The 122,969-nt window shown below is 34.1% G+C and overlaps 2 protein-coding genes and 2 long non-coding RNA genes across 10 annotated transcripts; 3 read left to right on the top strand and 1 right to left on the bottom strand.

Moving 5' to 3' along the window:
• Nucleotides 1-11,401: 11,401 nt before the first annotated feature.
• LOC141397148 (uncharacterized) lies at nucleotides 11,402-91,395 on the bottom strand. 7 transcript variants are annotated; one of them, XM_073973090.1, is made up of 8 exons: nucleotides 91,330-91,395; nucleotides 91,053-91,189; nucleotides 84,529-84,664; nucleotides 84,096-84,451; nucleotides 71,535-71,670; nucleotides 70,319-71,457; nucleotides 30,241-30,382; nucleotides 11,402-13,287 (listed from the first exon to the last, which is right to left on the bottom strand). In XM_073973090.1, exons 7-8 carry the CDS (start codon nucleotides 30,361-30,363, stop codon nucleotides 11,422-11,424), a joined length of 1,989 nt encoding a protein of 662 aa, XP_073829191.1. In that variant the 5' UTR covers nucleotides 30,364-30,382; nucleotides 70,319-71,457; nucleotides 71,535-71,670; nucleotides 84,096-84,451; nucleotides 84,529-84,664; nucleotides 91,053-91,189; nucleotides 91,330-91,395; the 3' UTR covers nucleotides 11,402-11,421. The 7 variants fall into 7 exon arrangements, with proteins under 7 accessions (XP_073829191.1, XP_073829194.1, XP_073829196.1 ...); XM_073973093.1 differs by lacking the exons at nucleotides 70,319-71,457; nucleotides 71,535-71,670; nucleotides 84,096-84,451; nucleotides 84,529-84,664; XM_073973095.1 differs by lacking the exons at nucleotides 70,319-71,457; nucleotides 71,535-71,670; nucleotides 84,096-84,451; ... (1 more) ...; nucleotides 91,053-91,189; nucleotides 91,330-91,395 and adding an exon at nucleotides 72,329-72,349.
• On the top strand, nucleotides 24,683-26,898 carry LOC141396713 (uncharacterized). Its single transcript, XM_073972351.1, has 3 exons — nucleotides 24,683-24,758; nucleotides 24,860-24,994; nucleotides 26,479-26,898. The coding sequence occupies exons 1-3, from the start codon at nucleotides 24,693-24,695 to the stop codon at nucleotides 26,896-26,898; spliced, it is 621 nt and encodes a 206-aa protein (XP_073828452.1). The 5' UTR covers nucleotides 24,683-24,692.
• LOC141397150 (uncharacterized) lies at nucleotides 81,872-82,563 on the top strand. The gene is made up of 3 exons (XR_012411317.1): nucleotides 81,872-81,965; nucleotides 82,135-82,361; nucleotides 82,429-82,563. It is a non-coding gene; the product is annotated as an uncharacterized lncRNA (long non-coding RNA).
• On the top strand, nucleotides 91,082-91,733 carry LOC141397151 (uncharacterized). Its single transcript, XR_012411318.1, has 3 exons — nucleotides 91,082-91,234; nucleotides 91,405-91,627; nucleotides 91,695-91,733. It is a non-coding gene; the product is annotated as an uncharacterized lncRNA (long non-coding RNA).
• The last annotated feature ends 31,236 nt before the right edge of the window (nucleotides 91,734-122,969 follow it).

Raw genomic sequence — 122,969 nt, 5'->3', positions numbered from 1 at the left:
CTTGTTGTATTTATGTCTTTGTTACAAATTATCGAGTACGCAGACAGGCATATTATTTTCTATTTTTTCGAATCAACCCCTCATACCAATTGCGGATATTATTCGAATGTTCGACACAACTTTCGAAAACGATATCACATTCGAAGAATTGGCAATTGTTTTTCGGGTGTACACAAGCACGTTGTTCTTTTGTTCGTCAAAAGTTTAAAAACGATATCGTTTTCGAACATTTGGCGAATGTTTTTTCTTCACAAGAAAATTTGTTTCGAGAAACATTTTTTACTTTGAAAATTTTTTTGTTTCAAAAAAAATTTACGTTGTTTGTAAAAAATTCCCATTTGCTTTTTTCAAATAATTTCGATATAAATGCTACGTATAATATAGACAATAAGTGTTGATAAAGACAACATATGGGTAGGTTGCCAAACACAAGACAACAATGTTTATCAACAGTTAAATATCGCGTCGCAAACATAAAGAAATAAAAACGGAAAAGGTACATAACAGAAACATCAAGAAACTCCACAAAAAATGTTTTTCGCCACTATCGTAAAACTATCGTCAATCATTCGCTAATAATATTATTAACGATATTCGAAATCGAAGGATTTCCTGCCACAAACTGAGCGACGAGTGAATCGTTTTTAATTCATTCTCGTGTGTCGTTCTCGAACAAAATATCCGCAAAACTCTCGAGAAACATTCGAAAACGATATCGTTTTCGATAGCAATGGTATGGGGGGTTGGTTTCCCCCCAAAAACGATATCGTTTTCGAATGTTTCTCGAGAGTTTTGCGGATATTTTGTTCGAGAACGACTTTATATGATTCTAACATTTTTGATTAAATTTTTATCGCATATTTAAATTTTTCATCAAAAGTCGAAAATTAAAAAAAAGTCGATTTTTTTTGAATAGCTTGGGTTTTTGGCCTGTTGCGTGGAAATGCGTAGGTCAAATGAAGCGTTATCAGCGTGAACTTACAGATAACAGACAATACTATAACAAACTGTAAAAAACCCACAAAAATATTCGAAAAAACCAGAGTTTTACGTCAATTTTTGCAACCATTTTTTGTGGCGTTTAAACGACCAGTGGCTTTATCTGGGATAAGGAGGCGATACAGTCAGTGCATTGTCTCAATTTGAACTTCTATGTATATCTCAAAAACGACAAAAACTACGAAAATAGCAGAATGATGGAGAATTTTCACAGCTACAACACTTTTTTAGTCCCATTTACATAGGACTCGCAATTTCCAAGCAAAATCGTGAAAACCTAAAGAACCTCTAAAAATGTGAACTTAAATCGCGATTTATTTGAAAATCCCTCCGGAGATTTTTTTTGTTTCTTGATATTTCTCATCTATGAGCATTGTATTTTCAGAATCTGCAAAAACTTCTTAGGTGTAAACACCTTCCATTTAAATTTGGTTAAGGCACACCGTGACAAATAAGCAAAAATATATATTGTTTAATCAAATCTAGTTATAAAAAAATATAATTTAAAATTTTCTTTTGAAATGCTGAATTTTATATGCTTTTTATATTTCGTTTGGTAATTCAAGTTTGCGGAATTAATAAAACAAAAAGCCTGTGTTAATGGACTATGATTAGCGTAATTAACCCATTGTAGACAAACGTTGAACACATCGGTGTACCTCATTTGCCTAGGTGGTACATAAAGCGCTATACGCGATAGTAAATCTGATGAATCGATTGAATAATTAATCAAATCGAAAACAAAAATAGCAGCATGAATTTTTCTTCGAAACTCAGGAGTTTGCAATCCGAATAACAAACACTTAGAAATGTATGTAGTATGTAGTACAAATAGAGGGAAACGGCTTTACCGCATGTTTGGCAAAAACTCGTTGAATCCTTTCTACGCGAGAAGTATGGGTTATACCACGTGGATCCCCAATAATTAAAGCATATTCAACTCTAGATCTCACAAAAGCTGTGTAAATGACTTTAAGAGTATAAGGATCTGAGAAGTCCTCACAATTTCCCTTAATATATGCTAAAATTTTATATGCTTTGGAAGCATATAATCAATATGAGGCAAAAATGACAACACTGAATCAAAAACAACCCCAAAAGAACGAATGGTTGCAACTGTTGTCAATTTATTGTCACCATGTTTAAAGTAACATGAAATGGGATGACGCAATTTATGATATGACATGTGGACATTTTTAGAAATATTTAAAGGTATTATATTTAAAAGACACCATTTATGTAGGTTTTCAAGATCAGCCTGCAGATAAACTGCATCTAATAATGAATCGACTTTAGAAAAAATCTTCAGATCGTCCGCATAAAGTAGGAATTGTGATCTGACGAAACAAGAAGAAATATTATTAATGAAAAAAAAACTAAAGACCTAAGGGACCTAATACACTCCCCTGTGGAACACCAGTTGTTTGAATATATGGAGAAGAAAATCGCCAATTATAACACTACAAATTTTGTTTGATAAGTAGGAATCAATCCACTGTAAAAACGATGAGTGAAACCCTAAACATTCTAATTTATAAATTAACTAGCAGACCCCGGTCCGCGTTGCTGGCCCGTCGTAATAAGTTTTAATGACAACTTTTTATCGACTTTATGCTTGACAATTCAAAAATAGGTATCTCCTACCACACTTCTTCGCTCCATTGTCAAACCGAGAAGGATTTTTTGTCAGTAGCCTTTCTTTTCTCTTACGGACTTTGTCGGATTTTTCTCCAATTTATGCTTTTTATGATTTATTATCGTCCTTGTCCCTGTCTTTATCCTAAAGCGATCTAATTATAAAAGTTAAAAAAATTGTTAAATCGAATTCTCCCGCTTATTGAGACTTATATGTTTTAGCTTTACATGGCTGATGGACCGTTCAAGTAAATTTGTAAATATATAGTTTTTCTTGATCGGGGGCGCAACCACCGTTATCAGGAAAACTAATTTGCAACCCGATGAACTCATAAGTTTAGCAAATATAGCGATTATAAAATAATAGGCCCCGAAATTCGTCTACAAATATATAGCATTTTGGACCACGGGACATTCCTGAACATTTTCAGTAGTTTTGGAAAAATTATGTTTTGAAAAGAGTGGGCGTGATCATCAGTTTTCAAGATATAACATATTAAAAAAAAGTAGCCCTGGTCCGGTATTTTGGCTCCAAATATGTACCTAGGGTGCACACAACTTCATTGCCTACCAAAATGTATGCTGAAACCGATATAATCATACGATTGGCTTATATGTATAGCGTTTAACAGAAAGGCATGGGGAAGGTACCCCACCTCTTCCGTAATTCATAAAATATACATAACAACGGCAAACATTGAGCTTTTGACGCAAATTTTGTGAAAATTCCTTCAGTTATGACATATTAAAAAAACAGGCGTGGTCGGGCCTATAGGCCCTAAAGAAGTACCTAGATTGTAGATTAATCCGTAAATGTTTAATCCGATACATGCATAATTTTTGCAAATATAACGTTTTTTAAAAATATCGCATAGGGGAGGTACCCCGCTCCCTCTGGAATTCAATAAAATATGTAACCTGTTTTCGGTAGGCGTGGTAAACTTTTCTTTCCAAAAAACCAAAGTTGGGTTATGACTGCATTTGATTTTTATTCATAAAGGTAAGGCATTTTTTAAATATGCCCCCTTCAAAAATTCAAGAAAATATACCCGTACATTCCCTGACATTTTCAGGAAAATCGGTTCAGTAGTTTTGTAGATGTAACATATTTAAAACAGTGGTCGTTGTCCAGTCTTAATGTTCCAAATAAGCACGTAAGGTCGGAGACACAATCGCCATTGACTCGGAAATTGATTTTCAAAGCGATACATTTGTAATTGTTGCAAATATTGCATTTTTACATAAATAGGGCATAGGGGACGTACCCCGCCCGATCCGAAATTCAACCAAATATGTATGGTCAAGTCATTAGATTCTAAAAAAGTGGGTAAGGTCTTCCGATTAGATACATTCGTAATTATTGTAAATATAACATTTTTAGAAAAATAGGGTATAGGGGAAGTACCCCGCCCCTTCCAAATTCAACTAAATTTGTAGCCTATTTTAAGCGGGGGCCATCCTTGTACATTTCCTGGCAATTTCAGGAAAATCGGTTCAGTAGTTCTTGTAGAATGATAAAAATTTAAAATTGAAAAAAATGGTCGTAAATTTTCTTTGCATAAAAACCCAAATCAGGTTATGGCGCACATTTTACAGAAAAAAATCATAGAAATCGGTCCAGCCGTTCTCAACTGATGCCATGACCAACGAACGACATTTGATTTTTATTTTTAAAGATTTAAAAGTTTAGACAAATCGCGATTTCCTTGAAAATCCCTACAGTAGTTTTGTAGATATAACCTAATTAGAAAGTGAGCGTGGTCTGATCTTAAGTCCCAAACCAAGTACGTAAGGTTGGAGACACAATCGCCATTGGCTCGCAAATAAATTCAGAAACCGATACATTCGTATTTGTTGCAAATATTGCATTTTTACAAAAATAGGGCATAGGGAAGGTACCCGCCCGATCCGAAAGTCCAAAAATGTGTAGCCTATTTTTATCGGGGAAAATCGATTCAGTAGTTTCGTAGATATAACATATTTAAAAAAGTGGTCGTTGTCCAGTCTTAATGTCCCAAATAAGCACGTAAGGTCGGAGACACAATCGCCATTGACTCGGAAATTGATTTTCAAAGCGATACATTTGTAATTGTTGCAAATATTGCATTTTTACATAAATGGGGCATAGGGGACGTACCCCGCCCGATCCGAAATTCAACCAAATATGTAGCCTATTTCAACCGGGAGCCATCACTCTACGTTCCCTGAAAATCTCAGGAAAATCTGTTGAGTAGTTTCGTAGATATAACATATTTATAAAAGTGGGCGTGGCCAATTTTAATAGTTTCTTCTTCTATTCACAGGCTTTGCTGTTGGAATACCCCTACCAGAAACCGATATGTTCACAAAGAATAAAACTTTGAATTTGCCTCCACATGAGTTTTTCCCCTTCCGACCCCTAAATATTATCCGACTATCACCACAATCAATAGGTTTCTTCCTCTGTGGGGCCCGCATCCACCCCCCAAAAATCTCGTGACTATCCGATCAAAATTCCAACTGGTAGCGTGATTAAAAGATGAAAAAATGGATATATTACTGATTTTTGCGATATCTCGGTTGTTTGCTCACTTACGCCAACATAATTTACATCAATATAAAGGATATCATTTCTTCTTCCTTTTGCAATACTCCTACCAGAAGCGGAGATATTCGCATAAGAAAATGCGTTGACTTTTCTCCACATAAGCTTTTTGCTTATTGCGACTTCTGAATATTATCCGACCATCACCAAACTTGATAGGCTTCTTCCTCTGTGGGACTCGCATCGACACCCAAAAAATTCGTGACCATCCGATCAAAATTGCGACCTGTAGCGTGATTACAAAAATATCGGAAAATGGGATGCATTACCGACTATTGCGATATCTCTGTTGTTTGAGCACCTACGACAGCCTACTGTACACCGTTGTAAAGGTGATATTTTCTACTTTCCTTGCCAGGTTTTGCTTTTGATATACCTCTTAAAGAAATAGAGCTATTGGCTTTGAAATAAAACGTTGACCTTTTCTCCAAATACGTTTTTGCCCATTTCGATCCCTGAATATTATCCGACCATCATCAAAATCAATAGGCTTCTTCCTCAGTGGGACCCCCATTAACTCCCAAAATTTCGTGACGATCCGATCGAAATTGCGACCTGTAGCGCGATTATGAAAAAAATTGAAAAATGGGATGTATTACCGACTATTGGTATATCTCCATTATTTGGCCACCTACGCCAACCCGCTTTGAATCATTGTAAAGGTGGGATATTCTTCTTTCATAGTCAGGCTTTGCTTTTGGAAGATCCCCAACCAAAGCTGTGATATTCGTCATTATAACTCAAATCGCAAAAATAAAAAGATGGGTTGTATTAGTGACTATTGCGATTTCTTCTTTGTTTGCCCACCTACGACAATCTACTATACATCGTTGTAAAGGTAATATTTTCTACTTTCATTTTGCTTTTGATATACCCATTATAGATGCGGAGATATTTGCTTTGAAATAAAACGTTGACTTTTTCCCTAAATAAGTTTTTTGCCCATTCCGACCATCACCAAAATCAATAGGCTTCTTCCCCTCCGGGACCCTAATCAACACCCAAAATTTGGTGACGATCCGATCAAAATTGCGACCTATAGCGTGATTACAAGATTTAGATGGACAGACGGACGGACTGACGGACGGAGCCAGATCGACTCAGTTCGTCGAGACATTCATTTTGGTATATATAAGTATGGGTCTACGACCATTATTTCGATGCGTTACAAACTTTTTGGCCAAAACCAACTTATAATACCCTCCCCACATAGTGGTGTAGGGTATAACTATTGTTGCATTTCTTAAGGAGGAAATAACAAAGACCATCGGAGTCAATTTTAGTGTCATTTTTTGATTCATTTATTGCTTCATAAACCTCATCTTTTAAAATAAACATAGATCCGGCATTTAAACTGGTTTGTGATAATCGAAAATAACCATTAAAAGATATGGGAGATTCAAAATTAGATTTGAAATATCCTGCAAAAAAAATCAGCAGTTTCATTGCCTGAATTAGAAGTCCTACCATTCAGAGAAACTGTGGTAGGAACATTAGAATGTTTCTTTTTAGAATTTATAAATGACTAAAACGCTTTGAATAAATTTTTCCCTACCATTAGGGGATTTTGATTTTATGGATCTTCTTTGAAATTTATTACGAAAATTTTTAATTTTCTTCAAATATTTGTACAAAGGCAGTTTATAGGATTTGTTTTTTCAAAATAGTCTATTTTATTAGTGGAAAAGATTTGGCATTGTTCGCCATACGAGTTGTTAATACGAGGAACATGTTCACTTAAAATATTTGATATCTCATGAATAAATAATGGGCCGATTCCGTACAGCGAGGCGAGTCGTGTCGCGTTGCCAGTTGCAATTTTTCCATTACGTATGGCAAAAGTCGCACGACGACGTCAAATTTTGTCGCCGTAATGTTCATTTTCCGGCGACAACAAATTAGCTGTCGCCGTTCATTTTTACTAACGAATAAAAATAAAATAAAAAAAAAATAAAAATAACTTGTTATCGACGATTATTTTCCATCGCTGTACGTAGTGCATTTTTTAAATTTTGTCACAGAGACGATAGACGACGCGACATGACTCGCCTCGCTGTACGGAATCGGCCCATAAGGCATAGCATTGCTGTGTTGAACGTTCTGCAAACAATGCTACTCAATTAACAGAAACCAATATGGAATTCAGCAAATCAAAATTACAAATATTAAAATTAATATTAATCAATGTGCAATTTTTTTTGTCATTTGCATTCTTTCTCGATTACAAAGGTTATACATTCCCCATTTTCCCACTGGGTTATTTCAAAGTTATAACTAAATCTTCTCTTTGGAACAATCTTCGTTTCTCCACCATAAGTTATAATTTCAGTACCATTAGTATCATTTTAAATGATTCAATAGAAAATATGCTTCTTTTTTGTATATTATTGATATTTAATGAGGAAGTACCTATTTACCATACATACGGTTTCAGAGTCACTTTGCGTATGCGACCATGTCGGGTAGCTTTGCACATTTTAGAGGCAGCCTAAATACGACCGTATTCTAAATACGACCGACCGTGGTAAAAATGTTGATCACAATTCTTATGAATACTACCGAAAAATGTAACTACTTTTAACAGTTTTTTGTATGTTGGCAAACCGAATATTTGAATTTATTTTGGTCGGATAATGACGGCAAGACGGCAACTCTAATCAACTTCACTTAAAAAATTCTGAAATATACAACTATTGTGTGTTTCTGTTTCTCTTAAGTTATTTTTCTTTTAATATTATCAGGACATTATTGTATAATATACATTTAAAATATATGTTATATGTTTGAAAAACATTACAAATATAATGAAAAAAATGTTAAACTGTATTTTTTAGTCTATTGCTGCTCACGCCTTTACGCTACCGTAAATGGAAGATTCTCATAAGTGTCGTTAGTCCAACAATACATAGAAGATTTTGTAATATTTGAATTTATTCATCATAATTTTCTTTTTTTTAGAATTACAACTTTGTTTCAAAGATGTAAAATTTCTAATTAAAACTCACGAAAAACGAAAATATAGACTTCTCTTAAATACAATTGTGAGCAGCCCTGTTTTAGTCCATTTAAGAGAAAATTTACTTCTCTAATATACAATGTGTTTCGTTTTCTATTTTGCCGGTTCTTGCAATTCGCTCTCTTAAAAACCAGTTCACCACACAAAAATTACAATCATATTTTGTATACTCTCTTTCTCTGCAAGTAGGCATAAACTAAACTACATACCTACAAACATACTTACTTATGTATTTAGCCGATACGTGTTATATATCAGATACACAAACAACAACTAAGAAAGAGCAAAATACAAAAAAACGGGTATGTCGTACACACAACAAAAATAAATGTTTGTGTTCGCCGACATAAAAACGAATCGTACACACACGGGTACTTATATAGGAGTTAATGAAAAATTAGTCAACGTTCCGTATCTTTCACACACAAAAAAACGACAAGTAGACACGCTCACTGCTGTTTGAAAACTGAAATTTGAGAATAGCTAACACGAAATAATTGTTTGCACGAGAAACAAAAACTCTTTGTGTGACTTGAATTGTGTTTTGTTGTACATCGTACACTATGTATACATACCTGCCCAGCAAACCAAATAAATAGCCAAATAATTTATGGAAAAACAAGTGATACAAAATTAAATTAAGCGTTCTTAAATCGAATTCCCCACTACAGTAACTTTATGATTTTACTCTACTATGGTTTCTGAGATACAACCCCTATTTGCGTTCAAAAGTCGATATTTTAACACGTTTAGATGGGGTCATAAAATCCGAACCCGATCTAAGAATACAAAAACAAAATATGGTTTTTGCCTATTGGTTTTTCAGAAAATTCTCGACAAAAGTTGTTTGCGCGTGATTACTCTCTTCTCGCCTGCGCCATCCATGTGGCGGATATCTGCATATTTCTCGCGTGGGAAAATGTGGTAAGATCAGTCAAATAGTAGTTTAGCCTTTCACAAATATCATCAGGGAAGGTACCCGACGCCAGCATCGTACATTCATTCGCACACGTTATGATCTCGATGACGTCTGGAGGCTGTGGAATACAGGAGAGAAAGTTCCGGAGATATCACCCCACCTTGGAAGATTCCTTCACTCTACGGAGCTTGGACTGCTTGTTCCTGAATTCCACGTGTGACCGGCGTCCACACATATAATTGATAATCCAACGTCTGAAACTTGGCCGAAGGGCAGTCTCTTCGATGTCCTCAAACAGCGTAGAGTCCTTGACAGTATCAAAGGCTTTTGATAAGGCAAGCGGATAGCTTTTTCTGACACTGGGGAGGACTAACCCTCCCCTCCTGCCCATTTTGCAGACTTCGGGAACAATGAGGGTGGCTAGCGACAGGTTGAGAACTTTACTGATATACCCCACTCCCGGCTCATCCAGCTGTTTTAGCATTAACATGGATATTTCATCAGGGCCCAACGCTTTGGATGACTTAGCGTTCCAAATGACATTCGCAACATCATCCATTGTAAATTGTGATGGTTCATCCTTGGCAGGAAGAGATCTAATGTGACATAATACTCTTCTGTTCACCCTGTCACTCCATAGGTACACGACAAACTGTCGATTGAAATAACTTGGGCACCACTTCGGGACAGTCAACGTGATGTCGCCAAACGTGACTTAGGTCCAATTTTCCTTCGTTCCAGGGTTCGAGAGTATCTTAACCGTTGTTCACAATTCACTTATACCGGCTCCAATGTTGAAACTTTTCCGATGATTTAACCACATGTTCCGTTTGTGCTCGTCGACCAACCTGTTAACTTTCAATGTCAATTCCCTGACTCTGGGGTCACTGGTATGCTTTGTGTCGCTTGGATGTTTGACCTCCTGGCTGCTTTTCTTGGCATGTTCCTGCTTACCTATACGTGTCCTTTCAATTTTGAAGTCCGAGATTAAGCAAGCCACGCCCTTTGTCTTTGAAAGACTGCCCAGTGAGAGATTGTCAAGTCCCACCACAAGGGGAGTGCCGTCATCTTTCTCTTCACTACCAAAGTCTCATTTTGCATGCAAAAGACCTCGAGCATGCGTTCTGTCTCGAGTTTGCAGCAGACGTATTCCACCGCTTTAATCAGGTGAGGGATCTCATCCTTTCCCACCAGCTTTAATTTACCACCTTCCCAAGGAGTTTCTATTCTGCTGACTACTTCCCTGAGAGCTGCAGAGTTTGCGTATGGGGCAAAGTGGTACATAAGCTTAATGCTGATGTGATCCAACAGCTTTTGACTAACTTTGAGTCCCCGGTCATTCCAGAAGATTCATGTCCGAGCTCAACTTGTCGACCTATGTCAAAGAATACTTTGGTGATAAACTCTTTTTTCATCTTACACGGTTTAGGCGTATTCATACACAGAAAAAAACAATTACTGCATTTCATGAATAGTGTTCATAAAGTCTTGCCAGGTTCAAATTTCTGCATATCATGAACGCTTTCATAATGCAAAATGCGATGGTGGGGGTTGTGTTGTGGTTTGTTAATAGATTGTCAATACGATGGTGAGACGACGAGACCATTCAAAAGAAAACGAGAACAAAGTTGAGAGATTTTCCAAACAAGAGAGGAAATATGAGAGCAAATAGTGGAATATAGGGAAAAATGGGAAAGTGATTTTGCATCTCATGAAAACCTTACATATTAAAAAAAATAGTGGCTTTCGGATGGACATAAGAAACTGCACATGTACCTTATGTGAAAAAACTACATCACGAACGAAAATATGTGAAAATTCTTGAAATATTTTTTCTGTGTATTCCTCAGGAAATCTTATCCTCTTCGACGCTTCAGAGAAAGGGGGGCAGTATTATTGATCCCCGCTAATTAGGAATTCAGTCTCGCCTGGTTCTTCTAAACTTCCGTAGTTGAACCCCTGACCACTTTTGTAAGTTTTTCTGATACTTAAGCTTACTTCTTGTAGATATCATCAGAGTCTCTATCTCTTTCTCTCTGTCTTTTATGTTTGCGTCAAGTTAAATCTCTCTTAAGCTTCCCTGGTAGGAAGGTGTTTACTTTTATACACAGTGTCGAGTTTTAGGTAAAGAAAAGATATTTGCTGAAAGAAAACAAATAACTATAATCTTGTTATTTTACTTACATTGTTCTTTCCTTATCCACAATATTATGTATGGATTTTATTACGGTGAACAGATTAAAACAACTTTTCACATAGTTCATATTTTTATTCAGATTTACAGATATTCACTTCATTACTTTCATTCAAAGTTTCAATTTTGACCTTTATTTCATCTCCTTCTACATCTTCTTCCTTGCGATGCATAACTTTTAAATGGCGCAGCATACGAGAACGATGTATGAATACCTTCGAACAGATTTTGCATGTTCGGTCTGCTTTTTTACCTTTCCTTTTTCTTCCACCACCACTCCGAGCATGACACATAAAATTAGTGGTTATGTGTCGTACTAAACTAGAACGATATGCGAATACTTTTTTGCAATACCGACAAATGTGTTCCTTTTCGGCACGATGTTTAGAGACATGTTCTTCGTATTTTGGCCTATCGTGAAATATACGATGACATATACGACATTCTAATTTCAATGGTCGTTTTTGTGTTTCAACCTTTTTAGGTCTACTACTACCACTACATCCAGCACCACCACAATCGACATAATATTTGTGATTTTTGAGAGAAGTTTTTCTGGTAAATGTTTTGTGACAGGTGTCACATTCATACTGGGGACGTTGGGGATTTTGATGCATTTGACAATGATCAACCAATTGGCTACGATATCGAAACCTACGCCCACAACATTTCACAAACATTTTCTCGAGAGGATGACTTGTGTCGAAGTGTTCAGCCAAAATGGAAAATGTGGTACACTCTATGTTACATAAAATGCAATTCAGTGTTGGTTTGAATTGACGTATAATCTCATCAAGTTCGCTAGAGGTCCTGTGTTTCTTTAGTTTCATATAAATATCCTCTATTAAAGATGGCGTGAAATCTGTCTCAGCAGAGATGGCATTTGATTCTGAAAAATCGGGAATTTGGGTGGCAAATGAAGGTTTTTCATCGAATAACTGAGGCTTTTTATCTTCATCTTCATTGTGGTTATCTTCCGATGTGTTTACTACTGACGCTACCACACTGGGACTAACATAGCAAATTGTATTAGCACCGTCGTTATCACCATCATTTGGGCCAACTATGTTTGGACTTAAGGATTTTGTAAAGATATCACTGCTTACATCGTCAACGGATGTTTCATTTAATTCCATTGTATTGGTTTCATTTGCAGTTCCCTTACCACATTCGGAATAAGTTATGTGATTTTGCCATCTAGATTTCAAGGCAAAACATTGTTTGCACCGCGGGCAATGAAATAGATCGCGGTTGAGGTGGGCATGGACATGTGAAGCTAGTCGACAACGAAATTCAAATTTACGTCCGCAACATTTGACATACAATTTTTTATCAGCATGGTTTACGGCAAAGTGTTCACTTAAATCGGAAAATGATGTAAAAGTTATTCTACATAAATAGCAATCCAGTGTGGGTATCCATTGTTGTATCAGGACATCCATTTCTCTAGCTGTCCTTTTCCTTTTCCCAAAATCATTTAATGAACTTAGTTCTGTCGTTGTTGGTAGGTTTTCCGCTTGTGGATCATTTGAAATTTGTGTCTTTTCTATGAAATGGTATGGTATCGAACTTTGAATCTCATATTTTGATTCTTCAATGATGTCGTCTTCCATTTCTTCGTCAGAAGTGTCTTTTAAAGTGCCCGCAATCGAAATTGTATCGGAATTTGCATACACACTTGGTGTGGGGTTAACATTGATAATATCCCATGACTTGTAGTCCAGATGGGAAGAATCAGCTGGTTTAACTGCCGTATCTATGTTTGGATCTGGTGGCAGCTTATTATGGCTTATAGTATGTTCCAGTTCAAGATTTTTCAGATACTTTTCTTTTGATAGTATAACATTTGTTTGAAAATCATTAAATGTGAAAATGTGATGCCAGCATTCTTCGCACAGGACAGCAAAAGGATCCGGTTCGCCATTTTCAATTTCTAGAAACTGTGTGGAAGAAAAATGGATATACGGAAAAAAGATATATTTCATATGGGTTCAGAGATGTAATAGAATGGTACGATTTCAATCGTTCGGTACATTTTACATGTCGAATTAATATTTGTAGCGAATAACTTATTAAAATAAAGTAAATAATGTGACATGATTAATAAAGTATTCGATTTTAGCAAAATTTTCTATTGACCAATTATTAAATGAAACTACTGACTGTTTTAAATCATTTAAAAATAAGTATAATTACATATTATAAAGTGGTAAGTGGATTTCAAATAGCAATTGTAAATGAGCTCTTAGGGTTAAAAGCAGATTTTTTAATTCAAAAGAAATAATCAAAGATGCAACACTCTCCTCTCGAAATACACTATTTGTTACAGTGTATGCAGTAATTATTTTGTTCTTCTGTAACTGTCGATAAGTAGTAGTACCTTTGCAAAAATTTCAAACTTGAAAGTATCAAAAGAAAAAATATTATAATAATTTATTAATAATATGCAGTACTCTTACAGATCACACCTAAGTGAAGTCGAGCTTCGTCCAAGCAAAAAAGATACTTGGTTGAATTCACGACCAACGATATGGAATTGGCAAGCGGCAAATTAACGAAACTGCATGGAAGGTACGAAAGCAAGAAGAAATAGGATGAGTTGTCTATTACACTTAACAGCCTTGGAGGGGCGTACACATCACCTGACTAATGGCACATAGCAAGTATATTACATATACATATATGTATATATGTTTGCAACATTTTAATCTGTATTTATTGGATGGATGTACATAAAATGTCGGACTAGCAGCAAATGCCGAGAAAGAAAGCGCCAACAGGCGCTTACCGGGAATAGGGAAATATGTACATGAGGAACCGATGACAGACGTAGATACGAGGGTTGTCGAAATAATAGGCAATGCTTATATGGAATGAGATGAGTCTGTGAAGGAAAATGTGCCGTTGGAAGAGGTAACAGCGTTATCATCTGTAAATAAGTCGCATACACTTTGAATATTGTATTTTTTACAAATAGCAACTACAAATTCTTCTTGAAAGCGGAGAAGATATAGTTAACGATGCCTCTCAGAAGCTGTCCAGTACTTTAAATGAGTTGGTTCAGTCATCAAAAAAGAAAGACCGCAGATTGAAAAGAATACACAAGGAAAATGATAAAGTCCAATCAATGTTTTTGGATATTGCCAATAAACATGCTAAATCGCTAAGAGTAAGCTATTGAAGCAATAATTTTCACTTATTTAAATTACTCTCCTCATAAAGGGTGTCCCAACTAGAGCGCAATTTTTAAATTTGGCGCCATTCGAAGTGGCATTGTTTGACATTGGAACAGTTGTTATTGTTTGCTAGTAGAATGTACGAGGTTAGTAAAAATGGAACGCTACACGCAAGTAATGTTTTTGATGGTTCAATCCAATACTAAAAATTCTTTTGCTGTTCGTTTTTTAATATTTTATTGGAATTGAATATTTGTTTTGAAATTCAAATTATAATTCTTTTATTGAGCAACTTATTTATTCAAAGGCAAATTCAATAGTGACAAAATAGAAAATATGTTCGAACAGGATATGAAAATTATGAATAACAGTAAATTCAAATATGTCGATGAAGGAAATTATGCAGAGTATTAATTAATATTATAATAATGAGAATAACAAAATCTGTAAATTGATCAATTATAGATATAAGTGGAAATAAATATGAAAAATGGCGAATGAAATAAAATTCATTATTTACATAACTAAAGAGTGGAGAGAAGGAATGATCTTGATTTATTATAATCAATTGTGATAATTTTAGGATTATGATAATTAGGACTTTGGTAATAATAAGACAATCATGACTTCTCCCCCATTAAACGATAGTATAGTATGTTACAATTATTTTGGATAAAATTGGGTTTTTACAAAAAATGTATATATTTGTATGTATGTATATATACAATATAAATATAGATTTTATGTAACATAATTTAAACATTGTTTATTGAAGTGTGTTAAATAAATTTGGCTTCACGTTTTATATTATTGTAATGTATATCGTAATATATGTACATCGTAAAGCACTAAACCTAAATTTAGGTTCTTTTTATGTCGAACAGACTTATAATTTTTTATGAATCTAATTTCTGGGGTTATGTTATAAATTTGCCTGTTTATTTTTTTTTCTTATAGTTCAGAATATTGTTATAGATTTCTTTTTTACTAGAATGCCTAAATTCAATTACAAAATTATAACATTCGATTGCCGTACTCATTTTGTCTTTTATGCTTATATGTTTAAACTTATTACCTGTTGTTATTTCTGTCATATTAGCTTCTTTTCGGTTTGCTTCGCATCCTTTCCCCTCATACCAATTGCGGATATTATTCGAATGTTCGACACAACTTTCGAAAACGATATCACATTCGAAGAATTGGCAATTGTTTTTCGGGTGTACACAAGCACGTTGTTCTTTTGTTCGTCAAAAGTTTAAAAACGATATCGTTTTCGAACATTTGGCGAATGTTTTTTCTTCACAAGAAAAATTGTTTCGAGAAACATTTTTTACTTTGAAAATTTTTTTGTTTCAAAAAAAAAATTTACGTTGTTTGTAAAAAATTCCCATTTGCTTTTTTCAAATAATTTCGATATAAATGCTACGTATAATATAGACAATAAGTGTTGATAAAGACAACATATGGGTAGGTTGCCAAACACAAGACAACAATGTTTATCAACAGTTAAATATCGCGTCGCAAACATAAAGAAATAAAAACGGAAAAGGTACATAACAGAAACATCAAGAAACTCCACAAAAAATGTTTTTCGCCACTATCGTAAAACTATCGTCAATCATTCGCTAATAATATTATTAACGATATTCGAAATCGAAGGATTTCCTGCCACAAACTGAGCGACGAGTGAATCGTTTTTAATTCATTCTCGTGTGTCGTTCTCGAACAAAATATCCGCAAAACTCTCGAGAAACATTCGAAAACGATATCGTTTTCGATAGCAATGGTATGGGGGGTTACTTCTTTAGTATCTTGGCAAGTAATCGATTTTATATCTAGATATTTAACAATGTCTACAACTTGTTTTTCAGCTGTGCAGTTTTCTACAATATTTCATTTGTTTTTATCGGTTTCTTTATATATTAAAACATTTTTCTTAATAATGTTTTCTATATAGGTGTCTTCGCTTTCTGGGAATTTAGAAATCTCGTCAAATGTTTCACTCCAGTTGCCTTCTCGGGAAGAAAGTTCAGTTTCTTCATCTTCAGATGGAGACATATCGTCCGTAAGTGCAGATCCTTTGTCGTCCTTCTCGGACGCAGAGAAGCAGTTTCAAGAAGTTTTGCTGCTTTATTTTCAGAAAAAGCAACATTGTCAAAAACATCGGTTTCTTTATCTTCAGATGTAGAAATACTGTTAGTAAATTCTGTTATTTGGCCAAGACTTTCTACGGGATATTTTCAGGCTCTGAACTTTGGGTGGCTCTTAATTTTCTCCTGTGGGTAATATATGCATCATATAATTTACCTCTTGCACCACGACCTTTACAAGCACGTCTTTAATACGTTTCTTTGTTTTCGAATGGGAATACTTGTTCTATATCTTCCGTCAAACATATAAAATCCTTTCTAATAAGTTGAATTTTAAGGTCGTGTCCCACGATATTCACAATTATAGCTTTTGCTATTTTTGTTCTGTCACTATTTTGTAGTGATTTACCATTTAAATATGAAATCACTTAAGGAATTTCATTTATATTAATTAACGGTTGCCATGGAAAGGAAGATGTTGGTACCTCGTTAAAATTAGTAACATTATAAGCTAATTTAATATCCAATATAATATATGTTGAATTATATTGCCGTAAATAATCCGTCAATATGTGTTCTTATCAAAAACTTCAATATCAGTCGACTGTGGTATATTGTAGGTCTTCTTGACATCTTGTACAAACAAATTGTAATCGTTGATTCCATCAAATTGTACTTCCTTCACCGGAACCTTGTTTTTAATGTTTTTCATCCACTCATGTTTTATTATTTTTTTTTTTCTTTTGCAAATAGGCAGTCTGTACTCACGGTATTTTGCAGTTGTATCCTAGGTTATCTCTCTCGGCTGAATTACTAGAATCCTCCAAACAATCCTCAACAACAAATTGATTAATTAGTTTTTTGGTATATTGATTGTCCCTCCAAAATTGGAGACTGATTGATTAATTTCTTGTTACATGAATTTTCCCTCCAAAATTTTTAAAATTGTATGTTTCTTTTGTGTATGACTTTTCCCTCCAAAATTGATATAGAAAACTGAAAATATAATGATTTGTAATAAAGCTTAGGCTTTTTGAATTAATGATACGTTCCATTCTTCAGCTTCTTGAATTAAAGGTTCATCAGATTGGTTTGTTCGTTTTCCCTCCAAAAATTTTTAATTGAAAATTTATTTATTTGATCGCTCTAAAGCTTAAGCTTCTTGAATGCGAATTCATTGAAAGCTTCAGCTTCTTGAAATAAAGGATCCTATATCGACTGCGCCAGTAATGTTTTTGATGGTTTAATCCAATAATAAAAATCCTTTTGTCGTTCGTTATTAAATATTTTATTGGAATTGAATATTTGTTTTGAAATTCAAATTATAATTCTTCTATTGAGCAACTTATTGATTCAAAGGCAAATTCAAAAGTGACAAAATAGAAAATATGTTTGAACAGGAAATGAAAATTATGAATAACAGTAAATTCAAATATGTCGATGAAGGAAATTATACAGAGTATTAATTAATATTATAATAATGAGAATAACAAAATCAGTAAATTGATCAATTATAGATATAAGTTGAAATAAATGGTACTATGAAAATGGCGAATGAAATAAAATTCATTATTTACATAACTAAAGAATGGAGAGAAGGAATGATCTTGATTTATTATAATCAATTATGATAATTTTAGGATTATGATAATTAGGACTTTGGTAATGATAAGACTATCATTACTCGCATGAACAACGCATTATTGGAGAGACAACATGAAAATGCTGATTTTGCCGATAAAATAATTTTCAGTGACGAGGCCCATTTCCATCTTGATTGCTTCGTCAATAGGCAGAATTGTCGCATTTGGAGTGAGGAAAATCCTCGAGTGATTCACGAGAAGCAAGCATCCTCGACGTGTCACTGTGTGGTGTGGTTTTTGGGCTGGAGGAATCATTGGACCTTTTTCTATGAAAATGAATCAGGGCAAGCGCAAACAGTTAATGGTGTTCGGTAACGTGAAATGATAACCAGTTTTTTCTTTCATTGAAAATTTCATTAAAAGATGGCGTGTCTGCCAGCAAAGCCGCGGCGGCAATCTGCACGATATCATGTTCTATACATAACCTCCTTCTGTCTGCTTTACGATATAATAAAGTTTCACGATTTTGTTTAAATATCTGTGTTTTATGTTTGTTTTGTTTATTGTTGAAGATTCAATCTCATTTGATTGCTTGAGTTGGAGTATTCCCCCAATGGCTCAACTTCATTTATTACCCTCTATTACAGAGAGTAATGTTTTTCAAAACGAACTGACAGTGAAATTTTACTGATCGCTACCAATATTATGACTTCATCCCGCCGAAGGGAATTATCAATTGGCTTCTCAGTTTTTGAAATGATGCCTTTTTAGCGAAAAACCGAACTCTTTAAGTGTCTAGTATTCCCATATGAATGAGAATCACACTCACTTTTCGGCTTTTCCAAAGAAACAACAAAATCAAAATATTATGCAACAAGTAATGTTTTTCAAAACGAACGAACTGATTGGTAGCGATCAGTAAAATTTTGCAACACTGTCAGTTCGTTTTGAAAAACATTACTCTCTGTAATAGAGGGTAATAAATGAAGTTGAGCCATTGGGGGAATACTCCAACTAAAGCTATCTGTGTTTTATTTAAAATTTAAGAATTGCGTTCTAGTTGCGACTCCCTTTGGCCGAGTGTAATAGAGCTAATATAGAAATCATTAAAATGATGACAGAAACACTTATAAGTATGTGGAAAGGTCCAAAAGCTCTTAACAACATCTTAATTTACAACTAAATAAAATGTAGAGCAGCCTTGCTCACAGAGAACAAAATACCACTTAAGTTTACTCAAAACAATTTCCTTGATTAAATAATTAACAAATTACAACAAAAATTACAAAACTATTTACTTATTACTGTTCCAACAAAAAACGAAAGAGAATTGAAGGTAAAAAATTCCCCGTTCTTAGCAGGGCTGATGTGGAGCTAAAAACTATTCCGGCGAGCGGCTCAGAGAACTGTATCAGATGATGGAAAAGCTAGAATCAAAAGAGGAGCTGACATTGACCGTCACCTCGAGCTCAACATACAGTTACTCCCAATTTATTTATATATAATATAATAATAATTGTTCCACAAACATCCCATGCGGGACAAGGGAGACTTCTCTCATATCAATGAGTGCACCCCGATTCATATTAGCTCAATGACATGGGTCCTACACTTGTAGAGAAATTTTCATGGCTGGAATACTCATAACATGTCGCCAACATTTCCTGTGATAGATTTTTTTTTATAAAGATTGTGAAATATTTCTCTAAATTTTTAACATAGGATCAAAACAATGATGGATATTTTTAAAAATGAATGTAAGAGACTAATAGAAAAAAATCATGAAAATTGCATTAATAGCAAAAAAATATCATGAAAATTGCATTAATAGCAAAAAAATATAACGGATCACCTGTAACTCTCAAATAATCATACTCACAGCTTAAATGATGTATTGTAAAAACAGATAGATGAGAGAAAAAATAGTTGACTTCATTACACATTTTTGACAATAAATGAATTCTAAAGTTTTCGTCATGGGTAAACCTCATGACCTAGTACCTCAGATGAAAAACGTCAAGATGTCATTCGACATCATTCACTTGGAAAAAGTCAAAAGAAGATAGCTGAAATTGTTGGGTTGAGTACATCTACAGTCCAACATATCGTAGAAAGATTCGTAAAGGAAAATAGAATTGAAGACAAGGGGAGAAACGCCCGAAATAAAATTTTGAATGAATCATAAGGCAAATCAAAGCTAAGCCTGATCTTAGTGCCCCAAAGTTGGCAATTGAAGCCTAGAAATACTTTGGAAATTCATGTAGTCCCGAAACAATAAGTCGAGTTTTCAAAGCGAAAATTATAACAGCAGAACTGCACGCAACAATCCCTACGTAAATGCAAAAATAGAAATCGTCGAATTGAGTTTTCCCACGACGAACGCAAATTTAATGTTTTTAAGTCAGATGGTAAGTCTCTGGTATGTAGAAAACCCAATACCACCCTTAATCCCGTTAATTTGCGCAGCACTGTCAAGCACGGTGGTGGCAGTGTAATGGTATGGGGCTGTATGTCATCTACAGGAGTCGGAAATTTGGTATTTATCGATGTATAATTTTCTACAAAGCGCAGAAAAACTTGGCATAAGGCAGTCATTTCGATTTTACCAAGGCAATGATCCAAAGCATACAGCCGAAATTTTGAAGACTTGACATATTATACAGATACCAGCACAAAGTCCAGATCTCAATGTCATAGAGACTTTGTGGTCTCTACTTGAAAAAACATAAGAACTCACAATATTTCTAATGAATCAGACCATAAACACACGTTGCTTGAGGAATGGGAGAAAATTAGCCCAGATTATACCAGGAAGTTGGTGGAATCAATGAATTCTCGCTTAAAGGCCGTACTAGAAACTACTACAACCTCAAAACAATCTATTAGATAAGTTTATTGAAGAATTTGCATAGAGTGCATCATTTAAGCTGTGAGCTGGAAAACAACACTTTTTCATTTAATTTTATTATCGCGCGATGATTTGTATTGGTTATTTCTTTTTTTGGAATATGTTTCTATAAGACTTAAGTAATGAATAAATGTTTTTGTTTTGTTTCCATTACCTAAAACACTCGAAATAAACTGCTTTTTATTTCAATTTGACTTCTACATCAAATAAGCTGGGAGTAACTGTAAGTAGGTGCTGGCCAGGCCGTTTATCTGTCTATGTCTATACATCGACTTCAAGAAAGCCTACGACACCATCAGACGAACAGCCATGTGGAAAGTATTGATAAAAAGGGAGTACGCCAGAAAATAATAGCGATGTAAGATGATGTAAAACTCTCAGTTCTTCACAACGGGAACAAAGGCCAACTGTTTCGCAACTACGCGGGAGTAGAGCAAGGATGACCTCTGTCACCACTACAGTCCACAGTGGAATTATCTAATACGAATGTATGACTCAAACAAAAGGAGTCCTTTGCCTTGTTTATCAATCATCTACTTTTTGGGACACTAAAAAGTCTTTCATCGGGATTTCGAGCTTTACATAGTGCTTCATTATAAGGGAATTTCGGACTTCCCTCAAGCTGATTGGGCAAAGGGATTATCAACCAACCCTCTAAAGGATAACCTGAATCTCCTAAATAATGAAAGCATTTATTTTGTAACTATGTCATATTAAAATGTATTACAACGCGTAACAGTTAACCCACTTAGCGCCGATAATTTTTTTTGCGAAAAAAAACTTAAAATTTTTTATGAAAATTAAAATTGTTAAGCATTTTTTTAATAAATAATAATAAAAAATTGATTATTATTCTCAAAAACGAATAGTTTTCCTGCAATCTGGGTTTCTTTTAAAAATTCCGAAAACTTTGGAGGGTAATGTAGGTGTATTCTTACATGTCAATCCCTTAATTATACCCTCAGCCTTTAGGCTAAGGAGGGTATATACACTTTGATACGATGAAAATGTGCTTCATAGAAATAATGGTTTTAGACCCCAAGTATGTTTGGACGAAATGTGTTTCAGACAATTTTGAGTCGATCTAGCCATGTCCGCCCGTCTGTCTGTCTGTCCTGCTGGCTGGAGCGCACGATAACTCTCGAACGGATGAACCGATTCGGCTTTCGTAATATTTTGCCCAAACTTAGTTTAAGTTTGAAGATGAGCTACATCGGTCCACCCCTTCCGGTACCTCCCCCACAAAAGTTCGAAAAAGTTCGGAAAGTTTGTGCGCACGATAACTCTTGAATGGATTGACCGATTTGGTTCATACTTTGTATAGCGAAAACTTTCTACCAGAGTAATATGAAGTTCCAATATGGTCTCAATAGGTCCACTCCATCGGGTACCTCCCACACGAAATTTCGGAAAAGTTCAGTTTAGGGCCATCTCTCGAATCGCTTTGATTTTTGTTTTAGCAACTTGTATTGTATTGTACTGCCCTCCATACGACGGTACAAGTTTTATCAGGGGCAAGTCCATACTTCCTGAGAAAATAGCATGAAAGTTGCAAAAAACCCCTATGACACCGTGTGAGTTGGTTGGAGCGCAAGATAACTCTCGAACGGATATGCCGATTCGGTCCAAAATATGGCCTTAGTAATATTTTGTCCAAACATAGTTTAAGCTTGAAGATAAGCCATAGCGGTCCCCTCCTTCAGTTACCTCCCCCACAAAAGTTCAAAAATGTGCGGAAAAATTTTTCGTACGGTGACTCTTGAAGGGAGTGGCCGATTGGCCTATACCTTACACATCCTAATATATCTACCAGATATAGATCAGGTTCAAATATGGACTATATTTGTCCTCTCCATCCGGTACCTCCCACACAAAATTCACAATAACGAATCACTTTGATTTTTGTTGAAGCAACTTGCATTCGCTGCCTCAATTACGACGGTAAAAGTTTTTATGGGCAAGTCCATACTTCTTGAGCAAACAGCCCGTATAGTGTAAAAACCCCCTATGGCACCATATGTTGTGGCTGGAGATCCACTTCCATAACGGTCAATGTCGATCCATTCCTTCTAGTATCTCCTCCGAAAAACTTTTGATCTTTAATCCTTATCAACATTTTTGTCGGTTCAAACGCCCAAAATTTTTAAAACCCCCTAAATACATACGTATTTTGGGAAAAAATTGTTTCAATATTCACAGGCTGAGGGTATATCTCTGTCGGCAAAGCCGACTGATACTTTTTTACTTGTTTTTGATTAAGAAAATAATCTTACTCCATTCCTAACAAATCCCTGAATTTATATGAATGTAAGTCCATATTTACATTAGACAATTTCCCTTGTGTCAATTGTCAGTTTGATGGAGAGAGGGTTGAGGAATATGGTAATCCTTTGCCTCTCAACACCCTCTCTCACCGACAAACTGACAATTGCCGCAAGGAAAATTGCCTAACTCAAATATATGGACTAACATTTATGATTAAATTTTTAAGGCATATTTACATTTTTTCATAAAAAGTCCAAAATTACAAAAAAGTTGATTTTTTGAATTGCTTACGTTTTAGGCCAAATGTGTTGAAATGTGTAGGCCAAATGAAGCTTTATAAGCGTGGTATGATAGATAACGGACAATACTAAAAGAAACTGCAAAAAAAACCCATGGTTTAATAAGAAAGGTTAGCCAAAGCTTTATGTCAATTTAAATTTTTTCATTCGAGTATGCCTAAAACTTCAAAACATACTGTGTATGTGTGTGTGGTGTTTGAATACTATGCCAAACAATTTTAAAAACAATCGAATTCAATGATTTTTAAAATTGTTTTTAGACCATTTGTATGGAAGAAATTGGTGAGATTTGCATTGAAACAATCATTCACAACTCGATTACGTGGAGAAAACTTAACACTTCATTCATTTTTCGCGTTTCTTATAAAATCCTCAAAAATGCTTTGTAAACAAACCCACTTGTTGCTTTTATTTTGAAGTTTTAGGAATTCAAGAAAAACAAGGGTTCTATAGATTTTTTTCATTTAAATCTACCTCTTTACTTATACCATGAAAAAACCAAAAATATGCGAAAATTTTGCAACCATTATTTGTGGCGTTTCTAGATAAATATTAATAACTAGGAGCTAAATTCGTAATCTGTTCTTCAGGAGTAAAATAGGGAATCACTGACATCATTCGCGACACGTTGAATACATTTACTTACTGATGGTTGTCAACACTCATGGAAATACCCCATTGCTCCAACAGGGCACTATTCCACAAACATCTTATCACTTTTCACTTAGCACTTATCAAAAACATTTTTTTTTTTTTTGATAAGTGGTTATATTGTCTGTTTCACAAATTTACTTTACAATTCCTCTTTGCGTTAGACAGCATTTACTCTCACTGTGCTCTCTTAAAGAGTTCTTGGGCTCTCTTATATATTCTTTTGCAATGTCTTTGCTTTTATCTGCAAAGTGAGAACGCTAATTGTTCCACGTAAAATTTCATCATCTTTGCACTTCTTTTACTTCACTTTTTATTTAGCAAGGCTAAATTAAACATTGAAATGCGTCGTGGAAACAAAAACGAAAAGAAAATGGCATTATTAAATGTCATTAAAGAAAAAAAAGATATTTTATTCGCCAGTTTCAAAAACAATAATGTAAGTATTTTTATGATTTTTTTATATGTACATATAATTTTTAATATACATATACGTTATACATATAATTTTTAATATGTTATACATAATAATTTTATTAGGTTACCAAAAAACATAAGCAGGAAGCCTGGGAGGAAGTGTTAAAAAAAGCTCAATCCCTTCAACTTGCTTCATCACAAAAAACATGGACATTTGCAAGAGATAATTTGTTTGGCCTCTGGAAGAGTCGAACATTGGTAAGTCTAGACAAAGAATATTTGTACCTACACCTTTTTCAGATGTAATTCGAAACATTTTAGTTGTAATTCCATTTGTAATTCGAATTATTCTATTTGTAATTCGTCTTATTCCATTTGTAATTCGAATTTTTCCATTTGCAATTCGAATTATTCTAATTGTAATTCGAATTATTCCATTTGTAATTCGAATTATTTCATTTGTAATTCGAATTATTCCATTTGAAATTAGAATTATTTCATTTGTAATTCGAATTATTACATTTGTAATTCGAATTATTTTAGTTGAAATTACAAATAAAATGATTCGAATTACAAATGGAATAATTCGAATTACAAATGGAATAATTCGAATTTCAAATAGAATAATTTGAATAGCAAATGGAATAATTTGAATTACAAATAGAATAATTCGAATTACAAATATAATAATTCGATTTACAAATGGAATAATTCGAATTACAAGTGGAATACTCCGAATTACAAATGAAATGTTACGAATTACAAATAAAATTCTCGAATTACAAGTAAAATAATTCGAATTACATCTGAAAAAGGTATAGTGAGGGTTAGATATATATTGTACATAATAACAACATTTGTTAGTAAACAGTAAAATTCTTGCAAAGTATGTATGTATGTAGTCACTCGTTCAAATACTGTTAGAGGGTCGAGTTTATGGGAGAGAGCGGAAATGAAGGAGCTCCTTTTTCTCCGCTACATCCCAAAAGCTATTGTTTATCTGCAGTACAACTTTTTTCAGATGTAATTCGAAACATTTTAGTTGTAATTCGCAACCTTTCATTTTTAATACGAGAATTATATTTGTAATTCGTAACATTCCATTTGTAATTCAAATTATTCCATTTGCAATTCGAATTATTCTTTTTGTAATTCGAATTGTTCTATTTGAAATTCGATTCATTCCATTTTTAATTCGAATTATTCCATTTGAAATTCGAATTATTGCATTTGTAATTCGAATTATTCCATTTGTAGTTCGAATTATTTCATTTGTAGTTCGAATTATTCCATATGTAATTCGAATTATTTTATTTGAAATTACAAAGGAAACCATTCGAATTACAAATGGAATAAATCGAATTATAAATGGAATACTTCGAATTTCAAATGGAATAATTCGAATTACAAATGGAATAATTCAAATTACATATGGAATAATTCAAACTTCAATTAGAATAATTCGAATTACAAATGGAATAATTCGAATAACAAATGAAATATTACGAATTACAAATAGAATTCTCGAATTACAATTAAAATAATTCGAATAACATCTGACAAAGGTGTAGAATTTGCACACGTGACAACTGACAAAGGTAATGAGATTACATACATAATACACTAATACCACGTATTGCATTGTCAAAAGACTGAAATTTTCTGATTTGATTTACGTCGTCAGATAATTTTGTGTACACTGGCGATGTTTAGTAAATAAGGTACAACATTTTTAATTACAGGCCAAAAGAGATAATGCCAGAAGAATGGGATCGTCAGATGGAAAATACAGCGTTATGAATGAAGTAGACTTAGCTATTCTTGACATCATCAGTTCTGATGCAGTTGTGGTAGAGGGTCTGAATTTGCCAGAAAGTTATACAGTATCGCCGACAGATGACGCACCTACCGTCCCTACTCAAAACTCACACAAGAGAAAGAGCTCTACCAAGTTTCCCAACGAAACTATGGATAGAGAAAAGAAACTTCGATTGGAGCTTCTACAAGTTGAAGTTTATTATAGGAAACTTCAATGTATTGAATTGGAGAGGAAGCTACAATTACCTACATCTGCTCTAACTCGGGACATTGCAACACAAGAAACCGTAACTGTTACTGAAATATCCGAGAGTATCGTTTTAGATGACTCAAATGACATTTAAGTCCTTTAAGTTTAATATATTTTCAAAATAAATGACGAATTAATGGTTTTAATAGTTTATTAATTTTATTGGACAATTTCATTACGAAACATCAAAATTAAAATAAATACATAATTTCTTTATACTAGAAAAATATTGTAAAAAAGAACTGAGGCTTTCATTCGAACGATACACGTTATTATGAAAATCCTTTTCTTCTTCATCTCTTTCCAAATTAGGTTCATCCAATTCACCATCAATATCGTCTGTATGAATAATGTTTTCTCCACTTGTTCCCATACTGTACGCAATGTTGTGTAAGATTGTGCAAGTAAATATGTCTTACTTTTTATGCAAACGTAGGTTAAATCCTCATATAACTTAGACATGGAGAGTATCACTCCTTTATATGCTATACTATTTCTATTCTACATTGGGTTTTCTTGTGCCAATGATTAAAAGTTTGTTCTGCAGGTTTTCGGGATTTCAACCAATATTTCAGTCCATACGCACTGTCAGCCAAAATTACAGAATTCGGAAATGGTTCCATCCAATTTCAAAACTTTCACATACGGCCGAATTTGTTAACCCTCTGGAGTGATGAGCGCTGCCCGGCCAACTTGCAAGTACACTGTAAAATTTGTAGTTTGGTCCGCATATCAGCATCACATTCAATGAGTGGTTTCCATGCCGATCCACATATAGCTCCTCGTGTGTGTGCCATCCAAGCAACCACATGCACAAATAAATCCTCCCATCATAAAAACCTTTTCAGGGATATTGCTGACGTCATCAGGACATTGAACAGTGTTTTGAAATAAAGCTTTTATTATGACGTCTACAACGCTATGCGCTGATCTGCAAATTGTTGCTTTTTGCAACCCCATGCGTAGCTGCGATTCCATGGTACTGACAACCATTTCCATGCCAATGTAAACACAGTAGCAATTAATCACGACTGTTTCCAATGTTATTTAGAATAAACTCGACTTGAATTTTATTTAAACGAAAGCACTTTTTTAAATTGATTCTGTCCTTATAATTTCTTGCCAATAACCACATCTTCGCTATCGCCGAAAAAATATCTCGTCTTAACATTTTTTAGTCGTATAACAAAGTAAATTTGTAAAGGAAACGTTTGTCCCGCAAAATTTTGACAGACTTATCAATATTTTCTCAGCAAAAAAAGCAAAGTTTTTTGTCGATCGAAACAATTTATTTTTGCAAAATCTTAGCAAATCACACTTTGCTATGCTCAGCCGGAAAATTGTTCAGATTTTGAATATTTACTTTCAACAGTGCGTTCACTACTTCGAAGTAGTACAGTGACTGTCACTGAAAATGATGCAACCGGAAGTAACAAATGTAAACGTTGATAACTTGGAAACAAGTTGAAATATTTTAAAAATTCAAAAAACAATTTTGTAGGCTGGAAAGTTGTCTTTAGGATGGCATACAAAAATATTCCGTTTACGGTACCGTTATACTAAAATTTTAAAGGAAACAAAAAATGTGAATTTTTAAAGTGAGCATTAAAAATGATGCACCACAGTAATCGATTGATAATTTCCAAATTTTTCGCTTTTTATGCCATTTTAGCAATCAGAATGGTGGAATAATTGGTTCCCTATCGCGTGTCTTAATACACAACTTGTAAAGAAGTTTGGCTGAAATACTCAGGAAAGGTCGCCAAAATCACGGAATATTTTGCCACCATTGAAAATTTGGTGTCCTGGCCACGGCGGCACCCTCACCATAAAATGTGCCTATCATTTCAGTACGCTTTATTACGAAACACGATTGGATAATTCCTTTTTAATCCATCCCATTTTTATACTCTCCACCATAATATGGAGGGTATAATTCAATTTGTCATTCCATATATGTATATTCTTGATCAGGGTAAAATTCTAAATCGATATAACTAAGTCCGTTTGTCCGTCTGCTGATATCAAGATACAGCTAGCAATTTTTAAGATAGAGCTTTGTAATTTGGTATATAAGCTTTTACTACTCCTAGAATGTCCACGTTTTGATATAGCCCCCATACCACCCGATTTTTCGGTATTTTGAAGGTTTTAGCCTTATTATACTGAAACGGCTGAAATGTGGTACTTAGTCTTTATTGTGGGTATAAAACTTTCCCCATAGAACGGTACCTCCCGATTCTCAATATTTTGAAGGTTGTGGTCACAATAATCCACCAAAATGACTGAAAGTTGGTCGTCATGTGCGGTATAAAACGTTCTGTAAGAAATTTGTCGGTATAGGTCCACACCTTCACATAGCCCCCAAAAAACGTAATTCCCGATTTTCGGTGTTTTGAAAGTTGCGGCCTCAATTCACATAGCCCCCAAAAAACGTAATTCCCGATTTTCGGTGTTTTGAAAGTTGCGGCCTCAATTTTCTACCGAATTGGCTGAAATTTGGGGAATTAAAAGTTCCATATGAAATTTGTCTGTACGGGTTCATGCCCCTATAGAACAGTACATCCTCAATATTCCACCGAAATTGCTGAAATTTAGTATTTGGTCTTCATTTGCGGTATTAAACATTCCATATGAAATTTGTCGGTATAGGTCCTTGCCTTCATATAGCCCCCATAGAACGGTACCTCCCGATTTTCGGTATTTTGAAGGTTGTGGCCACAGCAACCCACCGAAATGGCTGAAATTTGGTATTTAGTCTTTGTTGGAGGTAAAAGCCTTTCTGAATGAAATTCGTCGGTATATGTAGGTCAACGTTTCGATATAGCCCCCATAGAACGGTACCTCCCGTAATTCTGAAGGTTGTGACTCCATTATCCCACCGAAATACTGAAATTTGTTATTTACAGCCAGTTTCTGTATGTCGAAAGAGGAATGTGTGTGAATGAAACACGACCAAACACTTGTGTGTTTTTCAATTTTTTGTTGTTGTTTTGAAGCAAAAGCAAAGGTAAAATTATTTCGAAAACTAAAGTTTCGGCGTGTTTCATTCGCACACACTCTTCTTTCGACATACAGAAACAGGCTGTTAGTCTTCCATGGGGTTATAAAATCTTCCAGAAGAAAATTATGAGTATAGGTTCCTATATCCCCCATAGAAGCGTACCTCTTGATTTTAGTTTTTAAGTTTTGTTACACACAGTACACTGGGCTCCATCATTTTTAGCCGATCTTCTACAAAGTAAGCCTAAAAACTCATTGAAAACATTCGGACTCTAGTCTAACGTCCTCGGTAGATATGTAGCATAAAGAACGACCGAGCCGAACTTGGTTGTCCTTTAGTATTTTACCAAATATGACTTAAGCAAGAATGCCAGTCGCTTATGTACCGATACCTTTAAATTTCAGCAGTATGTTTATAAAAAAGTAAACTTACCGAAGGTGGAAAAAACTTGATTGTTGTTAAATAAGCCTCTGAAAATTTCCCATTTTCATCACAAAGTCTAATGGAATCATCACAAATATTTTTACATAATCGGCATGCGTTGAGTAATGACATATTGCTGCACCAAAATTAACTGCAAAAAAAAAAATAGAATTTAAAAAAGTTTAACAATAAAATATGTAACGAATTGTTTTTATTAAGATTTCTAAAATCTCTCTAAGAATAATAAAATCTATAGCCTGATTTCATACGTACGAAAAAAGAAAACTGTTTAATGGAATTAATCAATACGTCTCAATGATGTGTTTACGTTGCAGCAACAAAAAGTTTCATACTTCTGATGACATTTTTAATTGATAAAACAAATGCGATGGTCATATTTGAATAATATTAGATCTGTACGATAAAGCAAAAGTTTACAAAATGCTGTTCGATAACAAAGTTGTTCAATAAAAGAGAACTGAGAAGTACTCGCAATTAGTTGCAAGAACTTGCAAATACTTTTTACTTGCAAAGTTATCGAACAGGCGTATTATTGCTATAATTATTACATTTCTAGCAATATGTTGCAACAGTGTTGTATACGAGGATTTAAGCCGGATCAAAAACAAAACGTATACGCAATGGAATTGACATTCGAAATTAAATGCGATTTAAAGGATAATTAAACCAGCGTTTTTGTTAGGATTTTACTCTTTTTAATACTCTTAAAATACAGAAGGCATCCATCCAGACAAGTACAAAAATAGAATTTTATTAAAAACAAAGTTCCCAAACAACTAGTAAATGTTTATTCATGTTATAACAACGCAAAAGAGGAACAAAACACAGCAACGCTGGTGAGCAAAAACAAAACCATCTGTAGTTAAAGCCAAAACCATTGACAGCGACAGTCTACGACAAAGTATAACCAAAACAAAATTGTATGTATGTTTACATTTGTACGTACATAGGTATGTATATTCATACATATGTACATATTTGCAACGTATTACCGCACAAACTCTCTCACTCTCTGGTGTTTTGTTTGTCAACAACCACCATGTTGAGACAAATTAAATGGAAATAAAACAAAGCAGTCAAATACTCGGTTTTGAAAAAATCTAATTTTGTAAAAATGTTGTATTTCTTAGAATTTCTGAATATAGAGTTGTAGAATTTGCAAAAACAAAAATTTAACTTACCTTGCCTTTGTCTTGTTTTTAAATTCAATGAGCAACGTAACACTACAAATGCAGCGAAATAACTAAACTGTAAACAAAATTCAGACTGTTTGACGATTCGATTCAACACAACAGAACACCAGTGGAATTAACAGTCTTGGTCGTACATTGACGTACTCTGTTAGGAGAGGAAATAAACAAACAGCAACAAATAAACAATCATATATTCTTGACTCGCTCAAAATGCAATGTTGCCAACTTTTAGCAAAATCAGTATATATACATATGTATACATATATAAGTATTACATAATAAAAGAATCGCGAAAAATCAACAACAAATTATATAAAAAATATCTTTGTTCGTGTTTTCTTCATAAATAAATAAAAACATAATCGGAATATTGCATAGTGATAGTGATGATCAGAAAACTTAACGATAACAAAAAAAAATTAACGATAAACGATCAGTAATGACTGTCGATTTTTCGGAATTATCGATAACTGTTCAACCATCCAGCAACCACAAAATATTTTGTGGTTGCCTGATGACTAGACAGCGGAATTTTATGCAACCCCTATTTTTGGTACGATTTATGTCAAATTTTGGGACTGGGCATATTTTTGGCTTCTGATTACATTGCAATCGAAACATATGACATATGCAAAAATATTTTAATAATAGGTACAACAATTTTTGTGTGTACAATTTTTCTGTTTAAAATTCTCTTCAGACAAGTCAATAAAATAGAGAAATGTATAACCACAGCCTTCAAAATACCGAAAATTGGGAGGTATCTTTCTATGGGGGCTATATGAAGGCCTGAACCTGAACCGACAAATTTTAGGTGGAAATTTTTTTAACCCCAACGAAGACTTAATACCGAATTTCAGCCATTTCGGCTGGATATTGAGGTCACAACCTTCAATATACCAGAAATCCGGAGGTACCGTTCTATGGGGGCTATACGAAGACGTGGACCTGTACCGACAAATTTGAGGTGGAAAGTTTTATACCCACAACGAAGACAAAATGCCAAATTTCAGTCATGTCGGTGGAATATTGAGGCCACAACCTTCAAAATACCGAAAATCGGGAGGTACTATTCTATGGGGGCTATATGAAGACGTGGATCTATACCAATAAAATTCAGCCATTTCGGAGGATATTGAGGGATATATATGGGGGCTATATAAAGACGTGGACCTATACCGACAAATTTCAGGTGCAATGTTTTATACCCACAACGAAGACAAAATGCCAAATTTCAGTCATTTCGATGTGATATTGAGGCCACAACCTTCAAAATACCGAAAATCGGGTGGTACCATTCTATGGGGGCTATATGAAGACGTGGACCTATGCGGACAGATTTCAGTTGTAAAGTTGCATACCCCTAACAAAGACTTAATACCAAATTTCAGCCATTTCGGTGGGATATTTAGACCACAAATCCCTAAATATATTTTTGCATATGGATTTGCATATGCTCATTTTATGCAGATATGCAAAAATATGTCAAAATATGCACGATATGCAAAAATTTCTGGGCATAATTCGTTTTATTTTGTAATAAAACGAGTTTCTGTCTAATCAAATTTTCTCTACGACCATCCTAACCATATATGCATTTGCATAGGATTCCGCTGTCTACTGATGACTGACAAAATTGAACGGCCACACTGGCAAGCAAAACTGATCGTGTGTACCCCGCTTAAGAATAGACAGACTTCGCACATAACAATTACAAGAACAAAAACATGACAACTAGGGATACGTATTACCAAGCAAAAATCGATCTTTTGATTCTTATGGCCCCGGCACATACGGCGCGTTGAGCGTTACGTTACAACAACCACATGAAAACTTCAAGAACAAACTTGGCATCACTTACACATTTTTCATGTGGTTGTTGTTTTTAACGCACGACGCGACTCATAACGGACCGTATGTGCCGGGGACATTACTTAGAACTCAAAAATCTATTTTTCGATTCTTACGTAGGAATCAAAAATCGATCTTTCGATCCTTTGATTCTTACTTAGAACTCACTTGGATAAAAGAATCGTTCGATCGAGATGACCCCTTATGTCATGTTCACACGAGCGTTTCAATTACGTTGTTCGCCTGTCGAACGACGTACACGAGTTAACCCGTTTCCACGACGCCATTCGTAATTAACAGAAACACAAACAAAATTTTCTTAATTTTTGTTTCCTTGTTTTCACGAAAATTTGAACCAAAAACACATAAAATATGCGTTAAATGAATAGGAAAAGCAATAGACTTTCCTTCAAATGTATCTTCTACATTTCACTATACACATTTCATTCATTTTTTCCATAAATTCTGAATAATTTAATATTTTCAATATATTTTAATATGTTTCTATTTTCAAAATTAAAGAGAGAGAGAGAGAGATATGGCAAAACAATATTTGTGTATACAGACTTTCAAGCAGGTATTTCACTTTTGTTTCTAGATTTGTACGCGAATTTGAAACAATGGGCAACAAATTTAACTGCTTTTTATTCATGTTTTGCAGTGTTTCTAAAAAAGCCCTACATTTTTAAATTTTGTATGTTGCAGGTCATAATTAATTTATTTCGATAAATGCATAGACTAATAAAAAGATAGACGAAGGAATGCTCTCACCGAGTATGTTCGAATTGAGTATGCTTACAGAGGTACTCAAAATAAAATGTCAAAAAATACAAGTTAATAAATATTTTGTTTTGGCAAAAGGCTACATGGGGTTAGTTTTTGATGGGAACAATATCCTCAGACAAAAATATCCATGAAAATATTGCCATTTTCCGCAAACTTTTTTGAGTTTACGTGTTTGAGTAGGTTTACGGCGCAAAATTGAGTATTCCTTCGTCTATCTTTTTATTAGTCTATGATAAATGCTCTTATTTGTTAGAGATGGGAAATATTTTATCGTTGTTCGGAGAGTATTTCTACTTGAACAACGTAGAAAAATCGTCGTTCGTGCTAAGAATTTTGTATGGGGAATCAAGTAATTTATTCGTATTTAAGGGTCGAACAACGAATAGAGAACGACGTACGGTGGAAACGGGCTATAATGGGCGACGTTATAAGAACGTGTAAGGAGTCATTTCGAACATGGCATATCGGAAATTGGAGAATGTAACTTGTTAAAATATCAATGTCAGTCTATGCAGGCAGACGCTGCGATTAAAATAGCCCACAATCAAGAAAACTTACAACAAAATACATATAACAATTTTTGTGAACGAAATGGCAATACGGCGTCTACGCATTAATATAAAAAACAGAAACCACAGTTTATACAGTTGGCCATTCAGAGTTCTGTTAACAAAATTTGACAACAAACATAATAGATTGTTCATTATTGTGATTAGCCGAAATAAATGTGAACACCAACTTTACTTCGTAACTAAACCCCTAAAACAAGTAGAACATTATTGCTACCTTGGTGCTGTACTGAGCGAAGAAGGGAAATCAGACAGGGATGGGCACTCACAACCAAAAACCAGAACATAATCCAAACATCATAAATGATGTATCTACGGCGCGTTGCAGAAACCCCAGAAGAGATAGGGTTAGAAATGACACAATCAGATCTAATCTAGAAATCGAGCCCTTTAACGAGAAGAATGCCAGGTACTTACTAGATTACCAAAACGCGCTTTAGAAGCAAGACCTACTGGATCAAAAAGTAGAGGTAGAATAATAAAAAGAAAGTTAATGTATTAACAAAACGTAATATAGAATCCAAACTGGCGAAATCTTTGCAAAAACGTCTAAACTGCAAAGTAAAAGAGGTTCAGAATAAGTAAAACGGCGTTTCCACTAGAGCTTTTTGTTGGGTTAACCTTCTGTGTTAGAATTTATTTTGACCTATACACAATGGAATTGACATCTGAAACCCCTCTTTTTGTAAAAAAATTTATTGTTCTCACACGAATTGTCAAATTTTGTAGATCGATTTACTCGCCTTTGCGCAAATGTAGAACGCTGATTTTTGAATGAGAAATGCTTAACTATATATATAGAACGTGTCTACGAAGAATTAGGTCTGTATGTCATCTTGGGGCTGAGCTATGGATGCCCAAATTATTACGAATATAGACTAACGAACAAAAAATAGTTACAAAAACAGGGGGAAAATCCGGTTATTTGCAAACGCACTATTGATCAAACTTCGGTATGGCAACCCTGATTGGGTTGTTTGCAAAAGAGACGAACAAAGCACGAGAGAGAGCAATCACAACACACTTTGTTTTAATGCAAAACAATCTAAAGTTTAGATTCTAAACACAAAATAAAATTCAGTCAATATCTAAATAATCTTATGAACTGTGGTAGGTAGCACTTACCGTTTGTGTCGATGCTTTAATTTTCGTTGTTTTGTACACAAATTGCAAACAAACAGATACACTTCAACTGACGCCACCGTCAACTATGAAGGAAATGCTCAAACAAACTGAACAATAACACAAATAGCAGCAGTACATCGACTATTTGCCGACAATGTTAAATGTTGAAGAGAGATTTGTTGTATACATACCGGCTTACTTTTATATACGAAATCGTGTACTCAAAGAAAATTCCGAAGTTAGTAGTATCAATGTTGACAATGTAGCTTTTTTTGTGAATTAAAAGAGAAATTGTAAGTTATACATACATAAACAAAATGAAATACTGTCGAAATCGCTTATAAAGTCGGTCAAGCGACCGACCAAATTCGGACGCTATGTGTATATTTATTATGTATAGTGACTTTTGGGTATGAATACGTTGTTTTATTACGTAAATAAAAAAAAATTAATTTCAATTTTGGAACCTTTTCATTCTATATACTTTCGTATAAAAGACTTAAAAACAAAATAATAAAAAATAAGGACACTAAATTCATTCGTCAGCAGATATATTAGGTTATATGATATGGTTTTATTCAAAATAGCCTGTTATTTTAGGTTTGGCTTTTTTGGAATTCATAACTTTAAATTTACCTCAGATCTGAGTTTTGAAAGGGTTTCCAAAACACATTCTGTGTTGTAGCGTCTTCTGAGTAAATAAATTGATAAAGTGTTTCTACTGTTAGGCATGCATCTAACACTGGCGGTAATTGAAATTCTGGTAGAATTGCCTTCATCTAAAACTTCCAATATTTTGTCGCCGTCGTTATACATGGCATCGATGGTAACTAATTCATCAAAAATGACAATGTTATGAAAGCAATTGGCAATGACAGAAGACGCTACATTTTTCATGCCTTCATCTAACAATAACACTGCATGCAACACATTTAACTTCGTTCTTTCTTCCTTTTTCTATTCCAGAATAGTGGATATTTGTCGATTTCGGTAATGCGATTTTAATGATTTTATTACTCTTACATTGGGTGGCAAAAAGCCAGTGTACTACATGTAGTACACCCTTTATATGGAGGTTTCTGTGTTAATTTTACGATAAATTTTCTAATAAACTTGCTGAGGCGCTACAGTACATAACGGTGAACAAAGCGTACTTTGAAAAGTTTTGTATAAAATAATGTTTGTGCGTATTATTTGTGATCAAAGATTTCAATTTTGTGAAATTTGGAAAAGTGTAAAGATGCCACGCAATCGGTGCGAAAAAATTGTATATGCTTATTTTATTTTTGTTGGTTTTCTACGTTTTCCTAATTTTAACAGTTGTAAAAATCAATACGTAGCAAAAGTATATGCCAAAAAATTAATTATATGTGATTTTAGTTGACATATTTCCTAGCGTACTACATGTAGTACGTTCGGCACTTGTGTGTAAAAAATATTAGTTTTGTAGCTATACCTAATTTAAGTCGTGACGTACAAAAAATATTCACCTACCTACCACAACAACGCTCTCTGAGCGTCCGTATTACCCAAATACGTTGAATCCGAAATCCCATTTAAAACACAAAAACCGCGACTGAAACTTTATTCAGTGTTTTCATTCGTAAAACAAACATTTTTCCTGATGTGATTTGTATTTTGAAAACAAAAGCCCAACAAAACTATAAATACAATATATTGCAAAGGAAAAAGGTTTGTTTTACGAATGAAAACATTTAATAAAATTTCTGTCGCGATTTTTGTGTTTTAAATAGAATTTCGGATTCAACGTATTTGGGTAATACGGACGCTCAGAGAGCGTTTTTGTGGTAGGTAGGGGAATATTTTTTGTACGTCACGACTTAAATTAGGTATAGCTGTTAAACTTACGAAAAGTATACGCTCGACGTATTTCGGTAGTTCTCATAAGAATACATATGTTCTACTTTTTTCACCATACACGCCCTGGGAATACGGTCGTATTTAGGCATAGCAGTTACAGATTTTTAATATTAACAGCCTGTTTCTGTATGTCGAAACGAAAATGTGTGCGAGTGAAACACGCCCAAACTTTTGTGTGTTTTTTAAATTTGATTTTAGTTTTGAAGCAAAAGCAAAGATAAAAATATTTCAAACTCTAAAGTTTGGGCGTGTTTCATTCGCACACATTTTCGTTTCGACATACAGAAACGGGCTGTAAATGAGATAATAAAGGCCTTAGAAGAAATATTTGAACAGTTTTTGCACGATTTTTGTCACATCGCAATTGTACCCGCCGAAGGTGTGACTTGAGACCGCCTATATGACAGTCGTAATCATAGCGGAATAAGAAGGTGCTACATCGATAACAATAATCGGGCCATTTACCACACCAAACGTCAAAATAACGCATGTAATTTTATTCACAATAATGCATTTTGACAACAGGTATGGTCGTAATTCAGTTGTCTAACACAGTGTTCACTAGCAACAACAAATTCAACCACTGCGTTTGTATTGGGCAACATACGAGATTATCTATCACTCTCTAGATAAACATCATGTGCGTTAATTTATTGCTAAAACAAAGAAGATGATCGGTGGTGAGAGCAACGTTCAAACTCACCACAATTGAGATTGTGTGTGTTCACACAGACACGGCTCGCGAGCCCAGTGGTGATTAACACTGGTCTAACACCATCTTCGAACATGTTGTGCATACCCTGTAGGAAGTATGGGGATATGTGTAGACATGTCACCACTTTGTATACTATTATGGTGACAAAGTCAACACTTTGTCAACAGGTTGTCAACAATTGATACTTTTACCTTAATAAGAAGAAGCATTGTTTATATTGAAAACTGATAGCCCAACAAAACATTTTCTTATTTTTTCTTAATTTTCTTAATTGTTTGGCGTAAAATAATTTTGGCGGTTCTGTAAAAAAAAGTGTTTTAGTGAAAAATCAATAAAATATATAATTTATAATAATAATAACAAGTATGAGCAAAGGAAATAAATACAAATTCTGAGGCGGCTGACAACATTTGTGGTGAAACTTCGATAATTAGTCATTTTATGGAATATTTGAAGATGATTGTGGAGCCTGACGAATTGTCCCGTCTCGCTGGAAATGATGAACGCAACTTACATCTGATATTTGGTCTCGGCATAACAATGAGTTAGAATGTTGAAGTGTTTTTTTTAGCAAAAATCGATTGCGTGCTTTTTCCAATGTTTATACAGATTTAATATGTAAGCAAATTTAAGGACATTTTGTTTATTTATGCTTATTTATACATGTTTATTCTTTTCAATTCCTAGATGTTGAATCAATATTCAGCGAATCGCCTGATAAAACGTTAAATGCAGCAGAAGAAGAAATATTTTAAGCTTATAAATCACACCAAACCTTATACTATTATTCTGACAAGGAAACCATTTTTTTATTATTGATAAGCCAGCCTTGAAACCATTGGTTTTATTTACTAATTTTGTGCTTATGTGGAATTTTGGGCTTAGTTAGCCCTTTATAAAGATAAAAAGACTGTGATACGCAGTTTGTTCTTTTTTTAGTATTTTCATAATTATATGAACAAAAGTATAAGTTCATCGTCTTATTAAGCACACTATATAGGTTTTTAATCTATAAAAAGTTCCAAATAGGCCAAAAACCTTAATAGTGATAAATTTGGTACCAATGTCTCCATATGACCCTTTATGTACTATTGACTGACTACCTCCAATGTCCACACATGGTTCCTCAGCAACTACTGACTTACTACTGACATACTAGTTCCAATGTCAGTACTGACTTTTGAATGACACGTTCATACAAAATGTCTATACGAAATTACATGAGTAGTAATTCAGTATAGATTCACTATTGACATTTCCTACAGGGTACGTATGGTGGTTTTTTGTTTGAGTTCAAAAAAATACATACAACAAAATATTGAGAAAAATTTTTCTTCCTTGTATGATTCGACGTTATAACCGATATGACGTTATGAGCGACGACGTTATAAGCGATATTTATTTGTGTGGAATATAAAGGGTAGAAATTCGAGTATTTTTTGACGGTATTAATGACTACAATTTATTTGTAAATGATGATATGAAAATGTGTACATAGAAAGAAGAATCGAAAAGTGACAAAATTACATCAGTGCCTGAGTTGTGTTTTATTTTTTATGTAGCAAACACTTCTAAAATAAAAATAATCTTCGAACGTATCGTGCACATTTAGCCCCACATTTGGTTGACAGAAAAATAAAATGTGATCGAAATAAGAAGCAAAAGAAAGTATGTATAACATAAACATCTGCTCTTGTTGTTTCATAAGGCCATGTTTATATTATAGATTTTTGTAAGGTTAACCTTCTTAATGAGGATTTATTTGACGTATAAGCAAAGGAAACCCAGTGGGTTTGTTAAATCCGGTTATATATCAACGTACTATAACAAACGGAGAGAGAACAACATAGTGTTTGTTATTGTTAGCAATGGTGGGCAAATTGCGAGAGACTCATGTATTTTTTACACTTTTGTGTATGAGGCCGAGCATTTCTGCCAACAGTGATTGTTATGAAGTATAACTATATTATCCCTGTAGGAAGCATGGGGTCATGTGTCGACATGTCGCCACTTTTACTACTATCATGGTGACAGAGTCAACACTTTGTCAACAATTGATACTTTTACCTTAACCCTTTGTAGCCCGATGTTGTCTGTGGGCAATTTTGCATGTTTGTGTATGCGTATTTCCCGATGTTTATATATACTAAGTGGGTATCGGTAGGTTGATTTAAGAAGAATAAAGAATTTAAATTATTTTTAAATAAATAGCTAGATTGAAGAAGTTACGCTTGTTTAAGTATAAGTAGTCGAGTACAAATTTGGACATAAAATATTTTAGTGATTTTATAAAATGCCGTTAAATGTAAATCGAAGTTGCCTGTGGGCAACATTGGGCCATTGTAGTAATAAAGTGGTTACATGAGTGGACATCGAAAATAAGTCTGTCTGGTTACTTTCCCAGCAAGAACTTTCTCAGAGAATAAGGGGTTTTTATTCTCTTTTGCTAGAAAATTGTAAAAAGTAAACAGACACTTTCCCAGCAAAAACCAGCAAGCAATCAGCTGGCTTGCCAAAACAGAACAATTTGTCCGCCAATAAAGGAAGTAAACACGTTGTATTTTATTAAAAATAGAAAAGAAAATGAAACAAAAAAGTATTTTTCCACTTTACAAATTTGTTCTCCATAAAACAATACAATTAGACCATTGCTCTGTTCCAGAACCTTCAAGAAGCTACTATTTTTTAATACGATAACGTTTTTCCCTTTATGTTATCGGACAAAATAGTAAAAATTAGTAGATTCTTGCAGTTCTGGAACAGACCACATGTTATTTCCACAATAAAATTGTTTTTAATTTTCTCAAACATAAATCAACAACAAATTAAAAAAAGATGATTGATTGTTTTCAGGAAGAAGAAGAATTGCTAGTTGCTGCTAGAAGAAATTTGTCCAGCAAGAATTTGCAAACTCTCAGTGAAAGAACTGTCAAAATGTCTCTCTCGAATCGCTCTCTTTTGCTGTTTTTTTGTGTTAACAGCAGCTTCCAACAATTGGTACAAATTGTTACAAATTTTAGGGTAACCAGACAGACCTAATGCTGGTTAGTGGTATTCAATGAAATACAAAGGGTCACTGAGACATTCGGACTTGTGAAAAATGTTGTATTTATAATATTATTCGAAGATTGAACTTTAATTAAGAGGAGATTAACCGATTTTTTAGTGAATATACATATTACATATTAGGAATTTTTAAGATATCAAGCGAATACCTGTTCGAATATTGATCATGATATTTTTATGTATTGAATGAAGGCCAATATTATCAGGATTAGAGTCTGCATACAAAATAGAAAATATTTTTCAAACGCTTCACTCTGCAAAATGTCAATATGAGCATTTCACGTTATATGAACACCTCCATATACAGTGAGTGTCAAAAATATTCGGTTTTTAATTTCACCAATAATAACACTTCAATATTTTAGAAGCCCATGCCCAATATCCAAACAACCAAATACTTAAAAAAATTTTGGTCCTGTGGCAATTAAAAAGTGTATGTAACATGGATCCATGGCAACCCTATAAGCGAGTATAACAAAGAAGACGTTGTTAACCCTGCTTTCTATGCGTCAAAAATATTCGGTTTTTGTAACTTTGTTAAATGTTTTGCCAAAAAACAGGTCATTATCGAACTTTTCCTGCAATATCAGTATACATTTTGATAATTGCGAACAGAATCTTTGTTCCTGTGTGCAAAAATATTATATTTTATAGCAAATTATTAAAATTTAGCTGTAAGGAAAAACGCTATCCCAGAAAAAAGGAAACTGGTCATATTTCATTATAAAAACAACAGAAATAAAAGGATATTTTGTTTATTTTTGAATATTTAGTCCAATATAGTAGAAATAATGTGCCAAAGTCACAAAAAAATAGAAATCATCGATTTCGTGAAACACATAAGCCAGCCAAAACCAAGAACTGGGAGGGAAGGTAGAGGAATCTCCTGAAAAATTACGGTTAATCCGCCCTTAATTTTGTTGACATTGGTCACTGAGTCCTAAATAACTTTCAGGAGATTGAAAATATGCACTTACATTACAAAAAATCGTAAGGATAAAGCCTTTCATAGCCTTGTAACACATCATAAACCATCGGCCTATTTACGTAAGCAAAAAATCTTGTACAAGTTTCCCATTGATGTGCCTGCAAAAACTTGATTTACATCAGAAATTTGGGGTAATGGAGTTAGTTTTGAATGCCTAAGCAGGAAAATGAGTATACCACAAGTTTCCGGCCTTTCTGTGTACTCCAACATAAAAAGTACAAAGGAGCTTCTAGAAGACATGTATTTATCAATGACTTATGATGTGTTACAAGCCATGAAAGGCTTTATCCGTACGATTTTTTTTGTAATGTAAGTGCATATTTTCTATCTTTTGAAAGTCATTTAGGACTCTGTGACCAATTTGAAGAAAATTAAGGGCGGTTTAGCCGTAATTTTTCAGGAGATTCCTCTATCTTCCCTCCCAGTTCTTGATTTTGGCTGGCTTATGTGTTTCACGAAATCGATTATTTCTATATTTTCGTGACTTTTACACTTTATTTCAACTATATTCGACTAAATATTCAAAAATAAGCAAAATATCCTTTTATTTCTGCTGTTTTTATAATGAAATATGATCAGTTTTCTCTTTTCTGGGATAGCGTTTTTCCTTAGCGCTAAATTTTAATAATTTGCTATAAAATATAATATTTTTGCACACAGGTACAAAGATTCTATTCGCAATTACCAAAATGTATACTAATATTGCAGAAAATATCGATAGTGACCTGTTTTTGGCAAAATACTTAACAAAAGTTACAAAAACCGAATATTTTTGACGCAAACAGGGTTAACAACGTTTTCTTTGTTATTCTCGCTTATAGGGTTGCCATGGATCCATGTTACATACACTTTTTAATTGCCACAGGATCAACATTTTTTTAAGTATTTGTTTTTTTGGATATTGGGCATGGGCTCCTAAAATACTGAGGTGTTAGTATTGGTGAAATTGAAAACCGAATATTTTTGACACTCACTGTACGTCAAAATTGTGAACTATATATGATAAATATAGACCAATTTTCCATTCAATTTCCATCAATTTTCCTCTAGAATTAAACAAACTCAACATTTTTTGCTTTTCCAGATCATGAATAATAAAAAATGTAACGATAATACAAAGACTTAAGAAACAAACTTTGTTCAGTTTTATAACCACAATGGCCCGATGTTGCCCACGGGCAACATTTGTTACCTCCCTAACCGCAAGGAATTGATACGAATTTTTTGCATAAAGGACTTATTTTTGCGACTACTAATCATAATAAATATGACAAATATTTTTATCTCTATGGAAAAAAATCGGGGTTCAAAGGGTTAATAAGAAGCATTGTTTATATTGACAGCTGATAGCCCAACGAAGCATCTTCTTGTTTTTCTTCGTTTTCCTAATTGTTTAGTGTAAAATAATTTTTGGGGGTTCGTTAAAAAATGTTGTTGTGAAAAATCAATAAAGTATCGTGAATTTAACGATAATTTTAATAACAACAATTACGAACAAAGGAAATTATAAAAGACAAGTAAAAATAGACAATTCTATATCAAAATATAAATTCTGAAGTGTCTGACAACATTTGTGGTGAAACTTCGACAATTATACATTTTGTGGAATCTTTAGAGAAGATTGTGGAGCCTGACGAATACATTGTCCGGTCTCGCTGGAAATGCTGAACGCAAATTACATCTGATATTTGGACACGAAATAACAATGCGTTACAATGTTGAAGTATTATTTGGCAAAAATCAATTGCGAGATTTTCCAACGTTTACACAAATTTAAGGGCATTTTGTTTATTTATACATGTTCATTTTTTTTCACTTCCTAGATGTTATATCAACATTCAGCGAATCGCCTGATAAAACGTTAAGTGCAGCAGAAGAAGAAATATTTTAAGCAGACAAATCGCACCAATTCTTATGCCCAAGAAAAAAAGGCGATGATGTTTCTAACAAACGATTTTGTTATTATTGAAAACATTGGCTTTATTAACTAATTTTGTGCTTATGTGGAATCTTGTTCTTAGCCCTTTATAAAGATAAAAAATACTGTAATACGCAATTTGTACTTTTTTAGCATTTTCAATATTATATATATGTATTTCTTTAATAAAAATGCTATTTAAACAAAAGTGTAAGTTCATCGTCTTATTAAACACACTATATAGTTTATTTATCTATAAAAAGTTCCAAATAGGACAAAAAATGAAATCTGGCATCAATGTCTCCATATATACTATTGACTCACTACTTTCAATGTCTCTATCGACTCACTACTTCCAATATCTGTACAGACTTACTACCTCCAATATCAACACATGGTCCCTCAGCAACTACTGACATCCTAGTTCCAATGTCACTACTACTGGTAGAATAATAAAAAGAAAGTTAATGTATTAACAAAACGTAATATAGAATCCAAACTGGCGAAATCTTTGCAAAAACGTCTAAACTGCAAAGTAAAAGAGGTTCAGAATAAGTAAAACGGCGTTTCCACTAGAGCTTTTTGTTGGGTTAACCTTCTGTGTTAGAATTTATTTTGACCTATACACAATGGAATTGACATCTGAAACCCCTCTTTTTGTAAAAAAATTTATTGTTCTCACACGAATTGTCAAATTTTGTAGATCGATTTACTCGCCTTTGCGCAAATGTAGAACGCTGATTTTTGAATGAGAAATGCTTAACTATATATATAGAACGTGTCTACGAAGAATTAGGTCTGTATGTCATCTTGGGGCTGAGCTATGGATGCCCAAATTATTACGAATATAGACTAACGAACAAAAAATAGTTACAAAAACAGGGGGAAAATCCGGTTATTTGCAAACGCACTATTGATCAAACTTCGGTATGGCAACCCTGATTGGGTTGTTTGCAAAAGAGACGAACAAAGCACGAGAGAGAGCAATCACAACACACTTTGTTTTAATGCAAAACAATCTAAAGTTTAGATTCTAAACACAAAATAAAATTCAGTCAATATCTAAATAATCTTATGAACTGTGGTAGGTAGCACTTACCGTTTGTGTCGATGCTTTAATTTTCGTTGTTTTGTACACAAATTGCAAACAAACAGATACACTTCAACTGACGCCACCGTCAACTATGAAGGAAATGCTCAAACAAACTGAACAATAACACAAATAGCAGCAGTACATCGACTATTTGCCGACAATGTTAAATGTTGAAGAGAGATTTGTTGTATACATACCGGCTTACTTTTATATACGAAATCGTGTACTCAAAGAAAATTCCGAAGTTAGTAGTATCAATGTTGACAATGTAGCTTTTTTTGTGAATTAAAAGAGAAATTGTAAGTTATACATACATAAACAAAATGAAATACTGTCGAAATCGCTTATAAAGTCGGTCAAGCGACCGACCAAATTCGGACGCTATGTGTATATTTATTATGTATAGTGACTTTTGGGTATGAATACGTTGTTTTATTACGTAAATAAAAAAAAATTAATTTCAATTTTGGAACCTTTTCATTCTATATACTTTCGTATAAAAGACTTAAAAACAAAATAATAAAAAATAAGGACACTAAATTCATTCGTCAGCAGATATATTAGGTTATATGATATGGTTTTATTCAAAATAGCCTGTTATTTTAGGTTTGGCTTTTTTGGAATTCATAACTTTAAATTTACCTCAGATCTGAGTTTTGAAAGGGTTTCCAAAACACATTCTGTGTTGTAGCGTCTTCTGAGTAAATAAATTGATAAAGTGTTTCTACTGTTAGGCATGCATCTAACACTGGCGGTAATTGAAATTCTGGTAGAATTGCCTTCATCTAAAACTTCCAATATTTTGTCGCCGTCGTTATACATGGCATCGATGGTAACTAATTCATCAAAAATGACAATGTTATGAAAGCAATTGGCAATGACAGAAGACGCTACATTTTTCATGCCTTCATCTAACAATAACACTGCATGCAACACATTTAACTTCGTTCTTTCTTCCTTTTTCTATTCCAGAATAGTGGATATTTGTCGATTTCGGTAATGCGATTTTAATGATTTTATTACTCTTACATTGGGTGGCAAAAAGCCAGTGTACTACATGTAGTACACCCTTTATATGGAGGTTTCTGTGTTAATTTTACGATAAATTTTCTAATAAACTTGCTGAGGCGCTACAGTACATAACGGTGAACAAAGCGTACTTTGAAAAGTTTTGTATAAAATAATGTTTGTGCGTATTATTTGTGATCAAAGATTTCAATTTTGTGAAATTTGGAAAAGTGTAAAGATGCCACGCAATCGGTGCGAAAAAATTGTATATGCTTATTTTATTTTTGTTGGTTTTCTACGTTTTCCTAATTTTAACAGTTGTAAAAATCAATACGTAGCAAAAGTATATGCCAAAAAATTAATTATATGTGATTTTAGTTGACATATTTCCTAGCGTACTACATGTAGTACGTTCGGCACTTGTGTGTAAAAAATATTACTCTTGTGTCAGACACTGAAAATAACACATGAAAATATTTTAGGTTTTAGGAGAGAGCGGAGGTGAAGGAGCTCCCTTTCTCCCTTCTTACCCATAAGCTCAAAACATTTTCATGAAAATTTTCATAGTCTGGCACAAGACTTTGTTTTGTAGCTATACCTAATTTAAGTCGTGACGTACAAAAAATATTCACCTACCTACCACAACAACGCTCTCTGAGCGTCCGTATTACCCAAATACGTTGAATCCGAAATCCCATTTAAAACACAAAAACCGCGACTGAAACTTTATTCAGTGTTTTCATTCGTAAAACAAACATTTTTCCTTTGCAATAAATTGTATTTTATGTTTTGTTGGGCTTTTGTTTTCAAAATACAAAACACACACATACATATGTACATACAATAACATATCGTACGTTCTGTCAAAGTTGAAAATGTTACTGCTATGCCTAAATACGACCGTATTCCTAGGGCGTGTGTGGTGAAAAAAGTAGAACACTTGTGTTCTTATGAGAACTACCGAAATACGTCGAGCGTATACTTTTTGTAAGTTGAACATTTTCAACTTTGACAGAACGTACGATATGTTATTGTATGTATGTATGTGTGTGATTTGTATTTTGAAAACAAAAGCCCAACAAAACTATAAATACAATATATTGCAAAGGAAAAAGGTTTGTTTTACGAATGAAAACATTTAATAAAATTTCTGTCGCGATTTTTGTGTTTTAAATAGAATTTCGGATTCAACGTATTTGGGTAATACGGACGCTCAGAGAGCGTTTTTGTGGTAGGTAGGGGAATATTTTTTGTACGTCACGACTTAAATTAGGTATAGCTGTTAAACTTACGAAAAGTATACGCTCGACGTATTTCGGTAGTTCTCATAAGAATACATATGTTCTACTTTTTTCACCATACACGCCCTGGGAATACGGTCGTATTTAGGCATAGCAGTTACAGATTTTTAATATTAACAGCCTGTTTCTGTATGTCGAAACGAAAATGTGTGCGAATGAAACACGCCCAAACTTTTGTGTGTTTTTTAAATTTGATTTTAGTTTTGAAGCAAAAGCAAAGATAAAAATATTTCAAACTCTAAAGTTTGGGCGTGTTTCATTCGCACACATTTTCGTTTCGACATACAGAAACGGGCTGTAAATGAGATAATAAAGGCCTTAGAAGAAATATTTGAACAGTTTTTGCACGATTTTTGTCACATCGCAATTGTACCCGCCGAAGGTGTGACTTGAGACCGCCTATATGACAGTCGTAATCATAGCGGAATAAGAAGGTGCTACATCGATAACAATAATCGGGCCATTTACCACACCAAACGTCAAAATAACGCATGTAATTTTATTCACAATAATGCATTTTGACAACAGGTATGGTCGTAATTCAGTTGTCTAACACAGTGTTCACTAGCAACAACAAATTCAACCACTGCGTTTGTATTGGGCAACATACGAGATTATCTATCACTCTCTAGATAAACATCATGTGCGTTAATTTATTGCTAAAACAAAGAAGATGATCGGTGGTGAGAGCAACGTTCAAACTCACCACAATTGAGATTGTGTGTGTTCACACAGACACGGCTCGCGAGCCCAGTGGTGATTAACACTGCTCTAACACCATCTTCGAACATGTTGTGCATACCCTGTAGGAAGTATGGGGATATGTGTAGACATGTCACCACTTTGTATACTATTATGGTGACAAAGTCAACACTTTGTCAACAGGTTGTCAACAATTGATACTTTTACCTTAATAAGAAGAAGCATTGTTTATATTGAAAACTGATAGCCCAACAAAACATTTTCTTATTTTTTCTTAATTTTCTTAATTGTTTGGCGTAAAATAATTTTGGCGGTTCTGTAAAAAAAAGTGTTTTAGTGAAAAATCAATAAAATATATAATTTATAATAATAATAACAAGTATGAGCAAAGGAAATAAATACAAATTCTGAGGCGGCTGACAACATTTGTGGTGAAACTTCGATAATTAGTCATTTTATGGAATATTTGAAGATGATTGTGGAGCCTGACGAATTGTCCCGTCTCGCTGGAAATGATGAACGCAACTTACATCTGATATTTGGTCTCGGCATAACAATGAGTTAGAATGTTGAAGTGTTTTTTTTAGCAAAAATCGATTGCGTGCTTTTTCCAATGTTTATACAGATTTAATATGTAAGCAAATTTAAGGACATTTTGTTTATTTATGCTTATTTATACATGTTTATTCTTTTCAATTCCTAGATGTTGAATCAATATTCAGCGAATCGCCTGATAAAACGTTAAATGCAGCAGAAGAAGAAATATTTTAAGCTTATAAATCACACCAAACCTTATACTATTATTCTGACAAGGAAACCATTTTTTTATTATTGATAAGCCAGCCTTGAAACCATTGGTTTTATTTACTAATTTTGTGCTTATGTGGAATTTTGGGCTTAGTTAGCCCTTTATAAAGATAAAAAGACTGTGATACGCAGTTTGTTCTTTTTTTAGTATTTTCATAATTATATGAACAAAAGTATAAGTTCATCGTCTTATTAAGCACACTATATAGGTTTTTAATCTATAAAAAGTTCCAAATAGGCCAAAAACCTTAATAGTGATAAATTTGGTACCAATGTCTCCATATGACCCTTTATGTACTATTGACTGACTACCTCCAATGTCCACACATGGTTCCTCAGCAACTACTGACTTACTACTGACATACTAGTTCCAATGTCAGTACTGACTTTTGAATGACACGTTCATACAAAATGTCTATACGAAATTACATGAGTAGTAATTCAGTATAGATTCACTATTGACATTTCCTACAGGGTACGTATGGTGGTTTTTTGTTTGAGTTCAAAAAAATACATACAACAAAATATTGAGAAAAATTTTTCTTCCTTGTATGATTCGACGTTATAACCGATATGACGTTATGAGCGACGACGTTATAAGCGATATTTATTTGTGTGGAATATAAAGGGTAGAAATTCGAGTATTTTTTGACGGTATTAATGACTACAATTTATTTGTAAATGATGATATGAAAATGTGTACATAGAAAGAAGAATCGAAAAGTGACAAAATTACATCAGTGCCTGAGTTGTGTTTTATTTTTTATGTAGCAAACACTTCTAAAATAAAAATAATCTTCGAACGTATCGTGCACATTTAGCCCCACATTTGGTTGACAGAAAAATAAAATGTGATCGAAATAAGAAGCAAAAGAAAGTATGTATAACATAAACATCTGCTCTTGTTGTTTCATAAGGCCATGTTTATATTATAGATTTTTGTAAGGTTAACCTTCTTAATGAGGATTTATTTGACGTATAAGCAAAGGAAACCCAGTGGGTTTGTTAAATCCGGTTATATATCAACGTACTATAACAAACGGAGAGAGAACAACATAGTGTTTGTTATTGTTAGCAATGGTGGGCAAATTGCGAGAGACTCATGTATTTTTTACACTTTTGTGTATGAGGCCGAGCATTTCTGCCAACAGTGATTGTTATGAAGTATAACTATATTATCCCTGTAGGAAGCATGGGGTCATGTGTCGACATGTCGCCACTTTTACTACTATCATGGTGACAGAGTCAACACTTTGTCAACAATTGATACTTTTACCTTAACCCTTTGTAGCCCGATGTTGTCTGTGGGCAATTTTGCATGTTTGTGTATGCGTATTTCCCGATGTTTATATATACTAAGTGGGTATCGGTAGGTTGATTTAAGAAGAATAAAGAATTTAAATTATTTTTAAATAAATAGCTAGATTGAAGAAGTTACGCTTGTTTAAGTATAAGTAGTCGAGTACAAATTTGGACATAAAATATTTTAGTGATTTTATAAAATGCCGTTAAATGTAAATCGAAGTTGCCTGTGGGCAACATTGGGCCATTGTAGTAATAAAGTGGTTACATGAGTGGACATCGAAAATAAGTCTGTCTGGTTACTTTCCCAGCAAGAACTTTCTCAGAGAATAAGGGGTTTTTATTCTCTTTTGCTAGAAAATTGTAAAAAGTAAACAGACACTTTCCCAGCAAAAACCAGCAAGCAATCAGCTGGCTTGCCAAAACAGAACAATTTGTCCGCCAATAAAGGAAGTAAACACGTTGTATTTTATTAAAAATAGAAAAGAAAATGAAACAAAAAAGTATTTTTCCACTTTACAAATTTGTTCTCCATAAAACAATACAATTAGACCATTGCTCTGTTCCAGAACCTTCAAGAAGCTACTATTTTTTAATACGATAACGTTTTTCCCTTTATGTTATCGGACAAAATAGTAAAAATTAGTAGATTCTTGCAGTTCTGGAACAGACCACATGTTATTTCCACAATAAAATTGTTTTTAATTTTCTCAAACATAAATCAACAACAAATTAAAAAAAGATGATTGATTGTTTTCTGGAAGAAGAAGAATTGCTAGTTGCTGCTAGAAGAAATTTGTCCAGCAAGAATTTGCAAACTCTTAGTGAAAGAACTGTCAAAATGTCTCTCTCGAATCGCTCTCTTTTACTGTTTTTTTGTGTTAACAGCAGCTTCCAACAATTGGTACAAATTGTTACAAATTTTAGGGTAACCAGACAGACCTAATGCTGGTTAGTGGTATTCAATGAAATACAAAGGGTCACTGAGACATTCGGACTTGTGAAAAATGTTGTATTTATAATATTATTCGAAGATTGAACTTTAATTAAGAGGAGATTAACCGATTTTTTAGTGAATATACATATTACATATTAGGAATTTTTAAGATATCAAGCGAATACCTGTTCGAATATTGATCATGATATTTTTATGTATTGAATGAAGGCCAATATTATCAGGATTAGAGTCTGCATACAAAATAGAAAATATTTTTCAAACGCTTCACTCTGCAAAATGTCAATATGAGCATTTCACGTTATATGAACACCTCCATATACAGTGAGTGTCAAAAATATTCGGTTTTTAATTTCACCAATAATAACACTTCAATATTTTAGAAGCCCATGCCCAATATCCAAACAACCAAATACTTAAAAAAATTTTGGTCCTGTGGCAATTAAAAAGTGTATGTAACATGGATCCATGGCAACCCTATAAGCGAGTATAACAAAGAAGACGTTGTTAACCCTGCTTTCTATGCGTCAAAAATATTCGGTTTTTGTAACTTTGTTAAATGTTTTGCCAAAAAACAGGTCATTATCGAACTTTTCCTGCAATATCAGTATACATTTTGATAATTGCGAACAGAATCTTTGTTCCTGTGTGCAAAAATATTATATTTTATAGCAAATTATTAAAATTTAGCTGTAAGGAAAAACGCTATCCCAGAAAAAAGGAAACTGGTCATATTTCATTATAAAAACAACAGAAATAAAAGGATATTTTGTTTATTTTTGAATATTTAGTCCAATATAGTAGAAATAATGTGCCAAAGTCACAAAAAAATAGAAATCATCGATTTCGTGAAACACATAAGCCAGCCAAAACCAAGAACTGGGAGGGAAGGTAGAGGAATCTCCTGAAAAATTACGGTTAATCCGCCCTTAATTTTGTTGACATTGGTCACTGAGTCCTAAATAACTTTCAGGAGATTGAAAATATGCACTTACATTACAAAAAATCGTAAGGATAAAGCCTTTCATAGCCTTGTAACACATCATAAACCATCGGCCTATTTACGTAAGCAAAAAATCTTGTACAAGTTTCCCATTGATGTGCCTGCAAAAACTTGATTTACATCAGAAATTTGGGGTAATGGAGTTAGTTTTGAATGCCTAAGCAGGAAAATGAGTATACCACAAGTTTCCGGCCTTTCTGTGTACTCCAACATAAAAAGTACAAAGGAGCTTCTAGAAGACATGTATTTATCAATGACTTATGATGTGTTACAAGCCATGAAAGGCTTTATCCGTACGATTTTTTTTGTAATGTAAGTGCATATTTTCTATCTTTTGAAAGTCATTTAGGACTCTGTGACCAATTTGAAGAAAATTAAGGGCGGTTTAGCCGTAATTTTTCAGGAGATTCCTCTATCTTCCCTCCCAGTTCTTGATTTTGGCTGGCTTATGTGTTTCACGAAATCGATTATTTCTATATTTTCGTGACTTTTACACTTTATTTCAACTATATTCGACTAAATATTCAAAAATAAGCAAAATATCCTTTTATTTCTGCTGTTTTTATAATGAAATATGACCAGTTTTCTCTTTTCTGGGATAGCGTTTTTCCTTAGCGCTAAATTTTAATAATTTGCTATAAAATATAATATTTTTGCACACAGGTACAAAGATTCTATTCGCAATTACCAAAATGTATACTAATATTGCAGAAAATATCGATAGTGACCTGTTTTTGGCAAAATACTTAACAAAAGTTACAAAAACCGAATATTTTTGACGCAAACAGGGTTAACAACGTTTTCTTTGTTATTCTCGCTTATAGGGTTGCCATGGATCCATGTTACATACACTTTTTAATTGCCACAGGATCAACATTTTTTTAAGTATTTGTTTTTTTGGATATTGGGCATGGGCTCCTAAAATACTGAGGTGTTAGTATTGGTGAAATTGAAAACCGAATATTTTTGACACTCACTGTACGTCAAAATTGTGAACTATATATGATAAATATAGACCAATTTTCCATTCAATTTCCATCAATTTTCCTCTAGAATTAAACAAACTCAACATTTTTTGCTTTTCCAGATCATGAATAATAAAAAATGTAACGATAATACAAAGACTTAAGAAACAAACTTTGTTCAGTTTTATAACCACAATGGCCCGATGTTGCCCACGGGCAACATTTGTTACCTCCCTAACCGCAAGGAATTGATACGAATTTTTTGCATAAAGGACTTATTTTTGCGACTACTAATCATAATAAATATGACAAATATTTTTATCTCTATGGAAAAAAATCGGGGTTCAAAGGGTTAATAAGAAGCATTGTTTATATTGACAGCTGATAGCCCAACGAAGCATCTTCTTGTTTTTCTTCGTTTTCCTAATTGTTTAGTGTAAAATAATTTTTGGGGGTTCGTTAAAAAATGTTGTTGTGAAAAATCAATAAAGTATCGTGAATTTAACGATAATTTTAATAACAACAATTACGAACAAAGGAAATTATAAAAGACAAGTAAAAATAGACAATTCTATATCAAAATATAAATTCTGAAGTGTCTGACAACATTTGTGGTGAAACTTCGACAATTATACATTTTGTGGAATCTTTAGAGAAGATTGTGGAGCCTGACGAATACATTGTCCGGTCTCGCTGGAAATGCTGAACGCAAATTACATCTGATATTTGGACACGAAATAACAATGCGTTACAATGTTGAAGTATTATTTGGCAAAAATCAATTGCGAGATTTTCCAACGTTTACACAAATTTAAGGGCATTTTGTTTATTTATACATGTTCATTTTTTTTCACTTCCTAGATGTTATATCAACATTCAGCGAATCGCCTGATAAAACGTTAAGTGCAGCAGAAGAAGAAATATTTTAAGCAGACAAATCGCACCAATTCTTATGCCCAAGAAAAAAAGGCGATGATGTTTCTAACAAACGATTTTGTTATTATTGAAAACATTGGCTTTATTAACTAATTTTGTGCTTATGTGGAATCTTGTTCTTAGCCCTTTATAAAGATAAAAAATACTGTAATACGCAATTTGTACTTTTTTAGCATTTTCAATATTATATATATGTATTTCTTTAATAAAAATGCTATTTAAACAAAAGTGTAAGTTCATCGTCTTATTAAACACACTATATAGTTTATTTATCTATAAAAAGTTCCAAATAGGACAAAAAATGAAATCTGGCATCAATGTCTCCATATATACTATTGACTCACTACTTTCAATGTCTCTATCGACTCACTACTTCCAATATCTGTACAGACTTACTACCTCCAATATCAACACATGGTCCCTCAGCAACTACTGACATCCTAGTTCCAATGTCACTACTGACACGTTCATACAAAACGTCTATAGGACATTACATGCATTGTCTACAGTTTGTCAGTAGTACTGTTGACAATGTCACTAGTACGTCAGTATTGATTCACTATGGCATTCTATATTATAATTATTTTTTCTATTATCTTTTACTTCCAGACTCGCATGTGGAAGTGAAAGATGGATACTCACAAATAAAAACCAGAACAGAATCCAAACATCAGAAATGAAGTATCTACGACGCGTTGCAGGCAAACCCAGGAGAGATACGGTTATAAATGGCGCAATCAGATCTAATCTAGAAATCGAGACCTTTAACGACTAATCCGGGAAAAGCAGTCTAAGATGGTTTGGCCATGCATGAAGAATGCCTGATACTATATTACCAAAGCCCGCTTTAGAAGCAAGACCTACTGGAAAAAGAAGCAGATGTAGAATAATAACCAGTAAGGAAAGGATCATAGTCGGGCGGGGCCGACTATATGATACCCTACACCACAGTGAATATGTAAAATATATATACGAAATATATATCAATTTGAACTGATTTCTATATAATGCGGTGCCCTTATTACTAGACAAAATTCCAAATTTCATCAAATTAAACAGATATAGGGTGTTTGGTGCAGCAAATACGTGAAATCGGGTGAAAATATATATGGGAGCTATATCCAAATCTAAACCGATTTCGATATAATTTGGCACACTGATTTCTAGACCGAATTCAGTCACACATTCCGAGTTCCATAAATATCGGACGTATATAGCGTGTTTGGTGCAGCAAATATCTCAAATCGGCCGAAAATATATATGGGAGCTATATCCAAATCTGAACCGATTTCGATATAATTTGGTACATTTATTTATAGACCTAATTCCGTCATAAATTCCAAATTTCATCAAAATTGGACAGATATAGCGTGTTTGGTGCATCAAATACCTCAAATCGGACGAAAATATATATGGGAGCTATATCTAAATCTGAACCGATTTGCACCAAAATCAATAGGGTTCCTCTTATGGCGAAAAAAATTAACTTTCCTAATTTGTAGCCTAATTGGATAATAAATGCGACCTGTAGGCTGCGAACAAAAATACATGGACAGACGGACGGACGGACGGACATGCATAAATCGACTCAGAAAGTGATTCTATGTATATCCCTCAAAGGAACTATATGTCTATCTCGCTTCCTTTTGCACACATAGTGGTGTAGGGTATAAAAATAAAGATAATATATTAACAAAACGTAATATAGAATCCAAACTCGTTAAATCTTTGCAAAAACCTCTACACTTCAGAGTAAAAGAGGTCCGGAATAAGTAAAACGGCGTTTGCACTAGAGCTTTTTGTCGGGTTAACCTTCTGTGTCAGAATTTATTTTGACGCATTTTTTATACGCAATGGAATTGACGTCTGAAACGCCGTGGATTTATTAAATCCGGTTATTTGCAAACGCCCTATTGATCAAAATTTGGTATGGCAACCCTGAATGGGTTGTTTGCAAAAGAGACGAACAAAGCACGAGAGAGCAATCACAACACACGTTGTTTTAATGCAAAAGAATCGAATAACTAAATAAAATTCAGACAATATCTAAATAATCTTATGAACTGTTGTAGTACTTACCGTTTGTGATGATGCTTAAATTTCCGTTGTTTTGTACACAAATTGCAAACTAATCAAACAGATACACTTCAACTGAAGCCACCGTCAACTATGAAGGAAATGCTCAAACAAACTTGACAATAACATCAACAGCAGCAGTACATCGACTATTTGCCGACAATGTTAAATGTTGAAGAGAAATTTGTAAGGCATACATACCGGCTTCCATTTATATACGAAATCGTTTACTCAAAGAAAATTCCGAAGTTAACAGTACCAATGTTGACAATGTAGCGGTTTTTTATGCATATTGAAAGGAAATTGAAATTTGGCGAAAGCGAATACATACATACCTACATAAACATAGTATCACACTCTATACAGTCGGACAATAAGCCAGCTGATTATTATGTTTGCTGCATGGTGGAATAATAAAGTGCATGGCACAATTATAGAAGGTAGAAGTGACAATCAGCTGTCTTTCTACTTTTTTTAATTAGGTGTGTTCGTTTACTCAACAACTTGTACAAATTTGTACAAGTTCAGTAACTTCTTGTAATTGGCTAAGGTCTTTTGCATTGTACTGTAGAGTAAACGAACAACATCCGGTAACAATTTGTACAAATTTTGAGTAAACGAACACACATATTATGTTTGTGAAATCAGTTGTCAAATTCAAATACTGACATAACGACTTTTCAAATTCATGTCGATTTAAATAAATTTATTTGTCAAACAAATCTGTTTGTTTTTAATTTTGCTTTGATTTTACTTCGATTGTTTGCGCAAAAATAAAAATGCGAAAGTGTATCGTTTGCAAAAAACGAGAACTTCACGGAAACGGATCTTTTTTTAATGTCCCGAAGGACGAAAAGAGGAGACGTAACTGGAGCGAAATATGTGGTATTGAATTGTCGGTTAAATCATGTATTTGCGAAGACCATTTTTCCCCTTCTTATATGATAAGGGGAGCGCAAAAAAAACGTTTACTGCCAAATGCTGAGCCAAATCCATTCTATAATTTAATTGGGCTTCATATAGAAGAATGGTAGGTACGATTATCTTTCATGGGAAAAAATGATTGATTTTGTTTGATTAGCGGAAGTATACACGAGATGGATACATTGGATGATTGCAATTATTATGAAGAAACGGAATGCCTGAACAATGATTACGCTAATTTCAAAGAAATGGAAACACAAACAGAGTACGTATAGCCTTTTCCGATGCTGATGTGAGGTAGTCAAATACGTAACATTATTATTCATTGACAAATCCAATTTCTTCGTTTAACATAAAAGGGGGGAGATAGATAGATGCCATATTCCGAATGAGTTAATATAGAAGGAAGTTTCTATAAATGCGCCTTGGGCTTATCATCAAGTTCAAATATGGACTGTATCGGTCCACGTTTTGGTATAGACCCAATATTACGGTACCGCTCGATTTCGCGTATTTTGAGAGATTTAGATACATTTTCAGAGCGAACTAGCTATAAATAGGCATTTAAGATTCGAAGTGGTTCAAATACTTATCCACTAAAAATTGCGGAAATAGGCTCACGTTGTGTTATAGACCACCTATAACGGTACCATCTGATTTCGGATATTTTTACATTTTAAGCTATAATTTGGCATTTGGGTTCCTTGCGGTCAATTAAATATTGTGGACATACAGCTGTGTTCAAAATAATAGGAGTGCTCATTCACACAAAGGGAATGGTCGAATAAACATGGTTAAACTTACCCATTTTGGTTTATTTTGAATTTGTTTAACATTGTTGACATCCCTACACTTAATTCATCAGCAGAAATGTGGTAATCTGTTTTAAATTATTTACTGTTTACACCAACATTAAAAATCGGCTTCAAAATTGTTGTTCAAAAAAATAGGAGTGCGGAAGAAAAAGGGCAATAAAAATATTTTTAGTTGAGTTTAAGATCAAAAGTGTCTATATTTTAGTTGACAGTAGTGAATCCAATAGATTTTATGAGATTTGATGGCTGTTGGAATACAAAAGTTCTTTTGGAGGTAGCCTAAAAACAGGTGATTGTCCTTGCAGCGATTTTTTCCATAAATTGAGCACTTATTGGGTAACTCAATGGATTTTGTAGACAGAACTTTAGTGATTAGAGTTTTTTGATGCTCTGACTGTTATCTCGAACAATATATAATGATCGGTATCCCGGAAATTCGTGTATTTTGACCCTTGAGCCAAGTTAAATCCGGTTTCCATTAACTCTTTACGTAAGGATCGGTTAAAAAAAGCGTATCTATAAGGCATTAATTTCTCGATCAAGTGATGTTTTGAGGTCCTTAGCATCTTAACTGCACGCATAATTCATTATATGGTTCATTTTTGAATAATTGGATGATTGGCACATATGAGACATTTTTCAAAACGCTTTGTTGAAAAGGAAACTTTAAAGACAAACTTTTGAAGTTGGCCTAAGATTATTAGTGCAATCCCAGCCTGCCTATCACTAAATAGTTTAAAGTACATTTCAACCGTTCACGTTTTCAACATTTTTTGAATAGAAGCGAAACTGATTGCATATACAAGGTTAGCATCCTAAGGACATTTAAATATTATTTGGTTAGGGGAATAAATTCCTTATAGACACGATTTTTTGGACGATCCTTGCCTTAAGGGCTAATGTAAACTGTCCTTAAACTTGGCTCAAGGATCAAAATACACACATTTATGGGATACCAATCATTATATATTGTTAGAGATAACATCCATAGCATCAAACAAATCTAATCGTTAAAGCTTTTGTCTACAAAATCTATTGAGTTGCCCAATAAGTACTCAATTTATGGAAACAATTTCTGCAAGGACAATCGCCTGTTTCTTGGCTACCTCCAAAGGACTATTGTTTTCAAACAGCAATCAAATCTCATAAAATCTATTGGATTTACTACTGTTAACTAAAATATTGACAATTTTGATCCTAAACTCAACTAAAGCTTTTTTTATCGTCCTTTTTCTTCCACACTCCTATTTTTTTGAACAAAAACTTTAAACACGATTTATAATGTTGGTGTAAACAGTAAATAATTTAAAACAGATTGCCACATTTCTGCTGATGAATTAACTGTTGGGATGACAACAATGTTAAACAAATTCAAAATAAACCGAAATGGGCAAGTTTAACGATATTTTTTGACAATTTTCTTTTTTTGTATGGGCGCTCCTATTATTTTGAACGCAACTGTACCTATGTACCATAACAGAAAGAGAATTAACTATTCCATATTAGCTCAGAATATTTCATAGATATAAAAAGTTCGGTCGAGCCGCTTTTTTTCTTGATTGCCGAACTTTGTCCTTGATATCGAACGCTATTCCAAAATCAAACTTTTGCCCTTATTTTTTACAATTAAGCTCGAGCATCTTCCAATATTTGGAAAAAGTACAAATATCAGGGTTTCCGTATGCTTTCCTTCTGCCACTTGCTGCTAACAAGTCGAAATTTCTCTTTTTTATATCCTTGCGTACAATGGTTTCATGTCACCTGTTGACGCGCAATTAATACAATTATATTTAATTTTACAATCTCAACTAGATTAACACTCGGGCTGTTGGCAACTGGAACGTTAATGCCACCCTCAAAGGAGTCATTTAGTCAGTCAGTAATTGATAAAAATTACCATGGGACACATATTAGTTCATTAAATGTAACCAATATAAATCCTGAACATTGTTATATCTTCATACCTACCTTTTTTAATTTTTAGCACAATAATCATTGAATGCACAATGCAAATGGAACTTGAGAAACTAAGAGCTGCAAATAGGTCATTAAAAAAAGAGAACCAAAGTTTAAAGGAAGTGGTCAAAGAAAAAAATGAGGAAATCAATAACATAAACGAAATGCTAAAGCCAATATTTACTCCAAACCAAATAAAAAAGCTGCAAAATCCTCGCCGTCACAACTGGAAATGGGAAGACATTTCTAGCAGCTTATGTTTGCACGCGGCGGGTCCAAGGGCCTTTGTATAGCAAAGGACACCCAATACCGCACGAGTCAACCTTGTATCGCTGGAGCAAACATGTTTCAATAAAAGAAGGGATTATAACGGCCTCGTTAGAGATCTTAAAACAGAACACAGAATTGAAACATGAAGAAAAGATATGCGTTCTCGCCTTCGATGAGATGAAGGTGGCCGAAACTTATGAATATGAAGCTGAAGGTGGTTACGAAAGAAAGCCGGCGAAAAACGTTCAGGTTGTTTTAGTTCGTGGTTTAAAAAAGTCATGGAAGCAGCCGATATTTTATAGTTTTGATTGTGCTATGACCAAGAAAATATTGTTTAAAATAATATCGGAGCTTTACAACATAGGCTACACGGTCGTTGCTATTGTCTGTGACCAGGGACCTTCAAATAGGAAGTTGATAAACCAATTAATAGTGGATATAGGTATTTATTTAAAATTCGTACATATGCATATTTTTGCACTCTTGAGTCCTGAAATTATATATACATCATAGAAAACCCGTGGTTTCCTCATCCTGAAAATCCCAATGACAAAATTTTTGCGTTCGCTGATGTTCCCCATCTTTTAAAACTTGTTCGAAACCATTATCTTGACTCGGGATTAATAATTAATGGTCATTTATTAACACCCAAAACAATTCATGATGTCCTTGATCACACTTCAAATAGTGACGTGACAATTGCCTTTAAAGTGACAAAAGAGCACCTTTCAGTTAAAGGAGTTGGTTGGTATTCATAAATATAAACGAAACAATTTTAAGTATTATTTTACAGGGAGACAAAAAGTTAAATCCGCCGTACAACTATTTTCAAATACAACTGCCAGTGCAATCAAGTGGATATATTCACAGGGGTTGGACGTATACAAACCTGTTCAATCGGCAGACTTTTTTAAATTGATCAATGATTGGTTTGACGTAATGAACTCCAAAATGGACACATTTTCTTATCCCGGCAAGGTATAGTAAATATGTTTTTCCTCATATTGTGTAAAATTTAACATGGAAAAGCAAAGATAGTGTAGAGTCTAAAAATAAGATATATAATGGAATTTCCTAGCTTTGCATTTACATGTTTACTGTCTCGGTAATTAAGGAAATTTTTCGGTAAGTTACCAACCAAACTAAATTTCTCGCTAAGTCCTACCGATAGCAACAATGTTATTAATTTGTTCGATTTTTGTCGAGATTATTCATCTTTTTCCAGCCATATCATAGCAACATATTGTATTTCTTTTGTAATCATTGTATTATACAACTAATTTAGGAACCATTCGGAATAGCGTTAGAATCCCAAGAGCAAATTTTGTTACGCATGGCCCACCTCATGTCAACCCCTATTGTACCAAACAGGAAAAGAATAGAACCATTCCAAAAAGGCATCATTATGAGTAGCAACGCCTTAATAATGCTGCATAAATATGTTCAAGAACGGTTTTCTATGAGTTACATTCTAACTGATCGTCTAAATCAAGACATCATAGAACATTTTTTTTGGCGCTATTCGTAGCAAGGGTGGTTTAAACGACCACCCAACACCAAAGGAATTCAGATATAGGCTAAGGAAATACATCCTAGGTATTTATAATAAAGGTGTTACATAGTACTATTTAAAGCATTATTATTCCTTTAGCTCGTGACACCGAAATCTTACGAGGATCTGGATCTGTACAATCCGACAATACAAAATGGTGTAATCCTACAAATAACTTCAATGGTGCAAATTGTAATACATCAACAATCCAGAATGATTTTGAATTTGAAGACAATACTCCATTGTATGTGGAAGAGAATAACGATGATGAATGGGAAGTGGAATTTCTTGAAGACATTCAAAATATGGTATTTGAAGAATTAGGTACATTGCAAGAACATGCTCTACAGTACTTATGTGGATACATAATCAAGAAGTTAAGTCTTCGTGAATATGAAAGCCTAGAGGATTCAAATACTTGGGTTGACCATGTGTCAAAGGGTGCCCTCAGAAAACCGAGTCCGCAGTTTTTGGAGGCTGTTAAGGGCCTTGAAAAAGTATTTCTCTATATAAATGGTATGGAGATTGCAGAAACTAAAAATCTTACGAAAGAATTACTTGATGCGAGTACTTTTGTTTGTCTGCCACTAAATGTAAAACGCTTATTTTTCAAATGTCGTATCCACTTTAGAATACGCCACTTAAACGCTAAGCTTAAGGACCAAAAATTAAAAAAGAAAGCATTAGCCTACAAGAAACTTTTAAAAACTAATTTTTAACATTGTTTTTTCGCCAATGTTTTACTTTATAATATCTTGTTTTCTTTGTTTATCGTTTTTATTTGATCCTTAATATATGAACAATTACATAAATACAAATTAATTGCGTTTTACATGTTAATAAGCTTATGGTTTTTCTTTTTACAATTTTTTATACACTTAAGATGATATATACACTTCGATACGATAAAAAGTGTACATCATCACAATAATAGCTTTAGACCACCATCCGTCTGTCTGACTGGTGCACACGTTAACTCTCGAAGGAAGAACCCGATTTTGTCAAAAATTTGCGCGTCGTAATATTTGCTCCGGCCGTAGATCAACTTTTAACCTGGACTTTATAGGTCCAGCCCTTCGAGTATCTCCCAAATAAATTTCAAAATTGTTGGCACAAGTGCAGTTATGGAACCCTTGTTAGATCGACATAAAATGTTTTGCGTTCAACAACATTGTTCCAAAACATTTAAATAGCACTGCCGATATCAACTCAAAATGAATGCACATCGTTAAATGTCGTCCAAACGTTTAAAGACGGTCTTTATTGGAACACCTCTCAGGGTACTTACGACCTGTTCCTTTGCAAATTTTGTGGCCATGTTTAAAGGGAAATATATACTGTTTTCCGTATGGACTTGATATGCTTCCTGACTAATGGCCCAACAACTCTGAAAACCCAGGACGACAAATTACTTTCTTTCACAATTAAATCATGTTCGAAATATTGACTTTATCTGTTTACTCCTTTGATAACCTTCCACAGACAATTTTCCGCAATGTGCAATTCAAGGACTTGCCTCAGATCGTTTTAAAATGGTTACATTAAGTAAGTCCATGGATCTGACTCTTCTGAAGCAACATCCACTTTTTTATAACATTTCTTCCATTTAAGACTTTACACCTTCAAGGACATACGTAGGTTATCAAATGCTATCGAGTTTCGAGGATCATCACACGAATCTTGAAATTACATCTATTGTAGATACATCAGCGTAAAGTAGACGAAATTGTTTTCATTTCAGCCATGTAACTCTTCTTTACAAGAAGGTGTCTTGTTGTATTAAAGGATACTTCTCAAAAATTCGATAGAAACATGTGTCTGTAAATGATTTTGTGGACAGAGTCCTTTGAAAAGATTAGCGGTTAAAGAAAGAAAGTATATAAATATATTATATTGCATACATACGTATATTTTGTGTTTCTTTTTTTTGCAGTCATTTTTGATTTACTTTTTTGTTATTCTCTCCATTATTTCAAAGAATAATTTAGTTTTGTTTCTTATTTACTTTTGTCTTCATGTCAAAGAAACACAAATAGTCTTGACAATTGATTTTCTATAACAACAATGTTGTTTTTGTAAAAAAATAGTTGTTGTAATTCATGCAAATACCTTATATAAATTTACCTTGATAAAGTGTAACGCCGAAAACAGCTGCTCTTCATACCAGTTGTCAAAATGCGTTATTGTGAATAAAATCACCTACAAAATGTAAACAAGCAATTCACAGTAATGCGATATTGTCAGCAAATTTGACGTTTGACATGATTTGATGTAACACCTTATTCCACCATGGTTTGGTGTCAAAAACATTATTGTGATTTAAAATACAACGAAACTTAAATCACAATAATGTAAAATCTATTATGTTTGTTGTCAAAAGTTGTTAACAGAACTCTGAATGGCCGACGTTCTGTAGGCCCACATTTTTGTGCATGTAGCCAAAAATGCAGTTATCTTAAACAAATTTGACAAAAAATAACATATTTGGTCTATGCAAGAAAAATGAAATTGGGCAGCTAACGACAAAACGCAGCTACAACTAATACAGCTAAGTGAAAACTACTGTAGTACATTTAACGATCAGTTTTGACTGTCGATTTTTCGGAATTATCGATTACTGTCAAACAGTCCAGCAACCACAAAATATTTTGTGGTTGACTGATGACTGACAAAAGTGGGCGGCCACACTGGCAAGCAACCGATTATTTGAGCAAAACTGATCGTGTGTACCCCACTTTAGACAGACCATGATGCAATTCATAAAGTTAACCAGTAACTACAACAACAAGACAATTTTGATTGAATGTCCTTCATGTTCTTAAATGTTTGTTTACGTTTTCATACGATTAATTCATAATAATAACCATGGTAGAATAAGAAAAGGTAGCAGCAATACACAGCTGACTAAACTGGGTTGTAACGTTAGTGTCAAATTTCATATGACATTTTATACATTTGTTTCTATTTCGATGTACATTAGGGACATATATTTTTTGAGAAAAAAAATATATCATTCCGAAAAAAAAAACATTTCCCAGAAAGACTTCTTCATATCAATGATATGTAACCTCCTCCAAGTTCGAACGATAAGCCGCGCAGTAAATCCCCGCTTGTAGAGGCGATACAACGTTTGTTAATATGTGAGGTATTTTGTTAAAATTTAAAAAAATAAAGCCCTAATAAACATGTGCTTCTTTGATTTCTAAAACAAAACATTGAAACAGCTTCTCCTTTTTCTATGAATTTCCAGCGACCTCAAACTTTTCTGCAAGAATTCTACTTTCTGCGAGAATTTATGCATTTAGTGGAATGATGTGGAAACATAAAAATTGAAAATGTAACGAATTTTCATTCATGTTTTCCAAAATATTCAACCAAATGTGAAAAATTATTAGTTTTTTAAATTCCAATAATTTATAGACATTTCCTTGTTTTGTTTACAAATACAACTGGCAGTAACGTTACAAACAAAAACAAATTCCTTTGTGGTTGTTGTTCGAGTTGTATTTGTTGTAGTATTAACTTTACCTTGTATTTGTTCTACCATGAATAATAACAATGAATTTGATAGATTGCTTGAAATCAGGGCTTGCTAAGTGCTAATAATGTAGTATCGTCGGCGTAACGGATGTTATTAATAAGCGTATTGTTTATAATAATACCAATGTCATTTTTGGCTATGGATTCTTCGAATATTTGTTCTGAATAAAAGGGGAGACAAAGACATACTTGCCTTACACCCATTAAAATTTGAACATTGTCAGTTAATTCAGCATCCACTTTAATATTTCACCGTATCAAATGCTTTCTCATATTCGTGGATTAAAGATTAAAGAAATACATACGTCTTTTGGAACTTCGCGACATTTTTGTATTATATACGTTAAGTCCAAGTAGTGCTTCTAGAGTTCCCATACCTTCATTAAATCCAAATTGAGTCTGCCCCATATGTATGTGCCTCACACACTGGGTATATCCTTCTATGTATTATTTTTAGAAATATTTGCAGGGCATGGCTCATTAAACTAATTAACCTGAAGTCACCACACGTCTTCGCATTTTTTTTTCTTGGATATACATATGTGGGTATAAATATTTATTGGAGGATATTTGCCTGTAATATAAATTTGGTTAAACAACCCCAATAATAGTTGCTTATTGTTTCCTTCTATTAGTTTGAGTACTTCGACAGGCATATCATCTGGGTCCAATGCCTTTTTGTCTTTCATAGATTTTATTACCGATTATAATTCTTCCTCATTGATTAGTCCACAGTTTATACATTTGGACACTAATCCCACCTGATTGTTATGTTTGTCGTCAAAAACATTATTGTGATTTAAAATACAAAGAAACTCAAATCAAAAAACATAAAATCTATTATGTTTGTTGTCAAAAGTTGTTAACAGAACTCTGAATAGCCGACCTTCTATAGGCCTTGTATTAGTCTTTCTGGAAAGCCGATTTGGTGAGTATTGTTTAGGAAATTAGTTTGACTTTCGTCTGTAAATAAATTTCTGATATACAGTGACTGTCACTGAAAATGATGAATGATTGAGAATTAAAAATGATGCTATTTTAGTAATCAGAATGGTGGAATTATTGGTTCCCTATCGGTTTCCGTAGTTTTGTCATTGATTCCGACAGAAATAATGATGTTCCTGACGTAATTTTGGCATGATCGTAGTTAGTGTCCCTTTGTAGGCAATTTGGCTACACATTTCTAGTTTTTGAACTTATTTTCCAACAAATGACTATGAAAAATCGTTAACGGTTATGTCTAGAGTACGTACAAACAATTTACCGATATATGGAAAGTCCTGTATCAGTCAGGCTTGTCCCATATTAAAGTAGTCTTTAAAGCATTTCCCAGTATAGTATATCAGGTTTAAGCAACATTATCTAACCGATATATCGTAAATTTGCTAGTTAGTGTTCTTTGAGTCTAAAAACTTTCCGCTAGAAATTTTTACACGCAAAAAATATATGTTAGAAATATGTTTGGATCCAAACAAATATTTGTTTGGGACTGGTTGCAAACAAATATATGTTTGGATCCAAACATAATTCGTTTGTGTCCAAACAAATATATGTTCGCAACATTTTGTAACATATCTCAATTTTATTTGTTTGGGTACCAACATATTTTTTATGTTAGAACATATTTTTTATGGGTGGAGGGGGGATTTTTGTCAAAGAGAGTAACAACAGGCCTCTCGCGGATGCGGAATGCTGTTTTATAACCAAGAGCTGTGTGTATGGTGCATGGCACAATAATACAGGTACATCGGCAAAAACAGCTGATCTTCATACCATGTATTATTGTGAATAAAATCACATACAAAATGTAAACAAGCAATTCACGGTAATGCATCATTGTGAGCAAATTTGACGTTTTGCATGATTTGATGTAACACCTTCTTATTCCACCATGGTATGGTGTAATAGGAGACGCAGAAGCTTTGGCCAAACATGTGTGTTTCGTGCTTTGTTGTTGTTAACCAACGAAGAGGAAAAGAAAAAAATTAATTATGTTTTTCTTTTTCTCAGTTGTCTAAATAAAATCGTTGAGTAAAGACGGTAATGTGAGTGAATAAATCAGTGTTTTGTGTTTTCTTAAAGAAATTGTGCTTTTTAGTAAATTAAATGCAGAATACATTTTATAATTGGACATTTTATAATTGAATCAAAAACGTGAATGGAAATATTTCACTGGACAAGGAATAATTACATCAATAAATTTTTCATATACATACATATGTATGTTTGAAATGTAGATGCACCTATTTATTACATTTATAATCATTTAATTCCAGATGCCGATTTCCCACTGATGATTTCAACTTTGACGAAAGTGTGTTTTATTTCACAACTAAGGAGAAGCCTTCATGTAACTTTTTATAAATTATTTCATTCCGTTTTTCTTTTATTAAAGTCTGTTATGTATTTCTTTTCAATTTTTTATGTACCTACATATGTGTCTGTTGTTGCTTATTTCCATGCGTTTCAATAAACAACCACCATTATTTATAATTGTGTGTATATGTTACAGATATCCAGTGAGCGCTTATTGAGAGCAAGTGAGCACACATTTTAATGTGTTTTACATTGAAATTTACGCTCCCTTGCTCTCAGTAAGCGCCCACTGGTGCATGTGTTTGTTTTTTTTTTTGGAACTTTTGAGGACCCAAACATATGTTATGTTTGGGACTGCTTGCAAACAAATATATGTTTGCTGCAAAATATGTTTGGGACATATGTTAGAGAGGCCTTTTTTCTGTGTGTAGGTATAGATCGACGTTTTGATGTAACCACATATTTTGGTATTTAGTCTTCTTCAAAAACGATATTAAACTAATAGTACCATTTCACTTCAGTAAAACTCGTGGTGGAGGGTATAACTTGTTTCTTTATATTTTTATCTCCTAATGATCTTCCATATGATTAATCTGCGAATCTTCCTTGGGATTCGCTTCCCGGACACAGTTACTTTATGTTGGGGAATCGCAGAAGATCGTTAGATGCGCTCATCCGCGAGTGAATTGATCATTCCCGCTAATCCCCGATTAACGTTAAGCGATCGAAAATTTTCAAAAATGTTGGCAGGGATGTGCCGCATACGAGTTACTGAATTTCTATACTGAAGAACTTTGTTAACTGGCCGTGTATTGTTTTCATCAACACTGACCAACAATTTTACTTTTACCATTTATACCAATGTAGTTTGGAAAATGTATATGAGAATTATATATAACAAAATCATTTAAGAATTGTTTTGTCAATGATTTTGTTATCATATTTTTCAATTTCGATAGTTATTTTTGTAGCTATGTTTAGAGGAAAATTTATATTGTTGCACTTAAAAAAGATAATTATTTTCTGCGTGTATTTTGTTTACCACCTGATGTAAACTATACAGGCATATTCTATTATTCGCCCCTTTTTCTTGTAATTGTTTTTTGTGTTGAACATTGTGGAAAATTCCAGCTATCCCTAAAAAGATAATATCGAAGTACCCAAATTAATGCTTACAGGGGTTATATTTTTCTGGTCACTGAATAATAGAAACCAAAACTAAAGAAGAGATTTTGTTCAAAATTTGTTTTTAACTTTATTGTAACAAACTATTGCCAAGTTTACATTTGCGCTCCAAAATCCACTGGATTTCACGAAATCCTGAAATACACCCCGGTGTTTACACTTATTTTTTGTTGATTTCAAACATTTCACAATGATCAAGGTAGATGCATATGCGCAGCTGATCGAACATGAATTTTCAAAAGAAGTTGTTGTAAATTGAATTAATCATCAAAAATATACCACAATATAGAACTTTACAACTTTATTTGGAAAATTATCGTAAAATTATCTATATATCGTATTAATTGTGTATAGTACTAACAAATGAAAAAAATTATGATTTTATATTTGAGACATCATACTAATAAATTTTGATAGATAGAAGTTGTGCTCAGAACCTGCACAACATTAGTACTTGCAGTAGTTTTCCCGTTTAGTGTTAAAAATGCGTTCCCGTACTCCGAAATCTAGCAAGACTTGCACTTCTCTGTAAACAAAAATATCGCCGAAAAACACATCCAGCGTTTGAGTAAAGTTTTGTGTCATTTCTGGTGCAAGAATAAAGAAAAAAATGGAACTTGGCAGCACTTTGTCTTTATTCATTTACCAGAAATGATACAAAACTTTATTCAAACGTTGGATGTGTTTAGGGCATAACACCCTCTTCTCCTATTTTCTGCCATACAATTTTGTCCTAGTAGAAACTAGCAGCAAGCATGTTCATTGGCATCTAATATGATAGCTGATACGTTGATTTTGACATTTATGCTGGCGTTTTTGCAATTTAATTTTTCCGTTCCCGTATTTTTTAAGAAATTTGTATTGGAAGCAATTTTTGACAATTCGCTCTTTTTTCTAACATTACCATTAAAAAAGTACGGGAACACAATGACACATAGCATTGTAACAAAGTAATTTAATTTTTTTTCACATTGTTTACATATTGTTATACTAAAATTTTTTTGGAGCAATTGACCATCTACCTTGTTTATTGTGATACATGAAAAGTGTTGCAACTTTTGGTACTTTTTTAGGCATAAACAGGGTTGTATATCATGTGTACTGTGATTTCGATGTTGATTTCGCTGAAATCACGAAATAAAATGATTTCATTTTTGTATGCGAAATCATGATAAATTTTGCTTGATTCAGCGCGAAATCACGAAACGCCTTCGAAATCACGAAACGACGCCGAATGTAAACTAAGCATATGTTTCATAAGTTTTTACTTTGAGATTTTATACGATCAATATCACTCAGTATTGTTGTAATTTGTGCGACACTTCCTTTTCTTTCTTTTGGCAAATTCTTCTGGATGAGCTCTCTTCTCATGATGATATAAACCAGAACGATAACTAAAAGTTCGCCAACACAACGTACATTTTTCAATTGCTCTTGGATGGTTTTCGCAATGTTCCGCAAGTGTTGCCTGATCATAAAAGGAAAGTCCGCATAGGAGGCATTTCAAAGAGTCCCAATCTTCACCATTATCCTTGGGAATTGGTGCACCTGGATGCGTGTTCGTAATGTGATGAACTAAAGCAAATCTTGTGGATACACATTTGCCACACAATTGACATTTGTGTGCATTTGGGTTCATGTGAAGCGTTGCATGCTCCTCGACACGGCATCGATACTTCATTTTGCGTCCACAGCATTCTATAAAGAACTCATCATTAGGATGTTCTGCAAGAAAGTGCCGCCTTAGGATAGTAAATGTCGGAAATGATTGTGAGCATGATTCACACTTTAAAAGTGGTCTCCATTTGGCTATGATTGCATCAAGCTCCATCGGAGTTTTCGGTTTTCGTTTCTTTCTACGCGGTGCGCCATTTGTTTTGTCACTGGAATAATCTGATTCCGCTGAACTTGTTATTTCAATTATGGGATCATCTGAACAATTTGAGTAATCGATGTCGTCGTCATTGAATTCGTCAACAGTAAAAACGTCACCACCATACACCTCATTCGAAAACTCATGATCTACATGGATGACACTGGCAATTTGAAATGGCACGTTTTCCGGGTTAACTGAAGATGAGGGGACACAGACAGTTGGAACAGCTGCCGCAATAGCATTATTTTGATTTCCCTCTGAATCATCATCATCGTCATCCAATATTGATATAAACTCGGGATCATCATTGCCCTCTTCCTTTGATGTTATATCGATTTGTTGTACGAACTCATTTGAAGACGACTCAAGTTGTTTTTGAGATTGAGATATAGCGATTTCTGCTACCGTTTGAAGGTTAGCATGTAATAAGTGTACAGTCTGTTGAAAATTATTAAAACTGGATATGTGATTCCAGCATTGCATACATAAAACTGCATTTTTGTTTATGGTTTCCTTTTCAACTTCCAAAAACTAAAAAAAGCAAGAAAAGAAGTTGGAATTTTACCTTAGTGGGATTTTAATTTGAATTTTATGAGGGGAATAATTACCCTTGGATTAAAGAATTTTATTGTTATTGAGTATATTTCATTTGTAGTGCCACTTGCATTATATAACCGAATACTGTCACTGGAGGATGTACGACATAAACGACAAACATTAGAGCCGTCTGCCATTGTTACACATCTAAAAATATAAACACATAGTATTTATAAATTGTATTGAAGAAAGAAAGATTTATGTCGAATATGCTAATGTTAAATGCACATTAGGGGGACCCAAAAACAATTTTTTTAGAAGTCTTACCCCCTAATTTGAAATTTTGTTGCGGTCGGTTAACGTTAACCCGCTCCAACCTAGCGACCTTTGTATCCAAAGTAATTTGTAATTGAAAATTCCCTAAAGACGCAATTACGCTCCAATCGATGAAAAAACATTACCAATTCATTGTTGTGGCTAAAAAACGAATCCTATAAAAATTTGTGAAAATAGGATCAGAAATTGATATAGCTAAAATATGCATATTTCGCCGATTTTGGGTAGTTTGGGCCCTATATAGCTATATCATAATCTAATCCGATTTTCAAAATTTTATTAGGATTATTTTTTTTATCCACAAATTCTACTAAACTACGATTAAGTTTAGCGGAGCTTTATACAGTATGCAAGGTATCAGTATTAGTATTGTTACGAATGTAACTGATAGGTTTAAGTTAGTTTAGTTTAATTTTCGTTAATTTAAAAATTCGAATTGTAACGTAAAGTTTTTATTACGCAGTTACTTTATTTAAGCAACAACAACTACCATGTAGAACTCTCTTCATTATTCTAGATGTTACTTTACCTTTCATTAATGTGCTTTTATTTTGTTTTGCCATAATCATGTAGTTATCGTTTAGTTGTCATTTCTTATTTCTTGCATTTGTTTGTTGTTGTAATTGCGTCATTACTGCGCTTGTCTACTTGTATGTATGTGAGTATGGTTGTTCGCTTAGTGCGAATGTGCGTCTGTGTGTTCGCTGCGCAGATTCGAGATGTTGCCAGATTGTGTGGATAATTCTAGACCAAGGAGATTTTGGTTATAAATAGCGGAAGGAGCGGCAACATTGATTGAGTTGTGTTTTAAGCGTTGAACTGAACAGATCGGTAAAAGAGTAGCTGCGTGCTAACTAGAGACTTGCTGTGTGCTTTGTAATTAAAGTCGGTTCTGAATAAGTGTAATAAAGTAAATAAAGCATTGTAGAAACGTAATCTAAAACGAACCCTGTTTTATTTGGTACAAATCGTACTGGGGAATAAAACAACGTCTACATGGAGATTAGTTAAATCTAATTCCGTAACAGTATTCTTTCGGTTCTACCATATGATGGAGGCATTTTGACATTAAATGAAATTTTTATTACTGCGTTGGCAACTCTAATCACAAAACCACCCTCGGTTGCTTATTCGCTGCGACGAATGGTCAGCCGACTGCTAAATATCATGGCCCAATTACAGGTCCTCCAGCAAACACCAGATGATTTCGATTTGAGCTGTCAAAATTCATATTTGTCATTTGAGTTCGCTGTGAGGTATAGAAATGTCAAACTGTACAGAGATATATCTCAAAAGAAGAAATTAAATAAATTTAATGTTGTACACATAAAATGTCAACATTTGCTGTGTTTTGTATGAGAATTTAATTTACAATAACTTATTTTAGCAGTTCAATTTCTATCAGCTGGTATTTTCTGTTTCGTCAAACAAAAATAACTACGGTAACATTTTCTCGGAAAATGTTTTGTATGTATCTACCTGAATTAACAGAAAAGAAATTCGCCGCAAACAAATTATTCGCATCTGTTTATGAATTTTGACATTTCAAATCTTTGTTTTTCTTTGAATTCGCTTGCTCCAGGACCTGTAATTGGGCCATGCTAAATACATACATATGTAGCGTGGTTGTCGGTAAAAAAACGAAATAAGCAAAAATGCACAAAAATAAATATGCCTAGTTTTGTCTTTTTACTTGTCAACTGTACAGAGATATATCTCAAAAAAGAAATTAAATAAATTTAAATTTCATTGAAAAAATTGATTTCTGGAATAGAAGGGGGACAAATGAGTCGTCTTTGGAAATAAAAAGCTTCAATTTGAACTTTACAAATGCAAAATTGCAATCTTGGATGTATAAATAGGAGCTCCAAATGGCGAAAATTGTCTAGCAACAACAACAACATCTAATATGCCTGATGATGTTAGCCTAACCAGCTAACGAAACGGTCGTCGCATAGTGGTTGATGTGTGTCTAGGACTTCGCTAGATATCAATTTTTCAATGTAATCTCCTTAGGTCATAAAAAGCTCGATTAATTAAATTAATTTAATGTTGTACACATAAAATGTCAACATTTGCTGTGTTTTGTATGAGAATTTAATTTACAATAACTTATTTTAGCAGTTCAATTTTTATCAGCTGGTATTTTCTGTTTCGTCAAACAAAAATAACTACGGTAACATTTTCTCGGAAAATGTTTTGTATATATCTACCTGAATTGACAGAAAAGTAATTCGCCACAAACAAATTTTTCGCATCTGTTTATGAATTTTGACATTTCAAATCTTTGTTTTTCCTTGAATTCGCTTGCAGGAGGACCTGTAATTGGGCCATGCCAAATACATACATATGTAGCGTGGTTGTCGATTATGCCTAACGAAAAAAAGATTAGGCGTAAAAAACGAAATAAGCAAAAATGCACAAAAAAAAATGTCTAGTTGTGTCTTTTTACTTTTTCAGTAATAATTATTCAGTAACTTCTTTTCAGAGAGTAAGAGAGATTTTACTCTTTGATACGAAAATAGAGCAAAAAGTAAAAAGAGAGCATTTAGTAAACTTTAGCAAGATAACAGTTGATGACCGAAACAAAAACATTGGCGCCAATGCATGAAAAAACAACTAACTCCAAAGCAATGAAAAATTTCTTAAATTTTAAGCAAAATAAATAAAAAATAATCAATATATTAATAAAATAATCTATAAATAGCTGAATTGTAATGTTTATAGTATTTTTCCACAAAAATAAGATAAACATTGAGCAGCTGACCATTAGCAGATGATTAAAAAACAGCTGATCGAACTTGCTAAATGTTGCTGGGAAAAATTCTTTCAGTCACTTTTAGCAATTTCTTAGCAAACAACTGTCAAAATTGTTCTGTCACTTCGCTGTCTTTTACTGAACTTTTGTGTAAAAAGACAGCATTTAGTAACATTTCGTAATAATTATTACAAATTATCACGTAAAAAGACACACCTAATATTGTGTAGCAGTTGGAGTGTACAGCTAATACTAATGTTTTTAGATGCTGGCTTTTAAACCCTTCTTTTAATTATCCCTTATGTTGCGCGGTGGTTAGTATCATGGTAGAATAATTACAGGTAGGCCACAGCTAACAGCTGATTACATTTTTTCTTATTATGAGGTGTGTACGATAACTTTCCCAGCAATAATTACTCAGCAAGTTCCAGCAACTCAATGAATTTTACTCTCTAAAGCAAGAAAAATTGCAGAAAGTTATCGAACAAAATTTTGTAAGAACTTGCAAGAAAGTGAACTGTTTCCGAAAATGTATGAAAATTGTTTTAGTTTCTTTTGATATTTTAAACCAAATGGAACAAAAACACAACTTTTGAAAATAAATGTTACTTATGTAAAGCAATAATCCTATCCTATTAATTAATTACAATTTAATTAATTAAAATTAAAATTTTTGTAAAAAATTCTAGCTGAAATGTATCTCATTTTTCTTCACTGTCTAAGTTTCTGTACAACTTTTGCTATTTTTGGAACACTTTTCTAGCAAAAATATTCTGGAGCATGGTGGAAGAAGCAAGGTGATACAATAATACCAACTGATGTTTTCATTTGCGGTCAAATCCTATTTTGAATCAAAAATAAATTGTAAATATTTCTCTTCTATAAAGAATATCTGTGTACAACATCTTTATTTAAGCTTCGCGAAGAATTTTTGGGGATATTTCGCGCAAAAAATTCGCCTTGTTCTGGAGCATAGCAAAAGTAATTATACCCTACACCACTATGTGGGGAGGGTATTATAAGTTGGTTTTGGCCAAAAAGTTTGTAACGCATCGAAATAATGGTCGTAGACCCATACTTATATATACCAAAATGAATGTCTCGACGAGCTGAGTCGATCTGGCTATGTGTGTCCGTCCGTCCGTCCGTCTGTCCATCTAAACCTTGTAATCACGCTACAGGTCGCAATTTTGATCGGATCGTCACGAAATTTCGGGTGTTGATGAGGGTCCCGGAGGGGAAGAAGCCTATTGATTTTGGTGATGGCCGGATAATATTTAGGGGTCGGAAAGGGCAAAAAACGTAGGTGGATAAAAAGACAACGTTTTTTTCCAAAGCGAATATCTCAGCTTCTATATGGGGTATACCAAAAGCAAAACCTGACAGTGAAAGCAGAAAATATCACCTTTCGAATGATGTAAAGTAGGTGCTCGTAGATGATCAAACAACGAAGATATCACAATAGTAGCCAATAAAACCCCAATTTTAATTTTTGCGATTTTAATTATATTGACGAATATCACAGCTTTGGATAAAAAATTTCCAAAAGCAAAGCCTGACTATAAAAGTAGAACATCCCGTCTTTACAATGATGCAAACTAGGTCGGCGTAGGTAACCAAATAACGGAGATATCGCAATAGTCGGTAATACATCCCATTTTTCTATTTTTTTGGAAATCACGCTACAGGTCGAAGCCTATTTTGGTGATGAAGAAGCCTATTTTGGTGATGGTCGGATAATATTTAGGGGTCGGAATGGGCAAACACTTATTTGGAGAAAAGTCAACATTTTATTTCAAAGCCAATATCTCTGTTTCTTTAAGAGGTATATCAACAGCAAAACCTGGCAAGGAAAGTAGAAAATATCACCTTTCCAGCGATGTAAATTAGGTTGTCGTAGGTGGTCAAATAGCAGAGGTATGGCAATAGTCGATAATGCATCCCATTTTCCGATTACTTTGTAATCACGCCACAGCTTGCAATTTTGATCGGATCGTCACGAAATTTTAGATATTCCAAAGCGAAAAACTCATTTGGAGACAAATTCAAAGTTGTATTCTTTGTGAATACATTGGCTTTTAGTAGGGGTGTTCCAACCTGTCAATGGAAGAAGAAAATATTACCTTTACATTGGCGTAAAGCAGGTTGGCGAAGGTGGTCAAACAAGGGAGATACCACAATAGTCGGTAATGCATCCAATTCTTCCATTTTTTGCAATCAAGCTACAGGTCGTAATTTTAATCGGATGGTCACGAAAGTTTGTTTGCTTATGGGGGTCCCAGAGAGAAAGAGGCATATTATTTTTGGTGGTAGTCGGCTCACTTGTTTTTATTATACCCTCATTATTTATGCTAACGAGCAAGGCCTACAAAAGGTCGGCCAATAAGCCCAGCTGATTATTATGTTTGATGTCAAAAACATTATTGTGATTTAACCCAGATAAAGCCACTGGTCGTTTAAACGCCACAAAAAATGGTTGCAAAAATTGACGCAAAACTCTGGCTTTTTCGAATATTTTTGTGGGGTTTTTGCATTTTGTTATAGTATTGTCTGTTATCTGTCATTTCACGCTTATAACGCTTCATTTGACCTACGCAATTGGCCTAAAACCCAAGATATTCAAAAAATCGACTTTTTTGTAATTTTCGCCTTTTGATGAAAAATTTAAATATGCGATAAAAATTTAATCATAAATGTTAGAATCATATAAAGTCAGGGATTTGTTAGGAATATAGTAAGAGTATTTTATCAACCAAAAACCAAGGGATTGGCATGTAAGGATACACCAATATTACCCTCCAAAGTTTTTGGCACTTTTAAAAGAAGGCCCGATTGCAGGAAAGCTATACGTTTTAGAGAAAAAAGTTATTTCTTAAAAAATGCTTAAAAAGTCTCAAGAATATAATTTTCATAAATAATTTTAAGTTTTCTCGCAAAAAAAAAAAAAAAAATCTCGGCGCTAAGTGGGTTAAAATACAAAGAAACTAAAATCACAATAATGTAAAATCTATTATGTTTGCTGTCAAAAGTTGTTAACAGAGCTCTGAATGGCCCACCTTCTGTAGGCCTTGCTAACGAGGGTATATACCAGGGTTTAGTTACTAAACTTTAGTATGTGTTTATGTATGGGTGAAGAAAACAACAACCACATGATATATATTGTTTGTTTTTATTCACGTGCACTGTAAGTGAGAGAGAGAGAAGCAAATGCAAGAACAACTCAGTGGGCGCCATCACTATACTTCTTTGCAAAGAAGCTCGTCTCTGGTAGTCCCGGTCCACACTAGCGTGAATTTCATTAAAAAATTTCATGAAATTAGGCTTTCTTATATCGAATTCCCCACTATTGCAATTTTATGATTTTACTCTACTATGGAAGTCGATTTAGAAACGCATAATTTCATGCAATTTTTTCAATGAAATCACTCTAGTGTGGACCGGGACGTACATATATACACTTTCATACGGGAAAAATGTGTCTCATCGAAATAATGGTTTTAGACCCCAAGTATGTTTGGACGAAATCCATTTCAGACCTCTTCAACGGATCTGCCGATTCGGTCCAAAATTGGGCCTTCATAATATTTTGTCCAAACTTAGTATAAGTTCTAAGATAAGCCATATCGGTTCACTCCTTCAGGTACCTCCCCCACAAAAGTTCAAAACGTTCGGAAAAATTGTGCGCACGATAACTCTTGAAGCGAGTGACCGGATTGGTCCATACTTTACACATCCAAATATAACTACCATATGTATATCAGGTTTGTATATGGACTATATTTGTCCACTCCTTCGAGTACCTCCCACACAAAATTTCGTGTAAGTTCACTTTAAGACCTGCTCTTTAATCACTTTGATTTCTGTTGAAGTAACTTGCATTCGCTGCCTCAAATACGACGGTAAATGCTTTTTCAAGACACCAAAAGGTGTCAACACTTAGTTTCAGCTCGAAGATTGGCAACAATATTTAAAACTGTCACTAAAATGGTATGTACGATATCGCTTGAACGGGCAACCAAATGTGTCCAAACGTTAGATCTTCCAATATTTTGTCCACATTAAGTTTAACTTCTAAAATTGTCGATATCGATCTTCTCCCTATGGTACCTCTCCCAGAAAAGTTCAACAACTGTGTCGTTCTGTCCGTGGATCAAAGTTTCAATTCCCAGTGGCTGAGGGTATATCTCTGTCAGCAAAGCCGACTGATACTTTTTTACTTATTTTTCTCACAATTTGGTAATATTATACGTGACATTTATATCAACGTTTTAAAGAAAGTGTGTATGAAAACAAACTGATATGCTTAAAAAATCAAAACAATCAGTGTTTAATAATCTATCTGTTCAAAATATGATCAGAAGATACATAATTGTAATCACTTTTCAAACACTTACATGATCTGTTTCTGATTAAGCACTTTTCAGTCTTCAGATGATCAAGATATGACAATAAATAATAGTCACATTTTAAACGCCTCAATGATTTATTTTCGGTTGCTATACATTTTGTTATTGTATTTTTAATTGAACTATGTATTTTTAATCATTAGAGGGGCAACTTTCGAGTCCCTTTCTAATCATAAAAGCGACTTAATCAGATTTTGATCACCAAAAGAATGTGATTTTTGAAAACAACGATCTTCCAAATGCTGGGAGGGATTATTCAAACAGCACAGCACACACACACAGATTGTGTGTATTGTTTTCAAGTTTTAGGAACATTTTTTTTATTTATTTTATTTATTTATGTATTGAAAACCTACAAAACAAGATCAATAGTCTTATATCTTATATGATATATCCTTTTAATACATTCGAATAAAAAAAATTATGAAAATTATATTTTTGAGTCTTTTTAAGCATTTAAAAAAAAAAACATTTTTTTCTGTAAAACGTACGGACTTTGGAGGGTAATATAGTTGTATCCTTACATGCCAATCCATTGGTTTTTGATTGAGAAAATACTCTTACTATATTCTTAACAAATCCCTGACTTTATATGATTCTAACATCTATGATTAAATGTTTATCGGATATTTAAATTTTTTATCAAAAGTCGAAAATTACAAAAAATACGATTTTTTGAATAGCTTGGGTTCTAGGCCAATTGCGTGGAAATGCATAGGTCGAATGAAGCTTTATAAGCGTGAAATGACAGATAACAGACAATACTATAACAAAATGCAAAAAACCACATGAAAAATATTCGAAAAAACCAGAGTTTTACGTCAATTTTTGCAACCATTTTTTGTGGCGTTTAAACGACCAGTGACTTTATATGGGTTAAACCACGATATTTGCAGTGCACTATAGGTAATTTGCCCAGTTTTTGAGGCAAAAAGTCGATTTTGCAACTTTTAATAATAATAATTTTTTAGTTGGCATTGAAAAAAGAACATGTCAAAATTTATTAATATGAATGATATTTTTCAAAATAGCGTCATTATCGCGGTTTAAATTGCAGTCAAAGTGAGATTTTCGAAGAAAAACTAAAAAATATATATTGTAAGGCCTATTTAAATGTATTTAAAACCGCGGAAAAATAAACCAAATATAAATATATGTAAAATGGAATAGATTGGCAATTGCGAGAGGAATTTATTTAATATATAATATAGCTTAAACATTTTGGGTAGCGACCAAAAAACGCAAAAAGTCAGAAATAAATATTTTATTTTTCCTAAACTCACTTCATATAGACTTATACTAAATTGGCCGTGTTTGGCCGCGATTTTGCCACCTAGAACACATTACTGAAAATCTTGTGCATTTGTATTACTAGGTTTCAAAACCCGATTTTGCCCGTTTTTTGATATTTATGAGATTTTATTAGGTTACTTCTCAATAAAAAGTCCTAAAATTGTGGAAGTTTGGTTTGAGGAAATAAACAATAAATGTAAAAAATATTGTTGTTTACAATTTCATTGCAAGTAAAATAAGTAAAGGCGACAAATTGTTCGGTATATCCCTGGTTTTCAATAAACGGTGCGGCAGTAGTAAGCTTTATTTTATCTCTCTATTACATATTAATCATTGATACGGTTTAAGGAAGTACTAAACTCGTCTTTATTAGCGTATATTCAAAAAATAAACAAAACTGTAGTAACAATTCATTGGAAAATCTACTCGCGGGGACAAAATTGTTGTTACTTACTACCATGATCGGTTTCAACAGTTTGTTGTGTATAAGAAAACTAATGAAAATTGCATTGGGAAAAATAGCTTTGTTCGTTATATACGTAGTTGCTTATAACCGTTGTTCGTTATATCCGAATTTACCTGTAAAAATCTTTGTTTTATCTCACTTTTACACATAAATAATTTAAAAAGTTAAAAAATCCTTTAATTCCGCTGTTATTAATTTTTGTCTTAAAAACAGGGCAAATTACCTATAGTGCAGTGGTTTAATTGTTGGTCGAAATGATTGAAATACAAAACGGCAACCCTGCTATACATTGCTTTTCGTGTGTTTCTCTTCGCCACATTTTCGTATTCTTTTTAAGCAAAACAATCTCTGGTCACAACGCAAGCAATCATATTTGATGCAAGAAACATATTGTATGTACACACATTCGTACATTTTACAAACAAATATGTACATACATACATGGAACATAATCAGCCATGCACGCGTCTTTACGAAAATGTTAACTACAACTCTCTTTCCCATTCAAAAACCCAAATAGCATTCTCTTCTTGTGCACCATTGAACATAATGTAGTAATCGGATGGGAATTTAGCCGAAGAGTTTAACAGCAAAGAGAGACGATAGAGGGATGAGATGACATGCAGCAAAATAAATGTTTTTGTTCGACAAAAGCAAAATGGAAACAATCATGCACACACAACAATATGTACTTACTTGTTGTTAGCAAAGACATAAATACAACAAGATAAGACATTTCTTTTGCTATCATTCTTCAGTGAATGGCTTTTGAATTTAACATAATGTTATGTTACGATATGGTGATATAACATTTTTTTCTTTTATACATTTTTACGTATTTAACCGAATTTACCGATCCAATTGACATGGAATTATTCTTGAATAGATCCTTGAATTCATAAGTTTCGTTTCTGATACCATTACATGAAATGTTCCTCCTTGGTTGCGATTTTGAATTAACTGCAACCTGTTAAGGGTAATGTTTCTATACATAGTTTCGTAAACATTTTTTTTGTTGCATGCATTTTGTCAGGTCTTTATTACTTTATGTCTTTGTGGTTACTGAAAAATTCGTCAATGTTTTGAAGCAGTTTAACGCAGAAAAAACACAAGCAGACCCGTTCACTGTTGTATCAGAACTAAACGAACCGACAGCTAACACAGTTGTGTAACAGAAAAACAAACGTTTGCTTATGTGGTTGAGAGAGCGAGAGAGAGAGAGAGAGAGTACAACTAAAAATCGGTAATTACTAAATCGATAGACTTCTATTTTTTTATTTCAATACTTTTTACTTATTTCAAAAGACAATTTAACTAAATTTGTTTTGTTGTATTCCCCTTATATTCATGACAAAATTTACAAAACGCGACAGATAATTTATTCTCTTCGGAATTGCTTGTGTTCATTTCAGAATTATGTATCAACATATTAACTGAGTAGAGTAGCGCACATTCAATGCATACCTAAATCAGGGATGCTCAAAATATTTCGTGCATTAGTAACGGTAAGCGAACAATCAATCCCATGGTTAAACTACGCCTGATGAAAATAAAGAGAGAATACGTATTGTTTGTTTATACTTTTTCGTATATGGGCGAGCATCGATGACCTAAATACATATTGCGAATTGTACAGATGGTATGTATCGATTTTTCACTCAACAAACTTGTTTGGCATCTGTACAGAAGAATGTTTTTGCCCGTAGATGTACAGCAGTGGTGAACGGAATGGAACAAAGAAATTGCTTAAGATGTTTGAATACAATGGTGTGCACTGCGATCTACTGGTGGTTTCTGTAAGATAATTTCTGTAAATTAATTAATTCAACAACACTTGGGAGTTTAAGTATTTTTTGTAATAATTTGTTAATAATTCTTTTGTAGCACGATTTTAGGTAACATTAGTGCTTAAAAATGTCTAAATATGTAATGAAACAACAAGAAAAATTAAATATTAATTCTCCCTTAAATTTTCTCTTTTCCTATTTTGCTCACCATTGTTTGAATACAACAGTGATGCTCACCAGTATATGTACACATAGCCCAGAAAGTCTGCGTTCACCTTAATACTTTTCAAAAATGAAACTATAACATTAATAAATGGGTAAATGAGAACAGTTTTTATACCCTACTCCACAATGTGGGAAGGGTATTATAAGTTTGTTTTGCTAAAAAATCATGTAACACCGCGAAATTTTCGTCGTAGCCCCCCCATAATATTATATACCACTTTTCATATCTCGACGAGATAAAGCGATATAGCGATGTTAGCCGTACGTCCGTGTGTCCGGCTGTCCATTATATATTGTAATCAAACTCCAGGCCGCAATTATGGACCGATCGTCACGAAATTTTGTATGGTGGTCGGGTTCAGACCAGAATAGATCCCTATTTTTATTGGTGATGATCGTGAAATATTTAGCGGGTGAAATGGACCAAAAACATAATATTTATCCAATTTTGTAGCGGCTCTGTAGGTCGCAATAATAGTCCGATCAATGAAATTTTAAATAATGTAAGAGTATATGACAAAGAAGAAGCTTGCGATTTGAGATGGCGATCAGATAATATTGGATAATGGACCACAACTTTTGTGTGAAAATTGTGAAATACAGCTTATATCTTCATTTCACGAAAAGGCATTCCGGGCAAGTAAGCAATACTTGGAAGTGGAACGCTTGACATTTCTATTGATGTCAATTGTGTTGGTGATAAGATAACAGAATTACAGCCTAATATACCCAGTTATTTGTTGTAGTGTAATCATAAACACGCTAGAAGTCGCAATTATAGCTCATTAATCACTAAATTTTGCACGCGGTAAGAGTTTTGGTAGAAGAAGATGCCTAAGATTTTGGATGATGATCTGATATTATTTAGCGGGTGAAAAGGACCATTACTAAAAAAATATTTTTGGTCTATATTTTATTTCTTGGAGGACATATACCGGCAAAGTAGCATACCCAGCGAAAAGTTTGCCTCCAAAGAGGCAGTTAAATGATATGTACAAGTGATTTGGAAGTGCATCAAATTATGCATTTTCACTCATGATTTTTACCAGGGAGTGACCCCGGAAAGAGGCACTCCATTGCACCGCATTTTAACTGACCCTTTGGCATTGCATTTTAACTGAACCTTTGGCACTGCATTTTAACTGACCCTTTGGCATTGCATTTTAACTGACCCTTTGGGGTAGAATAGGAGGCAGTCCAGGGGCTCAATTCTGTTTCTACGAAAATGTGAAATGAAAACTTTTATAAAGGGAAAAAATGCCAAATGAACAAAATTATAAAGGAAATATTTTTCATTTCAAATTTTCATAGTACAAGAATCTAGCCCCAGAGCACATGTTTTGAATAACAAAATAAAATACATTTATTATTCCGGGTTAACTGAAGATGAGGGGACACAGGCTGTTGGGACAGCTGCCGCAATAGCATTATTTTGATTTCCTTCTGAATCATCATCATCGTCATCCAATATTGATATAAACTCGGGATCATCATTGCCCTCTTCCTTTGATGTTATATCGACTTGTTGTACGAAATCATTTGAAGACGACTCAAGTTGTTTTTGAGATTGAGATATAGCGATTTCTGCTACCGTTTGAAGGTTAGCATGTAATAAGTGTACAGTCTGTTGAAAATTATTAAAACTGGATATGTGATTCCAGCATTGCATACATAAAACTGCATTTTTGTTTATGGTTTCCTTTTCAACTTCCAAAAACTAAAAAAAGCAAGAAAAGAAGTTGGAATTTTACCTTAGTGGGATTTTAATTTGAATTTTATGAGGGGAATAATTACCCTTGGATTAAAGAATTTTATTGTTATTGAGTATATTTCATTTGTAGTGCCACTTGCATTATATAACCGAATACTGTCACTGGAGGATGTACGACATAAACGACATACATTAGAGCCGTCTGCCATTGTTACACATCTAAAAATATAAACACATAGTATTTATAAATTGTATTGAATGAAGAAAGAAAGATTTATGTCGAATATGCTAATGTTAAATGCACATTAGGGGGACCCAAAAACAATTTTTTTGGAAGTCTTACCCCCTAATTTGATCCAAATTTTGTTGCGGTCGGTTAACGTTAAACCGCTGCAACCTAGCGACCTTTGTTTCCATAGTAATTTGTAATTGAAAATTCCCTAAAGACGCAATTACGCTCCAATCGATGAAAAAACATTACCAATTCATTGTTGTGGCTAAAAAACGAATCCTATAAAAATTTGTGAAAATAGGATCAGAATTTGATAAGCTAAAATATGCATATTTCGCCGATTTTGGGTATTTTGGGCCCTATATAGCTATATCATAATCTAATCCGATTTAAAAAATTGTTTGGGATTATTTTTTTATCTACAAATTCTACTAAACTACGATTAAGTTTAGCGGAGCTTCATACAGTATACAAGGTTCATATTCGTACAAACTTTAAAAATGAATAAAATCGTTAATTTCATATTTTATATGCAAATATGAAACAATTGTTGGGAGTTACTATAACGAAGAAAGATTTAAAAATAAAAACAAAACTAATTTTTAATTTAACAATATCAAAGATTTAATACATAAATATTGGAAAACTTAATTGTTAACATTTGCCAATATATGGGGGTTAAGCTCTGTTGTTACGATATCATAACAACATTATATTAAGCAGTTTCAGGTGTTTTTAACCAATCCTGAGTCCAACTTTTTGCTTTCCTACAATTTGTATAAGCCGAATTGCGCTTTAATGGGGGTTTTATCATTAACATACCCCTGTTGTTGGTACAATGTTTATATACTATGCTTCATAAACATTTGTGCATAATAGGGGTGTCTTTTTACTTACTAAATGTTGCCGAAACATTTTTTTCAGCAACTTTTCCTTTATACAACAGTCAAAATCTGCAACTTTAGTAATAATTATTACTAATTATCACGTAAAAAGACACACCTAATGCACATCTAATGCATCTTATTTTGTCCAAATTTATTAAACATACTTTAGTCTTGCCACATTCTTCAGCAAATGTGGAAAGAGTTTTTAGAGAGTTTTTAAATTTAAATAAAAACAAGTGTCGAAATGGATTAGTTAGGGACTCGATGGAAGGAATTCTCTTTACTAAAGGCTACTTAAAATTAAATAATTCTAACTGTTATGATGTCATTAAAAATGATTTGTTAATCAATTTAATTGTAGAGCAACATTTCAAAATTCTAATACAATAACAATCACCTTATTAATTAACCTCTTAAGACAATATTTGCATAAGGTTTGTTTAGCTTGGCTGAATTGAAAATATATCGATCTCATATATACACGTACTTATAAATATATACTACACATGTATATGTTAAAACCATTTATATTCATACATATTTTGAATTGTTGCCTTGTTTTATGAATTGTTAATTGTTTTGTTGTACTTAAAATGTTATTTTTTAACTTATGCTTATTAAATATAGCAATAATTTGAACTGAAATAAATGTTATTTGATTTGCCGTTTTTTTTTTTGCCGATTTTCAATATTATTTTGCCGATTTGACGATTTTGGCAACCGAAAATTGTCGATTTTCGACCAAACTTATCTGGCATCACTGAATATGCGTTCGGTTGTTTATTTAGCCGTGTGTGTCAATAGCTGTCTCTTTTTACATTTTCAGTAATAATTATTCAGTAACTTCTTTTCAGAGAGTAAGAGAGATTTTACTCTTTGATACGAAAATAGAGAAAAAAGTAAAAAGAGAGCTTTAGTAAACTTTAGCAAGAACAGTTACCAAAACAAAAACATAGGCGCCAATGCATGAAAGAAAAACTAACTCCAAAGCAATGAAAAAGTTCTTCAATTTAATCAAAATAAATAAAAAATTATTAATATATTAATAAAATAATCAATAAATATAGCTGAATCGTAAAATTTATAGTATTTTTCCACAAAAATAAGGTAAACGTTGAGCAGCTGACCATTAGCAGATAATTAAAAAACAGCTGATCGAACTTGCTAAATGTTGCAGGGAAAAATTCTTTCAGCAACTTTTAGCAATTTCTCAGCAAACAACTGTCAAAATTGTTCTCTCACTTCGCTCTCTTTTACTGAACTTTTGTATAAAAAGACAGCATTTAATAACATTTCGTAATAATTATTACAAATTATCACGTAAAAAGACACACCTAATATTGTGTAGCAGTTGAAGTGTACAGCTAATACTAATGTTTTTAGATGCTGGCTCTTAAACCCTTCTTTTAATTATCCCTTATGTTGCGCGGTGGTTAGTATCATGGTAGAATAATTACAGGTAGGCCACAGCTAACAGCTAACAGCTGATTACATTTTTTCTTATTATGAGGTGTGTACGATAACTCAGCAAGTTCCAGCAACTCAATGAATTTTACTCTCTAAAGCAAGAAAAATTGCAGAAAGTATCGAACAAAATTTTGTAAGAACTTGCAAGAAAGTGAACTGTTTCCGAAAATGTATGGACATTGTTTTAGTTTCTTTTGATATTTTAAACCAAATGGAACAAAAACACAACTTTTGAAAATAAATGTTACTTATGTAAAGCAATAATCCTATCCTATTAATGATATTACAATTTAATTAATTAAAATTTTTGTAAAAAATTCTAGCTGAAATGTATCTCATTTTTCTTCACTGTCTAAGTTTCGGTACAACTTTTGCTATTTTTGGAACACTTTTCTAGCAAAAATATTCTGGAGCATGGTGGAAGAAGCAAGGTGATACAATAATACCAACTGATGTTTTCATTTGCGGTCAAATCCTATTTTGAATCAAAAATAAATTGTAAATATTTCTCTTCTATGAAGAATATCTGTGTACAACATCTTTATTTAAGCTTCGCGAAGAATTTTTGGGGATATTTCGCGCAAACAATTCGCCTTGTTCTGGAGCATAGCTAAAGTAAATTTTATTATACCCTCATTATTTATGCTAACGAGCAAGGCCTACAAAAGGTCGGCCAATAAGCCCAGCTGATTATTATGTTTGATGTCAAAAACATTATTGTGATTTAAAATACAAAGAAACTAAAATCACAATAATGTAAAATCTATTATGTTTGCTGTCAAAAGTTGTTAACAGAACTCTTAATGGCCGACCTTCTGTAGGCATTGCTAACGAGGGTATATACCAGGGTTTAGTTACTAAACTTTAGTATGTGTTTATGTATGGGTGAAGAAAACAACAACCACATGATATTTATTGTTTGTTTTTATTCACGTACACTGTAAGTGAGAGAGAGAAGCAAATGCAAGAACAACTCAGTGAGCGCCATCACTATACTTCTTTGCAAAGAAGCTCGTCTCTGGTAGTCCCGGTCCACACTAGCGTGAATTTTATTAAAAAAATTCATGAAATTAGGCTTTCTTAAATCGAATTCCCCACTATTGCAATTTTATGATTTTACTCTACTATGGAAGTCGATTTAGAAACGCATAATTTCATGCAATTTTTTCAATGAAATCACTCTAGTGTGGACCGGGACGTATATACACTTTCATACGGGCAAAATGTGCCTCATCGAAATAATGGTTTTAGACCCCAAGTATGTTTGGACGTAATCCATTTCAGACAATTTGGAGTTGATTTAGTCATGTCCGTCAGTCTGTCTGGTTGAAGCGCACAATAACTCTCGAACGGATAAACGGATTCGGTCCAAAATTTGGCTTTCGTAATATTTTTTCCAAACTTAGTTTAAGTTCGTTGATGGGTTATATCGGCTCACTCCTTCCGGTACCTCCCCCACAAAAGTTCCAAAATGTTCGGAAAATTTGTGCGCACGATAACTCTTGAACATCGTGAAATTTTTACCAGACTTAGATAAGGTTCCAATATGGACTCAATCGGTCCACTCCTTCGGGTACCTCCCACACAAAAGTTCGGAAAAGTTTAGTTTTGGACCTGCTCTCGAATCGCTTTGATTTTTTGTTGTAGCTACTTATATTCACCGCCCCCCATACGACGGTACAAGTTTCATCTGGGGCAAGTCCATACTTCCTGAGCAAATAGCCTGAACGGTGCAAAAAAAACCTATGACACCGTGTGTCATAACTCTTCAACGGATCTGCCGATTCGGTCCAAAATTGGGCCTTCGTAATATTTTGTCCAAACTTAGTATAAGTTCTAAGATAAGCCATATCGGTTCACTCCTTCAGGTACCTCCCCCACAAAAGTTCAAAACGTTCGGAAAAATTGTGCGCACGATAACTCTTGAAGCGAGTGACCGGATTGGTCCATACTTTACACATCCAAATATAACTACCATATGTATATCAGGTTTGTATATGGACTATATTTGTCCACTCCTTCGAGTACCTCCCACACAAAATTTCGTGTAAGTTCACTTTAAGACCTGCTCTTTAATCACTTTGATTTCTGTTGAAGTAACTTGCATTCGCTGCCTCAAATACGACGGTAAATGCTTTTTCAAGACACCAAAAGGTGTCAACACTTAGTTTCAGCTCGAAGATTGGCAACAATATTTAAAACTGTCACTAAAATGGTATGTACGATATCGCTTGAACGGGCAACCAAATGTGTCCAAACGTTAGATCTTCCAATATTTTGTCCACATTAAGTTTAACTTCTAAAATTGTCGATATCGATCTTCTCCCTATGGTACCTCTCCCAGAAAAGTTCAACAACTGTGTCGTTCTGTCCGTGGATCAAAGTTTCAATTCCCAGTGGCTGAGGGTATATCTCTGTCAGCAAAGCCGACTGATACTTTTTTACTTATTTTTCTCACAATTTGGTAATATTATACGTGACATTTATATCAACGTTTTAAAGAAAGTGTGTATGAAAACAAACTGTTATGCTTAAAAAAAAAAAAAAACAAAACAATCAGTGTTTAATAATCTATCTGTTTAAAATATGATCAGAAGATACATAATTATAATCACTTTTCAAACACTTACATGATCTGTTTCTGATTAAGCACTTTTCAGTCTTCAGATGATCAAGATATGACAATAAATAATAAAAATAATAGTCACATTTTAAACGCCTCAATGATTTATTTTCGATTGCTATACATTTTGTTATTGTATTTTTAATTGAACTATGTATTTTTAATCATTAGAGGGGCAACTTTCGAGTCCCTTTCTAATCATAAAAGCGACTTAATCAGATTTTGATCACCAAAAGAATGTGATTTTTGAAAACAACGATCTTCCAAATGCTGGGAGGGATTATTCAAACAGCACACACACACAGATTGTTTGTATTGTTTTCAAGTTTTAGGAACATTTTTTTTATTTATTTTATTTATTTATGTATTGAAAACCTACAAAACAAGATCAATAGTCTTATAGTTACAGTGCAGGCTCTAATATGTTATGATATATCCTTTTAATACATTCGAATAAAAAAATTATGAAAATTATATTTTTGAGTCTTTTTAAGCATTTAAAAAAAAAAACATTTTTGCTGTAAAACCTACGGACTTTGGAGGGTAATATAGTTGTATCCTTACATGCCAATCCATTGGTTTTTGATTGAGAAAATACTCTTACTATATTCCTAACAAATCCCTGACTTTATATGATTCTAACATCTATGATTAAATGTTTATCGGATATTTAAATTTTTTATCAAAAGTCGAAAATTACAAAAAATACGATTTTTTGAATAGCTTGGGTTTTAGGCCAATTGCGTGGAAATGCATAGGTCGAATGAAGCTTTATAAGCGTGAAATGACAGATAACAGACAATGCTATAACAAAATGCAAAAAACCACATGAAAAATATTCGAAAAAACCACAGTTTTACGTCAATTTTTGCAACCATTTTTTGTGGCGTTTAAACGACCAGTGACTTTATATGGGTTAAACCACGATATTTGCAGTGGTTTAATTGTTGGTCGAAATGATTGAAATACAAAACGGCAACCCTGCTATACATTGCTTTTCGTGTGTTTCTCTTCGCCACATTTTCGTATTCTTTTTAAGCAAAACAATCTCTGGTCACAACGCAAGCAATCATATTTGATGCAAGAAACATATTGTATGTACACACATTCGTACATTTTACAAACAAATATGTACATACATACATGGAACATAATCAGCCATGCACGCGTCTTTACGAAAAAGTTAACTACAACTCTCTTTCCCATACAAAAACCCAAATAGCATTCTCTTCTTGTGCACCATTGAACATAATGTAGTAATCGGATGGGAATTTAGCCGAAAAGTTTAACAGCAAAGAGAGACGATAGAGGGATGAGATGACATGCAGCAAAATAAATGTTTTTGTTCGACAAAAGCAAAATGGAAACAATCATGCACACACAACAATATGTACTTACTTGTGGTTACTGAAAAATTCGTCAATGTTTTGAAGCAGTTTAACGCAGAAAAAACACAAGCAGACCCGTTCACAGTTGTATCAGAACTAAACGAACCGACAGCTAACACAGTTGTGTAACAGAAAAACAAACGTTTGCTTATGTGGTTGAGAGAGCGAGAGAGAGAGTACAACTAAAAATCGGTAATTACTAAATCGATAGACTTCTATTTTTTTATTTCAATATTTTTTACTTATTTCAAAAGATAATTTAACTAAATTTGTTTTGTTGTATTCACCTTATATTCATGACAAAATTTACAAAACGCGACAGATAATTTATTCTCTTCGGAATTGCTTGTGTTTCATTTCAGAATTATCAACATATTAACTGAGTAGAGTAGCGCACATTCAATGCATACCTAAATCAGGGATGCTCAAAATATTTCGTGCATTAGTAACGGTAATCGAACAATCAATCCCATGGTTAAACTACGCCTGATGAAAATAAAGAGAGAATACGTATTGTTTGTTTATACTTTTTCGTATATGGGCGAGCATCGATGACCCAAATACATATTGCGAATTGTACAGATGGTATGTATCGATTTTTCACTCAACAAACTTGTTTGGCATCTGTACAGAAGAATGTTTTTGCCCGTAGATGTACAGCAGTGGTGAACGGAATGGAACAAAGAAATTGCTTAAGATGTTTGAATACAACAGTGATGCTCACCAGTATATGTACACATAGCCCAGAAAGTCTGCATTCACCTTAATACTTTTCAAAAATGAAACTAGTGTTCTGTTCCTTTACTTTTGAAAATGGTAAAACCGGCAAAAGTAGTAAAAGTTATGAATTGTATGGTGTCGGAAGTAAAGGAACGCTTTTCGAGCAAAAAGTAAACAATAAACAAAAAGTAAACAATTAAAACAATAAATGGGTAAATGAGAACAGTTTTTATACCCTACTCCACAATGTGGGAAGGGTATTATAAGTTTGTTTTGCTAAAAAATCATGTAACACCGCGAAATTTTCGTCATAGCCCCCCAATATTATATACCATTTTTCATATCTCGACGAGATAAAGCGATATAGCGATGTTAGCCGTCCGTCCGTGTGTCCGGCTGTCCATTATATGTTATAATCAAACTCCAGGCCGCAATTATGGACCGATCGTCACGAAATTTTGTATGGAGGTCGGGTTCAGACCAGAATAGATCCATATTTTTATTGGTGATGATCGTGAAATATTTAGCGGGTGAAATGGACCAAAAACATAATATTTATCCAATTTTGTAGCGGCTCTGTAGGTCAAAGAAGAAGCTTGCAATTTGAGATGGCGATCAGATAATATTTAGAGGGTTAAATGGACCACAACTTTTGTGTGAAAATTGTGAAATACAGCTTATACCTATCTTCATTCCACGAAGAGGCATTCCGGGCAAGTAAGCAATACTTGGAAGTGGAACGCTTGACCTTTCTATTGATGTCAATTGTGTTGGTGTACATGATAAGATAACAGAGTTACATTTTAACTGACCCTTTGGCATTGCATTTTAACTGACCCTTTGGGGTAGAATAGGAGGCAGTCCAGAGCTCATGTTTTGAATAACAAAATAAAATACTTTTGTTATTTGTCTAAAACAAAAATATTAATAACTTTATTAAATTAACACAAATTATGAAAATTCTCTATTGAATTCAATCGCAAACATGTGTGTTTCCTCCGCTCTTCATTTAATCCAAGCTGAACTGTTTTTGCTTCATCTGCTAAATGGGTTGTCTCCCCATCACCAGTTACCGGAAACATGTTCACAAATTAAATATTATTTAGTTTGTATTAACGAATGTTTGGAAATGTTAACACGATTATCTCTTTTTGGAAATGTATTCAGCTGCTTGTAGAGATGTACAAACTGATTTATGTACATGTAGGGATCTCTAACAACTGCTAATAAAATGTAGTGAACGGAGTGTCTTTTCACGACTCCGTTTGCACTGCATCCGGATGCTGTTAAATTGTGAGGAAAAAGACTCCGTTGAACTGCCTCCGGATGTTGTTAAAATGTGACAAATGGAGTGCCTTTTTCACAACTCCCTTTGAACTGCATAAAAACATGCCGTGAAAGAACTAGTCTACATTGCACTACTTCCAATTTATTTTGCTGGGTACTTATGGAAAAAGATTTACTGATCTTTCCCCCTGATGCAAATTGCAACAACGCGCATGCTAGATAACAGGCCTACTCCTTAATATATAATGGGTTTTGTGTAGAAAACCACATTTTCCCATTCCCAGTTTTTACATTATTGCAAATTACATAGCCTATTAATTGTCCAATTGGATCTTTATACATATATGTACAAAATGTAAACAATCGTCTTTTAAGTGACTCAGGCGTCCGCACACGCGATAAAAGATAATCATAATAATGCTATATGCATTGTTTGTGTAATTCACCAATGATCGTCTTTTATCTTCCTTGGCATGTCTCCGGAGTGACGTCGTAGGCGAGGGAGTGAGAAACTCACTTCCAAATGCTGGCAGGGATTTCTTACGCAATACAGTGAGTCACAGTCAAAAGTATCCATTTCAATTTGTTTCATCATAACTGCGATTGCTAAGAGTTAATTAATTAAAATGATTCTATTATTTTTTATATTTTTACATTAGTGGCCCCGCCGAACTTCGTCTCGCAGGCGTGGATTAAATGTGATGATTTGAGTTCAAATCTATTCTTTGAGATCACGTTGCAGAGGTTAATAGCAGTTGGAAATTTCCCTTTCCTTCATGGTTTTTGGTATTTTCGAAATTTTAGCCGAAATAGAAATAGATAAAATTCGCTATATAAGGTTCGTTGGAATAAACGTTCCCACAAAGAATTGTTGGAACTGATCCTTGTTTCGACATAGCTCCTAATTTCGGTAGTTTTAAGGTTCATAATATTGTTCCACAAACATCCCAGATGGGACAAGGGAGACTTCTCTCATAGCAATGAGTGCACCCCGATTCATATTAACTCAATGATAAGTGACCTACGGCGTGTCCTAAGACAATACTTGTAGAGAAGTTTTACATGGCTGAAATACTCAGGAAATGTCGCCAACATTACTGAGGGGTATTTTGCCACCGTTGAAATGTTTGATATTGCCTGGCCGGGGAATCGAACCGACGACCTTTAGTGTGCATACCATTGCACCACGGTGGCACCCGTGGTGCTGAAGTGATGAAGTTTCGTAGTCCTCGTTGGGTTATACTTAATACACCCAGAATGTGTTCGTGCTGTAGGGTATAAAAGTTCGACCCAGTCGAAATTAACGACGTTTCTACGTGTTTTACAATAAAACTGGATAAAATTTGATTCTTAGTCTTCGTTAGAGGTACAAAACTTTCTTGTACCTTTCGATATAGCAGCGATAGAACGGCCCGATATTCGTTATTTTTATGGGTTTATCCACCAACATTTTTTCCTCCATTTTTGTAGACAATTGGTGGTAAAGTTTAATGTTTAATGCTCAAAGTCTGGCTATTCTGTTCGTATTCTTGGCCAAAAGTCAGATTTCGCACTTTGTATTTTCACTTATTTTGTGTTACTTTCTTGTAAGAAACACTTTAAATATAAGGGGTGTCTTTTTACTTACTAAATGTTGCTGAAACATTGTTTTCAGCAACTTTTCCTTTACACAACTGTCAAAATCTGCAACATTAGTAATCATTATTACTAATTATCACGTAAAAAGACACAGCTATAATAAAAATAAATTTTGTTTTTGTATGAGAAATTATACCGTTACCGCGCCTTTTCATTTCTTCATCCACTTGTATGCTCCATCGAAGCTTAGGCCTGCCGATTCTGCGTGCACGGCCATATGGCATGTATTCATACGCCTTTTTAGCGGGTTCATCATCGCTCATTCTCATGATATGGCCTAGGCAACGCAATCGTTGCATCTCAATACGATTAACTATATTCATGTCTTTGTATAGCTTATATAGCTCGTGGTTCATACGACGTCGATATTCACCGTCAACGCAAATCGGCCCGTAGATCTTTCGAAGAATTTTCCTCTCAAACACACCAAGCACTGCCTTATCTGCTTGCGCAAGTACCCATGCTTCGGAGCCATACATTAGCACGGGTAGTATCAGCGTTTTGTATAGTGTTATTTTTGTTTGACGAGATGTGGCTTTGTTTTTAAATTGCTAACTTAGACCATAGTAGCATCTGTTGGCCAATACAATTCTTCTTCTTATTCCACAACTGATGTTATTTGTTGTGTTTATGACAGTGCCGAGGCAGACGAAGTGTTTAACTACCACAAAATTGTAGGTACCAACTTCCACAGTTGGTCCGAGCTCTATGGACGCTTTGCGCGTCGACACCATCAATTTGGGCTTTTCGCCGTTTACCGCCAGACCCACTTTCGCAGATTCTGCTTCGACCTTCCTAAAGGTATAAGTTACTTCCTTTACTGATCGCCCCATGATGTCTATGTCATCAGCATAGGCAAGTAACTTGTGGCTATTGGTGTAAATTGTGCCATTTCTTTTGACATTTCCATCTCGTATTACCTTTCCCAGCAAAATGTTGAATAGGTCACACGAAAGGCTGTCTCCTTGTCTGAAACCTCTTTTGGTACAAAATTCTTCGGAGAGTTTCTTTCCAATTTTAACTGAGGACCTAGTATCAGTTAAATCATCTTACAAAGCCGGATGAGCTTTGCGGGGATACCAAATTCAGACATTGCATGGAATACCTTTGATCGGAGGGGACTGTCGAATGCTGCTTTATAATCGACAAAAACGTGAAATGTGTCTATCTGCATCTCTTGGGTCTTCTCTAGGATTTGCCGCAGGGTAAATATCTGGTCAATGGTGGACTTGCCAGGTCTAAACCCACATTGGTATGGTCCAATTATTTCGTTGACCATTGGCTTTAGTCGTTCGCACAATATCCCTGACACTATCTTATAGGCAATAGGGAGAAGACTTATGCCCCTATAGTTGGAGCATACAGTCTTATCTCCTTTCTTATGGACGGGACATAGGATGCTCAGGTTCCAATCGTCGGGTACGCGTTCTTCCTGCCAGATGGTGCTAACTAGCTGATGCATACACCTTATCAGCGCGTCGCCTCCGGTTTTAAACAGCGCGGCTGGTAAGCCATCGGCTCCTGCTGCTTTATTATCCTTCAGCCGGTTGATTGCTGTTTTTACCTCATCTTGGCCGGGTGGTATACATTCTATACCATCTTCTGGGATTGGATCTGTGGTATCATCGTCTTCATTGGATACCAGCAGAATGGAGAAATGTTCCTTCCATATCCTGAGCACGCTATCTGTATCTGTTACCAGATTACCTTGCTGGTCTCTACAGGAGGATGTGCCTGTACCAAAGCCATCTGTTTGATGTTTCACTCTTAGGTAGAATTTTCGGACTTCATTCTGGCTCCTGTACATCTCGATTTTTTCACACTCCCGCTTTTTCATTTCTCTCTTTTTCTTGCGGAAAAGACGTTTCTCTTCTCTCCTTTTCTCCCGATATCTCTCTCGTGCGCTACACGTTGCTACTGATTGTAAAGTAGCTCTATATGCCGCAATTTTCTCTTCGGTAGCAGCACGACACTCCTGATCATACCATGAATTCCTTGGTGGAGGTCTCTGGAATCCAAGTATGGATTTTGTTTGCATGGAGTGGGCAATATTTTGCCATTGTGTTGGTATGTTATGGGGACAAGGAGTGCTCGCGTTAAGCAATTGGGCTAGTTGAGTGGAATATGCTGTGGCTATCTGTTGTGTTTGCAGCTTATCGATGTCCAACTTCCGCGTTGTGTCTGTTCGTTTTTTATTTGCAACGTTTAGACGGGTACGCACCTTTGCTTCAACAAGGTAGTGGTCCGTATCAATGTTTGCGCCTCGGAACGATCGTACATCCAACACGCTGGATGAATGTCTTCCATCTATCACATCATAATCAATTTGATTACTTGTTCTTTGATCTGGAGACAGCCAGGTGCCCTTATGAATATCGAGATGATTAAATCTGGTACTGCTAACCACCATGTTTTTTGCAGCTGCAAAGTCTATCAGCCTCATACCATTGTCAGATGTTTCACTGTGGAGACTGAATTTCCCGACTGTTGAGCCAAAGATATTCTCCTTTCCAATTTTGGCATTAAAATCGCCTAGAATGATTTTAATGTCATGGGCAGAGCAACGGTCATATGTTTCTTCTAAGCGCTCGTAAAATATATCTTGTGTCTGTTCGTCCTTTTCTTCAGTGGGAGCATGAGCGCAAATAAAGCTGATGTTGAAGAATTTAGCTTTTATTCGAATGTCAGCATGTCTTTCATTCACTGGGGTGAAGCTGGATTCCAGATGTTTTAGTCTCCGACTAACTACGAATCCGCAACTAAACTCATGCTTTACGTCATGGCAGCTATAATACAGTGCGTCACCTTTAGGTGTTGTAGTGACGCCTTTCCCAATCCATAGTATTTCCTGTATGGCAGTAATATCGGCCTTGTACTTTTCAAGTACGTCTGCCAATGCGAAGACTGCACCTTCTCTATAAAGAGTGCGAACATTCCAGTTGCAGATTCGTAGATCATGGTCCTTAAAACGTTTGGGGGTTCGTCAACTTTAGAGGGGTTTGTTTTTCTTTTCTTTCGTTTTTTCATAGTAGGCTGTTTTTCCTAGGGGAGGGTTACTAACCCGACGCCCAAGCCCAAGTTTTTAACGTTCTTATGGGTAAACGCGCGGCACATGTTAGCTCACTACCTTTAATGGGTGTTAAAGGCAGTTCCCCAGGTGACACCACGGGGAGGTCAGTGTCCACTTGAGATGAAAGAGGGACCAAGATAAATCCTGGGCTTTGCCATGTTAAAACCATTCAGGACCGTTCCTTGCTATCTTCTATCCCCTACGTCAGCCAAATATGTATTATCCAAATATCCTTAAAAACTTGTGAACGAAATATGTTTACTTGTATACGTTCAGGGTGAAACAAATTCACAATATTAGCATAAGTAACGATTTGATTAGAAAGTATTCGATATCTATTTATCAAAAATGCCCTCCTATCATCATTTATGTGTATAAATAGTTATTAAATGGGTGTTAACTTTGAATTTTCGAAGAAAGTAGAACATGCCACCGTGGTGCAATGGTATGCATACCCGCCTTGCACGCAGAAGGTCGTGGGTTCGATTCCCCGCCAGGCAACATCAAAATTTTCAACGGTGGCAAAATACCCCTGAGTAATGTTGGCGACATTTCCTGAGTATTTCAGCCATGTAAAACTTCTCTATAAAGTGGTGTCGTAAGACACGCCGTTCGGACTCGGCGATAAACAGTAGGTCCCATATCATTGAGCTTATATGAATCGGGGTGCACTCATTGATATGAGAGAAGTCTCCCCTGTCCCGTCTGGGATGTTTGTGGAACAATTATTATTAGAACATTTTGAGGTTATGTACGCTTTTAAAGTCTCGGCAATGAAAGTAAAAATTGAAATTGGTTCATTAACTCGTGCCGAATGCAGAAAATTTTATGTGATTTTGCGTAAATTTGCTCGACAAGAATTATACAACTTCTTTTAGGTTACCATATTTTCCATAATATTGATTTTATTTGAAGTTAGGGTTAAACCTCTTACCAAATAATGTTAGCCAAATTGGAGTCTACAGCATTCTGCTGTGTTCTAAAGTCAAATTATTTACAAATCTTTTATAAATATATACAGTTATAGTCAAAATATGTCACATCATATTGTGTGATTTTCAAGGTAATAATTTTAAGGCATATTTACATTAAAACTAAAACGAAACACAACAAAAAAGCTTCTGAACTTATCGGACGTCGATGCCTTCAATTCTGTAGACAAACAACAGACCTTCCAGTTTTTGTCCCCAAAGGGTTAAGGTACCAGTTGTGTATTTGGTCCATAAAGGGTTAAGTTTTTGGCCCACGTTGTTCCATTTTTCTCCCTGAATCTAAAAACGCTATATTAACTTAAACTAAATACTTGTTTTAACTTTAAGACTTTTGGCCAATAAAATAGCCCGTTTGACCTATAGTGCAATATTCATAGATGACAAAAATCAAAAAATTTCCGGAGCGTTTTTTAAATAATTCACGTTTCATTTAACGTTTTAAGGTTTTTTAGGGTTTAACGATTTTGCTGGGAAATGGAACTAAAGAAAATGTTGTAACAGTTACAATTCTCTACAAGATTGTCCTTTATGATGTTTTCGTAGGTTTTGCCATTTTTGAGATGTAGAAGTTCAAATTGGGACAATTCACTGTCTGTATCCTCTCCTTCTAAGACAATGTAATGACTGGAATTTCCCGACTTAAATTTATGTGTATATCTCAAAAATGTTTCACATGACATTTTATTTTTGACCATGTGGTCTCTATGGAATTAAATTGGTGTGAATATGGTTCAATCATAATAAAAGTCCTCTTCATATTTGCTGTGACAAGGGGCGTTATCACAAACGACTACTAAGTCATATAAATCGTTACCCAGTTACTCCCATTTGTCAGGAACGGAGCAATTGTTGATGGCTCCGTTGTATATTTTGCCCACTGGATGATGGAAGGGCACTGACGGACGGTTTCCCGACATAGAGGGCAATGTTCAGTTTGCAACTGCTCAACACAATTTGCACGAAAAAAATGTCCACATGCCACAATTTTTTTTATTTTTTTTTTTGCGGTATAAATTCCTAAATTATAAACATATGCAAAGACTAGACTAAAATAAAACCGTGGGGCACGTCAATTGTCTACAAATTATCGACTTAATGTGCGATAGAAGAATCGTTTAATTCGTCGTTAGGCAGTTGGCCCGCAGACGGTGAGGAAATTACTTACTATTTTCTTGCTCATGGAAATTCCAATAGTTATACACTCCATGTAAATAAAAGAGATGTTTCAACTAGTTTATCGTTGGACATTCACACTGCTGGCTGGCGAGGAATCGTTTCACTGGTCGTAGTTTGTCTTTAATCGACAAAGTACTACTCGCCCACCACTATGAAACCCTAAAACTCGCTTATAATCGAGCTTGCTAGCTTGTTTCCATATTCTAGCCCTACTTATCACACGTCCATCGTTGTCGGTTGAACAACTGCCTAATTATAGTGTAACATTACAAAACAAACATTTTAATCAACGATTGTAGACAATTGACGTGCCCCACGGTTTTATTTTAGTCTAGTCTATGCATATGTTTATAATTCCCACGACTGTATCTATATTATTATTTTTTGGTTTTTAGTACATTTATCTTAAACATTGCAATGTATGTTTAACATAAAACCGTTTAGCTTAAAAAGTGTTTTTACCTATTTTTATTTTCTAGTTTTTAGTTTTTATTTCGCATTCTGTTTAATTCATTTAGTGCTTCATTATTGCAAGGTTTCTTGCCCGTTAGTTTATTGCAGTCCAACTGTACCGCTAACGACGTATCATTTTTAGACACCCTAACGCCACACAGTCCTCAACACGATAAAAAATCTTGACTTGGGTGGTGGATTCAGGCTGGATTAATCAGATACCTAAGTTACAGATTCAATTTCTAAATTTAAATCTTAATTATACGCCATTTAGTGGCTGCGCCCATCTTAAATATAGAGGTTGTTATAGTGCACTGTATTCTTCTCGTCAAGCCCTTTTATGTGATACCCATATTGGTGGGATTGATAAAAAATTGTTATCAGCCATTTGGTAGCGGCGGCCATCTTAGATTTCAATTTTGAATAGTAAATTGTATTCTACTTGTAGAGACCTTTCATTTGATACCCATGTTGATGGGATTAATAAAACCTAAGTTATCCGCCATTTTGTAGAGACCGCCATCTTGGATTTTAATTTTATATAGTACATTGTATTCTACTGGTTGAGCACTTTCATTTGATACCCATATTGATGGGATTGATAAAACCTACGTTATCCGCCATATTGTAGCGGCCGCCATCTTGGATTTCAATTTTTATAGTATATTGTATTCTGCTCGTTGAGCCCTTTCATTTGATACCCATATTGATGGGATTGATAAAACCTACGTTATCCGCCATTTTGTAGCGGCCGCCATCTTGGATTTCAATTTTTATAGTATATTGTATTCTGCTTGTTGAGCCCTTTCATTTGATACCCATATTGATGGCCGCCGCCATCTTGGATTTCAATTTTTTATAGTATATTATATTCTGCTTGTTGAGCCCTTTCATTTGATACGCATGTTGATGGGATTAATAAAACCTAAGTTATCCGCCATTTTGTAGAGGCCGCCATCTTGGATTTTAATTTTATATAGTACATTGTATTCTACTGGTTGAGCACTTTCATTTGATACCCATATTGATGGGATTGATAAAACCTACGTTATCCGCCATATTGTAGCGGCCGCCATATTGGATTTCAATTTTTATAGTATATTGTATTCTGCTTGTTGAGCCCTTTCATTTGATACCCATATTGATGGGATTGATAAAACCTACGTTATCCGCCATTTCGTAGCGGCCGCCATCTTGGATTTCAATTTTTATAATATATTGGATTCTGCTTGTTGAGCCCTTTCATTTGATACCCATATTGATGGCCGCCGCCATCTTGGATTTCAATTTTTTTAGTATATTGTATTCTGCTTGTTGAGCCCTTTCATTTGATACCCATATTGATGGGATTGATAAAACCTACGTTATCCGCCATTTTGTAGCGGCCGCCATCTTGGATTTCAATTTTTATAGTATATTGTATTCTGCTTGTTGAGCCCTTTCATTTGATACCCATATTGATGGCCGCCGCCATCTTGGATTTCAATTTTTTATAGTATATTGTATTCTGCTTGTTGAGCCCTTTCATTTGATACCCATATTGATGGGATTGATAAAACCTACGTTATCCGCCATTTTGTAGCGGCCGCCATCTTGGATTTCAATTTTTATAGTATATTGTATTCTGCTTGTTGAGCCCTTTCATTTGATACCCATATTGATGGCCGCCGCCATCTTGGATTTAAATTTTTTATAGTATATTGTATTCTGCTTGTTGAGCCCTTTCATTTGATACCCATATTGATGGCCGCCGCCATCTTGGATTTCAATTTTTTATAGTATATTGTATTCTGTTTGTTGAGCCCTTTCATTTGATACCCATATTGATGGGATTGATAAAACCTACGTTATCCGCCATTTTGTAGCGGCCGCCATCTTGGATTTCAATTTTTATAGTATATTGTATTCTGCTTGTTGAGCCCTTTCATTTGATACCCATATTGATGGCCGCCGCCATCTTGGATTTCAATTTTTTATAGTATATTGTATTCTGTTTGTTGAGCCCTTTCATTTGATACCCATATTGATGGGATTGATAAAACCTACGTTATCCGCCATTTTGTAGCGGCCGCCATCTTGGATTTCAATTTTTATAGTATATTGAATTCTGCTTGTTGAGCCCTTTCATTTGATACCCATATTGATGGCCGCCGCCATCTTGGATTTCAATTTTTTATAGTATATTGTATTCTGCTTGTTGAGCCCTTTCATTTGATACCCATATTGATGGGATTGATAAAACCTACGTTATCCGCCATATTGTAGCGGCCGCCATCTTGGATTTCAATTTTTATAGTATATTGTATTCTGCTTGTTGAGCCGTTTCATTTGATACCCATATTGATGGGATTGATAAAACCTACGTTATCCGCCATTTTGTAGCGGCCGCCATCTTGGATTTCAATTTTTATAGTATATTGTATTCTGCTTGTTGAGCCCTTTCATTTGATACCCATATTGATGGCCGCCGCCATCTTGGATTTCAATTTTTTATAGTATATTGTATTCTGCTTGTTGAGCCCTTTCATTTGATACCCATATTGATGGGATTGATAAAACCTACGTTATCCGCCATTTTGTAGCGGCCGCCATCTTGGATTTCAATTTTTATAGTATATTGTATTCTGCTTGTTGAGCCCTTTCATTTGATACCCATATTGATGGGATTGATAAAACCTACGTTATCCGCCATTTTGTAGCGGCCGCCATCTTGGATTTCAATTTTTATAGTATATTGTATTCTGCTTGTTGAGCCCTTTCATTTGATACCCATATTGATGGGATTGATAAAACCTACGTTATCCGCCATTTTGTAGCGGCCGCCATCTTGGATTTCAATTTTTAAAGTATATTGGATTCTGCTTGTTGAGCCCTTTCATTTGATACCCATATTGATGGCCGCCGCCATCTTGGATTTCAATTTTTTTTAGTATATTGTATTCTGCTTGTTGAGCCCTTTCATTTGATACCCATATTGATGGGATTGATAAAACCTACGTTATCCGCCATTTTGTAGCGGCCGCCATCTTGGATTTCAATTTTTATAGTATATTGTATTCTGCTTGTTGAGCCCTTTCATTTGATACCCATATTGATGGCCGCCGCCATCTTGGATTTCAATTTTTTATAGTATATTGTATTCTGCTTGTTGAGCCCTTTCATTTGATACCCATATTGATGGGATTGATAAAACCTACGTTATCCGCCATTTGGTAGCGGCCGCCATCTTGGATTTCAATTTTTATAGTATATTGTATTCTGCTTGTTGAGCCCTTTCATTTGATACCCATATTGATGGGATTGATAAAACCTACGTTATCCGCCATTTTGTAGCGGCCGCCATCTTGGATTTCAATTTTTATAGTATATTGGATTCTGCTTGTTGAGCCCTTTCATTTGATACCCATATTGATGGCCGCCGCCATCTTGGATTTCAATTTTTTTTAGTATATTGTATTCTGCTTGTTGAGCCCTTTCATTTGATACCCATATTGATGGGATTGATAAAACCTACGTTATCCGCCATTTTGTAGCGGCCGCCATCTTGGATTTCAATTTTTATAGTATATTGTATTCTGCTTGTTGAGCCCTTTCATTTGATACCCATATTGATGGCCGCCGCCATCTTGGATTTCAATTTTTTATAGTATATTGTATTCTGCTTGTTGAGCCCTTTCATTTGATACCCATATTGATGGGATTGATAAAACCTACGTTATCCGCCATTTTGTAGCGGCCGCCATCTTGGATTTCAATTTTTATAGTATATTGTATTCTGCTTGTTGAGCCCTTTCATTTGATACCCATATTGATGGCCGCCGCCATCTTGGATTTCAATTTTTTATAGTATATTGTATTCTGCTTGTTGAGCCCTTTCATTTGATACCCATATTGATGGCCGCCGCCATCTTGGATTTCAATTTTTTATAGTATATTGTATTCTGTTTGTTGAGCCCTTTCATTTGATACCCATATTGATGGGATTGATAAAACCTACGTTATCCGCCATTTTGTAGTATATTGTATTCTGCTTGTTGAGCCCTTTCATTTGATACCCATATTGATGGGATTGATAAAACCTACGTTATCCGCCATTTTGTAGCGGCCGCCATCTTGGATTTCAATTTTTATAGTATATTGGATTCTGCTTGTTGAGCCCTTTCATTTGATACCCATATTGATGGCCGCCGCCATCTTGGATTTCAATTTTTTTAGTATATTGTATTCTGCTTGTTGAGCCCTTTCATTTGATACCCATATTGATGGCCGCCGCCATCTTGGATTTCAATTTTTTATAGTATATTGTATTCTGCTTGTTGAGCCCTTTCATTTGATACCCATATTGATGGGATTGATAAAACCTACGTTATCCGCCATTTTGTAGCGGCCGCCATCTTGGATTTCAATTTTTATAGTATATTGTATTCTGCTTGTTGAGCCCTTTCATTTGATACCCATATTGATGGCCGCCGCCATCTTGGATTTCAATTTTTTATAGTATATTGTATTCTGCTTGTTGAGCCCTTTCATTTGATACCCATATTGATGGGATTGATAAAACCTACGTTATCCGCCATTTTGTAGCGGCCGCCATCTTGGATTTCAATTTTTATAGTATATTGTATTCTGCTTGTTGAGCCCTTTCATTTGATACCCATATTGATGGCCGCCGCCATCTTGGATTTCAATTTTTTATAGTATATTGTATTCTGCTTGTTGAGCCCTTTCATTTGATACCCATATTGATGGCCGCCGCCATCTTGGATTTCAATTTTTTATAGTTGAGCCCTTTCATTTGATACCCATATTGATGGGATTGATAAAACCTACGTTATCCGCCATTTTGTAGCGGCCGCCATCTTGGATTTCAATTTTTATAGTACAGTCGGACCTCGATTATCCGTGATGGTCGGGACCGGAGGCATTACGGATAATCGATTTTCCCGGATAATGGAGGCAATGCTTTTATGCAGTTTTTGAACATATTTTTAAGTAAAAATGATATAATATTGTACAATAATATGAAAATCTGCAATTTTTATTAAATTTGTTACGGTAATCCACCAAATTTTAGAAGCACACATAATATCATCATCATCAGATTCATCTGAATTGAGTTTGTCCCATGGTTTTTGTGATACCATAAATACACAAATTGTGTAATACGGAAGAATTTCCAGTATTCGTTTGTTTACCTTTTGTTTGCTTAATCAGATTAATTGAAAATGTGTTTTTACTCCCGGGCAATGAAGTTTATAACGAAAAAAATAGAAGAAATGGAAAAAAGTCCAACATTTCTTTTCTATCACGGATAATGGACGTTCCCGGATAATCGATTCACGGATAATCGAGGTTCAACTGTATATTGTATTCTGCTTGTTGAGCCCTTTCATTTGATACCCATATTGATGGCCGCCGCCATCTTGGATTTCAATTTTTTATAGTATATTGTATTCTGCTTGTTGAGCCCTTTCATTTGATACCCATATTGATGGGATTGATAAAACCTACGTTATCCGCCATTTTGTAGCGGCCGCCATCTTGGATTTCAATTTTTTATAGTATATTGTATTCTGCTTGTTGAGCCCTTTCATTTGATACCCATATTGATGGGATTGATAAAACCTACGTTATCCGCCATTTTGTAGCGGCCGCCATCTTGGATTTCAATTTTTATAGTATATTGTATTCTGCTTGTTGAGCCCTTTCATTTGATACCCATATTGATGGCCGCCGCCATCTTTGATTTCAATTTGTTATAGTATATTGTATTCTGCTTGTTGAGCCCTTTCATTTGATACCCATATTGATGGCCGCCGCCATCTTGGATTTCAATTTTTTATAGTATATTGTATTCTGCTAGTTGAGCCCTTTCATTTGATACCCATATTGATGGGATTGATAAAACCTACGTTATCCGCCATTTTGTAGCGGCCGCCATCTTGGATTTCAATTTTTATAGTATATTGTATTCTGCTTGTTGAGCCCTTTCATTTGATACCCATATTGATGGCCGCCGCCATCTTGGATTTCAATTTTTTATAGTATATTGTATTCTGCTTGTTGAGCCCTTTCATTTGATACCCATATTGATGGCCGCCGCCATCTTGGATTTCAATTTTTTATAGTATATTGTATTCTGCTTGTTGACCCTTTCATTTGATACCCATATGGAAGGGATTGATAAAACCTACGTTATCCGCCATTTTGTAGCGGCCGCCATCTTGGATTTCAATTTTTATAGTATATTGTATTCTGCTTGTTGAGCCCTTTCATTTGATACCCATATTGATGGCCGCCGCCATCTTGGATTTCAATTTTTTATAGTATATTGTATTCTGCTTGTTGAGCCCTTTCATTTGATACCCATATTGATGGGATTGATAAAACCTACGTTATCCGCCATTTTGTAGCGGCCGCCATCTTGGATTTCAATTTTTTATAGTATATTGTATTCTGCTTGTTGAGCCCTTTCATTTGATACCCATATTGATGGGATTGATAAAACCTACGTTATCCGCCATTTTGTAGCGGCCGCCATCTTGGATTTCAATTTTTTATAGTATATTGTATTCTGCTTGTTGAGCCCTTTCATTTGATACCCATATTGATGGGATTGATAAAACCTACGTTATCCGCCATTTTGTAGCGGCCGCCATCTTGGATTTCAATTTTTATAGTATATTGTATTCTGCTTGTTGAGCCCTTTCATTTGATACCCATATTGATGGCCGCCGCCATCTTTGATTTCAATTTTTTATAGTATATTGTATTCTGCTTGTTGAGCCCTTTCATTTGATACCCATATTGATGGCCGCCGCCATCTTGGATTTCAATTTTTTATAGTATATTGTATTCTGCTTGTTGAGCCCTTTCATTTGATACCCATATTGATGGGATTGATAAAACCTACGTTATCCGCCATTTTGTAGCGGCCGCCATCTTGGATTTCAATTTTTTATAGTATATTGTATTCTGCTTGTTGAGCCCTTTCATTTGATACCCATATTGATGGGATTGATAAAACCTACGTTATCCGCCATTTTGTAGCGGCCGCCATCTTGGATTTCAATTTTTATAGTATATTGTATTCTGCTTGTTGAGCCCTTTCATTTGATACCCATATTGATGGCCGCCGCCATCTTGGATTTCAATTTTGTATAGTATATTGTATTCTGCTTGTTGAGCCCTTTTATTTGATACCCATATTGATGGGATTGATAAAACCTACGTTATCCGCCATTTTGTAGCGGCCGCCATCTTGGATTTCAATTTTTTATAGTATATTGTATTCTGCTTGTTGAGCCCTTTCATTTGATACCCATATTGATGGGATTAATAAAACATAAATTATCCGCCATTTTGTAGCGGCGGCCATCTTGAATTTATAATGATAATGAATAAACTTAATTGTATTGTCACCAAAATCCAAAGTGTATACAAAATTTCAGATTAATCGGTTGACAGGAAGAGGGTGGAATTTGAATTACTAAATTTGACCCAAGAATAAATAATAAATAAAACAAACGGGGTGAGCTAAATAAAACCGTTTAAAAATACATTTCTCACAGGCAAAGTCATTAAAAACGGTCTGTAACTTTCGCGAATTTGTTGCAAATGACACCATATTCTCTTGTCCGATAGGTACAAAAAATATAAACATAAAATTCACGAGTTTATAAAGAAAAACCAAAAATTGCAATAGTGTCAAAAGTTCCTAATATGCTCCGAAATAGCGATTTGAGAACAAATTGGTCCAGAACGCTTTGATAATGATTTTAAATTAGATTACAAAAAAATAAAAATTTTAATGAAAAACACAGATAAAATTAAAAAATGCAGTACTGAACTTCAATGCATTTGGTGCGGAAACTTTTTTCGCGATAGAGAAAAAATGCACCTTATTTCATAATAGTTTGTCATGCTCTACACGGCTATGTGGTGGTATTTTCGATATCTGCAAAAAAGTGCAAAAAGTTATATCCCTAATGTAGATGTTGTACACATATGAGGCGCTCAGCGCCAAAACGGCCTAACCCACATAGAAATGGTTCTGAGAAAAACGAAGTTGAAAGAAAACAAGTTTTTTAAATATTTTTATAATTTTTTTTTATCATAAATATATATTAGTTGTAATATTTGTTTTAGGTTAATCATTAGGTATTAGTTTACATATATAAATACTGTTTTAATCAGTTAATAAAAAAATTAAAGTGGCTTAGGCCGTTTTGGCATCCATTAAAAAAATATATATTGATAGGAACTGAGGGTTAGGCCATTTTGTCTCCATTTATTAAAACAAAAGTTATGCAGATGAATAATACAAATAACTGTGAGCGTTTTAATTGATACATGTTAATAAAAATTATTGGTTTTCGTCCTGGAATTTGTTTTTAAATTATTATAAAATGCATGTTATTTGAATATTTGTATTGAATTATAAATCGCTTCGCATTTTGGAATCGAAGGCACTGAATCTTAAGCCATTCAACTTTTGAAGTCTTGTCTTCGGAGATTTTTCTGTCTGATACTAGTTTCTCAATTGAGAATATGTTTTTTATTTCATCTGTCGTCATCTTTACCAAGTGACATGGTTCCAGCGTTGCCGACAGTTTTTGGTCGGAAATCGTCAAAAAAATCGTCAAATCGTCAACAAAATTTGGAAAATCGTCAAAAAATCGTCATCATGATCCAAAACTAGGTTTGGTTACCGTTAAATGCAATTTTTTAGCCGATAGGTTTGTCAATGAGACCGACAACATAAAATATACAACCCACAGCAATAAATATAACCCAGTCTCACTTAAAGGGTTGTCCCTAGTTGGGCAGACCACAAAAACTCATTTTCTTGAATTGTTTTCAAAGAAACTACCATTTTTTTTTAAATTTCGTTCATCAAGAAAGAAAGAGCACATCTTATACTACTTTTGGTATTTTTGTTGTTGATATTGCAAAGTCTTGTGGTAAATGGCTATCTGCGAAACCCTTTTTTATAAAAGCGTTTTGCGATGCCAACGATGACTCGAAAACGAATGGGTCGATTATCGCTTATTACCTTAAGGCGAAACAGAATTTTAAACAAACTTTTTTATAAAAAAAATTTAACTGTCAAAGTCAAAATTTTGATTTTAACAAAAAAATTGACTTTTTTGTTTTTGCTAAAAAATCTGGCAAATTTTTTTTTTTTTAACTGTCTCGCTTAATGGTAGCCTTTTATTTATTTAATAAGCTCACCAAACCATGTGAAGATCGGTCAATTCGGTTTCGAGCTATCGTTGGCACCGACTTCAAAAATGCCATTTCGAAAAAAACGCGTTAAAAGTATCAAGAAATTGTTCCCTCAAACTTCGCTTGCTTGACAGTGTGACCGCCCATGTTTGTCGGTACACGTACATTTGGTTGATGGGCAGTCGAAATGTAAATCCATGATGAGGCAAAAACTATGAAAATACCTCTATTCCAGATATGTATGTGCCTAAATAAAGCCATTCCGTCTCGAAATTGTTTAAAAACATTAAAATAGCTCATGAAACCGAGTTTGGAATATTGCTGTCCTTAAAGACTTTCGTGAAATTCTGGTCAAAATATAGTTATGATGTTTTATTTCATGCAATTCAGGATTACGTGAAAAATCGTCATTTTTCAATTTTAGGCCAAAAAATCGTCAAAATGACGATAAATTGTCAAATTCGGCAACACTGCATGGTTCCCTTTTTGCTGTGAGGATTACACGATCCCAATCACCAGGCGTAAAAATGCCTTTATAATATTTTTTTCCTTTTCAATGAGACCAAAATCTTGATCGCATGGTAGGCATGAATGGCCAGACACTAAAAATTTGTGGTCTACCCGTTCCACTGAGAAGGTCGAATTATTGACTATGTATGTGCAAATAGTGTTCATTCTTATGTTACGGTTTTGGCCACCACATTGATCGCGATGCATTATTAACTTCTTACATTCTACATTGACGCCAGGGCGTATGTCAACATTATTACATAACCTTTGGTTTTTACTTACAAATTCTTCTCGAAAATTTATTTTTATATTATTTTTCAAATATACTCCTGACTAAAACATGCGTTTTTGGCCTAACCCACACGTATTTTTTTATTTCCAGTAGTCGATTATGCCTATGTGGCTTAGGCCATTTTGGCGTCCAAATTTTTTCAAACTTTCAGTAAAGGAAAAACAGTTTTCGGCATGTAGAATAATATAGGGTTAACCTATGCAATTGAGGATTTTTAGTGTATATTACAAAAGGTTCCGGTTCGCCCAGCATAGTCAGTTTGATTTTTTTGAAAATGTGGGTTAGGCCGTTTTGGAGCTGAGCGCCTCATATATTCTTTATAGAAGCGAAATATTTGTTATTTATTTTTGATTACAAATATGTTTTGACAGCAAATGAAGACATCAGTTGGTATTATTGTATCACCTTCTTTCTTGCACCATGGTCCTGATCAAAGACATAAATACAACTAAGACATGACAAAATGCATGCAACAAAAAAATGTTTACGAAACTTTGTATATAAACATTACCCTTAACAGGTTGCAGTTAATTCAAAATCGCAACCAAGGAGGAACATTTCATGTAATGGTATCAGAAACGAAATTTATGAATTCAAGGATCTATTCAAGAATAATTCTATGTCAACTGGATCGGTAAATTCGGTTAAATACGTAAAAATGTATAAAAGAAAAAAATGTTATATCACCATATCGTAACATAACATTATGTTAAATTCAAAAGCCATTCACTGAAGAATGATAGCAAAAGAAATGTCTTATCTTGTTGTATTTATGTCTTTGTCCTGATAGAGGAAAAAATCAGGGCATAGAACAAAAGTTTTTGCACTTTTCTTTGAAAATATTTTTTAGAAACATTGTTAACAATGACTTGACCATGTTTGCTTTTATAAAAACAAAAATTTCAACACCCATTGTTGCCATTCAGTGACAGTCACTGCAATAAAATGATGTTTTATTTAAAATTTTGTAATAATTTTGGTTTGGCAATAATTAAGCTGACTAACTGTATATATTTTTCTAATGAAACTACCTTCTATCAAGGCATATTTATAGAAGGTAGAAGTGACAATCAGCTGTATTTTTACTTTTTTTGTAAATTTGGCTTTCAACATGTAATAGAGTCTACTCATGAAATTGGAAACGATAAAATACCTCTTTTCATCCTAAACGCATAATAAAAAGGACAGTCCTGAATGCTTTGATTCAAATTTGATCTATTTTAGAGGATTTTCAAAATGTATTTATGTTTTTCCTGAGAAATTTTAAGAACGACCCAATTATTCAATATATTCTTTGAAAATTTATTTTCAATAACAACAATTGCTCTGTTCCAGAACCTGCAAGAAGCTACTATTTTTTACTACGATAACATTTTTTTCTTTGTGTTATCGGAAAAAACAGTAGATTCTTGCAGTACTGGAACAGACCAAATGTTGTTTTTGTAAATTTTTTTGTAGTTGTAATTCATGCATATACCTTATATAAATTTGCCATGACAAGCATTATTATTTGCAAGGCATATTTATAGAAGGTAGAAGCAAAGACATAGAACTGTGAAGACTGAAAAAGATGCATAATACCAGGGTTTAAAATGCTAACGCCATATTAGCAAAAGCACCGAATATTTGCAGCTTTGCCCGCTAAAATTTCTTCGAAATATGTTTAGCAACAATGAACAACGGCAACATGTAGCAACAAATTTCACAAAAATATTGCTAGCGATGCTGATGCTATTTGATATTGTCGCTTTAATAAACTAGCATCGGGCACGCATACTCATATTTTGCAGCACACATGATCAACACATATCAGAAAAGGGAATAAGCAACAAAGATTCAACGGCTTAGCCATGTTTTCAGCAAACAATTGTTTTGAGAGCAGGGTTACCAGTGTAATGCATTAAAATTCACGATATAATTAATTCCACTTTTTCGTTCAAAGGACATGTGAATTTTTGGTGAAGCCGTTCAAAATATATTTCTTTATTTTTAAACAATAATAATTAGTATTCTTTAGGTTCTACCATATGATGGAGACATTTTGACATTAAATGACACCTTTTTATTACTGCGTTGGCAACTCTAATCAAAAAACCACCCTCGGATGTTAATTCGTTCTTATGAATGGTCAGCCGACTGCTAAATATGTAGCGTGGTTGTCGATTATGCCTAACGCAAAAAAGATTAGGCGTAAAAAACGAAATAAGCAAAAATGTACAAAAATAAATATGCGTTCGGTTGCTTATTTAGCCGTGTGTGTCAATATTGTGTAGCAGTTGAAGTGTACAGCTAATGCTAATGTTTTTAGATGCTGGCTTTTAAACCCTGCATAATACATAAATGTTTATGAAACAAAGTATATAAACATTTTACCAACAACAGAGGTATGTTAATAGGTGTGTCTTTTTACTTACTAAATGTTGCTGAAACATTTTTTTCAGCAACTTTTCCTTTATACAAATGTCAAAATCTGCAACATTAGTAATAATTAGTTGTGTCTTTTTACTTTTTCAGTAATAATTATTCAGCAACTTCTTTTCAGAGAGTAAGAGAGATTTTACTCTTTGATACGAAAATAGAGAAAAAAGTAAAAAGACAGCATTTAGTAAACTTTAGCAAGATAACAGTTGATAACCAAAACAAAAACATTGGCGCCAATGCATGAAATAAAAAATAACTCCAAAGCAATGAAAAAGTTCTTCAATTTTAAGCAAAATAACAAAAAAATAATTAATATATTAATAAAATAATCAATAAATAAACCTGAGTCGTAATATTTATAGTATTTTTCCACAAAAAATAAGATAAACATTCAGCAGCTGACCATTTCCAGATGATTAAAAAAACAGCTGATCGAACTTGCTAAAGGTTGCTGGGAAAAATTCTTTCAGCAACTTTTATCAATTTCTCAACAAACAACTGTCAAACTTGTTCTCTCACTTCGCTCTCTTTTACTGAACTTTTGTGTAAAAAGACAGCATTTAGTAACATTTCGTAATAATTATTACAAATTATCACGTAAAAAGACACACCTATTATTACTAATTATCACGTAAAAAGACACAGCTAATGTTAAAAACACCATAAAAGCGCATTTCGGCTTATACGAAATGTAGGAAAGCAAAATGTTGGACTTAGGATTGTATTCCATAGCAGTTTCCAGTTCATTGAATATGAACTTGGCGGTTAAAAACGCCTGAAATGGTTAACTACTTAACAGAATGTTGTTATATCGTAACAACTTAACTCCATCCATTGACAAATGTTAACAATTGAGTTTTTCAAGTTTTATGTATTTACATCTTTGGTAGAAGTGACAATCAGCTGTATTTGTACTTTTTTTTTGTAAATTTGGGTTTCAAAATGAAATAGGGTCTACCCATGAAATTTGGAACTTCGAAATTTGCTACAATAAAATACTTCTTTTCATTCTAAACATGTAATAAAAATGACCTACGACAGTTCTGAATGCTTAATATTTACAGTTTGATTCAAATTTGTTCTATTTTAGAGGATTTTCAAAATGTATTTACATATGTTTTTCCTGAGAAAATTTTAAGAACGACCCCATTATTTAATATTTTCTTTGACATTAAATTTTCAATAACAACAATGTTGTTTTTGTAAATTTGTTAGTTGTTGTAATTCATGCATATACCTTATATAAAAATGCCTTGATTATTTGCAAGGCATATTTATACAAGGTAGAAGTGACAATCAGCTTTATTCGTACTTTTTTTGTAAATTTATTTTTCAAAATGTAATAGGGTCTACTCATGAAATTTGAAACTTCGAAATTTGCTACCATAAAATTCTTCTTTTCACAGTAAACGTGTAATAACAATGACCTAAGACAGTTCTGAATGCTTTATATTTACATTTTGATTAAAATTTGTTCTATTTCAGAGGATTTTCAAAATGTATTTATGTTTTTCCTGAACAAATTTTTGGAACGACCCTATTACTCAATATTTATCTTTGACAATTAATTTTCAATAACAACAATGTTGTTTGTGTAAATTGGTTAGTTGTTGTAATTCATGCATTTACCTTATATGAATATGCCTTGATTATTTGTTTTTGAAAACTGTATACATTTGGAAGATTGTTGGACGATTGTTTAATCAGATAATTCTTCTGCGCTTCTTTCCGGCGATCTGTTAGCGAATTTTTATATAAAATTCACCCACGCGAATGATTTGCCATTCGTAGACGATTATTGCTTAAAATCAATCGCTACGACGAATCTTCTGCTATGCATCTCGGCGATCTTTCCGCTAATTTGTATTATGTTTCGCAGTTGTTAGTGCAGGCGAATAAAATATTATTTTTTAGGCGATAATGTGGTTGGTTGCCTGATGACTGACAAAAATTTTTAGTAAAATTTATCTACTTTTATATTTTTTAATAAACCTGTGTATGTACTAAACTGTTAACAAATACATATATTAATAATGTTATTTGTTTATACGAATAAAACGTTTTTTATTTTAAATTTTGTAATAATTTTGGTTTTGTAACATGTTAGGCACTTACTGTACACTCTCAGTGCAATCCCTCTCAGTGACCCCTCACAGTGCAATCAACTGTAAACTTTAACATGGGGATGTCATAGGAGGTAACCAATTGACACTCTATGCATTACCTGTAGGTGGTATTGTACTAGTTCCAGGTTTACAGTCATACACCAGTTTATTTATAAAAAAGGTGGTGGAAAATAGTCACAACTGACGCTTCGTCGTTTACATGGGGATTTATAGGTGTCAATTGGTTCCCTTCGCATTACTTATGGGTCAATTGTGAACTAGTACCACTTACCTCTAGTTTAGGACTATTTAAATTGCGACAATTGGAATTGCTAGCCGGTAGAGAGAAGAAGAGGACGATTTGCATATTTCCTTCGTATCTTTTTTTATACCAGAACAATATGAATAATGTGTATGTACGAATATGTTCAGTCCATCAACACTAGCTTCTGTTTTTGGATGCTGCATTTATATTTAAGTTATTAAGAAAATGTAAATGTGAATTATTTATACAATTCGTCGTTTAACTTAAGTTAATTAAGTCGCAACTGACGCCTCCTCGTTTACTTGGGGATAAAAAGGTGACAATTGGTTCCCTTCGCATTACTTAGGGGCCAATATTTGTACTAGTACTGATTAGAACTAGTTCTGGACGACTTAAATTGCGACAATTGGAATTTTCGTCGCAAGCGGGTAGTTACTGTAGCCGTAAGAATCGACGAGTTACCGATGCCGAACTAGTTCATCTTGCAAGCGGGTACATACATTCATATCAATACAATATTAGGTCTATTTGATAACTTCGCAAGTAAAAAGTACTTCCAAGTGCTCAGTAACTTCTCTCAATGAATTTTACTCTCTCGAAGCTAAAAATTTGCACAATGTTATCGAACAATAATTTGCAAGCACTTGTAAGAAGTCAGCTGTTTTTACAAAGAGAAGTTTGTCGGAAAATTAAATTAACAATTGAAGGTTGATAAGGAAAATTATTTGATTTTCCACTGCAAATTAAATAAATATTAGCAACAAAAGGAAAAACGTACACAAATATTTCACCTTTCTACCACAAAAACGATCTCTGAGCGTCCGTATTACCCAAATACGTTGAGTCCAAAATTACATTTAAAACACAAAATCGGCGACCAAAACTTATTTAAATGTTTTCATTCGTAAAATAAATAATTTCCCTTTGCAATGAATTGTATTTCATGTTTTTTTGGGCTTTTGTTTTCAAAATACAAAACAAATACATACATGGGTGAATATTGCGAAAAGACTTGTTTTGGGCAAAGTGCGGAAATGGGTTGTACAAAACATATATGTATGTACGTTCTGTCATAGTTGAATTTGTTCAACTTGAAATAAAATACGCTCGTCGTATTTCGGTAGTATTCATAAGAATACATGTGATCTACTTTTTTCACCACACACGCTTTGGGAATACGGACGTATTTTTTACAAGCACAATATTGCAGCAGTGTTTTTACACATTCCGCATAAGTTTGCCAGTTTGCCAGAGACGAAAAGTAGTTGCTTCGATAGGTGGCCGATAACCCGAAGCTAATTAGTGCACATAAACTTGCTGAGATAATCGAGAAGTATCTTAACAAAAAGTGTAACCCAGTGCACATAAACTTGCTGAGATCATCGAGAAGTATCTTAACAAAATGTGTAACCCAGAAACCATTAGGAGAATCCTACGTAAGCATGCTCTTCATGCAGAGTTGCACTGAAAAAGCCATTCATAAATCTTAAAAACCGCCAAATTCGATTCAAGTTCGTTCAGGAACACGAAAAAAAGATTTTGAGTCTTGGAAGGCTGTAATTTTTGCCAATGAAAGCAAATTTAACATCTTTGGGTCGGATGGACCAAGTAAGGTATGTCGTATGGCAAATACGGTCATGGACCCTAAACGCTCAATTCCAACAGTAAAGCACGGAGGAGGGTTGGTATGGGGTTGTATGAGTGCTTCTGGTGTAGGGATTCTTGTCATTATCGAAGGAATTGTGTATAAGATGTGTTATTTAAAAATTATGAGGGATAATTGGAAATGTAGGGCAGGAAATATAGGATTGGGGATAACATTTCAATTTTATCAAGATAATGACCACAAGCACAAATCACACACTGTTCGAGAATGGAAGCTATACGACTGTCCAAAAGTGAATCAAACACCCCCAATCCTTGGATGTGATTCCTATAGAAAATTTATGGAGTATTTTGGAGACTAATGTAAGAAGCCAAGTATGGGAACCTTAAAAGTGCCCTACAAGAAGAATGGAGAAAAATTCATATTTCTTGCACCAAAAATTTAGTAAAATCTATGCTAAAAAGGCTAAAAGCTGCAAAGAATAACAAAGGATATCATACCAAGTATTAAACACCTAAGAAATCCTTTTTATACCCTCCACTATAATATGGAGGGTATTATTAAATTTGTCATTCCGTTTGTAAAACATCGAAATATTCATCGGAAAACCTTTATCAGCGTAAAATTTTAAGTCGATATAACCATGTCCATCCGTCTGTTGAAATCAAGATACAGCTCGCAATTCTTAAGATAGAGCTTTGTAATTTGGTATAGAGGTTTCTATTACTCCTAGGATCTTTGGTATTGCAAATGGGCTATATCGGCCCACCCGTACCACCCGATTTTCGGTATTTTGAATGTTTTAGCTTCATTATCTCACCGAAATGACTGAAATTTGGTTCTTACTTTTCGTTGGGGATATTAAACTTTTCCCCAGAATTTTGTAGGTATAGGTCCACGCTTTATATAGCCCTTACGGAACGGTATCTTCCGATTTTCGGTATTTTGAAGTTTGTGGCATCAATATTCCACCGAAATTGTTGAAATTTGGTATTTAGTCTTCATTTAGGGAACAAAACTTTCCATATGAAATTTGTCGGTATATGCACACGTCTTAATATAATACCTCCCGATTATCGGTATTTTGCAGGTTGTGGCCTCAATATTGCTCCGAAATGGTGGAAATTTGGTATTTAGTCTTCGTTGGGGGTATAAAACTTTCTCCCAGAATTTTTTCGGTACCGGTTCACGCCTTAGTATAGCTCCAATAGAACGCTACCTCCCGATTTTCGATATTTTGAAGGTTGTGAGCACAACAATCCAACGAATTTGTTGAAATTTGGTATTAAGTCTTCGTTAGGGGTATTCAACATTCCCCTCTAAATTTGTCGATATAGGTCCACGCCTTCATACTGAGCTTAAAGTGGCCGGTTTGTGGCCACAAATCTTCAAAGTAGCGAAATTAACCACCGAAGTTTCTGAAATGTGGTATTTAGTCTACGTTGGAGGCAAAAACCTTTTCTACTGAACCTTTCCTACACAGCCTAAGGGCAAATACAAGGAGGAGAAAACTGAAGAATTAAGGAGAAGCTCATGCTTGTCTCAGCCTTCAGATACAGGTTGCAACTCAGACTCCGCATTGGAAAGCACATCAAATATAACTGCCATCTAAATCCCAAATAAAACATTACAAAACTCACAAAACATAGGAAACATCCAACATGGGCTCAACGGCGCAAATTCAGGAAGGATGAGATCTGCAAATGAGCAGAACACTGCAAAGACGATGAAGAAGAAGAAAATCTCCAAGCCACCATCTATGATTACGGACAAACGGCTTCAAGAACAACGCAAAATTGACTTGTTCGAGAAACATTTGATAGAGGGCGACAAAATGAGTGAGAATCGACTGCTGAGTCTATGGACTCTGCGAAGAAATCCAGGAGCCGACCGAAGAGGAAGATGGCCACGGAGACTGGTATGTAGCCGGCATGGTAGCCAAGAAGCGTTAATGGAACGAACTCTGGTATGCGATGATTGATACCAATGGAGGTTTGGGCAAGCAACCCATAGATCATCATCTAACCATTGAGGAAATGGTCAGCACAGCCATCCCGCTATGGTAAGCAAATGTGGTGGATGGTGCTGCGACAATCTCACAATCTAAGGGCAAATACAGGACCCAGCTTTCATACTGCGAATTCAATAGTGAAAGCAAATGAACATATAACCGTCATGGAAATCCAAAATAAGGAGGAGGTCCACAATATGATAGATGAAATGAGCGAGAGTATTGCTAAGCTCACAGCACATAGGAACTAGACGTCTGAGGCTCAACGGCGGAAGTTCAAGAAGCATTAGATAAGAAAGAAGGCTATACACAGGACACACTCAAAGGGATCATGAATACTCCCTCCACGACTTCGGGAGTGGGGAAGAGGATCCGATCTCCCTTCAACGTTTCGGGCGAACGGCGTCAAGAATGACGCAAAGGTGACGGTGCCGAGATCGACTGCTGAGCCTAGGGTTCCGATAGGCTACCCACAGATCATCTCCCAACCATTGAGGAAATGGCCAACAACAAGATTTTGGATTATTTAGTGTAGGGGGTGATGAAATTCAAATAATTACCAGGGGAGGAGAAATGTGTTCCAATTTGCCCAGCATGTCAACATTCCGCTTTCAAGGATTTTGCCGTAGTATAATACCTTTATGGGAAATCTGCAAACTCAAGTTTGTGCGGAAAGATCAAATTCCTCATCGAACTAAGACATCATCTGTGTTTGTAAGAGGTTGGAACGGCAAGTTCGAGGCGGAACGCATGCTCTTTGGTCGCCGAAACAATACTTTGGACGTGAAGAGATGGGAAGTCTTCTCTCTTCTTTGGGCGGAATTGACCATGATGGACATTTTTTGACTACTAGGAACCCTAAATGCCTATTAAGGTAGAATATGTAGATAATAACTGAAGTCGGGTGGTAGGGCTATATCTAATTGTGGACCTATATGGGTGAATATTGCGAAAAGACTTGTTTTGGGGGTGGAAAACGGCAAAGTGCGAAAATGGGTTTAAATAAATATTTTTCGGCTTATACTATTTTATAAGACAATTTTATGCATTAATTAGCGATGTGTAATTTTTTGCCATTACCGTAGTTAGAAAATACACATGGTAATGAGAACACTGTAATGGTGGAAACATGATTATTCTTGGATTTAAATGTGGAAATCTTCAACATTTGTTACAAAATATAATATAATTCAATGAAGGCTTAAGAAATTAATACACCATTACCATAAATTTGGAAATTATAATATAAACTAGGGCACCCGGCGAACTTCGTCTCGCAGTTTGTTAGGTACAGAACTTGATGGCTTTGGTTTAAACCTATAATACTATTATTGCTAACACCTTGTTCAATGGTAAATATTTCTTTGTTTTGAACTGTTTAGGACGATCTTTGAAGAAGATGCATATTAGATAATTGTACTTTCGACAATTGTACTTTCTACAACTGTCAGTTTAACGAAGAGAGAAGGTACTGAGAGGCAAAATGTTTCTATTTTCCTCGACTCTCTCTCCTATAAACCGACAATAGCCGCGAAAAAGTAGGCAACTCTAAATCGGGACTAAGATATATTTTTTAAGCAAATAACACGTTTTGCAATGTAAATAAAAATACTTGGTAGCACATTCGTTTCATAATCGATGGTTTTTGCAATTCTTGTTTTCACCACTGAACACGATATTTCACTCAAGCAATTGAATACGAAGGAAGGAATGCGAACGTAGGAATTTGAATTTAATGCTGAATATAGTGCATATTTAAATTTGCGTTTTAATCAATTAACCTATTTTGAGCAGAGGGATCCGATCGCTATCAGGCAACCACCTTCGTCTGCTTTTTTTCTGACTTCTCTGTTTAACGTGATCTCCCGAATTCTACTTGCATTCCAAGTTCGGAATTAGATGCAATGGCTCTGGTAACACGGACAAATGCGGTAATTGAAGTTTGACTGTGACTGTACAATCCAGTACTTGGTACACTGATCCTTGTTAACAGAGCTATTCTATTAGTCGCCGTTCTTTGAGTGTTTCGGATGCTTGAATTCTTGTCACACTAACACGTGACTTTTACACCCTATATTTAATTTCGTAAATAACATAGTCAAATTAATATCACAAACTAATTAACGTTTAATAAGTATTTACCTACTTATGTCGCCTGATAAAGAATATTAGTCAGATAATTCGACCTAGAAATCTCCAGTACCTCCGATTTCTTTTTTTTTTTTCTTTCCAAATTTGGATATCATCCTTTTTCGATGTACATACATACAGTGTACCAACAGTACCAGTGTACATTAGGGCTATAATAAAAAAATACCACGCCAGTACCATGTGCGGTATATTGTCCTGATAACGAAAATGCGTGTTTCAGTTCGATTCGCTTAAAAAAGTTTCCGCACCGACTGCGATTACTAAAGCCTCTTTGGTATTTTTTTATTTAAAATTTTAAATTTGCTTTGTTGAAATAAATATTTATAGAAAACAAATACGATTCTCACAGGCAAAGTCATTAAAAACAGCCTGTAACTTTCGCGAATTCGTTGCTAATGATGATGATAAATATAAACATAAAAAAATCGTCAAAGGTGCATTAAATGCTCTGAAATATCGCGATTTGATAACAAATTGGTCCTGAATGGTTTGATATTGATTTTAAATGTGATTAAAACTATTAATAAGTTATTACGAAAAGCGTAAATGTCATTATAACAAATAAAATTTAATAATGCATTACTGAACTTCAATGCATTTGGTGCAGAAACTTTTTTCGCGATAGAAAAAGAATGACACCATATTTCATAGTAGTTTTTTATGCTCTACACGGCTATGCGGTGGTATTTTTGATATTTGCAAAAATTGCAAAAAAGTTATAACCCAAGTTTACATATGTATGTATTTGGACATTTGTAATTGCCTTCCAGCTCTGCGGGAACTAAACTGATTGAATTCATACTCCTTTTCAGGGGAATATAATTTTTTAGTATCATGTTAGGATCTGAATAGTATCAATATATATCTGGTACAGCTTAAATTTTATACCGTATAAATCGGAAGTTGATCTTTCGAAGATGTTTTTACTTACATTTTAAAAGTTTACATATATGCCACAACCTCACTCCCAATGAAATTACATCAGAGCTCTTGATTTTTCAAATAACCCACCAATTTTGTGGATTTTTACCTTTTTCCTCAAAACTGTGGAAACCACGTTTGGCGTTACCATCTTCATCTTTGCAATCGGAATCTGACCGAAACCACCACTAATCTTTACAAACTCAAAACTAAAATAAATGAAAATCGATTTGATTGTGAATAAAAAAATTCTATACAACTTTCAAAAATTGACAAAACAGAGGCGTACAATGGACCCTCACACTTGTTGCATATATAATTTTCGGCAAAAACTGTCCAAATAAGTGTCAAGATTTACTCCAAACGCGATGCTCGATAGAAATTTGTGGAAAAATTGACTTTCTTGAAAAAATATTTTTGCAAATTTTTGCAAATTTTTCGCAAATTTTCGCGTTTTTTTTAGGTTTTATCCTTTTCTGCCATGAGACCATTCCGAATTGGTGCGAATTGTCAAAATCTGTTCAGCCATTCCTGAGTTATAAGCGTAGTAACTAACATCATCCTTTTTTATATATATAGATAACGGAAATAATAATCACCACGGGAATGCAAAAATTGCAGGAATATGCACAAAAAACACTAAACACTTCAACAGTTCTCTATTACTATATTTTTCACTTATGTCGATTACCTTTAAAACTAACGGGAATTGTCGTTACATTGACAGATTACATATAAACAAAAAACCGGTTTAACTCAATTTTTTTATTTTTTTCTTAATAAACACATTGGCGCACGGGAATAACAAAAATATAGGGACACGACTAAAATGTCTCAAAATCATAATTTAAAAAATAAAATTATATTTATGAAATTAAAATAGACTTTGTTCATTCTTCTAGAATAACGCGGCGTACTTCATTTATAAAATATATTTCGAAATATTAATGAATATCAGTTTTTTTGAGCACAAAACGACTGGGGAAACGCCACGGTAATGAGCCTCGTGTAAGGACATTTTGTTTTACATATTCCGTTTCTAAGAATTAACATTTTTCAATATTTTTAACCTTAAATGCGT

This window comes from Musca autumnalis, unplaced genomic scaffold (genome assembly GCF_047663935.1).
Source record: "Musca autumnalis isolate F117 unplaced genomic scaffold, ASM4766393v1 scaffold_3, whole genome shotgun sequence".
Lineage (NCBI taxonomy): Eukaryota > Metazoa > Arthropoda > Insecta > Diptera > Muscidae > Musca > Musca autumnalis.
Note: the sequence above shows the minus strand (reverse complement) of the source record. Positions and strands in the feature narration are given on the sequence as shown.

Coding starts and splice junctions, on each gene's coding strand:
- LOC141396713 (XM_073972351.1), top strand. CDS start 24,693: ATGGCATTATTAAATGTCATTAAAGAAAAAAAAGATATTTTATTCGCC. Junction 24,759..24,859: donor CCAGTTTCAAAAACAATAAT/GTAAGTATTTTT, acceptor TAATTTTATTAG/GTTACCAAAAAACATAAGCA. Junction 24,995..26,478: donor TCTGGAAGAGTCGAACATTG/GTAAGTCTAGAC, acceptor TTTTAATTACAG/GCCAAAAGAGATAATGCCAG.
- LOC141397148 (XM_073973090.1), bottom strand. CDS start 30,363: ATGTCATTACTCAACGCATGCCGATTATGTAAAAATATTTGTGATGAT. Junction 13,288..30,240: donor TCAAGTTTTTTCCACCTTCG/GTAAGTTTACTT, acceptor TCTTCCACACAG/TTTCTAGAAATTGAAAATGG.